Source organism: Schistocerca gregaria, chromosome 1 (assembly GCF_023897955.1).
Source record: "Schistocerca gregaria isolate iqSchGreg1 chromosome 1, iqSchGreg1.2, whole genome shotgun sequence".
Classification (NCBI taxonomy): domain Eukaryota; kingdom Metazoa; phylum Arthropoda; class Insecta; order Orthoptera; family Acrididae; genus Schistocerca; species Schistocerca gregaria.
Genome location: NC_064920.1, coordinates 553428746 through 553555619, shown reverse-complemented (window position 1 = coordinate 553555619; position 126874 = coordinate 553428746). Strand labels below are relative to the sequence as shown.

General features: G+C 43.0%; 1 protein-coding gene and 7 non-coding genes across 10 annotated transcripts; 1 reads left to right on the top strand and 7 right to left on the bottom strand.

Moving 5' to 3' along the window:
* Positions 1-37922: 37922 nt before the first annotated feature.
* On the bottom strand, positions 37923-96316 carry LOC126356173 (dipeptidyl peptidase 1-like). Of its 3 annotated transcripts, none has more exons than XM_050006934.1 (10): positions 96248-96316; positions 92945-93111; positions 83550-83701; positions 77348-77506; positions 68363-68505; positions 56414-56539; positions 53424-53610; positions 50188-50299; positions 46479-46633; positions 37923-38195 (listed from the first exon to the last, which is right to left on the bottom strand). In XM_050006934.1, the coding sequence occupies exons 2-10, from the start codon at positions 93102-93104 to the stop codon at positions 38010-38012; spliced, it is 1380 nt and encodes a 459-aa protein (XP_049862891.1). In that variant the 5' UTR covers positions 93105-93111; positions 96248-96316; the 3' UTR covers positions 37923-38009. The 3 variants fall into 3 exon arrangements, with proteins under 3 accessions (XP_049862891.1, XP_049862909.1, XP_049862900.1); XM_050006952.1 differs by lacking the exon at positions 96248-96316 and adding an exon at positions 95522-95618; XM_050006943.1 differs by lacking the exon at positions 96248-96316 and adding an exon at positions 95409-95604.
* A 5321-nt stretch (positions 96317-101637) lies between these two features.
* Trnas-uga (transfer RNA serine (anticodon UGA)) lies at positions 101638-101712 on the bottom strand. The gene has a single exon. It is a non-coding gene; the product is annotated as a tRNA-Ser (tRNA).
* Positions 101713-101937: 225 nt separating this feature from the next.
* On the bottom strand, positions 101938-102012 carry Trnas-uga (transfer RNA serine (anticodon UGA)). The gene has a single exon. It is a non-coding gene; the product is annotated as a tRNA-Ser (tRNA).
* Positions 102013-102237: 225 nt separating this feature from the next.
* Positions 102238-102312, bottom strand: Trnas-uga (transfer RNA serine (anticodon UGA)). The gene has a single exon. It is a non-coding gene; the product is annotated as a tRNA-Ser (tRNA).
* A 225-nt stretch (positions 102313-102537) lies between these two features.
* Positions 102538-102612, bottom strand: Trnas-uga (transfer RNA serine (anticodon UGA)). Its single transcript has one exon. It is a non-coding gene; the product is annotated as a tRNA-Ser (tRNA).
* Positions 102613-102837: 225 nt separating this feature from the next.
* On the bottom strand, positions 102838-102912 carry Trnas-uga (transfer RNA serine (anticodon UGA)). Its single transcript has one exon. It is a non-coding gene; the product is annotated as a tRNA-Ser (tRNA).
* A 225-nt stretch (positions 102913-103137) lies between these two features.
* On the bottom strand, positions 103138-103212 carry Trnas-uga (transfer RNA serine (anticodon UGA)). The gene has a single exon. It is a non-coding gene; the product is annotated as a tRNA-Ser (tRNA).
* Positions 103213-103557: 345 nt separating this feature from the next.
* Trnas-uga (transfer RNA serine (anticodon UGA)) lies at positions 103558-103632 on the top strand. Its single transcript has one exon. It is a non-coding gene; the product is annotated as a tRNA-Ser (tRNA).
* Positions 103633-126874: the final 23242 nt, after the last annotated feature.

Below are 126874 nucleotides of genomic sequence, written 5' to 3'. Positions count from 1 at the left end.
TCGTGACGTTCGGACGTGAAAACACTTACTCGTTCGTTGGTCGAATTTTTTCGTGTGATAAAATGCCGTCAGATTTGAATCACTAATAACGACAAGTGGAGCTCACAACGAATAGATCATGTCTGTATGTGTTTAATGTGCAGCAGTTGGTTTGTCTGTGACGCTGTAAGACGTCGTGGTCTCCCGACCTTCAATGCTTACATATTCCACCCTCACAATCATATTCCGCACATCAAGACGTTTCATTCAAACCCAAACTCGATAAGGTAAAGTCACTGTTGTATGAATTCATGTAAACGATATGCAAATAACAAGTAAATCGCAATTGCGCATCGAGGTTGAAATACTCGAGGCTGGCGTACACACACATCTTCAAGACACGACGGTCACAAAAGCTTTTTGTTCGGGAGAGGCAAACCGCATGCCAGGAGGCCGGTCCCTCCAGAGGACGAGTCAACCTATCTACGTCGGCCGGCGACTGCCCATAGAGCAGACAGCGTTTGCCCGAATGAAAGGGAGAACGACCCCATGAGCAGCTTAAAAGCAAATTCCGCTACATTGTGCGGGAGGGCCCAGCCTATGCATTCTTTACAAACATAGCACGCAGTTTTAGAGGTTTTCACAGGGAGACAGCAAACGCCAAACGCCGATGCTACAGATTTCCGGATTGGTCGCCTTAAACGAAACGTCATTCTTCCGTTTTAGTAGAGCAATGCTGATTGGCAAACGATATTCCTGATGCCTTGAGCTGAAGGAGTAATGGAAGAGACCAAAAGATATACCCCTTCACGTCTAACGTGGAGAGGGGCCGTTCCGCTGTCGCTCTTGGAGCGAGAAGACGTAACGAGAGCATGTGCGCTCGTATGTGTACTCAAAGAGCGAGGAACAAGTACTTCACTGGGAGAGCACCTCTGTCGAGAGCGAATTGAAGTGCGACTCTATATTGAGACCTTGCGATTAAGCATTGTTCACTGTGTTGGCCGCCACACTTATTGAGGAGTGTGAACGGACAGAGTTAAACGCCTGCGAGCGAATTTTTGAGTGGCATCGAGGTGGACTGGTTATCTGATTGGTGTACCACGCTAATAGTTAGACTAGGGGCAAATAGGAGTCCTTGACTTCATCAAGGCGTAGGGAGAGTTTGATTGGCGAAGGTCAATAGAGAAAGAACGAGAGTTATCTTATTTGTCAGCAGCGAGCGGCGCAGACAGCAGTCTTCGCAGCTTACAGTATTGTGCGCTACAGCTCTTGCGTGCTCCATATTTCCTCCACAACAGTACACTTTACTGCACTTCACATGTGACAACCCCGACCGTACCTAGCAACATTCTAAAGGATAATTATTGAAGCTGAGCAGGCGCGCCTCTCAGCCATTCTGCCAAGTCAATAACAATCTTGAACTTTGTATAGAAATTTCATTAGCGAATCGTATATCCTATCCTTAAGAGGTAACTTCACATTCCGAAAAGAACCCGAAAATGACTTGTTCAGTTAATAACTAAAAGTGTCATTGTGATTTCTCATAATTTTTGCATAAAAAAATAATTTTCGTTAGTTTCATGTTTTTCTTACACTATGTAGCACTACTCCAGTACCCAAGTATCCCACTAGTTACGTAAGAAATTTTGTGAATTTTTGTGACGTTTCCTTACAGCGGACGACTCCGGAAGATATTTATTGCTGAAAGTTGTTCAGGCATTCCTCTTTAGAACGCTAGGAGCGTCTGTCTGACTTCTATAGTAGTGTGGGGGTGGAAATTGCATTTTGCAGGAGCCACAGGGTAAAGGGTACATCTCAGATTAATCCGTTGCACAGAATGACAGAATAGCACCCACACTTTCACCACAGAACGCCTTCGTACTAGTGTAGGCACATGTGCGTAGCTGTTACGAATTAGCTTTGCGTAAAGTTATAAACTGATATAGTGTGGAAATGCGTTTGGATAGAGCATTGACTCGAGAGTCAGTGAGGAGCTTCCGAAGCACTACTAGGACATAATGTGAGACAATACAAATATTCACCAGCTCGTAGGTGAAAATTGATATAAAACTGAAAATTACGATATAATTAAAGATGTCTCGTTTGACTCGCTAACGTGCTCGGAACTGTATATAACAGAAATTGAGGTCAGATGAAAGCTCACGCCGAAAGACACTCAAAAAACCTAAAAATTAAGTGCCTGGTGAATGTGAGTGCTGCGGCAGCGTCTAAAAGGATATGAAAAAAAGGCGCAAAGCGATTTCTTAGGTGGCCCATCGGTCGTACGGCGTTCAGCAAGAGTTCGAACTTGCGATTTATCTATTTTATAACCTTTAACAGTACTCTGTGTAACCATTGTACTAAAGCGACTGATAAAAAAATTACGTGTTAACACAAATCAGTTGTTACGATTTCATCCTGATATTTTCGCAAAAATCTACAGCACGGACTCGAACTGCTCACACACGAATTTTTTTTTCATTGAATTCATTGTGGTCACAGATAACTAACTTAATATGAGTAAAAATTATGCATGCAAACTTCCACGCATAAATATTCTGGCTTAATCCAAAGGATCTGCCAACAACACATTCGTTGAAAACTGCGAAGTTTCAACCTTTTCTCTTGCAGACACACTTATAGTGCTCTCAGGCGCTCTCACGTCACGATACTTCACAGAAAAGTTATTATTCTCTTCAGGTCACAGACAGGCAGCTAGGAGCTAGACTTTTGTCACAGGTGTAGAAAAAATTACTTCCATTAATTCTGTCTGTTCGCTAAAAGGTTCCCGCAACTTGTTTACGACCGGGAATTGCGAAAGTGGAGCAGTTTCTGTCGAAGTTCTCAATGCTTATCTCGTGAGAAGTATCCGAATCTTCTGTCTCAAACTGCTGCATTCCAGAAAGAGACATATTCCGCAAAAATATTACAGTGGTGTGTCTGGGAATTGTTTAACTCTATGAAGACATACTTCAAGAGCCGAGAAAATCTGCAGCATGGATTGTCCGACATCTTTCAAGAGGTGAGAAAATCTGCAGCATGGGGTGTCCTGCTCAGTCAAAGTATTCACCATTCTAAGCGAGGATTGGGCCACATGTTTCTTTCGCAACAGCCATCGTCAGAATTTCATCGATCTCCCTCTGTATCGAAGCACAATGCAGGATTTTACTACACACAAGACGTTTGTTAAATTATATAACTATTTTTAACCAACAGTTTTTAATGTTCTCTCGATTTCATATTTTTTGTGTGAAATTTTAACGCTCCGAAAAAATGTGATAAAATTCAGATGTTTCTTCCCTACAGCACAATTTTGACCGGCTTGAAAATCGCCTGATATATAGAGCAAAACCGATCGTTCTTATAAGCAAATTGAGTAGCTTTCCTCTAATTTAACATCCAATTGACGAATAAGTACCCTCTACGAATGGAGAATAAACATTCAGAGGGACAGAATTAAAATGGTGTGTGCTGTAAATCAGACGGAGATCATCTTACTGGACTGAATGTTTGGGTTGGTTTGGTTTGTTTGGGGGAGGAGACCAGACAGTGAGGTCATCGGTCTCATCGGATTAGGGAAGGACGGGGAAGGAAGTCAGCCATGCCCTTTCAAAGGAACCATCCCGGCATTTGCCTGGAGCGATTTAGGGAAATCACGAAAAACCTAAATCAGGATGGCCGGACGCGGGATTGGACCGTCGTCCTCCCGAATGCGAGTCCAGAGTGAAATGAAATTCAGTATTCTTTAGCGTTCTGTGATTTATAATTTCGTTTACTGTCACACGCCGCTCATTCTCATGCTCGCTCGCGCAGGAGCGCAAACACACACTCACACTCACACACACACACACACACACACACACACACACACACACAAGCGCGCGCGCGCGCGCGCCTGATGCAGAGTTCGCCAGTTGACCCTCAGTACAAACTAAAGAAAGCTACTGAGCGTAAATAGACCGAAAGACTCGTTGTCTCTCGAATACGTGATTCTCGAACAACCACTGGAAACAATCACATCCATTAAATCACATCCAAAAACTTGCAGAAAGGGGCGAGTGCAATTTAAAGTGCAACGACCACATATACGAAGTGGTCAATAGTATCCGGACACCCCCTAAAACACACTTTCTTCGTATTAGGTGCATTGTGGTGCCACCTACTGCCAGGTGCTCCATATCAACGACCTCAGTAGTCATTATACATGGTGAGAGGGCAGAAGGGGGCGCTCCGCTGAACGCATGGACTTCGAACGTGGTCCGGTGATGGGGTGTCACTTGCGTCATACGTCTGTAAGCGAGATTTCTACACTACTAAACATTCTTAGATACACTGTTTCTGATGTAATAGTGAAGTGAAAACGTTAAGGGACACGTACAGCACAAAAGCGTACAGGCCGACCTCATCTGTTGACTGACAGAGACCGCCCACAGTTGAAGAGGGTCCTAATGTAAAATAGCCAGACATGTATCCAGACCATCACACAGGAATTCCGAACTGCATCAGGATTCACTGCAAGTACCATGACAGTTAGGCGGGACGTTAGAAAACTTGAATTTCGTGGTCGAGCGGCTGCTCGTAAGCCATGTACCACGCCGGTAAATGCCAAACGACGCCTCGCCTGCTGTAAGGAGCGTAAACATTGGAGGATTGAACAGTGGAAAAACGCTGTGTGGAATGACGAATCACGGTACACAACGTGTCGATCTGATGCATGGTATGGGTCTTGCGAATGCCCGGTGACCGTCATCTGCCACCGTGTGTAGAGCCAACAGTAAGATTCGGAGGCGGTGGTGTTATGGTGTGGTCGTGTTTTTCATTGTGGGGGCTTGCATCTCATGTTGTTTTGCATGGCACTATCACAGCACAGGCCTACATTGATGTTTTAAGCACCTACTTACTTCCCACTGGCCGCCCGCTGTGGTCGAGAGGTTCTAGGCGCTTCAGTCCGGAACCACGCTGCTACTAAGGTCGCAGGTTCGAACCCTGCCTCTGCCATGGTTGTGTGTGGTGTCCTTAGGTTAGTTAGGTATAAGTAGTTCTATGTCTAGGAGACTGATGACCTCAGATGTTAAATCCCACAGTGTTTAGAGCAATATGAGGTTCCCACTGTTGAGGAGCAATTCGGAGATGGCGACTACATCTTTCAACACGATCGGGAGCACCTGTTCATAATGCACGGCCTGTGTCGGAGTGGTTACACGACAATAACATCCCTTTAATTGACTGACCCACACAGGTCGTGTTTTTCATTGTGGGGGCTTGCATCTCATGTTGTTTTGCATGGCACTATCACAGCACAGGCCTACATTGATGTTTTAAGCACCTACTTACTTCCCACTGGCCGCCCGCTGTGGTCGAGAGGTTCTAGGCGCTTCAGTCCGGAACCACGCTGCTACTAAGGTCGCAGGTTCGAACCCTGCCTCTGCCATGGTTGTGTGTGGTGTCCTTAGGTTAGTTAGGTATAAGTAGTTCTATGTCTAGGAGACTGATGACCTCAGATGTTAAATCCCACAGTGTTTAGAGCAATATGAGGTTCCCACTGTTGAGGAGCAATTCGGAGATGGCGACTACATCTTTCAACACGATCGGGAGCACCTGTTCATAATGCACGGCCTGTGTCGGAGTGGTTACACGACAATAACATCCCTTTAATTGACTGACCCACACAGAGTCCTGACCTGAATCCTATATAACGCCTTTGGGATGTTTTGGAACGCCGACTTCGTGCCAGGCTTCACAAACCGACATCGACACCTCTCCTCAATGCAGCACTCCGTGAAGAATGGGCTGCCATTCCCCAAGAAACCTTCCAGCATCGGATTGAACGTATGCCTGCGAGAGTGGAAGCTGTCATCAAAGCTAAGTGTGGGTCAACACCATATTGAATTCCAGCATTACTGATGGAGGGAGCCACGAACTTGGAAGTCATTTTCAGCCAGGTGTACGGACACTTTTGATCACATAGTGTATATTCTATCGAATGAAAGTAGATGCCCGACGGAGATTCAATGGAAGAATCCTGAGGAAGTATAGTCCACTCACGAAGGTAGTAGGTTAGTACTTGAGTCTTGTTCATCGGTCTGGGACCGTCAGATAGGACTGACGGGTGAAACAGAGGAGATCAGAAGAAAATCGGAACGATTTGTCACCGCTTCGTTTAGTAAGCGCAGCATCGTCTCGCAGATACTCATATAATTCCAATGGCAGACGTTACAACTTTTCTATTCCCACTTACGTGCACCGCAAGCTACGTGACATTGCAACGCGGAGGCTACACAAAAAAAGGGAGTAGTTTACTGCTGAAATTTAGAGTGCGTACGTTCCTAAAAGAGCCAACCAATATACACTTTCTGGCCAAAAAATGGAACCCAGGAACACTGTGGAATGTCAGTGAAACTTCCTTAAAGTACACACCAGCAGTGGATAAGTATAATTAGACACTGACTGATAGAACGGCCACTAGAGCGCATTTGTGCTGTTATCAGGCTTGGTGGGCTACATAACGGACGTGAATAGCGTCAGACGTTGAGTGATCACTGTGAAGGATACGAAATGTCGCATACTCGTGTGAGGTAGACTTATTACCACCTGAAAGAATCTGAAAGGGGCTTCATATGATACAAATATAATGTTGTGGGGAAAGCAAACCAAAGACTGCGGTTTATTGGCAGAAAAGTTTGAAAACCTAATAGGTCTACTAAAGAGACTGCTTACACTACGCTTGTCCGTCCTCTTCTGGAGTACTGTTGCGTGGTATGGGATCCACATCAGACAGGACTGATGGAAGACATCGAAAACATTTAAGGAACGGCAGCTCGTTTTTATTATCGCGGAATAAGAGAGAGAATGCCACGGATATGGCAATCGTTAAAACAAAGCCTTTTTTACTCTGTGGCAGCACCTGCTCATGAAATTTCAATCATTACTTTCTCCCGAGATTGTGCAAATATTTTGTGGTCGGCCACCTACATAGGGAGAAATGATCATCATCGTAAAATAAGAGAAATCGGAGCTGGCGCAGAAAGATTTAAGTGTTGGTTCTTCCGGCGCGCTATTCGAGAGTGGAACGATAGAAAAATAGCTTAAAGGAAGTTCCATGAAGCCTCTTTCAGGCACTTAATTGTAAATTGCAGTGTAATCATGTAGATGGAGGTGTAGATTTTCATTTAATTTCATTTATTCAGCGTGCTCCATTACAGTACTTGTAATGTTACATGTTTAGATAGCAAGATACATAAACAAGAATTCTAATTGTAGGGAGTTACAATAGTCTGGAAGAAAAGTATTTAAAATAAAAAAAAACTCCTATACGATCGATATGAGTTTTTCAGGTAAGACATGACAAAAGTATACTAATAATTATATTTGCAACAGTAAACTTCTGTTTGATCGATGTAAGGTTTTCTGTTAGAACATATATTTTTTAAACTTTTAGTAATATAAATATTCATATGCTGGGAAAAGTTATTAAAGTGCAAAATTAATGAAATTCGTTCATGTTTAGCTATCCTGAACCGATGGTAGTAAGACATTAATTTTCCGTGCCCGCTTAACATTAATGTAGGTATAGATGACTACGGTAACTGTACGGAAAGACGATGTTGAAGGTCGGAAAAATGTTTTATGGTCGCCCCTTTTTAGTTTTCCCATTTTTCTTTCGCAATTGGTCTAAACTTTCTTCTGATGACAGACGAAGTTTCTGTTGTAGCTTTCTTTTGCGTTTTCTCGAGCTGCTTGTTTGACAAGCTTGTCTGCCAGTTCATTCCCAGCAGTTACTACATGTGCTTTCGTCCATTCGAAGTTAATATGCCATTTCCTCTGCCACAATTCCCTAATTTTGTTTCTGATCTCTTCTATCAAATATTTGTGATTCCTGGATTTTTTTTAAAGATTCAGCCTAATTCTACGTCCCGTGCGTGTTACACCTGCCGTTTTAACACTTTTTCTCGTAAGTTCTCTACTTTCTCTAAGGATCGCAAGATTTCTAACTGTTCTGCTTGTTTAATGTTGCACCCATTTTTTAGTGTGTTCTTTACGTAATAGGCGGGAGTCCCATTAATCATTATTACCACCACGGAAACTATTCCGTCTCTGTATCAACCCCATCGGTATAAATGCCTATAGGATGTTCCTTGAGTTTTTAATTTTCTTCTACAGTCACTGAACTTGGTGAGTGGGACCACTGTAATCTGAAGCAGTGTCTATAGAATGGGACGCGAGTTCAGTTTTGGAAATTTTTTATTTCTTCATTTATTGCCTGTAGTTTAATAATTATTGGTGTTGGCCTGTTAGAAAGCACACCTCTTCAGTAGACGTCATTCTGGAAGCTTTAACAATCTTTGTGTTCATCAAGCGCTGGACCATACGAATTTTCATACAGTTATATTTTCTTCTTAGTTCGTGAATCCAAACAGGAGCTGGATATGCCAATATTGGTAGTATCTTATCCTTTATTCCTTTTTTTATACATTATCCTGATCCAAATTCCCAGTCGAGCCTCGCTGATTTAGATAAAGAATGGATAAGTTTCGTGCATTTTTCAATCATGTTCTGTGTATGTTCATTAAGCATAAATTTAGTATTAATAATTACACCCAAGTATTTTAAACGTTAAACTTGTTGCGGAACATAATTGTTTAAAACGATACTAACTGTTGCTTTGTCTTTACGCCTTCTCCTTGTTATTAGCATAACTTTCGATGTTTGCTCATTAAAACGATTTTTTTCTTTTTGGTCCAAGGAGTGATTTTTTTCCATTTCTCTATTGCCGAGCTCCTCAGTAATAATGACAGTATCTGCTTTTGTCAATAACATTAAATCATCTGCAAATACTACTGTTTTTGTGTTTGCTGTGTAAAAGAAGTTAAGCAGAGAGTTATACTGTATATTCCAAAAACCTGGGCCACAGCATGACCCCTGTGGATACCATTTTGTCACTCCCTTTTCTAGTTTGATGCATATAAACGCCAACATTGCTGTTCTATCATTAAAATAGTTTTCCTGGGTTATGTAAGTTGCTAAGACATTCAAATTCTACTAGCGTGTTATGGACGTTGGGCCACCAAGCTGTGTCAGAAACTCTCAGAACGTCAAGACTAACCATCAGGACGTACTGTCCTTGTGATATGCTTTCCTCTACGAAGTTCTTAACAGCCAACAAAGCATCGACTGTTCCTTTCTGTGGAGTGAATCCATACTGATTGTTGCTTAGGACATCTTTAGGGAACACATAGTGCATAGCTCTGCTAATTAACAACTTTTCCAATCCTTTTCCCTCCGTATACAGGAGGCTGTCCGGAGGAAACTTGCACACTTCCACGCTGTTTTCTTTACCAGGTTTGAGAATGGGTACTATTTTAGCTCTTTTACACAGCCTCAGGAAACAACCATTTTTTAGGCAACTGTGATATAAAGCGGTAGGATAGTTGGGGAAAACGCCATACAATCGACGAAGGATGTTACTAATAACATCATTTTCAGCGGGAATCTTGTTTTCAGGCAAGTTCTTTATTATTTCCTCCATTTCTTTGTGTGAGAAAGCTACATCCTCTACCCTTTCGTTGGTTCGCAGCGTTTGGCATCTCATTATCTTATGGTATTCCGTGTCTTGAGTTCGATCGTCCTCAGGCAAAAATATTCGAACATATAGGTGGCAGTTTCGGTTAAATCCGCTGTTGACGTGCTATCACTTTTCCGTGGGTTGTCATGAGAGTATTGTTTCTGATTTTCCCTGATGCGATTCAATTGACTGCGTTCCAAGGGTTATTTGTATGGATCAAGTTGCAGTATTGCTTCCAGGACTGTTTTCTTTCTTTCTGTATAGCTGTGTGTTGTATTCCTTCTTCACTTTTCAGTATTGTTGTAAATGTAGATATAGAAGGTAATTACCATACCACAGAAAAAATCTCAATGAGTGTTCCATCTGTGGAAACTAGGCATTACTATACCATGATTCAAGAAAGCCACTAAGCCCCATCAAAGGAAGATCGAATGTCCAGATTAACCAGAATTTAGGAGAAAATCAATTTCGGAAAGGAAGAGGAGTAATCATTGTCGATACCGGAACATTTATCGACTTGGCAGACGGCTGTTAAGAAAGAGATTAGAAACTGTTGTAACAACTGATCTGAACTGCACTGTAGAGACTGATTCTCAATTTACACAAAAATCAGAGCACAGAAATGGAAAGAAAAGGGTTTAACGAAACAGTTGAATAAGCGGAAGCCACTGAAAAGGCTGTTTCCTTCTTTCTTATTCCTGTAACCTGTTGACTGAAAGCGCAATAGAAGCCACGAAACATAGCTCAAAACGGATAGTAGTAAACAGTAAGTTATATTATATTTGAGAATGGTATTGTGAGCTTACTTAATTCATAAAAGGAATTTATGCTAAGAATTTAGCATGATGCCGTGGACAGCAATAAGAATGAAGACCATGGTGATAGGTAAATAGGAAAGGTGAATGAGAAAAAACATTAAGGCAAGAACTATAAGCTTAAAGCAACTGAGCGAATTCCTTTACTTAGTAAAATATCTGGTGTTTACAGAGCTCTGATTGTTATTCTAAGAAGAATCAAAACGACCGGAAAATCATTCATAATTAAGAGTACTTTAGCATTTAGAAGGAAATAATGTGATCTGCGGCTTTATTTTGAAATGTATACTTCATATCATAATTTAGGAATTATCTAATTCAATCCCTAGATTATTATCAAGCCACATCATAACAAAAATTATTACGTACATAGCATGATATATGCCACACATCTGCGTGGGGCAAGAAAAACGCGGTGGGGCCCTGACAAGAGTTTCGAATAACCATAGTAAGTATGAGCACAATTACCTGAGATATGAAGCCCGTAAGAAATAAGGAAGAAATCTGTCACAGCATTTACTTGTATTGTTTTAATTTACCATAGATGTGAGTATGAAGAAGAATAATAAAAGCAGTATGTTTTAAAGAAATACAAAAGAAAAAAAAAAAAAGAAGAATCCAAATGCAGAGGCAGTCCCAGAACATCCATATTGCGAAGTTTCTCTGTTGAAATGCGCCGGCTCAGTGCAAGCAAAAGAACAGCTGGCGGAAAAAGATGGTTGCGTGCTTTTAGTAATAATAGCGATTATCAACATTAGTTACAGTATAGCAATTCTCTACAGTGTTGATCTACGCATTTGAAACGTGGTTAGGGGAAGAGGCAATGGCTATACAATTTACAGAAATTTTGCCTAGTATTAGTTACAGTATGCAAATCTTTACAATGCTGCTCTATGCGTTTAAAAAGATATGGTTAGGCGGTAGAGGCAATGTCTATCCAGTTCGCAGAAATTCTGACCATAATTTCGAGAGATTTTGATTGTAAAGTTGGTGGTGCAATAACTGACACTCTACGAGTAAATCCTGATCATAAAAGGAGCCAGTTTTAATAACTTCACTCTGCATCCGCGCAACATGTGCGACGCCATTAAGCAGCTACCTTAACGATCATTCTATCTGACAGCAGAGCCCCTAACATTAATGTGTCTCCAACAACAAAGTGCTTCAATTTCTTATCCAGTTCTTCTAGTGCAACAAGGAAAACGCTATACGTAATTCTTTCCTCATACCAAATTATCGCGTCGCATGGTAACGTATCCTCATTTCTCCCTAGTTGTTCAACAACTTTCCTCATGATTAGCGTATTTAGTACCTACAACAGTTAATGCTATTTATTATTAGTACCACATGTAGTTACAAGGCGCGCATCTAAACACGTATAACAATATGTGAAGGATCATAGCGCCCTTTCCAGTAACCACCACTTGCTTCCAAAGTGCGAGCGTTGTCCGTAAAGCAATGCACCGCATTTTTTTTCTCAACCTAAAACAATGTTACGAATGCGGAACGTTACGTATGTATTATTTAAAGTCTCCTGAGTGAGCGCACCAAGTTTCCGTCACTTCCGACAGATAGCGCAGCCGCAGGATATTTTCAAAATGGTGTCTGTAGGTGATGCACGGGGGGTGACGTTATCAGAAGGCGGTTCGGCGGAGTTCCATGATTTGCAGCGGTCGGGGAGACCATACACGACTGTCACACCTGACAAGTTGCAGCGAGCTGATGTTGTCATTAGCGATGACAGACGCATGACGACCCGCCAATTGGCGCTGCATTTGTCAACCGCCAAAGAAAATGTGCATGCAATTATCCGCACTATAGGATATTTAAAAGTAGTGTGCAAGATGGGTCACGATGTGTCTAACGATGGATCACAAATTGCACACAAAAAAAGGATTTTTCTTTATTTTTTGCAACTTTTTGAAGCTGAGGGGAGGCTTTCTCGTCCCGGATTGTGACAGGTGATGAAACCTGGATTCAGCAAGTTGAGCCTGACACGAGCCTGATGGAAGAAAAAATTCAAAGCACCTGCGTGCGCCCTTAAGGTCACGGTCGTCGTGTTCTGGGACTGTGGAGGTGTGATTCTCATTTATGCGCTGCCAAAAGGCGGTGCCATTAATTCAGAAACGTATGTCAACACGTTAACAAAACTCAAGACGCGCTTCCATCGACCTCGGCGCCACAGCAACCCAGGAGATGTTTTACAGCAACACGATATCGGCCCCACAGAGGTCTGAGGAATGCTGAACACATTGCGAAACAAGGTTACACAGTGTTACCTCATCCTTCTACAGCACTGACCGAGCCCCTTCGGACTTGTTTGGGCCATTAAAGGATGCCATTCGTGGAAGACATTTTCAGGGCGACGAGATGATTCACGCAGTGAAGCACTGGCCCCGCCACCAGGACAAGGAATGGTACCGACAAGGCATACACGCCCTTGTTTCGTGCTGGAGGAAGGCCATAAAACGGGATGGAGATTACGTGGAAAAATAGGATGTGCAGATAAAATACCATTCTTTTGTATGTGTAATTCCCATTATATGCATTAAAGAATTGTTAAAGGAAAAAAAAATACTGTGCATAACATTCTGGGCAACTCTAGTAAAAGCCACTAAGGTAGCCTGCTCAAACGTCTCTCGATCGCATCTATCTCATTCGCACATTGGCGAGAAATAATGTTTCGTCACTGTTTGTTTTGCAAAGGATCGGAGATCTGATGCCGTGAAGCTCCAAATCACCAGTTATTTTGACGATTAGACGGGGAGTTGATCAAAAAGTTCTTACTAAAAAAACATTTGTACTAATTAAGACGCTGTATCGTACTGAAGCTAGTGTTGGCTCGTAACCAAACGGCTCATTGGAGGATCCATGTTCAATCGAACGGTTTTGCTTCCATTATCACGTACTTTCACCTCTATCGGTTTTCGCTAATAATTGTCATACGCCCTGTACAGGCAAAAGGTTTAGTCAGTGTCATGAAGCGGAGATCGACAGCATCATGAAGCGGGTCTCCAAATTAATGGAGTGACGCCCTCCTATCTGTAATGTCATACAAAATACGTACTGTAGCAACGAGCCATAATTTGGGTTTGGTTCACCGTATTTAATAACTCCGGACGACAATGCACTTATTTCGTTATGTCTTGAATCCATGAAAACAAATCGGCTGTACGAACTATGATTTATAACAACTGTAGAGGAATTTGTTGATTTACTTTTTAAAAAAATGTTCAAATGTGTGTTAAATCTTATGGGACTTAACTGCTAAGCTCATCAGTCCCTAAGCTTACACACTACTTAACCTAAATGATCCTAAGGACAACACACACACCCATGCCCGAGGGAGGACTCGAACCTCCGCCGGGACCAGCCGCACAATCCATTTCTGCTGCACCTTAGACCGCTCGGATAATCCCGCGCGGCTGATTTACTTACGCATTCATTTCATCTGGCAGTAGGAGGCCCCCTGTTTTACGTTTCCCCTGACACCCTTAATGAGTCAAAATTACAATTTGTGTAGTACAAGTACAGTACGTAATAACACTAATATACAGGTAGATCCTGTTGAGTGCTGTCAGATTCTCTTTACTAGTCTTCCATATGTCGATCTTTCTTCAGCCCTTTTTTTTAGGGGAATCATTCTTTGGTTGCACTGGCGTTTAGAGTGCACGTGACGATGTAAGGGAAGAATTTGACCAGAGCAGTTCGGTGGTCGAAACATGTGCAAGAAGCCGCGGACACAGGCCGGTGGAGACAGTACTATGGTATGGGGAACATATATTCGGGTTTCCATGGGACCTGCGGTAGTAGTCGAAGGCACCGTGATAGATGTGGACTACGTGAACCCGTTGAAACACGTGTGGGACGCTATCGACCACTAGCACCATGCGTACAAATCACGGGTCGGTTAATTTACGGGAGTGGAGTGACCTGTGCGTGCCACAAACCTCCCCAAAGCTACGAATGACTTGAAGAATCCACGTCACGCACAACGTCACAGACTGCAGATTAACAGGACTTCATGGCTGTGGAGTCGAACATACTCTGACAAGCTGATACAATGTGACCGCCTGGTTACCAGCCTGTTGTTACACCTCTTCAGCAGCGATGCTGTATTTCGATGAAAAGGTGTAACAACAGACTTTTACCTAGGCGGTCACATTGTTTCAGCTTGTCAGGGTATGTTCGACTCCACAGCCATGAAGTCCTGTTAATCTGCAGTCTGTGACGTTATGCGTTGCTTCGGATAATAAGAGTTGTGGATGGCGGAATTGCACGAAACTTGTCACAGAAAAAAAGGGGTATTTCGGCTTATAGCTGGCCATGACACTGCTTTTGAGAATATCGATGGGCAGGTTTCCTATGTTTTGAGTGCCATAAGCTCTTCATAAGCTGCTCAGGTGGACAAGGATCTTCCAGAATACTAATCTAGTGTTTTGCATCCAGAGCCGGCTTGATGTCTGTGCATGAAAATGTCACATCTTCAACTTTTCTTAATTCAAGACTGCGGTTTTAAGGAAGAAAAATATATCGTCAGTTACAAATATATTGGCGTATATTTCGAAAAGGGCAAGACTGGTCATCAAGTTACGAAAAAATATATTTCGTAAGAGAAAGATGCTCACTAATTTCTGTCGATGAATAAAGTCAGTGTCGAATAAATTTAGAAGTGGTCGAATGCTTGATAACATTTAAGGGTATGGGACTTTGTCCACACCACTTCAGATTGCTTCAGAATGTTACCGATAAACGTTGCTGCTGAGCGAAGTGACAGGATGTGACACTGAAACTTTCGACTTTCAGAGTCATTGGTTGCTAGATGCTAGTCTGTACACTGATGATCCAATCAATAACTAATCAGGTATTTCTAATGTAAAATGTTCTGTCCCAGAGGATGTGGAGACAAGCTGTTTGATACTTTACGTTGGAAGTCAGAAGTAGACGAGTAATTATATCATAATCTATACCAAAATGAAGCATTTCAAAATTCTAGTTAATTATTGCAATTATGAAAGGCCTGAGGATGTTATTGCTGTGAAGGAAGTAGTAGTCATCCGTGTAGTTGGACAGATATAGACTGATACGAATTGGACGAACTTCGTGGCACTTAGCTAGGACGGATTAGAGGTAGGCTTTTCAGTGGGATATATATGTATCGCAAACTGACTGAACTAATAGTGCTGAAGCTGATGACGGAATACACGTCGCCTACAGGACCTCATTACAGAAGAGCTCACAAGCTCAACCTCGAGTGTCGGGTATTGCTAAACAATGGATGCCGAGAGCCTAGAAGTACTGTAAAGCAAATGAAGACAAAACACAATCCATTTCTCGCACGAAATGTTCGCACATTTATACACCGACAATAGACATGAAGTGATTATCTACGTTCAGAGGCCAACCCTTTAAGCCCATGTCTGAGGTTTCCTCAGCGTGACTGACTTTTGCTGTATTTTGGATTCTTTGCCAACTGATGAATGCATGTAGAGCATAAACGTTTTGACTATTGTCCGCATTCATACAGTTACTGATCGCTGTCTCTATTAAATTATTCAGCAGACTCTTAACTTTATCGCTACTTAATCGAATTTTAGACTTTGTTTCTACATATTGTGAAAGAGAGAGATTATTTGAAGTTAAAGTTGATCTGGCTAGATTACATGAAAAGTATGCAAGTATCGCACTGTCATACCGGTTCCAGGTGGTTATCGAAAGAGATCTGGCCAAGTAGCCTTCAAGGCCAAAGTGAATTCTGATTAAAAACGCCAAGCATTGATGGATGTGATAAGTTACTATCGCTTTTCGTAATCAAGCCTCACGAGATAGCGAAAGTACCACTGCTATTTTCCTGGAACGGTCGATCTATCATTTATTTTATGCTGATGAATACTTCACTTGTCGCTTGTGCACTAAGTCCGCTTTAATTTGTAAATATTTCTCCATAGCTAGTAATTTACCTAATCTATTAGCTCTGTCATTATTTATGAATGAATGAATGGATGGATGATACTTCTTCAACAGACTTGAATAATTACGTTATTCGACACCGTTAGTTCTCTTGGAATGAGGAATGGAGATAGGCAACAGCTAGCTTTGTTGTGCTGAATGCATCTACCCTCAATATACACAGTGAATTTGATGACAGTGATGGTTGGTTGATTTGGGGGAGGGGACCAAACAGCGAGGTCTTCGGTCCCATCGGATGGGGAAGGAAGTCGGCCGTGCCCTTTCAAAGGAATCATCCCGGCATTTGTCTGAAGGTATTTAGGGAAATCACGGAAAATCTAAATCAGGATGGCCGGGTGCGGTTTTTAACCGGAATCCTCCCTAACACGAGTCCAGTGTGCTAACCAGTGAGCCACCTCACTAGGTAAATGGTTGGTGTAACACTAAATGTCTAAATGGATAGCTGTAAATGTGAATTAAAATAGCCATATTTTATTTCTTCCATCAACAGATTGCTGAGGAAGCGCAGTGCGTAGAGCGTTACCCTGTGAAACAAGGAGGTCAAGTCAAGCTTGGTTCGGATCCGCACACGGTATATTGTAGTACGGTATATTGTACTACCAGAGTGGGTGCCGGAACCAGCGCCACATTTGAAAATTTGAACCCCAACTGCCTAGATAACTGAAGGCTGATTACTCATTTTCGCCACACAAACATGAAAACGGTTGAAACAAGAAAATAAAAAAATAAAATTTCTTTTGCTTCATAAACTAGCTGCGTATTTCACTTCACGTTTCGACATGTATCTTTGTAGACTATTATTATTAGTAGTAGTATAGTGCGGTTGTCACTACACTTTTGATATCAAATTTATATGAAAATTAATTAAATTGATCAATTAATCACCCCCGCCCCCAGCCCACCTCCACCTACCCCCCGCCCCCACCTCGTCCAACCTACTTTATTGGAGGGAATTTAGAATTTTGGCAGGAATTTCGAATTTTGGTGGGAATTTCGAAATTGGCGGGAATTTCTTTGTCCCAGGGCTGTGCTGACATCCCAACCCACCCCACACCCGGGAACTGACAGGAAATTAGCATTGCCCTTTCCGGTACTCGAACCCTGGTCCTCACTGGCTGGAAAGCCCAATTGCACCCCCAACAAATGGAAACTTGCAGAGGAGCTTGGAACTGACGAGAAATTAAATATGGTGGTGCCCTTTCCAGGACTCGAACCCTGATTCTACTGGATGAAAAGCCCAAACACATGGAAACTGTCCAGATACGAGACAGGGAGGTTAGGTTAGTGTACTTTATTTATTTTGGTCGGGAAACAACGCAAAGATCGATCCTAATTACGTAATTAATCACAAAGATGGGGCCTAATTACATAACTATATGCTCAGCTCTACACAAGGACGGCATAAAATTGCAATAAAACTAAAAATTGTGGACACCATGCAACTGGTGTTTTCTTGCTGGGAAAAAATACGCAATATCACTCGAAACTTGCGATAGACACACTCAAACTTTACCCTTCTCCTACAAGCTGGCGCGAAAAAGGCAGGGGTGTAAGGTACTATCTTTATTATTTTTGGCGGGAAATATGTTTAACTGACGAAATGATGGTGTTGGACAGAGAAGAGTTTAATAAGCGTACAGCTGAGGCCAGTATTTATAGTTGTTTAACGTCATAGTAGGCTACAGATCTTCTCTTGTGTAGTGGTCAATCCAAAGATTGGTTTGCAACAGCTACAATGGCAGCTTGTCTCCATTCTGTGCGTCTTTCATCTTTCCTCTTCATTTCTTTATAGGTGTTACGTCCCACATCTTTCACGATTTGACCCATGTACCTCAGTCGTGGTCTTCCTCTTGGTCTTTTTCCCTCGACATATGCCTCTATGACTGTGTTCAGGAGTCCTTTATGTCTTAATAAATGGCCTGTAAATTGCACTCTTCTTTTAACAATGAAACTCCAGAAGCTGCTCTTCTCAACTGCTCTTTCCAGAACCACTTCGTTTGTGACCTTGTCGATACATTTTATTTTGAGCATGCGTCTATAGCACCACATTTCAAAAGAATTAAGCTTCGGGTTTTCCTCTGTCCCGAAAGTCCATGTTTCACACGCATAGCATGCCACACTCCACACATATGATTTCAAAAACCTTTTCCTGATTTCAAGGCTGATTCTCTTAGATGTTACGTTATTTTTCTTCTGGTTAAAAGCAGCCTTTGCATCTCCTCACTTCTGCCTTGCTCCTTCCATCCCGGTAATATTACTGCCAAGATAAGTAAATTTCTCAGCTTGTTCAAGCAGTTAATTGCCTACATGAACTTGGACTTTCACTTGATCTTTTTTGTCGCATGCCATTACTTTTGTTTTTGCTTTATTAATTCTCATATTATATTCGTCCACCACAACTTTATCCATTCTATTCAGTATGTCTACAAGATCTTCTTCACTTTCAGCCAGCTATATCATCGGCCTGCACCCAGATAATCGAAGACAATACATGATACCACAAGTGATGAAAAAAAATGGGTCACAGATTGAATTAAACTTCGAAATTGTCATGAAAAAGCCAGCACTCTTAATGAAAAGGTTATAATGCATCACATGTACTGGGGAAAATCGTCGCAATAAAAGACTGAAAAGGGCCGGTAGTTGAACGTGCGTCTCCTGAATAGGCGACCACAAACTGCCAAAAATCGAGGCCCTCCTCCCCCTCCTTCCACCTCTCCCTCCCACCATTCTCAACAGGGAGCACACAGGTTTCTTGAAACAGCCGGCGGCTCGGCCTACCACCTCGCCGCACGGTCAGGCCACTGTCCGCACTTGGCTTTCCACCATCTGGGCTCCGCCTTAAGGCGACCGTCCTAGACAACACAAAAGGGAAATTTAATACCATAACCCTGCCCATCCAGAGAACGGTCCAGATGGCTATTTTAGAAGTCAGATGCTTGTAAAACAGAAAGCCCATTCCGGCTAAACACCGAGCGAGGTAGCGCAGTGGTTAGCACACTGGACTCGCATTCGGGAGGACGACGGTTCAATCCCGTCTCTGGCCATCCTGATTTAGGTTTTCCGTGATTTCACTAAATCGTTTCAGGCAAATGCCGGGATGGTTCCTTTGAAAGGGCACGGCCGATTTCCTTCCCCATCCTTCCCTACCCCGAGCTTGTGCTCCGTCTCTAATGGCCTCGTTGTCGACGGGACGTTAAACACCACTAACCTAACCTAACCTAACCTAACCTAACCTTCCGGCTAAGGCGAGTAACGTCTCACCCTGCCCTCCTTCAGAGCCATGATACACTACTGGCCATTAAAATTGCTACATCACAAAGATGACGTGCTACAGACGCGAAATTTAACCGACAGGAAGAAGATGCTGTGATATGCAAATGATTATCTTCTCAGAGCATTCAAACAAGGTTGGCGCCGGTGGCGACACCTACAACGTGCTGACATAAGGAAAGTTTCCAACCGATTTCTCATACACAAACAGCAGTTGACTGGCGTTGCCTGGTAAAACGTTGTTGTGATGCCTTGTGCAAGGAGGAGAAATGCGAACCATCACGTTTCCGACTTTGATAAAGGTCGGATTGCACATCTACATTTATACTACATTTATACTCCGCAAGCCACCCAATGGTGTGTGGCGGAGGGCCTATCGCTATTGCGGTTTATCGTATCGCGACATTGCTGCTCGCGTTGGTCGAGATCCAATGACTGTTAGCAGCATATGGAATCGGTGGGTTCAGGAGGGTAATACGGAACGCCGTGTTGGATCCCAACGGCCTCGTATCACTAGCAGTCGAGATGACAGGCATCTTATCCGCATGGCTGTAACGGATCTGCATCCACGTCTCGATCCCTGAGTCAACAGATGGGGACGTTTGCAAGACAACAACCATCTGCACGAACAGTTCGACGACGTTTGCAGCAGCATGGACTATCAGCTCGGAGACCATGGCTGCTGTTACCCTTGACTCTGCATCACAGACAGGAGAGCCTGCGATGGTGTGCTCAACGAGGAACCTGGGTGCACGAATGGCAAAACGTCATTTTTTCGGATGAATCACGTTCTGTTTACAGCATCATGACGGTCGCATCCGTGTTTGGTGACATCACGGTGAACGCACATTGGAAGCGTGTATTCGTCATCACCATACTGGCGTATCACCCGGCGTGATGGTATGGGGTGCCATTGGTTACACGTATCGGTCGCCTCTTGTTCGCATTGACGGCACTTTGGACAGTGGACGTTACATTCCAGATGTGTTACAACTCATGGCTCTACCCTTCATTCGATCCCTGAGAAACCCTACATTTCAGCAGGATAATGCACGACCGCATGTTGCAGGTCCTGTACGGGCCTTGCTGGATACAGAAAATGTTCGTCTGCTGCCCTGGGCAGCACATTCTCCAGATCTCTCACCAATTGAAAACGTCTGGTCAATGGTGGCATAGTCACTTGCTCGTCACAATACGCCAGTCACTACTCTTGATGAACTGTGGTATCGTGTTGAAGCTGCATGGGTAGCTGTACCTGTACACCCCATCCAAGCTCTGTTTGACTGAATGCCCAGGCGTATCAAGGCCGTTATTGCCAGAGGTGGTTGTTCTGGGTACTGATTCCTAAGGATCTGTGCACCTAAATTGCGTGAAAATGTGATCACATGTCAGTTATAGTATAATATATTTGTCCAATGAATACCCGTTTATCATCTGCAATTCTTCTTGGTGTAGCAATTTTAATGGCCAGTAGTGTAAATGACTGCTATCCCGACAGAGGGAGACCCGAGGGAGAGCCGCGTCTGTTAGGGTGCTTGCTCGCCGTTCTGCGCCGGACAGTTTAACATAAACGCGACCCCTAGAATAAAGCAACTATTAAAAACGGGAAACGCATTCGCCATGATAATAAGTGTCCTCTTTCCACGAAAATAGGCGAAGTCCATTTTGTTTTAGTGTTATTAGCAAAATTTGTATAGTTTTTACGTTCGACTGCAGTCGCATCTCATTATTTTGTGACGTCCAGAGAAGTGTACCAACTCCGATTACAGATGATCAGTAGGTAAAATCAGGAAAAAATCTTCATTTGGGTGCGAAAACTACCGATCAACACAGAATGTGCTCATTATTTCGAAACCGTCGTCAGAGTAAAGAAAAAGCGAGAATTAAAACTACAAAAAAATAGTAATCTATATTAAACAATGTCTTCCTGCTTGTTGAACAAATTACACGACCTGAGAGCGTCTCTTGTGTTTAGTGTCTGTAAATAAACTGTCATGCACATGAAATAACATTAGAGAATACAATCTTCCATGCCATTGGCTCACATGTCGTAAGAAACACAATAATTTTACATTCGACAACAAACTATAATTCAATAGAACGGAGCTGTTTTGTACACTACGACAGGTGTTGTATCACACTAGCATTTACGAAGCAAATGTGAGAGCCTGTCTCGCTCTGTGTATGTGGGAAATTGAAACTTCGTTAAAAGATATTGCCACAATGAAAAAAGAAAACGAAATGCTTGTCAAGAATAATTCTGTGGTGCCCTACCCATCTTTTCCACCTGCCAGGCAGCACGTCATTGATATCAATTTGATACGCTAATTAATTAAATTGATCATGAGAATCACTTTGCATGGCGAATAATTTTTTTTTTCAGCAGTCGGATTAAACTCGCCGAGTAGGACAACTGGGAATCCATGGAGGGAACAGGATGTTATTTTTCAGGAACGCTATTGAGAATTGACATCTGAAGCTGACGACAGAAGGATTCTGCTGCGGACAACATACATTTCACGCAAGGACCACGCTATTAAAAACACGATCATAAAGCCAGCGTTACTATCACCCTGCATAAAAAGCGGTCTTGAATACACAGAGGCACACACGGGTCACTGGTAGTGTTACTCTTTCAGGCAGAAATGTTGTCCGAAATGCTCTTCGCAATTTGGAATCAAGTCTATCCACTGAACCACATTCGTATCTCGAAACGACTCACGTTTTTTTTCGAACCTATCTGCTAAGGATCCCATACACCAAGAACTCCAGCGCTGTTTTTAGACAGTCCCTCTGCATCTTGTAACTGCTCCTAAGTCTCTGTCCTGCAGCATAGTCTATGTGATCGTCCCAATTTTAGTCTGACCTGTACGGAAGTCGGAGAGCGCTGCTTCTAAGACCTTCTGTATCATGTGGGGAAACAGGACGAACTGAGTTAATGCGACGTGAGCGTGTTCTGACCACTCGGTGGAAATGGGAACATGGTGTCATAGCACCACCAACCATGTACAGTGTGTAAGGTCAGCGCCAAACGAAGATTTCCCCTGCAACATGAGGTAGTAGAAGAGATAGTACGAACAGTTACGGTAGTGTTTCTTCTAGGGAAAATTAGGAAGACTACACATCATACGTGGCATGGAGAAAGGACAAAGATTTTGCTACTGCATTGCGACATTTCTAAACTACATAGAGGTAGTTTGAAGGAGATTTGCGTCTCTCAGGGTGCACTCATGTCTTTCACCCAAACATTTTGTGGCGATACTATTAAATATACAGGTATTGGTTCACTGGAACAGGTGGTTTCATGATCGAAGTTTCGTCACTAGTACTGTAGGATGACCAATCCAACAGCATATCAATCACACGAGAGGGTTCCTGTATTGTTCCTTCATAAGCAGTTTAATACATTGTTTTTTTCGATTGTAACACACCCAGACTGTGTACACGGCCACTTACTTTGTTTTTTCTACCATGACTTAAGAGATTCGTCTCAGCTACTGCTAGACCGACATTAACATGTTTCAATCCTCTTGCTCTCACAGAAAACTGAACATTACATGGCATCAACTATACAGCTACCACAACACAGGCTGGTAGAAATAAATCACAGACGTGATGTTTCTCATTGACAAAGATGTGGAAGACACCGCAACATATGGTAACTGGACGAGTTTGCGCTATTGTAGAGCATTTCCAATAGCTATTCAAAGGTGAGATTACCCGTACTGTTATTCCCATCTTCCCATCGGCAGGGTAGCAGATGTCTCTTCGTTCTGTTTCGAAAAGCATTGTTACTTCATTTTGCAGTCATGTGCATGATTACTAGTCAGGTGCTGTTCACAACATGCATGAGGTAGCACAAATAAAAAGAGGTATTGTTACCTTATGGATAAAAAAATAAAAATAAAATAAAAATAAAAATATGCATAGGGCGTCGCAGCATATGGAAATATGGCGAGTTTGTAGTAACGAGGAACGCTTCCAAACAACTGTATTAATGTGGCGACCTCTACATTTAATCCCATGTTCCACAGCAACAAGTAGCAGGTATCCAGCGTTCCACCAAGGATCCCTCCATCTCAACGAATGGTGTCAGTCAATCACTGTGCAGGAATCAACAGCGTACCCAGTGGATGGTCAGGGTGGGAAAGACGCCATTGATATGGAGTGATGTACTGTAATACACACCGCAGTTGATAGCGAGATCAATTTTACCCAGAAGTCGAAGAGAGCTATATCTATCGCATTGTGCAAACTGTGTAGAAACAGAGAGCGCTGAGTTAACGCTATAGGATCGTGTTTTGACCACTCATTGGAAATGGGAACATGCTCTGCCACCCGTGTACGACGTGTAAGGTCAGCCCCAAAGTGAGCCTGCTCCTGCAACACTACAGTAGTACGAGCAGTTAAGGTGGCGTTTCTTATGAGAAACATTAGGAAAACTCAACACCGAAGCAGATATGTGTCCCTCAGGGTCCAATCACGTCTATCACCCAAACATTCTATCGTCGTTATTCTGTACCATCCAACAGAGAAAAGTTACGAACTATGAAAGCTCCGCTAACTTCATCCAATAGATTTTTACCACATCTCTCTCTTCCTACACTTCGAAAACGAATACCGTTTACGTGCCGGCATCGAGCATATGCCGCGATTCTATTAAATATACAGGTATTTACCCACTGGAGCAGGTGGCCAGTGATTGACGTCGCTTGCACAGACCGATGTAAAGTTTCATCGCCTGTACTATGCAAAAACCATCTCCCACTCATTATCAGTTGCAGGAGAGGGTCCCTGTTTCATTGTTTCATATACCGCTTTTCCTGCTGTAACACGCTTTGTACACTGCCATACATTTTGTTTTTTCTCCGCTACGACTTCGACGTCTGTCTCAGATTCTAAACTGACATTAACTCGTTTGGTCCATTGACTACCCCAGGAAACTAGACATCGCATGGTGTAAATCACATTTTGTGGTAATCAACAGCATACCAGTGGACTGTTGGGATGCAAAAGACACTGTCGATGTACTGTAATAATAAGCTTCATATTTGATAGTGCGATCAAGTTTAGCAATTTTATCGTAATTTTAACACCGACCAATGGTGCGTCAGTATGCTTACCAATTTCTGTATCATCGCTAAACTTCCCCTCCACTACTTTGTGAGTACCATCACGAATGTAAGTAGATGACCGTGCAGTACGTTCATTCATCGTTAATTCTCGAACAAACATATACACCAAAGTATACCAGACAGCGACCTACATATCTCTAGCACTTCGATCATAGTGCGTAACTTATGATGTTTCTCTACAGGGCATTCTCACATTCTTAGCAAAAAGTTAGCGACCGAAAGATTTCCTCGCATTGTCTTTGATCAACGCTTACTGCAGGTGACCAGAAGTAGACCGCTACATTCCATATTTCGTGTTGGAACAGAGCGAACCAAGGCTGTAACTGCTGTCCCGTACCCATTCAAGAGCACAAGATTTCTCCAGATGCGCGTATGTCGAGAGGTTAGCACCCCTTGGATATGTAAATGTTGTGATGATATAACAGACGGTTAAAAGCAAGAAATCGGTGGTTTTTATGCATGATGGATCTTCTGACGGACGGAGTTCGCTGCGATTTGCGTAAATCAACTGCGCTAGCAATTCTAAAGTATTGTTCTAGTGTTTGGGATAATTACCAAGAAGGAATTGGTAAGAGAGAACATAAACACACACACTCGTAAGGCTACCATGTTCTGCACTTAAAACACGTTACAGTGTTATATCGTTGTGGTTTCCGTCTTATTAGCCATATGGAATGCAACGCTGTTACTATCCCAATGTAAGAAATATATTTCCAGCGCATGACATACATTCTTCATGGCCCCGTCCTCACAGCTTTCATATCAGCGCACACTCTGCTGCAAAGTGAAAATCTCATTCTGGAAACATCCCCCAGGCTTTGGCTAAGCCATGCCTCCTCAGTATCCTTTCTTCCAGGAGTGCTCGTTCTGCAAGGTTCGCAGGAGAGCTTCTGTGAAGTTTGGAAGGTAGGAGACGATATACTGGTAAAGCTGTGACGACGGGGCCTGAGTCGTGCTTGGGTAGCTCAGATGGTAGAGCACTTGCCCGCAAAAGGCAAAGGTCCCGATTTCGAGTCTCGGTCCGGCACACAGTTTTAATCTGCCAGGAAGTTTCGTATCAGCGCACACTCCTCTGCAGAGCGAAAATCTCATTGTGGATTACGCCTACATATTTAATCTACATGTCAGGACAAGCATCGTACCATCAATATTGTATGCGGAAGTTACAAGAAGCTTTCTTCTAAATATCCGCATTCACTTACATTGTACCATATTTAAAGCAAGCAGCCACTAAACTTACCAAATATAAATTCCATCAAAATCATACTGAATCCTCCTAAAGCCACTCATCGATGCCTTTTTCCTGTACACGACAGTGTAGCCTGCACACGGTCTCAGGTTACCCGGTACATGGATAATAGTAGCGTTCCTACCACACTCACCTGTGCCATATCTGACGTTACCTTTTCCTCTGATGAATACTTGCCGTCCAGGAAGATGTCCTTAGTTCTATTAAACAAATACTCTTCGATGTATCTGCTTACTTGAGAACTTACCCATCGTGGTCGATCCTTTGTAACAGCGTCCGCCGTCTCCAGTGACCTCTTTGTCTCTAGGCATGAAGCACTAATCTTCCTTCCATCCTATCTCCGATCTTTTGTATAATCTTTGAGCACACTCTGAGCTAAAATATAATGAGCTTCCTTGAGAGTGAAAAGCTTCCATCCATAAATCAGGAAGGAGTTAGAAAACTAATAATGATAAGTCGAAAATTATGACCACCTGATTAATAGCGTGTTAATGAACCTTTGAAACACAATATAGCAGCGCTTCTGCTTGGCGTGGATTCGACAAATCCTTGGGAGGTTTCAGGGTGTATCTGGTACCAGATGTGTCCGCCATGGTCACGCACTTGCCGTAAATTACAGGCCGGTGGTTTGTAGGTGAGGTGTTGGTGCCCTGTAGAATCCCAGGCGTGTTCCATCGTCGGGTTTGATTGCCAGGACGCCGTGAGCTCTCTATGACGCTCCTCAAACCAATTTAGTACGGTTCTGGACTTGTGACACTGACATTTATCCTGCTGGAAGACGCCATCACCGTCTGGGAGGACGTCAGGTGTGAAGGATGCGAGCGATCTGCAGTACTGCTCACGTAATCTGCAGCTGCTGTGGATTCTTCACTTTCTACAGCTTCTCCCCTTGGAACCCAGGTGATTGTTCCCCGTAGAATAACACTACTCCCACTGTCCAGCGTCCGTGGTTCTTTCACCTGGATGACGGCATCCAGGCAACAAGTTAACCTTGATCCAAATTTCAATCCCAATGAAACGTGCCCAATGCAGTCGTAATTGCTGATGCCACTGGGTCAGCGTCGTAACAAGTAAGGTTTCTTTTCTGTGGAGCCCCTCGTTCAACAACGTACCCTGAACCATGAACTCTGAACCACTTTTTATTCATATACAGTGGGCAAGCCAGTGACCTCCACGATCTGTGATTTTTGGGCGTCTAACATCTTGCCGCTTACTCGTAGTTTCACAGTCATTTTACCACCTTTTGTTGGTGCTCACGATGTCAAATGCGATTAGTCAACCAGCTACATCGTTTCCGAGATGGTCGTTACTAAACGGCGGCACAAAATACACACATCAAAAAAGGTTTTGCACCACCTCGGTTCCGAGATGATGCAGAAAATAGAATAGAGATCCACATAAACATCATTTCCGACCTTTTTATTGCTCATTAAAACCACACATTGCACGTTGTACCACCATACACCGAGACCTTCAGAGGTGGTGGTCCAGATTGCTGTACACACCTGTACCTTCAATACCAAGTAGCACGTCTGCTTGCGTTGATGAATGCCTGTATTTGTCGTGGAATACTATCCACAAGTTCATCAAGGCACTGTTGGTCCAGATTGTCCCACTCCTCAACGGCAATTCGGAGTAGATCCCTAAGAGTGGTTGGTGAGTCACGTTGTCCATAAACATCCCTTTTCAATCTATCCCAGGCACGTTCGATAGGGTTCATGCCTGGAGAACACGCTGGCCACTCTAGTCGAGCGATGTCGTTATCCTGAAGGAAGTCATTCATAAGATGTGTCCGGGGGGGGGGGGGGGGGGGGCGGACGCGAATTGTCGTTCATGAAGACGAATGCCTCGACAATGTGCTGCCATTATTGTTGCACTATCGGTCGGAGGATGGCATTCACGTATCGTACAGCCTTACGGCGCCTTCCATGACCATCAGTGGCGTACGTGGGCCCCATATAATGCCACCCCAAAACAGGGAACCTCCAACTTGCTGCACTTGCTGGACAGTGTGTCTAAGGCGTTCAATCGAACTGGGTTGCCCCCCAACATGTCTCAGACGATTGTCTGGTTGAAGGCATGTGGGGCACTCATCGGTGAAGAGAACGTGATGCCAGTCCCGAGCGGTTCTTTCGGAATGTTGTTGGGTCCATCTGTACCGCGCTGCATGGTGTCGTGGTTGCAAAGATGGAACTCGCCATGGATGTCGGTAGTGAAGCTGCGCATCGTGCAGCCTATTGCGCACAGTTTGAGTCGTAACACGACGTCCTATGGCTGCAAGAAAAGCATCATTCAACATGGTGGCGTTGCTGTCAGGGTTCCTCCGAGCCAAAATCCGTAGGTATCGGTCATTCACTGCACTGTTAGCCGTTGGGCAGCCTGAGCGAGGTATGTCATCGACAGCTCCTGTCTCTCTGTATCTCCTCCATCGCCTTGGTTCACTCCAAGACTTCTGTACACTTCCGTTGTTGAGAAGTAACAATGCGGACGCCACCAAACCTCGGGATTGACTGTCTAGGCATGGTTGAACTACAGACAACATGAGCTGTGTGCCTCATTCCTGGGGGATGACTGGAACAGATCGGCTGTCGGACCCCTTTGTCTAATAGGCGCTGCTCATGTATGGTTGTTTACATCTTTGGGCGGGTTTAGTGACATCTCTGAGCAGTCGAAGGGACTATGTCTGTGTTACAATAACCACAGTCAACGTCTATCTTCAGGAGTTCTGGGAACCGGGGTGACGAAAATCTTCTTTTTTGATGTGTGTAGATGTAGAAGAGCTTATGTCGACTATAATATGCGGTGACTGAGTCTTGTTGTCACATTTATGCTATATCAGGCAACCTGAAATAAAACACAGAAAGTTTTAAAAGTCCTTTCGTTCTGCAGTAAATGAGTGTGTAGAGCTGTGAACTGAATTGCATGAAATCGTTCTGAAGAACATCATTTTCGGATGGAAGAATCTCTCTCTGGAAATTGCAGCGTGAAGATCCTGGAGTGTTGGAGGTGGATATTTGAACACTCTGTCCTTTAGAAAAACAGATAATATATTATGACGCGGGTTTAGATCTAGACTATGAGGGAGCCTTTTCAAACCATGTCCAGTGAATGCTAAACTATACAGGTCAGTGATCCGATCTGTGAACGTCGCCTTAAGGAAACCGAAGACGTCTGCAATACCGTATGGAAATGCTCTATCCTGCATGAACCAGCACTTAGGCAGCTTTCCTCGACGCCGCGCAGTCGGTACAAATTCATATCCCAGGGCCAATCTGTGTTTGCCTGCTGTGACAGGTGCCTCAACAAAAATTGGTCCAGTAACGCACTGTGCACTGATTTCGCAACAAATCGTGACTTTCTGGATGAAATGAAGCAGCTGCTTGAACGTGTAAAGTCACAGCACCCCAGTGGCGCCAGTCCTGTTTGTTAGCGAATCCATGGAGATGGAAGTGTGCTTCATCACCAAACCAGATCCGATTCATATCGATTGTTCAATTTTCTAAGTCTACAATAATCTCATACGCAAAAGAATATTGCTGCTAAACGTCCCTGACCTTCAAAGGCTAGCACAGTTTAGTTTTTTAAGCAAAGTGACTAAATTCCTCTTGCGTTATTCCGTCGTGATATCCTTATTGTGTAGCATATCTTGCTGGTATAGTGGGATCCTCTTTGAATAGGGTTTTCACTCATTCCCCTTATTTCAGGGTTAAAACTGATGCAGGTAGTTCGAGTGAAACTTCCTGGGATCAGGTAGCGATCTAGTCTTCCCAAATATTTCATCAACCAGTAAAAAATTAAAAAAAGGAAAATATTGAACAAAATTTATATCAGAGGATGCTTCAGTTTTGTCAACTGAACAGATGGTCCATCCTGTACTGTAACCTCACTGAGAAATGGTCTTTTAGGATGGTGCTGGACCAAATGTGCTGCTGAACGTACGTCCAAAATTAGTGTAAAATGTCTTTACAATAAACAAACTCTGTTTCATTGTTAGTACTTCCATTCATTATCCCTTCCTGTCATCAAGCGTAGTTTCCGTCCTAACTTCTTCTCCTACGACCGGCACCTGTACGTTACCTCAGTCTCTATCCGGCAACTAAATAACTGTTAATATTCCATCTTTTTGTCCGTTGACTTTTTAATAAGAAGTAGCATTCAGCGTTCTTTTGAGACTCCAGACATGTGAAAATCTAATAAACAATGTTAGCTGTATTGTAGCTTTTGTACACAAGTTCCCACCCTTACGATACCATAAAAAGCACAAAATCCTGTATCTTCCGCTACTTTTCATATCTGCTCCAAACCTCTGCCTTTTCTCCACTACTGTATAATGTACCATGCCAACAATACGACTAAAACTCCACCTCCTGTCTAGTGTGACGACACCGCCTACCTAGCCCTATACCCAATCGCCAGTAATCCAAACGATCTTTCTGCTCAAGCCCAACCAGTTTATCTCATGGTGTAACCATTGTTTCCTCAGACAACCACGCATCAGGCAATAATTCAGGACTTAGTGGAAATGGTATAAGTACCAGGATACCTCATATTCAGATTTTATATTGAAATCATTCGATGTAGTGCTACTAATACTGTAAGAAACTATACAAGTGCCAGGCCATTCTTATTTAGATCGAAGGCTTGTGCAACCGTGGAACCTAGAGTGCCTCCATTACGCTTTCCTTGGAGACGTATGTAAGTGACATCTATACAGATTTATAGTATTTAGGCATTCTATACATTATGTTCTCTGTGTTTTACTCATGAAAATGCACACTTACGTGCTTCAGCTCGTTATTTATTTGCTTATTTCATTAATGTGGACCTAAATACAGAATGTAATACTGTTAGGAAGAAAGAGGCTGCTAGGAAAGACTTAGACTACATCAACTGGGATAAATGAACCAACAAAATTCAAGTAGTATTGGTATGTATCGTCTTTACAGTCTCAAAATATGTTTTGTAAACCGTATTTCTTCAAGTTATTATTATAAATTAAACTTGCAAATGTTGTAATAGTGAAAAATGTATATGAATATTTTATTTTACGTAGTGTATTTTGTTATATTATTTTACTGAAGGTAACATGCAAATGCAAGTATAAATGCAAGAAGCTATCAAACGAACTGAAAGGAGTGTTGTTTCTAGACTTTTTTGATCTGGGTGCTCGTGCACATCTGTCCATCAGTACATCCAAACTTAAGCTGACCAAACACTTTTCACTGAAAGTGAGAAATTCCAACAAAATTCTGATTCTGGTCAAGAAAACCTTCAGTGCAATTTAGGAGTGGAACACTTATTCAAGTCTTCAAGTGCTGAGAAAAAGAACGATCTTCCGTCTATACTTTCTCACACGAATACAAAATACCACGTGTTACACAGAAACGTTTGTCTGTGAGGCATCTGAATTAACAGATAATTGGAATTAAATTTCAAAACGCTTAACTTTTTCTGTATCTGTCATTTTGAAAGTTTTTCTTTTTACTACTAGTTATAACTGTATTTTTAAACCAAAAAACCTTTATTAATGGCAAACCTCATATAACATTTGAGATGTTTTTCCATTTCCAGAAAAAAAATACCATTTGGCATTTATACCGTTTTCCACTTACACTCTGCAATTATAAAACTAATCACTCGCAGATTCTAGGCCCATGAGCTCTACCTCAACACTTACAACTGTCCTATAGAATTAACAAAGACATTAAAACATTCTGAACTAAGCCCATAAACTAACATGGATCTTCACCTGCTAACCATATAGGGAGCAGCCAACACCAGACTAAAGCTACGAGTACTAACAGCCACAATTAGGCATTGCAAGCTTCCATCATACTCTACACCTAAATAACGTTACTCCAACATAGTGTGTACTGTCTTATGCGAATTTCGCCTGTACTCCCGCTGCGCCAGAGTTCTACCACTCTTGCCAAATTTCGAATGTCATACAAGCCACCTCGTATTCCTATTCGTCTACTCTCTCCCATCGAATCTCGTATGAGTTTAATAATTTCTCGCTTGACCTCTCCCACGTTGGCCACCGCATTTCCTTAATTTCCCGCAAATCTGACATCAGCCACCCTAACCTCATACCCTGACACGCTCTTGAGTTTATACTTACGCTCTCTACACATCATAGCCCTAAGAAATTGTAAGCAGCTACTTCTATATGTCCTCAAACTATGTTCACAGATTTGTATACCCAACCTTCCAGCTTTCTCTTCTCAATGTCATGGCTCATTTTCTCCAAAATTCCCTCCTTCTCTTTCCACAGTTTGGTTTAGGGTTCTCTTCCCCACCTTTTCCGTCCCTCATTGTCATCAAGAAAGTCTACTGTGAACGAGTTCCTCCAACTTTCATGGGAAACGACGAACGCTCAGAACCCGCATGAAAATCTGCTTAGAATATAAATCTAGAATATAAATCCTTACGCCGAAAACTACACTCCTGGAAATGGAAAAAAGAACACATTGACACCGGTGTGTCAGACCCACCATACTTGCTCCGGACACTGCGAGAGGGCTGTACAAGCAATGATCACACGCACGGCACAGCGGACACACCAGGAACCGCGGTGTTCGCCGTCGAATGGCGCCAGCTGCGCAGCATTTGTGCACCGCCGCCGTCAGTGTCAGCCAGTTTGCCGTGGCATACGGAGCTCCATCGCAGTCTTTAACACTGGTAGCATGCCGCGACAGCGTGGACGTGAACCGTATGTGCAGTTGACGGACGTTGAGCGAGGGCGTATAGTGGGCATGCGGGAGGCCGGGTGGACGTACCGCCGAATTGCTCAACACGTGGGGCGTGAGGTTTGCACAGTACATCGATGTTGTCGCCAGTGGTCGGCGGAAGGTGCACGTGCCCGTCGACCTGGGACCGGACCGCAGCGACGCACGGATGCACGCCAAGACCGTAGGATCCTACGCAGTGCCGTAGGGGACCGCACCGCCACTTCCCAGCAAATTAGGGACACTGTTGCTCCTGGGGTATCGGCGAGGACCATTCGCAACCGTTTCCATGAAGCTGGGCTACGGTCCCGCACACCGTTAGGCCGTCTTCCGCTCACGCCACAACATCGTGCAGTCCGCCTCCAGTGGTGTCGCGACAGGCGTGAATGGAGGGACGAATGGAGACGTGTCGTCTTCAGCGATGAGAGTCGCTTCTGCCTTGGAGCCAATGATGGTCGTATGCGTGTTTGGCGCAGTGCAGGCGAGCGCCACAATCAGGACTGCATACGACTGAGGCACACAGGGCCAACACCCGTCATCATGGTGTGGGGAGCGATCTCCTACACTGGCCGTACACCTCTGGTGATCGTCGAGGGGACACTGAATAATGCACGGTACATCCAAACCGTCATCGAACCCATCGTTCTACCATTCCAAGGCCGGCTAGGGAACTTGCTGTTCCAACAGGACAATGCACGTCCGCATGTAGCCTGTGCACCCAACGTGCTCTAGAAGGTGTAAGTCAACTACCCTGGCCAGCAAGATCTCCGGATCTGTCCCCCATTGAGCATGTTTGGGACTGGATGAAGCGTCGTCTCACGCGGTCTGCACGTCCAGCACGAACGCTGGTCCAACTGAGGCGCCAGGTGGAAATGGCATGGCAAGCCGTTCCACAGGACTACATCCAGCATCTCTACGATCGTCTCCATGGGAGAATAGCAGCCTGCATTGCTGCGAAAGGTGGATATACACTGTACTAGTGCCGACATTGTGCATGCTCTGTTGCCTGTGTCTATGTGCCTGTGGTTCTGTCAGTGTGATCATGTGATGTATCTGACCCCAGGAATGTGTCAATAAAGTTTCCCCTTCCTGGGACAATGAATTCACGGTGTTCTTATTTCAATTTCCAGGAGTGTATGATACAAGCAATTCGCATCCAAAACGCAGATGTTTTCCGCTAGTGCCAGCAGAATTGTCATGTCATCCCTGGTCAGGTCATACAGATAGTACCGTGTTGGATGAAAGTTTTCCGAAGAAGGCTGTTATGCCCAAGATATTGTCACAAAGCAAAATATTGTCATCCTCTTGATGTGTACTTCTTTACGAAATATAAGCTCTACATGAGAAGGATCATTGATTTTGTAAGACAATCTGAAAAATCGAAAGTAAAGTTCCAGGATCGTCATTCACCATAAAACTTCACTCTGTGCTATAGAATCGACTCTCTGTACCAAAGTTGCAATATGCTTGGTGAAAGATGGGTCTTAACATTGCCGTACCAGTGCCATCGTTGAAAACTTAGCTACTGTGGTCTTTGATTTTTTAGTCAGAATTTTATTTTACAAAATTAACATCACAAGATCGTACACAATGTACCTTAAAACATATATATGCACATATTTATTGATGTCTATGGCTACTGTAAATTTGTATGTTTCTGACTCGAGAATAATAAAACCTTAAAATCAAAATGAATTCAGAAACTATTGTGGACATTCTAACAAATTGTAATAGTCAGCTTTCGGAACAGGAGATCAGTTGGCGTTGATGTTGGATAGAAGGGGTGGTGAGGTTACAAGTGTCGGAGGCTGAGCTGTGAGGGCTCGTGAGTGTTATAGTCTTACGCCCGAAGGCGACAGTAAAAGGTTGTATTTGTAATAACATTTTATTAACGTGACTAAACTAAACTCCGTCCGAACTGGCCCAACGGTGCCGACCGGTCGCCGTGTCATCCTCAGCCCACAGCCGTCACTGGATGCGAATATGGAGGGGCATGTGGTCAGCACACCGCTCGGCCATGCATGCCCAACGGTACCGACCGGTCGCCGTGTCATCCTCAGCCCACAGCCGTCACTGGATGCGAATACGGAGGGGCATGTGGTGAGCACACCGCTCGGCCATTCAGGCCCAACGGTACCGACCGGTCGCCGTGTCATCCACAGCCGTCACTGGATGCGAATATGGAGGGGCATGTGGTCAGCACACCGCTCGGCCATGCAGGCCCAACGGTACCGACCGGTCGCCGTGTCATCCTCAGCCCACAGCTGTCACTGGATGCGAATATGGAGGGGCATGTGGTCAGCACACCGCTCGGCCATGCAGGCCCAACGGTACCGACCGGTCGCCGTGTCATCCTCAGCCCACAGCCGTCACTGGATGCGAATATGGAGGGGCATGTGATCAGCACACCGCTCTCCCGGCCGTATGTCAGTTTACGAGACTACTAACGCGACTGCTACAGTGAATATTGTCTTCTCCGGCGCTCAGGAAACGGATTGGGCTGCCCGCTGTCGCCGAGGAATCGTAGACGCCGCACTCCGGCAGCTCACGTAGCTTGTTGTAGGTCAGGCACACTGCCCTAGCGGGGGCAGCAAGGCTGCCCGCAGACACACCTCTGTGGATGCGATGGGCCTCAACGCTCCCGAAAGTGGACGTTGCGCTTAGACTTGTACCCACAGCATATTCAGGATAGCGGCTATCCTGAAGGCGGAAGCCCAGGGCTCCCTCAGCACGCAATGTACAGCCAGGAGGGCGGTGCACATACAGCCTGGGAGGCGGCACTCAGACGCCCTCCCTGCTACTGGGAGATGGCAGCTTGCAATCAGTTGGTTGGCCCTTCAGCAGAGGGAGGCACAGTAGGTCTGCATCTTCTGTCAGTCACGGCTGTGAACCGTGGGTAGTGGTACAGTGGAGCGATGAAGAAAAACTGGCAGGTTGCCGTTTTGTAGTTGAAGTCTTCAAACAGGCAGCGAGCAACATATCGCCAGGAGAGTTAACCTGTAACTAGCGATACAATCGTTCCGTCGGTATCGGTGATGAGGACACATTGCCCATACACTGAGTTCGAAATGCCCGAAACAGGGGTATTTAAAGCCAGGTTAGGTGGCCATTTGCCCTCGTTTGACCAGAGGTGTCAGCAGTCCTGTTCGCACCGTGATGTCTGAGGTATGGGCGGTTTCCTCTGCCACTACATTTATTGTCAGTACTAGAACGCCTTGGGGGGTGGAACTCGGATGTTGCATGTTATTAATCTGTGTTATAGACTTTGCATAAGGACGTTCTGGGTGCCATCATACTGGACCAGTTTCGCCAGTTGCTGTAGCTCTGCTCACTGTGTAGCAATGAGTTACGAGCGTTGTCCTGCTTTTGAAATACTGGCACTCTTTGTGTGCTCGAGATTATAATTGCGACACTTGATCTGAGCTGGGGATGGTTCTTTCACCTTGTGTGTCAAGGAATAGCTTCGAAAATTTTGTAAAGGATGAGCCAGACAGTAAGATATTTTACCTTATTATATGAGCCTCCAACCGGTAACTTCATTTTTCCATTGCGGCCAAGCCACGGCCGGCAGTGTTAGCTGCCTGTAAATTCTTTCTACCCACGGTCTAGTAACAGGAAGTCAGCACAAGGAAGGGCACCTTGTTCACGCGCCTCTCTCATGTGCTTACGAGGTAATGCCGTCCCAGGCGTCGCTTAGCAGGCAACGCTCTGGGAAGTTCCATGCCGCCCGCACGGTTTGCTCGGTCCTGACCAATCAGGGCGGAGGAAGCTGCGTGGTGCGTCGAATATACCCGGCCGCCAGTCGCCCGGCCCGCTCTCTTGTATTCTTACTCACCCTCGAGTCGGATGCGCGCCCTGTAGCATTGAATATCTCCCGTTTCTGCCGGTGCTGCGGCACTGTGGACTTAGTTTTGCCACTCAATCACTTTCGGTAGCTTCGCAAACAATGTTCGCCAAATTGTAAGCTCTGGCTCACCCTCACCTCCCTAGGCCTATGTAGCCCCTTTCATCATGCTTTAGCCAATAAATGGCCTTTCTCTAAAAATTACACTATTATTCTATAACGCCCACCGCCTACCCATACGCCCATCCTGTACAATTTGTTAGTGCATCCAGGAACAAGGTTACTGCGCAGCAATATCTACACCTCAGTCTTAAGTATCGGAAGTCGTGGGACTACACTTTCTACAAAATTGTTAAGGCTTTCGTTGCAACTTAGTGACAAACTGCCTAAGGCTCGTGTCTCGGGTTTTTCGGCCGACGTTCATCTAATGTTTTTACTGACGTTTCGCCAGCACGAGTGGCTGGCATTGTCAAAGCTTCAGCCTCCATTGCCGATGGTGAACTGGAGCCGTGCTCACGGCCGCAGACTATATGTAGCTGGCGCGCCAACGTCCGAGGGCTTCTCCGCGGTCATTTCCGGTGTAGTTTGACTACACTTTCTGTTTGATTTTTATTGTGGTCTATACTTGTATACCACTAACAACTTCGAATGTATATCCATTGGTGATAAAGCGTCAAAATATAAAATGGGAATACATAATTCTTCCTCGCCTTTGTGGAAATCTATTGAAACTTTTTCTAATTAACTTTCTTTCAGTTTACCTTCTTCTAGTTATTCTCCGTTAGTCACTTGTTTGTTACGTAATCGCAAGTTTTGAGACATATGTGAAGTACATTTTCGTGCTATTCTGGGCATTTCCCTTGTTGGTGCAGTGACGTAAAGAGTTCCGTTTCTATCGTCAACTTTTGCATTTCAAAATACAGCAATCTGTTACCAAACACCTTCAACGTATAAGCGGCCTTTTACTAATAAAGTAAATGTATGTATATATTATTGAAAATGGTTCTGTATTTCATAAATGGTTTCGGCTGAAGTGCAGTAAGACTAGCAAAATTCAATACGTCAAATAATAAATCAAATCAATAAGTCAAAAGTTAATGATAACCATCAAAATAATTGTGAATGTTCATTGTTGGTTACTGACGTAGCATTTATGAAACTAGATGTCGAGCCTAAACATATAACAGCAATGGACAAAATTAGTTACTAAAACTACAAAAACGTAAAATTCATCCTATGATCACTCAATAATCATCAAAATTCTTCGTAATCATTATTGTGAAACGAAATATAGAGACCACAGTCTTTAAAGGAACCACGCTCTGGCATGTGTTCTTCTTCACGTGGGTGGTTCACAAGAGACCGGATAAAGGGCGTGTTACGTAATGTTTTATTACAAGAAGCAGTTGGTGTTATGTAGACAGCTGGTGGAAGCAGGTAGGAGGCTGGAGTTTTCACAGAGGTATGGGAGTGGCCTCGACTCCTTCGGCCTCGATGCCGCACTCGTTGACTCCGCGCAGGATCTTGAAGTAGCCGGCGTCGCCCCAGTCCTCGCCCCAGCTGTTCTTCACGATCCAGTACTTCTCGCCGGAGGCGGCGTCCACGCCGTAACCCACCAGCAGCACCGCGTGGCTGGACGGCTGGAGGCAACATGGAGCGCACTCAACAAGGACCGCATCATTGCGGCATCAACATTCATTACAAGCGTCACCAAAATAGGAGATTATCTATACAATGACGCGTCAAAGCGTTATGATTATATGCTTAGGCTTTGGTCCACGACTGGATTTGCAACACAGCAGCGCTTCTGCGTGGCAATGGAATCGACAAAGCAGATTTCTGATCAGGCGAATTGTTGAACAAGACATCAACGTGAGTTCACTATCATGCTCCTTAAACCACTGCAGCATGATTCTGGCCCTGTGATACGGACATTTATTTTGCTGGAAGACATCATCCTCACTGGGGAAGATATGAAGCCTGAAGTGATGGAGATGTTTCGTAATAATATTCACATAGTCCACAGCTGCCGTAATGCCTTCGATTATTACCACAGGTCTCAAGCGAATTTTCCTCACAGCATAATACTGGCTACACTGGCCTGCGTCCATATCATTGCGCACGTTTGGTAAAGATGTTCACCTCGATGGAGGACACGAGCATAACCTGGTGTAACCTGGTGTAACATGATTCATCCGACAAACTTATAATAAAAATAACCAAATATAGAGACCACAATCCTTAAAGGAACGAAAATTGTTCAGTGAATGCTATGGCATGTGCTCTTCTTCACCGTGGGTGAATGTTTCATAAGAAGTGTCATTTACAATCCTCCGAGTGTGTTGGTAATAGGTGAGTCACACACCGCTAGTGCGGTGATGAGCCTCTGGAGAAATGATGAGCGGTAAAATCTTTATTTACTGTATAAATATTTTCCTCAGACATCATAGTGGCTGGGAAATCGTATGTAACGATACCAGTTATATCAGTGTGTTACTGTTTTCACTGCTTTATATCTGTCCTCAGGAATCTCAAGGCAAATTGGAGCTAAAAATTTAAAAATATGAGACTACTTGCAAAATTTGGAAAAAGTCTTCTTACCATCTGCAGAAAATTATCCATTCCTTTTGCTGGATACTTGTCTTGGGCATAACGACACTTCTGTCTTTAGGACAGAACAGAAAATCAAGACGTAGGTCGCCCATTCACCTTAGAGTCAGAATTAGAATAGAAATTACTGAAGTACGTAATTACGATGCAAGAGATGGGATTTGGACTTGGGCAACTCATCATGCGATTATTTTTTAATAGTGATAAGAAAATTTGCAAGCAAAAAAATGGTGGGTCAGTTATAGATGTCGATATGGTCGGACTTCGAGAGTCCCGGAAAATTTATCTCCATACTGGGCTTCCATACCTATTATAATAGACGAGTATTTTGACAAACTTTCACATGTCAATAAACTATGCTTGTCTCCTCTAAGCAAGGTGGAAGATCATGTGCGGAATGTTAATGAAACCGGCTTGATGTTTGTCGTCAAGCCCAATTAGGTCATAACTGAAATTGGAAAGAAGTTCGTATACAAACGTACCTATGCAAAACGAAGAGAAACTATGACGTTGGTAAGCTGTACTTGTGATAATGGCAGCTGTATACCAAATTTATAATTTTCAAACGTTCTTGGTGGAATGATGGTTACATGAGAGACTGTCTATCGAACACGCAGGTTCGTCTATCTGAAATGGGCCTGATTACTAAAGAATTGTTTTTAGAATGGTCTCAAGCTGTTCTTGAATCTAACAGAACAAAACCTGCGCTATTGCCGATGGATTCGCACTGAGCAGACATTTCTCCACAAGTCGAGCTTGCTTGTCAAAATAATATCTACGAGGGTGAGGAAAATGAAAACCTTAAATTTGTAGTAACAAATCGAAATTTCGCTCCGTTGTCCTGTAGGTTGGTAAGCGTGGTACAAACAGTGCGCAGAATCGCCTGTAGGTGGCAGCATAGTGTAGATACACACATACCGTCACAGTATCAGTATAAAGACGGTCGCGCCACTTGCGACTTGCACCAGGGAGGAACAGCGTTCTGTTATTCGGTTTTTGCGCAGTGAAGGTGTGAAACCTACTGAAATTCATCGACGAATGAAAGGTCAGTAGGTTATGCATGTTTGTCACAGCAGCAAGTCTACGAATGGAGTAGCAAGTTTGCAAATAGTGTGACTTCAGTGGAAGATGCTCCTCGTCCAGGTCAGACACAACGAGTTGTGCCTCCACAGAACATTGCAGCAGTTGAAGACATAGTGAAGGAAAACAGCGGAGTGACACTGAATGACATTGCAGCATGTTTACAGATTAGTCATGGGTCAGCACACCACATTGAGCATGATGTGGTCCAGTTTCACAAAGTGACTGCAAGATGGGTGCCACGGCAGCTGACTCCTGAAAAGAGAGAACGACGTGTTGATGCTTGTGAAGAACTTCTTCGGCGTCTTGAACGAGAAGGTGATGGCTTCCTTGCAAGAATCGTTACTGGAGACGAAACCTGGGATCACTTCCACCAACCGGAAACGAAGAGAGCGAGCAAGGAATGGTGCCATTCCTCATCGCCAAAACCAAAGAAGTTTCGAACAGAACCATCAGCAGGGAAGGTTATGCTGACTCTCTTTTGGGACGAAAAAGGCGTCATTTTGGAGAATTACTTTCCTAGAGGGACCACTGTCACCAGTGCATCATACACAGATCTTCTAAAAAATCATCTGCGGCCTGCAATCAAATCAAAGCGACGTGGATTGCTGTCAGCAGGTGTCCTTTTGCAACATGACAATGCAAGGCCCCACACTGCCCGTACAACAGTTGCAACAATCACAAACCTGCATATTGAGTGTCTTCCTCATCCACTATACTCATCAGACCTTGCCACAAGTGATTTCCATATGTTTGGACCACTCAAAGACCCAATGGGAGGAAAGAAGTTCCGTTCTGATGCAGAGGTACGCCACGCGGTGCATGAGTGGTTGCGTGGACTACCAAAAGAAATTTTTTTAAAAGAATTTATGCACTTTGTAAGCGCTGGAGGACTTGCATGGAGCGTGGGGGAGATTATGTTGAAAAGTGATACAGCTTTGTACCACTTGTGCACAATAAATAATATTTAAAAAATATTTAAAGTTTTCATTTGGCTCACTCTCGTATTTATTTACATGCCCTTCTCACACTACACCCGTGCTCCAACCCCTGGACGTCGGCGTATAGAAGGCCCCTAAGAGTGCTTGGAGAAATTAACTGCACAATTATATGAAAAAAAGCGCAACAGATTAGGCAAATAAAAGAAACTTCCTCACCATCTTCAAGATGCCTTTTGCAGAAGCTTTCTCTGAGGAAAACATAAAAAAATGCCTTCAGGTCTAGTGGGATGAGACCCTTGGATCGAAGTGTCATTCCCCGAAAAAAACTGGCTCCATCCGAGCTCACTGAGCATCCTGATCCACAGGAAGGCCTACCAGTTCCTGATGTAAACAGATCATCAAATGGGAGTTCGCAGGCAGATGCTATTGACATGCCAAAAAGTCCAGCTACCTCGCTATCTCCCGTTGATTGTATCCTAAGAACACCAGCAGGAAATGTGCGAAGGAAGCTCACATGAGCAAGGAGTGTTGACCCAAGAATCTGGCACTGAACAGTCCACGAACTAGCAAAGGAAAAGGAAGCACTGTTTTGGATTCAGCTGGACCTTCTGGAACGCTGAAAACAATAGGCAGAAATGTGGCACATGGAAATAAATAGGTGCAATGCTCATTCTGTTTCATTTCCTACCCTGAGCTCTGCCAAAACGAATGTCGTGTAGGACATTTTTACATGTGAGGTCTCTGCAGTTTTAACAATGAGTGACGTGATATTTTTTAAACAGGAATAAGTACTCTTTCAGAATGTGCTGGTATGTTAATGGTACTCAGATTTTATCTTCAGTTGACGTTAAGTTTGAACCTAAACAATTTATTTGGTATTTGAACAGAGGTTATTTTTATAAAGGTACTTTTTATTATAAATATGTAATTTTTAATAATTTTTTTGATTCAATATGTTCCTTTCGATTATGTAATAAAATGTTCAAACATATATAAATAATTACATCATATTTATAACTTACGTTAATTATCACCAAATTAAGAATCGGTATCACAAAATTAGTTACGTACAATTGTAATGTTTTCATTTAAACATCTTCAGTTCCACCAAAACGAAACAGAACACTATGAAACTGATATTATTATATCATACACATACAAACCTAAGTCACATTATCATTTTCCTCAGGAATGTATGGCTAATCAGCTAATTATTTACAAAATTACTGGCTTTGTCACCAAATTAGGTAACTTTATCCTACATCTCGGGCATGCTGTGATAGGAAACAGTACAGTCCGACATGTCTAAACCTCCCCTGAAACTGTTTATATAGAAAGTACACTGAAAGAAAACCGATGCCAGAACTTTAGCTGCTAAGACACATTGCAGATATTTCTTCTTCTTCTTCTTCTTCTTCTTCTTCTTCTTCTTCTTTTTAAGTGAATTAATTTTCTTTGTGATTTCTTCTTATATGCTTCGTAACAGCTTCTGTCTTTGTGCACGTTTCAGAGAGTCACAATAACATGGAATCCAATTAACGTTTTCAACATTGCAAAGATGTAATGTGAGAACTTGGTATGCAATCTACATCACCTATTTCTCCTGAAGACCTACGTATGTAGTATTTATTGCTTAATTTCTTGGACATTCATTCGAATGACGTCGGATTTCGTTAGAAATGGTGGAAACATTGGAAGAAACAGGAAAGAAGTCGGACGATTCCGTAAATTGTGGTTCGCTGATTGTTAAGCTAACTGAAGCCAGGACAAACACAGTGACTTCGAAATCCAAAGAAAATATATTTAGTAATAGCTTTCCATTGCAAACAAAAGGCTGTAAATTTTTGGATCAAATGAAGGAGAGAGAAAATGCTTATGCTCAAACAGTGTACAAAGCCGGTTTCTTTTTGTAAAGACTGAATATGAATTGTATAAATGGAAGAACTGTTTACACGAAGTGTGAAATATGTGCCAAAATGAAACTCGCAAAAGAGTCAAAGAAAAACTATGCGAAAGTTTTAGAACTGCTTGTGAGAGTCAGTGCAGCGTTACTGATGGTGATCTAGACACTGGGCGTTCCGAAATGCAAGTGGGAAGAAAATTACCGATTTCCAGGCGTCTTCGATCTGGCAAATAGATCCAGGGAGTCGCAAAATTATGAAGTTTACCTCAAATACGTGTAAAGGAGACGTCATTGACTAGTAATACTGTGAAGCAAAAAAAGTGTTCAAACCACTATTATAAGTGGCGTGAAGATGAAGCTTCTTGTTATTTCCTAAAATGCTGTGCGTGAAGCTAATCAGTCAGGTTTCGTGCAAAAGCTGCACGCACACCGCAATTCACCAGTTCGAGCGAAAAAAAATAATAAAAAAACAGAGATGCTTGTGGAGTCTATAAATACTTTGACGCAGTCGTATGTAACAATACCAGCGACATCAGTGTGTTACTGGTCCCACAGCTTCATATCTGTCTTCAGGAATCTCAAGGAAAATTGAAGCTAAAAATTAAAAAAAATGAGTCTACTTGAAAAATTTGGAAAAACGTCTTCTTACCATCTCTTGAAAATAATCCATTGCTTTTGTTGGATCCTTGTCGTGGACATAACGACACTTTTGTCTTTAGGACAACAACGAAAAGATTGTTAAAATAATTCAGATTCCATCTTGAACTAATAAGGTGATGCAGCCTTTCGATAAAAAAAACACGTTTTTCAGAAAATTGACGTGCAACATAATTTTCGACAGTCCTTTGTCGTTCCAAGCGGAAATACATCGTTAACTTCAATCATTTCTGCATTGTCAGTTTGCTTCACCAAATTTTACAAAGTTGGTAAAGTATGCCTGGTACTCAACACAATACGCAGAACAATGACCATTTCTGATAACTTCGGGTGCTGTCTAGATGAAATTATCTTCTACCGTGAAGTGCCTGAATGCATAAATTTTTCTTTCATGATATATTCCTGGTGTAAGGAAAATGTTTGTTTTCGTCATCCAATAGACACTTCCAATTTTTTGTGATGAATACAGGGAACAGACAAAGAACTAATCAAAATATCCACGGGTGTACTGCCGGTCTATAGTGTCCAACGGGCACAATATTTCGGCGATCAAACATGTCGCCATCATCAGGTGAACTGACGGACTGAGCTGTGAACGCGCCGGCACGGAGGGGGGAACTGAGCAGCCATAGCGTACGGATCTCCGTGCCGGCGCGTTCACAGGAGCTCAGTCCGTCAGTTCACCTGATGATGGCGACATGTTTGATCGCCGAAATATTGTGCCCGTTGGACACTATAGACCGGCAGTACACCCTTGGATATTTTGATTATCAAATACGCCGGTAGAAACTCAAGAATCACAGACAAATAACTGTTTCATTGTTATGAAAATATATATTATTTAAAAATTATAGCAAGAAGTGTGCTACAAGAATTGTTACAAAATATTTAATGTGAACATACGTATTAAAGTCTTGATTGACGGAAGTCGTCTATAATGTAAAATCATACGCGGCCTTGATTTTATTTGCCCTGCTAGTCACTTGTGTAACAAGTACATCGGCAACAATTTAGCTGTTGATATGAACTCCAGTTATTAAAAAAATCATTAATTCGAGAAATTATTGGTGTGGTGTAAGTATGTAAAAAGTCCAAAGTGTAGCAGGCAAGAATGTAGGTCACATAGGTTAAATAATATAATACAGATTTTTCCGCTCATCATTTCTCCAGAGGCTCATCACCACAGAGGTAGAGTGTGACTCACCTGTTAGCATCACACTCGGAGGATTATAAATGACATCTCTTATGAAACATTCGGTATCGTCCTCACAGTTGGATGGAATATTACACTCGTCTCTACAATGAGTTAGGAATTGTTTCAAACATCTGGTAAATCTTTGAAGACTAAAATTCGCCGTGTTTTCATTACTTCCTTGAAACCCTACATTTTCACAAAGCAGATCCTACTTCGTGAAACGCGACTTTATAGGTATTGCATATGTTAACACAAACTGCTTCATGTAGAGGGTGACAATTATTGAATTACACGAAAAAAACGTACATTAGTTACAAAGTACTGCATGTACACATTAAAAAAAAAGTTCAATTGGCTCTGAGCACTATGGGACTTAACTGCTGAAGTCATCAGTCCCCTAGAACTTAGAAGTACTTAAACCTAACTAACCGAAGGATACCACACATATCCATGCCCGAGGCAGCATCCGAACCTGCGACCGTAGCGGTCGTGCGGTTCCAGACTGTAGCGCCTAGAACCTCGTGGCCACACCGGCTGGCGGTACACATTTTATTCAACATGTAAAGGTCACTACATATATTCGGATTTAGGTTATGACATGTTCGATGTGCCTGCCATTATTGGCGACGAATAGGGAAATTCTGCGTGACCCGCTGTAAGTGTCGGAGCACCGATGCGATCGATGACCTCTAAATGGCTGTTTTCAGCTCAACACTGGTTTCGGGGTTATTGCTGCACACCTTGTCTTTAATGTAGCCCCACACAAAGAAGTCACATGTGTTCAGATCCGGAGAATATGGGGGCCAATCGAGGCTCATGCCAGTGGCCTCTGGGTACAGAATGCGGTCCCCAACGTGCTCCTCCAGGAGCTCATACACTCTCTTAGTTCGATGAGGTCGAGCTCCGTCTTGCATCAACCACATCTTGTCGAAATCAGGGTCACCTTGGATAATGGGAATGAAATCATCTTCCAAAACCTCCACGTACCGTTCGGTAGTCACCGTGCCATCTAGGAGTATCTCACCGATTATTTCGTGACTGGACATTGCACACCACGCAGTCACCCATTGAGGGTGAAGAGACTTCCCGATCGTGAAATTCGGATTCTCAGTGCCCCACATGAGGCAATTTTGCTTACTGACGAACCCATAGAAATGAAAGTGGACCTTGTCGCTAAACCAATATACTACTTCCCATCATTCCCGGAAGCCAAACGTGTAGTTTGAACGTCCTAACGCAAACCGTTCAGACGTTACGACGATTTTATTTCATATAGTTCAATAACTGTCACTCTGTAAAACGCTATTTGCCAAATAACACCCCTTTCATGATTCTTGCGGATCTGCTAATCTTAATTGTCTGCTACGCGTGATTGTTTTTTCAGCGGTTGCTACCGTCCTTAGATTCGTTAACCTTTACACATAGACTGCCGGGTGGTAGAACAGACACATACTAGTGTTTTGAAATATTTTTTCTTCTGTTTTAACCGTTGGAGCTGGGCTACAGGACTGTTAGTGTACTGACAGCCGCTACTCACCACCTTTGGGTCGAAGTCGACCCGTGTCTCGATGTGTCTGTAGATGCCGCTGGTGTACGAGCGGAAGTCGTCGTACACCATGAAGGCGACGGCCACCGGTCCTCGCTGCACCAGCGCCTCTTGCAGCGTCACTTCGTTCGTAGCGCCGTAGTAGCCTGCACGGGAATTGAACACCACGCTCTCAGTCCCTTGTTGCACGTTGGTTGCAAACACAAGATTTGTCCAGAAGCTTATGAAATATTGACAATACGGAAAATTTGTTAAAAAGCATTCTTCCTTTGACATGTTTACTGTATAGAGAGTCAAGATGCCCTCAAATTTGAAACAGAATGAGTTGTGGGATAGAAAGCAGGGGTTGGTGGCGGTTGAAAACATGATCGTCTAGTTTTACATCTCGAAATCCAAAGGATATAATAACACTTCGTGACCTAAATTTAAAAATGATTTAAAACTCTATTTCCGTGGTTGTGGAGGTTCTAAACACCTTTTAGTACTGAAACAGTCAATCGGTAGAAACGAGGGGAATGACGAGTTTCATTTGCTGTCTTTCAACCAGGCGGTTTAACGAATGCAGTTGTATAGCCTGATGTTGCAGTTACACACTTCAGTTACCTGGACCGTCCCTACTTCAAAAATAACCGAAGATAATAGTGATTGGTGGGTATTGGCCTCTGTATTATCCTAAACCTACTTCTCGTAATTTGTTATGGCCGTTGAAACAATAATATTCAACACAGCACAGCACAACTGTTGTTTCCCCTGCATCGTAGGAATTCGTTAACAAGTGTAAATTTGTAGCCACTGATCCCATGAAAGAAGTGTCTGAAATATTACGGGGAGTAACATCAAATATATGAATCGTTACTGCATGTTAGACACTCGACATTGACTATGAAGATTAAAAGCAACAAAGTTGTAATGTAGTATGCGGACAAAGAAAAATAACATTCTAAAAGGTCATGTTTTCATACATGAAGGCTTTAGTAAAAAAGTATGTATTCTCTTTAAGTACCTAAATTTTACAGACGACGTACAACTAACTGATTACTGTAAAGACGAAGTGGAAATACGACGGAATAATTCCACACTTATAAAAGTGCCTGTAACTAATTGAAGTCAATATTTTAACGCTAGTCCTATTGTGAACTGTTACGTAAGCTCCAAATGCTTAGGTATAGAAATGATGATACCGTACATCATCATTCATCCTAATAAATTGGAAAACCCAAAGGTTCAAGATTCAACATGGCGCCAGTCAAGGACCTATTTTCGGTGCGATTCAGAGGTACCTTGTTATTTCTTGCCATTCTCATTACGATGTCTACTACTTGGAGAGACGCAGGAACGCACGTCCTCCAGCCAAACCATACCTAGTGTTGCAAAAGTGTTGGGTTCAAGGCTGATTTGATTTCACGATGATATATCTTAGACTACTGAACTCTTAACCATCGAAACGGGATTCTTTCCCGTACGAAGAACACGCATTGGCAGAAGTTAGAATGTGAAGGTGGAACTAGGGTCGTGTTCCAGTGCTCCATAGCTCAGGCGGTTTGTCGGCACGGTGGTTCAGCGTCTTCGGTCAGGGGACTCGCCACCAACTGTGATAACAACACCGTGGAGTTCTCATCGACTGAATGTGAAAGATACCACGCGGTATCGAGAACCACCGACGATAAAACAGATAAAAAAGTCCGTAAAGTATTTACCCACGAATCTTAAAGGTACCAGTTTCCAGTCCTGGTCCCTCACACAATTTTTATCTGTCACGAAGTTTTCAATCTGTAAAAACGAAATTCTTTCTGCTGCAAAACAATGCGAGAGTGGTGTTGAAAACGCTGTAGTTCGGAGCGCTAGTAACTACGAGAGACGGTCGGTAACTAATGCGTCACATTTTTGGCTCGACCACTTTCAGTTGAAAAAATGCGGAATTTGTTGTGGGACATTGTGGTATATTCCCGCTTCAGCCTCTGTAGTTTCGTGAAGTTCTGATAGGTGGCGGCGGTATACGTTGGTTCAAAATCGCGGAGAACAAGAGCATCGAAGGTATTCACGGGCGTTCGCAGAATGCCCACGAACACATGTCAGTGAAGAAAAGCACGATGAGTCGTCACATGAAGAGCCAGTCATCATCGCAATAACGTCACGCAAACCTGTCTGATCCCCGGCTTGCTGCTGGTCGCACGCAGATGTGACTCCTGCAATGTTGGAAAGAGCGGACATTCCCGTTCGAGGTGGCCGACGGATCTCAGTTAAACACCTCGTTGCGCAACTGGACGTCTCTGCTGCTAGTGCTGACACACTCCATTTGCGATAATCAAAGGTGGGTACCTGCTGTGTTCCCCGTTGCCTAACAGAAGACCCATAAAGAGCAACGAAGGACCATCTGTGCGGAACTGCTTTCGCATTACGAGACTGCTTATAGATACACTCCTGGAAATGGAAAAAAGAACACATTGACACCGGTGTGTCAGACCCACCATACTTGCTCCGGACACTGCGAGAGGGCTGTACAAGCAATGATCACACGCACGGCACAGCGGACACACCAGGAACCGCGGTGTTCGCCGTCGAATGGCGCCAGCTGCGAATGGACGACGTGTCGTCTTCAGCGATGAGAGTCGCTTCTGCCTTGGTGCCAATGATGGTCGTATGCGTGTTTGGCGCCGTGCAGGTGAGCGCCACAATCAGGACTGCATACGACCGAGGCACACAGGGCCAACACCCGGCGTCATGGTGTGGGGAACGATCTCCTACACTGGCCGTACACCTCTGGTGATCGTCGAGGGGACACTGAATAGTGCAAGGTACATCCAAACCGTCATCGAACCCATCGTTCTACCATTTCTAGACCGGCGAGGGAACTTGCTGTTCCAACAGGACAATGGACGTCCGCATGTATCCCGTGCCACCCAACGTGCTCTAGAAGGTGTAAGTCAACTACCCTGGCCAGCAAGATCTCCGGATCTGTCCCCCATTGAGCATGTTTGGGACTGGATGAAGCGTCGTCTCACGCGGTCTGCACGTCCAGCACGAACGCTGGTCCAACTGAGGCGCCAGGTGGAAATGGCATGGCAAGCCGTTCCACAGGACTACATCCAGCATCTCTACGATTGTCTCCATGGGAGAATAGCAGCCTGCATTGCTGCGAAAGGTGGATATACACTGTACTAGTGGCGACATTGTGCATGCTCTGTTGCCTGTGTCTATGTGCCTGTGGTTCTGTCAGTGTGATCATGTGATGTATCTGACCCCAGGAATGTGTCAATAAAGTTTCCCCTTCCTGGGACAATGAATTCACGGTGTTCTTATTTCAATTTCCAGGAGTGTAGTTTACTGATGAAGCAAGACTTTGGCGCCGACGTCAACTAGTAGAACGGTATTTGCTTCCAGAAAAAGAAAAAAAGAAAAAAAAATGTTGCATGACTTATTCAGCCCCTCTTCACACGTACCATCCGCTAACAGGACAGGAAGGGAGCGAAATGATTTCTGTCGCAGTACTGTATGTACCCTCCTCCAAACTTCGCAGAATGGCTTGCGCCACACGGATAGAAATATGGATGTATATGAATGACTGGTAAGTTGTCGTGTTAAAAACATGCACAAATGGGCTTATGAACAGAAAAATGTATCCGAATCGTCGTTATCTGTTTCAGGTGTTGCAAGCAAACGAGAAAGAGAAGGAAGTAGCGCTGCTCGAAGATCCACTTACCTCCAACGTAGCTGTACTCAGCAGTGTAATGGCGATCGCAAGAGGTGTCGGTCGAACAATCACTGTCGACACCCTGGTATGGGTTGCACGCCTCTTCCACTAGCCCATAGTCCTGCCAAGTAAAGAGAAGTGTCGTGCAACAGTGAGCTTAGGAAAGATAATTTCATGTTATCCTTGCATGTGACTGTATTCACTTATCAGTTACATAAGGTGGAATATTTTTTACTACCAGAAATTACAAGAAAAAATATACTTCTCCAGTAAAAAAATAATAAAATGGAATGCATTGTAAAACTATTTCGAACATATTAAAAAAATATGTGCCAGGAAAACTGTTTCAGCGTGACTAAGAAATTTCTACGAAGGTAAATAACTCACCATTCTTATTAGCCCCTAAATTGTACACAACTCTAATAACTTTTTTTCTGCCAGTAGCAGGTAATTTAGGTTTCATCGCCTTCCTAGCATATACCTTAGAGTGTCTAAGTAAAATATTCCAAAAGAAGTTTTACTAAATTAAACTACATTCTACATCTCGTAAGCAAGGTTTCATTTTTACTAGCTCTCTGAAAATAAATGATCACCTTGTTACGATGAAATCAGTAATAATGTAATCAAGTGCTGTACAAGTGGACTTCAGATATACTAGTTACGTATAAATCTCTTCATAGCGGCATTTTCCTAGACAGAGATTTATACGCGGTTGTCAAGCCACTTCACAAAAAAGAAGATAAAAGTAGTAAGGAATTGGCAATACGTCTCATTCTATCAGTATTTTCAAAAATATTCGAGAAGATCTTGTGCAATAAAATTTACAAATTGAACAAAAGACTGAAAAAGAATTCTCAGTACCGTAAGCTGGCGTTATCTTAGCCCACTGGCCGGGAAAAGTGTTAAGTTCTTTTCCTGTGAAAGGTATGTTATTAGTGTGCAGTAAACAAGGCAGTATCCATTTGGAATGTGCAAAGAACGATCTATAATGATGTGAGTTCCACGAAGTAATATTGTGTTAGCAACACTAGACTCGAAGTTGATAGTAAATAATTTAACAGCTGTTACATCCCAGTAATTTCATCCTGGAGGGTTCACATCAAGTCCAGTATCACAAAATGATAATAGATAAATTTACAGTTAGGCAATATACTGCAGTTTTGTAATACAAAGAAAAGTACCCTGGAATTGTGACAGGTTAGTGATGAGGGCGCTAAAATGAACTGTATGCAAAAGACGAGGTCCAGAACAAAGTCCAGAAACAAACTATTTTATCCTTGGCAGGATTTCGGAAGAATTATCAGGCCACTGCAACAAAATAGGTGACTATTTTCAAGTAGCAGAGCTTCAACAATTTGCGTTATAAGTCCTATATCTCTACCGCATATCATCCTTAACATCTGCAAATAGTTACCACAGTGTAGCTTGTAAGCTGAAAATGAGTTTGTCAATTGCTGAAATATTGTGCATTTGCATATTTAATGCATAAAGTTGAATATTTTCTCTTCTTGTCATCAAAATTTAGTGTTTTATTTGTTCCTCGTGCTCCTGTATGTCTACTCAAGATATATGTATTGATTTTACGTTATCCAAATATTATATTGCCACTTTTACATAAAGAAATGACTGTATCGGCCGAAGCTCCGGTAACATAGGTCCATTTTTTAATAGTACCAGAGCAGCACGAGTGATGTATTTTGTTTAAAAATCTTTCCTAACTGATGGCACATGTTTGCGACAATACTATGAAAATCTCCTTTGTTTTCTTGCCACATGTGAAAAGAAAGGCAAGTACTGGGCCAAAGTAACTCAGGCTGAAGGTAGCAAACAGTATAAATTTCTTAAAGCACTGTCAGTTGTGGTGGCTATATTTACCTTGGTAGGTAACATGCTATATCCAATAAATCAGTATCATTATTGCCCTTGGAATATTTTTTGACTTGCATAATCATAATATGTTAACGTAAAAGTTAAAATATAAAGGAATAGTGGTAAGATTCATTATTTTCTTATTTCCGTGACAGAAAGCAGTGTGTACCAGTGCCACATCGATCACACACCTATAGGTACTCGGAATTTGAAGCAATTAGACCTGATGTGCCATTGAATCCTACTGTGGGTTCTCTTTCATTTCCGCTATACTAACAGAACTTCCACTTCTATCGTCAGAATTTTGCCCTTTTTGTAGGTGGTAAATGTACAGGAATAAGAAGTAGTATTAGTCATATATCCGACAAGACAGCAAACTGAATATTTGAAAATTTCAACAGATAAAGGCCAATGGATTATCAATGAATTTTGACAAGAATGAGTGCAGAAAATTCTTGTAGTACTGAACAATCTAAGTATAGCATATTGAATGAAATGCAAGAAATGGACAAGTTAAACTTTTGTAACTACTGGTCACGGTCTTAAGAAGAAGGTCATACTCTACCCCCTATATAATATGCATTCATAAGTGTGTACTGTGATACAGAATATGCACTGGAGAATTATCGCGCAACATGTACCAGTGTGACTTGCTCTATTGCTGGAATTGGGACCATTCAGGCGAATGGGGAAGAGGGGAAATGGTTCTGGTACGTGATGTACCATCCATCAGACAGCATAAGGTTCCGTGCACAATACCGACAGCTACAGATGTACTTTTCTGTATCCGAAGAGCTAAGAAAACACAGACGACGATCTAATGGAAAGTGAGTGGAATTGTAAATCAGGTAGCTGCGACATGGATGCATGTAAGTGAAAAAATTAATAAATGGAGATTTCTGGATGAGGGCGTTATCTAGCAAATGGCGACTGCTGCCATTGATGATGACGATCGACGGAAGATTTGAGGATTTACGTTTCGGAAAACATTTCACAGTTTATTTGAGTTATCAGTTGGTCTTAAGTTCTTGTACCCTCAGATATGCGGTTGTCTTTAGTTCGGAGACTGGTTTAATCCAACTCTTCACGCTAGTGTGTACTGAGCAAGCTTCTTCACCTCCATAACAATTACAAAAAACTCCATTTGAATGTATTTACTGTACTGAAGCCTTGGTCTCCTTCTATAGTTTTTTTACCCCCTCCACCCCGACCCCCCACGCACATACTTCCTTCAACTACCAAACTGATAACTCCTTGATGCCTCAGGATACAATATCTTAAATTATCAAGGTACGTTCTAATATTCCTACTACTCATGGAGCAGTGAGAGTTACACACATGATTTTACACTAAATATTCTGAAGTAGAGCAGTTACCTTTCCATATCTGCCGCCAATGAGGTAGGGGAATCCCCCAGAACAGCCCTGGTCGAGGGGGCTGCAACCGAGGACATCCTGCACTGAAAATACGGGCTGCTGGGTGTTGTTCGTCTGGATACGAATGCGAGACTCCAGGACAGCGAGGGCGGAGAAGGCGAAGCAGCTTCCACATTGCTCCTGGTTCCTACGAAAATGTCACGAACAGTAACAGTACGATTACCTTCCCTGTTAAATTACGAAAATTTACTGCTATCTTCCTAATGCAGTCCTTAACAAGGGTGCAGCTATGTAATTTGAGTATGTGGTCAGTGGCGTGATATAATGTGGTTAATATTTTAGTCTGTACATTCTAAGGCTTTAACAGATACTGCCGGAAAAGGAAACTGGTACACGTCGAAAGTCGACTTAAAATTAATCCTATAACGGCATATGCCACCTGGTGGATAGTGCATGCGCTGTAATGGTTTCAACGTCGTCGCTGAACTGGTACCGTGGTCGCCCCTTTAGTAGGGAATGATCAGTCAGGAAGTTCAGTGTGGTGCAAACATGTGAAGCAAGTGAATAACCATGCCATGGAGACGCACTAATGCTTGTGGCCTTCCGAGTGGCTGGATGGTCCTTTCTGAGAATTCCTACGCATCTTGGTTGTGCTGCGTCAGTTGTGCAACGGTGCCGGTATAAGTGGTGACGTGAACATTCTCACACCCGTAGATGACGTTCTGGACATCCATGTAGCACAGAAGCCCACCGAGATCGTCTTATGGCAGGGGCGGCAGTGGCTGACAGTGCAGCTGCCGCAGCATAGATAAGAGGGCTTGTGAGCCCAGACGCGTCAACTCGAACTGTTGCGAATCGCTTGTTAGCAGTGAGACTACGGGCACGCACACTTCTAGCCCATCTTCAGCTCATGCCACAGCATCGACGTTTATGGCTCGATGGGTGCCTTCAGAAGATCACTTGAAAGATGGAACGGCGCGCCGTGGTCTTCAGCGATAGAAGCAGAGTCTAACTGCACTCAGGTACGACCTAGACCTGGTGAGCGCTGCCTCGTAGAGTGCATTTGTCCAAGATACACTGGCCCCACCCGAGGCCTTATGGTCTGGAGTGCGATAACCCTTAACTCGCACTCAGCTTTCGTGTTTCAGGAGGGGACTCTAACCATCGCAGATTCGTTCTTTTGACATTCTGGCACCAGGAAGTTTCCTATAGGATAACTCTCGCCCACACAGTTCCCATGAAACTCAAGGTGCTCTTCAAGATGTGCAGCAACTTCTCTGGATTTGCCTGAATTCGATCACGCGTGGGATGTGACTTGTCAACCAATAACTCTCACAGAACTATGTGCACAGGTCGATTTGACGTGGTATAAGGCATCCTAGGACAGTGTTCATTATCTGTACGAACGACTGCATGACAGAGTCAGGGCCTGTGGAGTGTACACCTCGCATCGACACGGATGTTTCAGCATGAATCGACTCCTGGTACCTCAGAGCCGCTTGAGCTAGTGATATCTAAATGCAAATATTTCAACACTCAGTTATAGCAGATACGCTTTCGCGTGTGTGGGACGAGTTTGGTTACCGTGTCGATGTCTGCCGTGCAGCCAATGGTGGCCACATTGAACATTTATAACATTTATTGCATCTCTAATTATTAAAAGTTAATTAGAAATAATGGAAACTTATTAAATTGATATAAAACATTATGAAAAAATACTTTGAAACTTCCTCTTTTCATTGGTATACAGCTTATTCATTTTGAATTTGTACTTGAATAAATACGAAGTTTTGAATATAGGTCCATCATTTAGAAATACCCTGTATGTATACAAAACAAAAATTGAAAAAAAAGGCCACCGCTCCCGATAAGCAGGAAATCAGCGTTCGAATCCCGTATCGGTACAAAGTTTCATTGTTGTCATTCCATTATACAGCTGATTGTTATCAACATGCAGAATTGCGATTACTTTGCATCGTAATTCAGAATGGCACATGCACTGCAGTATCGAATTTATTCACATTATCTGAAATTTATACAGAAGTGTCGCTATGCGTTGAATACTTATACTCCTTTTTAATCGCTATAATTAATTTGGATTGCTCTGTATTTGTTGATTATCAATGTGCGTTGCGACCTCAGACAGTAAGTTACTCCCGCTCAGAGCGCCACAAGAGTGGCACATTCCCAGAAGAGAGTAGTTGCTCCACGTTTCCTACCGCAAGGATTCTGCTGCGATATGGGTAACACATGCATCACAATGTGATTTTGAAATAGTGTGGCAACTGGAAACGTAGTCCACAGTTGAAGTACTCGGGACAGTTCGATTCAAGTGGACAAAAAACGCTTGAATTATACACAGATCCAACTGAAATTCTGGAGGTATACGCAATTTCGCGTACAGCAGTAGATAAAAGTTGCCAACAATTTGACCAAGACCGCACAGGCGTGGGTAATGCTGACCCGCCTTACAGTTCAAATCTTGCACCACGCTATTTCCACTTTTTCGGCAAGCTGAAACAACATCTATAAGGACATTCAAACAGCTGGCTCAAATGGTTCCGTGAGCAGGGAACTGATTTGTGTGGTCGAGGAACTGAACGACTGGGAGAAGTTCTGACCATTGTTTACAGATACTTGGAGGATCGTGTTGTGTATCTGTCACCTTGAACTGTAAAATTCAATAAAAGTTACTTAGCCTGCTATAATGATATGTAACTCCCTTCTTAAAGTTCCCTCGTTGTGTCTTTGTAGGTTTATAATAAATATTTTTTTATTACTATAGTCGTTAGGGCTACTGAAAATGGTTAAAGAAGTCGAGTGTGGTGTAGCAAACGAAGTATTTGTACGAATGCTGACTGTAACAAACTCTGTAGTGAAACGCTGTTATCATCTGTTGAGGAGATGTGCTCCCCTAAAAAGTAGGAAGACGTAATTGGATGGACAGAAGCTGAAAGGAGGAGAGGAAAGTGGTGTGTACCCTGACTCACCTGACGGGCGACACGTAGTTGACGCCATCGACGTTCCTCCAGTCCCACTGCTTAGGCAGGTAGGAGACGCGCTGCTTCTGCGATGATGTCACCGGTGCGGCCGTGGCTCTCTGCGGTACCCAAGTCCTGAAAGTGAGAAACAAATAACAGAGCAATGCTACTGAATGACAAGGCAACGGGTGACGAACTGGTGGCAATGGCAAAAAGGACCACGTCTTAGATTCAGTTAATTTGCTGAGTATTTACCTTTCCCTATTCTCTTACCGTTTCTATTTTCTGTTCAGTGCCGAAAAGGGGGCGGCCAGTGAGCGATTCACACAAGACTAATAATATACCATTGCACAAGCAATTTTACGATGGATGTATATAATTTGAAGCAACAACTAAGTTCCGTGCCCCCACCCCCCCTCCCCCACCGTATGAGGTTCGATTCGAGTCCTCCGTCGGGCATGGGTGTGTGTGTTGTCCACAGCGTAAGTTAGTTTAAGTTAGATTAAGTAGTGTGTAAGCTTAGGGACCAATGACCTAAGCAGTTTGGTCCCATAAGATTTTACCACTTTTTTCTTTTTTTTTTCTTTTTTACAAACTAATTTCTAAATCGGTCGTGGCTCCAATCACGAACCACCATATCAACCAATCAGTTCAGAAAAAAAAAAGGATTTATCATCCATGACAAGTAGCATTACAGCATTGTTGTCTCAGAATTCTGTTATCTGTAGAAAAGTATCTCACTCAGCGATAGTAAGGAAAACGAGGACAATTTTTTTCCAGACAAAAATTGTAATAACCGCAACTCTCTTTAACTGTACACAAATGCAAGATAAGCCTCACAACACTGTGATAAAACTCGACATTATTCGACTACAAACGAAGTGGTGAACTTCTGGAGCACATCACGTTGATAAAATACACTCTACAAGTGATTTACATGTGCAAACAAATGATCAGAATTACAGAAAAAATTCGACGATGTATTCAGAGGAAAGAGCTTCACAAATTGAGGAAATCAATAGCGCGATGGTCCACCTCTGGCCCTTAAGCAAACAGTTATTCGGCTTGACACTGGTTGGCAGAGTTGTTGGATGCCGTTCTGAGGGATATCGTGACAAATACTGTCCAACTGACGCGTTCAATCCCCAAATTCTTGACACGGTTGGAGGACCCTGCCTATAATCATCCAAACGTTCTCAATTTGGGAGAGATCCGGTGACACTGCTGGCAAAGACATGGTTTGGCAAGCACGAAGACAAACAGTAGAAACTCTCTCTGCGGCACCACAGACCCTTCGCGGACGACAGTGAGGTTGGTAGCCCACCGCTGTGTGGCGTTACTCCAGAAACATCTTCGGCCTGGAATCTATTCGTAGGAGTAAAATTGTCTTCAGTGATGAGTCCCGTTTCGACATGAATTCAGATGGCCAGCGAAGACTTGTCTGGAGATGCCCCGGAGAGCGATGGGGTGCCAACCTATCCGTCACTCGCCATACGCTCTGACAGTAACGAGTGATGCCTACGAACGCCATTTTACTCCATAGGACGACCCTTTGGTTGCCTTCCGCGGCATCCTTACGGTACGATATTCTACGCGCCGTTTTGTTGCCCCTCATGGCAAGCCGTCCTGGGCTTACGTTTCAGCAACGCAATGCCAGATAGCACATGGCGAGAATTTCTACTGCTTGTCTTCGTGAATGCCAAACCATACCTTGGCCAGCAGTGTCACCGAACCTATCACAAATTGAGAACGTTTGGATGATTATAGGCAGGGTCCTCCAACCGTGTCAAGAATTTGGGGATCGAACGCTTCAGTTGGACAGTATTTGTCACGATATCCCTCAGAACGGCATCCAATAACTCTGTCAACCAATGTCGAGCCGAATAACTGTTTGCTTAAGGGCCAGAGGTGGACCATCGCGTTATTGGTTTCCTCAATTTGTGAAGCTCGTTCTGTTGAATAAATCATCCAATTTTTCAGAAATTGTAACCATTTATTAATCAAAACTTCCGGGCTGAATTGCCGTGGTCCATATATAAAACTGCTTCTCCTTCCTGAAGTTTCGTTGCCTACTGCGGGCAACATCTTCTGAGGTGAGTCGGCGACTGGCTGCTAGGCGCTGGAGGTCCCGCTTATATAGAGCGCTGAGATGGCGCCACCACTCATCACGTGCTTTCGACTTTAAAACTATCTCTGGCTAGTGCCATCTTTGTCGATTATAGGTAATCGATAGTCACTTCGTTGGTACAGAGTCGACCGCCATATCTTGTCTAGTTTAATCCTTCTTCTTTTTTATTAAAATTATTTTCGTGCTTGTAGATCTCTATAGCTTCTCTATACATGCGGGTATAATAATGTGAAGTCCTAGCTATCACGTTTGTCTCACTAAATTTTATTTCGTGATCACCGTCATTGAAAACGTGTTCTGCTACAGCTGATTTGTCAATTTGTCCCAATCTACAGTTCCTTTTGTGATCCGTTAGGCGGGTATTAACACTCCTTTTAGTTGTTCCAATATAAACCATGCCACAGCTACACGGAATTTTATACACACCTGGGGTAGCTAAGGGGTATCGTGCGTCTTGCACCGATCTTAAACTTTCACTAATTTTCTTGGTAGGTCGAAAGATTGTCTCCACTTGAAATTTGGCCAAAACTTTCCCAATACGGTCCGTGATGTTATGAATAAATGGAAGAAAAATTTTTTCCAGACGACTGTTGTTGTTGTTGTTGTTGTTGTCGTGTATTTTCGGACACTTTTGTTCTAGGATGGAGAGCTCGATCTATTTCGTTGTCAGTGTACCCATTTCTCTTGAAAGCCGTTCGCAAATGGCTTAATTCCTCTTGCAAATAAATTGGCTCACAGATGTTATTAGCCATGTCCACTAAAGTTTATAGTTTGTCTGTGCATGTACGTCGCATCCCATTCCGTTAATTGCTTCGTGTTGCGTCGTTGTTTCTTTTTCTCCGTCTTAGAGTGTATTTATGGTTAATCCTACAAAGTGATATGAAGTGGCACGAGTACATAAAATCTATAACACAGAAAACAAATAGTACGTTGCCATAGATTTATTATTTGTAGTAAAGTACAGGCCATCTACGAAGGAAATGCCAAGCAAGACTCTAGCAGCACCTACTGTAAACACTGTAAGCAACTCTTCCAAACAAGTATGCACGACAACAGATATAGAGCGAATTGAGACGAGCTGCTAAAATTTTTGCAGTTGTGTGCAGACCGTGCAAAAACGCATCATAGATGCTTGGGAAACTTAAACAGCGATCTTTCGATAAAAGGCGATGTTGTTCTAGGAAAACCGTGTGGGGTAATTTTACAGATCCTGTCTCGACGAAGACGTTATGATAACTTAACTGTCTCCAATTTTTCCCTTGTGTTGGGATCAGGAGAATAAGACGAGAAAGACTACGGCGCGTGCGGAGGCATATAAAGACAGTTTTTCGTCGCTCACTTTTTTCTGTCCTCAGTCTTCTGAATGTTTTGATACCGCCTTCCATGAATTCCTCTCCTGTGCCAACCTCTCCATTTCAAAGTAGCACTTGCACCCAGCATCTTCAATTATTTGTTGGATATTCTCGAATCCCTGTCTTCCCCTACGGCTTTTACTCTTTACAACTCTCTCTAGTACAATGCAAGTTATTTCTTGTTACTTAAGGCATACCCTATCATTCTGTTCCTTCTTCTTCTCCTCCTCAGTTTTTCACATGCTGCTCTTCTCGCCAACTCTGCTCAGTAGCTCCTAATTTCTTATTTATCAGTCCTTCTAATTTTCAACGTTCGTCTGTAGCTCCAAAACTCAAATGCCTCGATTCTTTTCTGTTCCGGTTATCCCACAGTCTATGATGCACTTCCATACATTGCTGTGCTCCAAACTTACGTTCTCAGAAATTTCTTCCTCACATTAAGGCCGATGTTTCATACTAATAGACCTTTTTTGGCCAGGAAAACCTTGTTTACCTGTGCTAATCAGCTTGTTACGTCCTCTGTTCTTCGTCTGTTATGGGCTATTTTGCTGTCTGTGTAGCAGAGTACCTTTACATCGTCTACTTCGTCGTCACTAATTTTGTTGCTGAGTTCATTGACAATCTCATTTCTCATTTATTGGCTGGCCGGGGTGGCCGAGCGGCTCTAGGCGCTACAGTCTGGAACCGCGCCACAGCTACGTTAGCAGGTTCGAATCCTGCCTCGGGCATGGATGTGTGTGATATCCTTAGGTTAGTCAGGTTTAAGTAGTTCTAAGTTCTAGGGGACTGATGACCTCAGAAGTTAAGTGCCGTAGTGCTCAGAGCAATTTGAACCATCTCATTAATTGCTAATCTCAATCTCGTTACTTAGTATTCCTTCGGTTTACTTTCAATACATATTTTATACTCATCAGACTTTTTTTCCATTCAACACGACCTTTAATTTTTCGTGACTTTCACTCATGGTTGCAGTGTCATAAGCGACTCTTATAACTGATATGCTTTCACTCTGAATCTTTATGCAACTTTTGAGGCTTATGATTGATTCCGTCATTGGTTCTTCGTTGTATAGATTAAACAGTAGAAAGATTTAATCCATGTTTTATACTATTTCTGATCCGTGCCCTTCGATCGTGGCCTTCTAATCTTACTGTTCCCTCTTGGTTCGTGTAAGTATTGTATATTACCCCTATGTTCCTGAGAATTTCTAGCGGCTTGCACATTTTACATTGTCGAACGCTTTTTCTAGGTAGACAGATGAAACGGACCTGTTTCGATGTTCCTTTGTTGTTGTCTGTATTATCATGTGAAACGTCAAAATTTTATTTCTGGTGCTTTTCATTTCCTAAAACCAAACGGAGCGTCATAGAACAGGTCCTTAGGTTTCTTTTCCATTTTTCTGTACATCAAACTATCCAGCAACTTGAATGCTTTAGAATTAAGATGATTATGCTATAGTTATCACACTTATTTGGGCTTGCTATCTTCGGGACTGTGCGGATGAGACTTTTACGAAACTATGGTGGTATGTCTCCAGACTCAAAGATTGTGAAATATATTGGTAGAAAATTAAACTGTAATTTGCCTACAAAAGACCTTGTATAGAAAGCACTTGTGGCTCCAGTATCTGATATTCTGCTCAGCTGCTCAAATAATCTGCTGGAATAAAAATTAGTACAGCCTACTAAAGGTTTCCAATTCATTCAAGATTTATTGTTGCAACAGTGCATATGGAGCACATGAAATGATTATATTTACACACAAATGGCACAGGCGGTTTTGAGGTACCAGGTATTGACACATGGTGAAACACCCGTATTAGTACGTGGTTTAGCCTCCACGGGCAGCAATGCAGGCCCTGACTCTGGCATCCACTCGATCATACAGATGGCAATACTGTCTTGCTATACATAATACCATGCCTGATTGACCTGTTCTCATAGTTCTATAAGAGTTGGTTGATGAGTCGCACGAGTCACTTCTCGTTCCCTTTAATCCCACACGTGTTCGATTGGAGTGAAGTCCGGAGATCGGGCTGGCCTGGGAAGTTGCTGCACGACTTGCAGAGTACGTTGAGTTTCACGGACAGTGTGTGGGCGAGCGTTATCCTGTTGGAACAACACATCACCTTCGTGTTGCAAGAATGACAAAAGAACAGGTCTAACAACATTCGGCACGTACCGAGTGCCAGTTAGCGCCCGCTCCAGAAACACCAAATGTGAACAACAGTTGTAGCTTACCACACCCCAGACCATAACCCGGGGGTGACCTGTTGCAACAACGGAAAAAATAATGGGTCTAACAATATCCTGCAAGTACTGAGCGCCGGTTTTCGTCCCCTCCAGAAACTCCAGTACTGGACGAGGTTTGTAGTTCATCACACCCCAGACCATAAGGCCTGCAGTGAGCCCAGTGTGTCTTGCACGAATGCACTTTTCAAGACAGCGCTCACCAGGTCTACGTCGTACACGCAAACGAGCATCATCTGCATGCAGGCAGAATCTGCTGTCATCGCTCAAGACCATGGCGCACCATTCCATCTTCTGAGCGATCCTTTGACAGCACCAGTCGATCTGTGCACGTCGATGGTGTAGCGTGAAGTAACTCTGAATATTATTCTGTCCTCTATGTTTCTATCCCACACAGATAACGCAGATGAAATTAGCGAAACAACAACTTGGTCAGAGACGGCTAGTCAGTTTTTCCACGTTCCATCCGTGAACGGAACGGGAAGTGGGACAAATTTGTAATGGCAGTTGTGTGGAAGGCGGATAGTCGTCATTGGTAGAATTTTGAGAAGATGTGGTTCATCTGTAAAGGAGACCGCTTATGAAACACTAATACGACCTATTCTTGAGTACTGCTAGAGCGTTTGGGGTCCCTATCAGGTCGAATGGAGGGTGGACATAGAAGCAGTTCAGAGGCGGGCTGCTAGATTTGTCACTGGTAGGTTTGATAATCACGCGAGTGTTACGGAAATGATTCAAGAACTCGGGTGGGAGTCTCCGGAGGAAAGGAGGCGTTCTTTTCGTGAATCGCTACTGAGGAAATTACATAACCAGCATTTGAGGCTGACTGCAGTACAATTTTACTGCCGCCAACTTATATTTCGCGGAAAGAGCACAAATGTAAGAGAGATTAGGGCTCGTACAGAGACATATAGGCAGTCATTTTTCCCTCGTTCTCTTTGGCAGAGGAACAGGGAGAGAAGAAGCTAGTTGTGGTACGAAGTACCCTCCGCCACGCACCGTATGGTGGCTTGCGGAGTATGTATGCAGATGTAGATGTAGAAACTTTAATACTATGTGGTAGAATAAAAAGTGCTCCCTGTCATGCAATTCGTAGTGGTTCTTAGAACTTTGACGCACACCGACACCACTAGTCATCTAGCCCTGTATCGTCCTTTCAGAAAGGTGCAAGACTCATTTTATTCCTGGCATATAAGCGACGTCAGCGCATTAACTACGCATTGAGCTTGAACTGACAATATCGTAAACTATATCAATGCGCGGCGTCTGTTGCTTAGGACATATTCGAAAGAACAGACACGTCGCGGAATCCGCAGCTCCGATTCAGTTTATACAGAGGGGTCCAAAAAATGTATCCACTGCTTAAAAGCCCATAACTTGCAAATTAATTGACGGAGTTGTCTCATTTTTGGTGAAAGTGTAGCTTAAAGTCCAACTTAAAGATATCACTGTAGGTGTTCGAAATGGTCACCATTAACATCCACACACAAACGATGCCGCCGATGTGCAGCACGAACTACTGACTGCAACGTGTTCAGTTGGATATTTGCACATGAATGTATGATGGATTCTCGAAGTTCATCCAATGTGTGTGGCTTTTTGCGATAAACGACGTCCTTTAGTGTTCCCCACTGGTAAAAGTCCAGAGGAGTTAGGTTTGGGGAACGTGGTGGATACTCCATAGCACCTCTACGGCCTATCCATCTTCCTGGTAGATTTTCGTCGAGACACGCCCTAACACGATTTTGGTAGTGGGCTGTTGAAAGTAAACTCTTCCGTCTCCATACAAGTCTCGGATGATAGATAAAATCGATGTCTGAAGTTTCTGTAGGTACACCTCACCGGTAACTGTGCCGTCAAAGAAGAATGACCCAATCAAGCCTCGGTAAGACAACCCACACCATACATTTGCTCCTGGAAAATTCACGTCTTTGTCTGCATGTACATTCGGATTTTCGGCGGCCAAGTAGATGCAATTGTGGCGATTTGCTGTCCCACTGAGTTTGAACTGTGCCTCATCAGACCACACAATCATGTCTGCAAACTCTTCTTCGTTGAGCACCATGTTAGTAAACCACTCGCAGTACTCCATTCTACGATCTGGGTCGTCCTCGTTCATTGTGTGTAGCGATCGTGGGATGTAGCACTTCCACTTTGCTGTCTTCAAAATTCGCCGAACACTTGAGCGACTCACTCCTGTTTCACGGGCACACTGTCTCACAGACGTCTGTGGTGAGCGAGTGAATTGTAACACACCACGGGAGTTAGCTGGACTTGTTACTGTTACAGGTCATCCAGATCGTTGTTTGAGTACATATTTAACACAGCCTTCGGCTTCAAATTTGTATCGAATGCTACGAATCGTTAAACGTGTCGGTTGCTCTGTTTGATGCTCATTTCGCCATTGCCGTTGAACCTCATTATTGTTTTCGTACTTAAAATACCACTTCAAAACTGACTTCCGTTCATCGAATGTAAGCCTTGCGCCAGCCATGTTTACTCGAGTAACTAGCTGTAAATAAGAAGAAAACACTGGCAATCTGGCGATTGTCATCTGACAAAACAAAACAACTCAATACAACGCTTGTGTGGCGATTGCCGGAACTACAAACTATTACACTACCAAAGATGAGACAACTCCGTCAATTAGTTTGCCAGTTATGACTACTCTGCAATTCACATTTAAGTGCTTGGCAGAGGGTTCATCGAACCACAATCATACTATCTCTCTACTATTCCACTCCCGAACAGCGCGCGGGAAAAATGAACACCTAAACCTTTCTGTTCGTGCTCTGATTTCTCTTATTTTATTTTGATGATCATTCCTACCTATGTAGGTTGGGCTCAACAAAATATTTTCGCATTCGGAAGAGAAAGTTGGTGACTGAAACTTCGTAAAAAGGTCTCGCCGCGACGAAAAACGTCTTTGCTGTAATGACTTCCATCCCAACTCGTGTATCATATCTGCCACACTCTCTCCCCTATTACGTGATAATACAAAACAAGCTGCCCTTTTTTGCACCCTTTCGATGTCCTCCGTCAATCCCACCTGGTAAGGATCCCACACCGCGCAGCAATATTCTAACAGAGGACGAACGAGTGTAGTGTAAGCTGTCTCTTTAGTGGACTTGTTGCATCTTCTAAGTGTCCTGCCAATGAAACGCAACCTTTGGCTCGCCTTCCCGACAATATTATCTATGTGGTCCTTCCAGCTGAAGTTGTTCGTAATTTTAACACCCAGGTACATAGTTGAATTTGAAAGCCTTGAGAATTGTACTATTTATCGAGTAATCGAATTCCAACGGATTTCTTTTGGAACTCATGTGGATCATATCACACTTTTCGTTATTTAGCGTCAACTGCCACCTGACACACCATACAGCAATCTTTTGTAAATCGCTTTGCAACTTATACTGGTCTTCGGATGACCTTACTAGACGGTAAATTACAGCATAATCTGCGAACAATCTAAGAGAACTGCTCAGATTGTCACCCAGGTCATTTATATAGATCAGGAACAGCAGAGGTCCCAGGACGCTTCCCTGGGGAACACCTGATATCACTTCAGTTTTATTCGATGATTTGCCGTCTATTACTACGAACTGCGACCTTCCTGACAGGAAATCACGAATCCAGTCGCACAACTGAGACGATACCCCATAGGTCCGCAGCTTGATTAGAAGTCGCTTGTGAGGAACGGTGTCAAAAGCTTTCCGGAAGGAATAGGGAAATGGAAGGAATTATTGATGTCAGCGCACCGGAACCCTATGCAGAATCAGCGACCAAGAGTGAAAATGTGTGCCGGCCTGAGGTTCTAAGCGGGGAAATCCTGCTTATTAGGCACTTACGTTATCCACTGCGCCACCCGGACAGAGAGTTTGTTGCGTTCGCGCGGACAATCTTTGACGCCTCTGGGCCCACCCACATTTCCACCTAGAGCACCTATTCGCAGTTCTCGTGCATGTCCTCCAAGCTCGCTACTTTGAGATTCCCGCAGGAGGTCGAACGTCATTGTACAATGTGCATTCACATGAAGGTGCTGTATTCATAGTCCATTGAGTAGCTGCACATGTACGAAGGAGCAGATACCTCGCATTCAGATAATTGATTCGCCTCAATGGGCAATGAATCCGTCACCCTCAGTGCGGATGCGCAATGATGCAGCAGTCTCAGAGTAGCGAGCATGGAGGCACAGACGGTAGTTCCAGATAGCTGGCGATGGGTGGGAAAGTGGGGCGACCAACAGGCGAACCGGGACAGTCCGCACAACGGCGATAAGTACCGTGTCCCAGTGGAGCAGTGGTGAACGGAACCACCTGATGAGCAGGAGGTCCCAGGCTCAAATCCTGGTCCAGCACACATTTCCACTCGTCGCCGCTGATTCCACACCAAGTCCCGATGCTGCTGACATCAATAATTCCTCCCTTTTTCTTTCCTTTCTCCTCCTTCCATCTTCAATTTTCATAATATTCTGAACACCAGATGCGCGATGTCTCAAACAGTTCCAGCAGAGGGCAGAGCCGTTATGAGCCATCAAAATGATGTCTATGGAGGACACTCGTTACGAGAAATGTGCGGTAATTGAATCCATGGGTGACGAGGCTTCATGTTGTCAATACGAACCTTCCATATAATGAGAAAGTGCAGATTGAGTCTCTGATGGTTTGCCAAGATCGAAGAAGATGCGTAAATAAATAAATAAATAAATAAAAACAGCGATTAGTATTATCATCACCTCTGATGTGTCATTGCGTCTCCTCCGGTCTTGGCGAAACATCGGAGACCCATTCTGCACTTTCTCGTTTTGTGGTAGGTTCATACTGATTATACCAAGTCTCATCAACCGTGAATTCCATTACTTAATGTTACTTGAAAGTGTTTTTCGCAGAAGTCATTTTGATGATTGACTACGGCTCTGCCATCCACCAGAATTGTATGATAATTGGCACAACTGTGGTTTACAGTTATCCGGGGAAGTTGCTAGCGTGGTTATTGCGCTGGCGTCCCTTGTACGGAGGGAATACTATCACTCTCGGAATACTTTAGGCGAACAATAGGTCTGCATGTAGCCGGTCCTTCGTCCAATATTAGTGAAGAGGTTTAAAATACTATGCTGAATACGCTTTTCCTCATTTATCATCGTAAATGTAACGATTTCTCTTAAGGACAATCTGGGTCTCTCACAGTAAGGTGTTCACGAGATTCTGCGACGTCTTGTAAGAACAGATGGGACGAATACTCATGCTTATCATGATCGAGGATACCTGAAAGAGGCATACCATTTTTACCATTTGGTTCACAACTAGTGTAAACTTCCCGAAAACCTTAGTTGGAACCAGAGGATTTTATGGACACAGTATTATCCTATACAGAAATCAAAGGTCTAATGAGTGTGTGTGCATGTGTAGCTGTTAGTGCGTGACACACAGTGAAGTTGCTCGACATTGACCTGAAACTAGTAGGTTCCTTTATACGAGGCTTGTATCGATCGAATAAGAGGAATTATCGGTAATGAAGTGGGCGTTACATTTCAGCAAGCGTCAACAATCTCCTTAGTGGTGCCAAAGATAATTTCTGGGCTACCAGTTATCTGTCACCAAATAATACACTGATTTCATCTGCAAATTGTCAAACTCTTTTGGTTCTAAGTTTCTTAGACTTGTGTAAGACGTCTTTGGTTCATGTTAAAACCACACTGCCGGTTTAGTTTTCCTTTCTGATTCCAGAGTAAAAATAAAACTTCACAAATCCGCGATATCTATTTCTCTTTAAATTTTCTTCTTTCGATTGGTCTTTCTTAATACCTCTCTAATTCATCAGTATACAGATTTAACGGTAAAACTGAACTACCATACCACCATAATAGCTTTTTATTCGATATGTTACATATATCTTATAAATATTTTAGTATTGCAACAGTTGCGTTTATTACACCAAAGACGATATTGAGATGGTGAGACGGGCAATCGGTAACGTCCAAACACTTTGTCAGGAACCCAACCACAGATTCTCGTGAGTAAAGAGAGCAGGTCCTAAGTTTAAATTTTAGTTAGTAAAATTAAGTTAGACACTAAACTAATTTATAAAAAGTTGCCTAATTTTGTGTAATAGTAGTTGTTGCATGGAGTAAGAAATGTTGAATAAGTAGAACTGAAATTAAGTGAAATTAAGAAAGAATGAAAACTGTTATGGTTCTTATAAAAGAGCGAATAATGTTTTGTGTACACACCTCCTCCCTCCAGACATTTGTATTAGTTCCTCAAACGTTTTGTCCTCAAATTGTTCATACACTTTGGCTTTCCACATTGTCTGCGCCCTGTTTATCTCGTTGACGAGCAGTTCCTGGCGATCTCTTGTGAATTTCATTTGCATCTGAAACAAATATCGGAAGGTTGAATTAATAAACAATACACACAAAGAGATGTGTAAAGTCAGATAGTTCCCTGTTTTCTGTATAAATAAATATCTCGCATCACAGGTTATGAGAGAGTCTCACAGGATCACTCAATAATAATAATAACAATAATAATAATGGGACAGGCAGGGTCTGTCTTTACGTAGACGTTGTCGTACACATTACAGATATATGGTCATTATTGTTTTGTAGTTTATTCTTTCATTTGTTGAGTACTGCATGTACGTTTTATAGTACCTTAGGTAAAAACCTAGCTTGTAGTGTTAACAGAGGGTATGACTAACACAACTCTATATTTGACATTAGTTTTTGTCTTAGTTTTGGTTCTGTTATTATTAACACGTATCTCTTTTGCAACTGAATGGATAATTACTACAACCAGTTATACAAGGAGAGAATTATTTCTTCGAATCCAAAGAAACAACTAACGATTATTTATATTAATACACTGTAGCGATACGTTTTAGCGAAGTCTCAAGATGGGTGCGATTTATGTGGTGATGAATTTGATTATCCCCACGCGGAGCAGCATATTATCGTTAATTATGGATGTGTTTGGATCATGACTAGGTTGATTACAGTTATCCTTCACGAACTAATTCTGATGGAATTAATATCCTTCCGTCACAAAGACAATTAAAAAAAAGGGGGGGTACGTGACCAAAACTACACTCTTTACACAAAGCTCGTTCAATAAATAGCAGCTGATAGATTTTTTTCTGAGAACATATTTATTCTTAAGAGCCACAATTTGATAATATCAGTCAACACTTCTTTTACATCCACTATCTTTCTACACTATTGTTTGGAGAAACACCAAGATCGAGAAATATGATCACAATGAAGTTTATTGCATCGGTTAGGGACATGATACTACACAAATGATTGGCATTACAGACCTGTACATGCATTGTGGCAGTGCAGAGTAGCGCTACCACGTGCTGCAATCAGAGCCGCTAGACGTCGTGGCGTGGAATCAAAGAGCACCTGAATATGCTGCTGAGAATACTTTTCCACCCTGTTTGGAGGCGCGTCCACAAAGCGTTAACTGTGGCTACAGGAAGACCTGAACGAACAAATTGCTGACCGACCATATCCCAAGCATATTTGATGGGCTGCAAGTCAGGCGGACGGGCAGCCAGGGAAGTAGTGGTGTCCGTCGTTATTCGGAGACATGTACGTTCCCCGCCATATGTGGCTGGGCATTGTCCTGCTGAAATATGACATGTGGGGGAGCCTGGATTGGGGGGCAGGGCGGGGAGGGGGGCAGTGGGCAGTGACATGCTGTAAAACCTTCGTCATGTAGCTGTAGCTGTTCAGACTGCCCTTAAGACGTTGGAGGAGAGATCGCATGTTACAGGCAACGGCGTCCCAAACCATCACACTTGAGGTTTATCAGCTATGTCGCTCAACAATACAATCTAGCTATTACATTCAGCACTGCGGCAGCGAACACGTGTGCGGCCGTCACTTTAGGGCAAGTTGAAGTGGAACTCGCCTGCAAACACTACATTTTGACACTCAGCACACCAGTGTCGGCGTTCACATGCCCATTGAGCATGCCGATTGTTGTCTGCAGCGTTGGCGAGTTCTGGTTCAACGGAAGCCGACGCAGTGGCATGCGTGCCGCCAGTCCAGTCAGCAGAAGACAGCGGCGAACTATCGACATAGACGTGTCCACGCCCACTGCAGTGCTGCAACTTCGCTCCAGAACTGTCCGTTACGGCCAAGCGGGCAAGATGACGGCCGTCTGGCGCTGTGATCACATTCTGTCGTCCAGTATCCTGACGGTGCAGTATTCTCTTCACTGGTTCCACATACGCCTCACTGTTGAAGCAGCGTGCTGTATACGAACCGCAGTGGCTCGGAACGACAGACCCGCCTCCCAGAGATCAGTCATTCTGCCCCGTTCGAACGCAGTCACTTGCTAATATTCCACCCTGTGGTGTCGGCCAGACATAGGGAACATGGTTACAGGAACCACTTCGTGTGACGGCGCCGCACCGACTGAGTGTTGTGTAGCACTGACCTGTCCGGTCACACAAAATATGGCGCTTTTATGCCTACATGTACTCTACCTCTCTGCCATATAAATCACTTATTATAGTTCCGCTCTTCTATACGTCCTCTTTCCGTGACTTGTTGCAGACTGCTGCTTCTGAGTGTTTCACTTTTTGCAAACAGTGGAGAACATAGTTCCTGGGACGTTATATGCTGGTACATCAGCCTTGTGTAAAAGCAAGTATTCCCTTTAGGTCAAAGCTCTTGTCCTATTTTCATAGCCGGCCGCGGTTGTCTAGCGGTTCTAGGCGCGCAGTCCGGAACCGTGCGACTGCTACGGTCGCAGGTTCGAATCCTGCTGCCTCGAGCATGGATGTGTGTGATGTCCTTAGGTTAGTTAGGTTTAATTAGTTCTAAGTCCTAGGCGACTGATGACCTCAGAAGTTAAGTCGCATAGTGCTCAGAGCCATTTGAGCCATTTATTTTCATAACCATATTTTTACAGCAACCATGACGAAAGTACTCTTCACTGGCTCCAACAGCTCAGACGAAATTGCCTTCCTTTGAACGTTGTGCTCTGTTAGGAGCGTTCGTGGAACTCATCTTGAGTACAGCTTTGAATACACAAGAGTGTCAGTCATTGCAAACGCGTTTCCAATGCTCACCGATGGCTATAGGGTCGAGTTGTAATGTGACGGTCTGCACGAATAAGGGCCCTTGCGCCATTCATCATTTCGGGAGTAGTACTCGTAGCTGTGATATGACGTTCCGAATGTGGCGCATCAAAGAGCTCAGTTTCTGCACTTCCTAACGCTTAAAACCCTCTTTACCCATCTCCCAGCAGTACTCCAATCAATTGGATCACTACCTTACACTGCACACAATAGTTTATGGATGTTCACAACGGTGTCTTTTTCCGCAACCTAGAATTCAGTTACAGTACGTTGCACAGGCGCTACTTCGATTGTTCACTGTGGCTCTGCCATTTGTAGGAACTGTTTGAAACTTCGCACATATTTAGAAATAACATCAAATTTCCAGATCCTGAAACCACGTTTTCCTATATGTTTTAACGACTATAAAAAAAGGCAGTTATGGCATCGTCTATTGAACGACCTTCATATTACAACATAACTCAAGGTCATTTTTACAGATTTTAGTCATTACATTGAGTTAAAGAGAACATTGTCAGTGCTTCAGTCCAAATCAGTAACGGATGATGACCGATCTGCAGTCTGCACCTCCGAGAAAGGTAGAGTCGTGGCTAAAGTGATGGCTATCGAGTGCTGGTGTAGCTAGATCGCGGGAGAGGGGGGGGGGGGGGGGGGGGGGCAGGGCGGCCGTGGCTGGTTGGTGACCAAGACTTTCACGGGCACTCGTCGGTAATACAGGGTATTCAAGAAAGTATTCCACATTTTAAGAGTTCGTATTCTGGATCTAAACAATACAGAATGTATAACAAATCACTGGTTCTAAAATGCATACCTTCAGAGCTATGATCACTTGTTCATCTTTACTGCCGTGAAACACATCTCTCCTACTGGAAGCTCTTTGCTATTATGAACGACGTACAGTATATAGTAAACAACTGAGAACACATTATTCTGTTTAAGCTTATTCATTACGGATGTTTTAGAGCCCGTGACGGTTTATTCAATGTAAATACATAACAATGTAAATACATTATATAATGGTAGGACAGAGATTTAGGAATCATGTTTTAGATTGTAAGACATTTCCAAGGGCAGATATGGACTCTGACCACAACTTATTGGTTATGAACTGTAGGTTAAAACTGAAGAAACTGCAGAAAGGTAGGAATTTAAGGAGACGGGACCTGGATAAACTGGAACAATCAGAGTTTGTAGAGAGTTTCAGAGAGGGCATTAGGGAACGATTGACAAGAACAGGGGAATGGAATACATTACAAGAAGAATAGGTAGCTTTGACAGATGAAATGGTAAAGGTAGCAGAGGATGAAGTAGGTAAAAAGATGAGGGCTAGTAGAAATCCTTGGATAACAGCAGAAATATTGAATTTAATTGATGAAAGGAGAAAATATAAAAATGCAGTAAATGAAGCAGGCAAAAAGGAATACAAACGTCTCAAAAATGAGATCGACAGGAAGTGCAAAATGGCTAAGCAGGGATGGCTAGAGGACAAATGTAAGGATGTAGAAGCTTATCTCACTAGGGGTAAGATAGATACTGCCTACAGGAAAATTAGAGAGACCTTTGGAGAAAAGAGAACAACCTGATTGAATATCAAGAGCTCAGATGGTAAACCAGTCCTAAGCAACAAAGGGAAAGCAGTGAGATAGAAGGAGTATATAGAGGGTTTATACAAGGGTGATGTACTTGAGGGCAATATTATGGAAAGGGAAGAGGACATAGATGAAGGTGAGATGGGAGATATGATACTGCGTGAAGAATTTGACAAAGCACTGAACATCCTAAATAGAAACAAAGTCCCGGGAGTAGACAACATTCCGTTAGAACTACTGATAGCCTTGGGAGAGCCAGCCATAACCAAGCTCTTCCATCTGGTGAGAAAGATGTATGAGACAGGCGAAATATCCCCAGACTTCAAGAAAAAAATAATAATTTCAATGTCAAAGAAAGCAGGTGCTGGCAGGTGTGTGAATTTCCGAACTATCAGGTTAATAAATCACGGTTGCAAAATACTAACACGAATTCCTTACCGATTAATGGAAAAACTGTTAGAAGCCTACCTCGGGGAAGATCTTCTAGGATTCTGTAGAAATGTAGGAACACGCAAGGCAATACAGACCCCACGACTTATCTTAGGAGCTAGATTAAGGAAAGACAAACCCACATTTATAGAATTTGTAGACTTAGAGAAAACTTTTGACAATGTTGACTGGAATATTCTGTTTCAAATTCTGAAGGTCGCTGGGATCAAACACGGGGAGCGAAAGGCTACTTACAATTCGTACAGAAACCAAAAGTCAGTTACATGAGTCGAAGGGCAATAAATGGAAGCAATGGTTGAGAGAGTGAGACAGGGTTCTAGCCTGTCCCCGATGTTATTCCATCTGTGCACTGAACAAACAATACAGGAAACCAAAGAAAAATTTTGAGTAGGGGGTAAAATACAGGGCAAAAAAGTAAAAACCTTGAGGTTTGCTGATGACATTGTCTTTTTGTCAGAGTCAGAAAAGGATTTGGAAGAACAGGATGAGATTTTCACTCTGTAGCGGAGTGTGTGCTGATATGAAACTTCCTGGCAGATTAAAACTGTGTGCACCGACCGAGACTCGAACTCAGGACCTTTGTCTTTCGCGGGCAAGTGCTCTACCATCTGAGCTACCGAAGCACGACTCACGCCTGGTCCTCACAGCTTTACTTCTGCCAGTATCTCGTCTCCTACCTTCCAAACTTTACAGAAGCTCTCCTGCGACCTTGCAGAACTAGCACTCCTGAAAGAAAGGATACTGCGGAGACATGGCTTAGCCATTTCTCATTCTGGAAACATCCCCCAGGCTGTGCTTAAGCCATGTCTCCGCAGTATCCTGTCTCTCAGGAGTGCTAATTCTGCAAGGTTCGCAGGAGAGCTTCTGTAAAGTTTGGAAGGTAGGAGACGAGATACTGGCAGAAGTAAAGCTGGCGGGACCGTGCGTGAGTCGTGCTTCGGTAGCTCAGAAGGTAGAGCACTTGCCCGCGAAAGGCAAAGGTCCTGAGTTCGAGTCTCGGTCGGTGCACACAGTTTTAATCTGCCAGGAAGTTTCATGATTTGGAAGAACAGCTGAATGAAATGGAAGTGTCTTGAAAGGAGGATATAAGATGAACACCAACAAAAGCAAAACGTGGATAATGGGATGTAATCGAAATAAATGAGGTGATGTTGAGGGAATTAGATTAGGGAATGAGACTCTTAAAGTGGTAGATGAGTTTTTCTATTTGGGCAGCAAAATAATTGAGGACGGTCGAAGTAGAGATGATATAAAATGTAGACTGGCTATGGCAGTAAAAGCGTTTCTGCAGACGAGAAATTTGTCAACATCGAGCATAGATTTAAGTGTCAGGAAGTCTTTCTAAAAGTATTTGTATGGAGTGTAGCCAGGTACCGCTGTGCATAGCAATCTGGACCACCATCTCTGAAGGTCTCGCTGTGTGGTGGTACAACATGCTAAGTGTGGTTTTCATGAGCAATAAAAATGGCGGAAAGGATGTTTATGTTGATCTCTATTCCAATTTTCTGTACGCGTTCCGGTACTCTCGGAACCGAGGTGATGTAAACTTTTTTTTGATGTGTGTAGTTTGATATCTGCTTACTTACCACACCCAATATTCTAATGAACTTCTGACAAACAACGCTTTTCACACTCTAGGTTAAACTTCCAGGAGGTATTCCAGTGAACAACTGGTCTAATATTGTGGCTGAGCGGGGTTCATCCAGATTTACGTTTTCTGCGGTTACTATAAATGTTTCATAGTGAAAGTTGGGTCGCGTCCTCTGAGAAGTAGGCGGCCAGCACCCTTCCCCAGCTACGTCGTCTCCGTTCTTGTACTGCGTCTGCAACCATCTCATCATTGATGAGATCTTGAACTCTGATACATCTCCCTACGCTGCTTCTCTGAGTTCCAGTAGACCACCTACGCCTAGTAACAAAGCGAGAATGCAAGTCAATTTTCTCTTCTTCTTGTGTTTCCCGTAGAATGTTTTCTTTTCCGTGCATCCTAGTACTCCCTCGTTTCATACTTTTTCTGCTCATTTAATTTTTAGTATCCTTTTCTACCTTCTCATTCCAGATGCATTCCTTGTACAACCAGAGGTATTCCATTTAAATATTTCGAAATGACAGAACTACTTAGCCGGAAAAAAATAGTACACCAGGAAAGACGACGCCGACTTTGATACGATGACAGTGTGTGTCATCAGGTGGATAAGAGGTGTACTCATAATGGTGTCAACGTCATCCGCCAACAGACAGTGTAATGGCATAGCTACCAGAGCGTCGTCTGTGTATATTTTTATAGGGAATGCTCATAGCCAGAAGGCTCAGCATGGTGTAAAGGTGTGAAGCAAGCTGGGAGCCAAGCCACAGAGAAGCACTCGTGCTTCTCACAGCCAACTGAGCGAGTTTGTGAAGTCAAATTGTGGCTTTCCCAGTGGCAGGACGCTCCTTTCAGAGAATTGTCACTCAACTTGGGCGTGAGCGCCAGCAGTGCAACGATGTTTGTATCAATTGTCAAACGAACATTCTCACAGCAATAGGCGAAGTTCTGGACATGCACAGCATGCACAGCTATAGCCCACCTTCCACTCACGCAACATCATCGACGTGCATGGCTCGAGTAGTGCCATCGGAGGATCACTTGGGAGATGGGTGGGGCGCGCCGTGGTTTTCAGCGATGAAAGTAGATTCTGCTTGCATGCAAGTGATGGTCGTTTGCGCGTACGATGTAGAACTGGTGACCGCTGTCTCATAGAGTGCAATCGTCCAATACACTGATCGCACCCCACGGTTATGCTCTGGGGCGTGAAAAGCTACAGCTCTTGTTCACTTTCGGTGTTTCTGGAGGCGACGCTAACCAGCACTTTATGTGTAGAATGTTGTTAGACCCGTTCTCTTGTCATTCTTGCAACACGAAGATGATGTGTGGTTCCAACAGGATAATGCTCGTTCACACACTGGACGTGAAGCTCAAGGTGCCCCGCAAGACGTCCAGCAACTTCCCTGACCAGCACGATCTCCAGACTTGTCTACAATCGAGTACGTGTGTGGTATGATGGGACGAGAAGTGACTCGTGTGACTCATCAACCAACTCTTATAGTACTACGTGAACAGGTCGGTCAGGCATGGTATTATTTATAGCAAGACAGTGTTCGCCATCTGTATGATCGAGTGGATGCCAGAGTCAGGGCTGCATTGCTGGCCATGGAGGCTACACCACGTACTAATATGGATGTTCCTGCATGGGTCGGTATCTGGTACCTCTGAACCACTCGTGCCATTGATCTGTAAATGTAATCGTGTCATGTACTCCATTTGCACTGTTGCAACAAAAATCTTGAGTGAATTGGAAACTTCTAGTACGGTGCACTAATAATATTTTTCGGGCAATGTATTTAGTTTGCTGAATATTTCATCACCTTTGTCAATTTTCATTTTACGTTTGGCTTCCTGTGGCCATCCTCGGCAACTTTGATTCGTAATGGCAGAGTTCTTTCGCTTTCCCAGTGCATCTTGAACAGTTTTCAGGGGTATGTAACCTGTATTTTTCTTTCTACCAACAAGAGAAACAGTAAGACGCAGGGGAGGACCCCGATTTCCCAAGACCACTTGACGCAACTACCGGGATGGTTCCGCTAAGAGGGCACAGTCGCTCTCCATTCTTCCCCAATTCGAAAATATGCTCTGTCTCTGATGAATTTTTAGTCAACGGAACATTAATTCCTAATCTTCTTTCCTTTCTTTCTTGTACTATTGAGTTTTTCTTTTGCCGAACTTAAATTCTGTGTAATAAGGATTTGCATTAAATTTAGCAGGTCACCTGTGGCTTCCTTCCACTTGGCTAAGAGGACGATGAAGGCAGCAAATCTCAGAACTGGTACTTCACTAGGCACGTTCACGTGTGCCCTGAAATTTTGTTTTACTTGTAAAGCTAAACTCGTGCAAGTTCCAATTAAACATGTTTTTGCTTTTCTAACACTATTATTCCTATGTGCTCCTGATCGCTACATTAAGGTTGTCTTCTAGTTTTTGAACTTTCTTTCGAAGTCTCTTCGTTTAACAGTAAGTATAGAATGAGTAAGTAAAGAAGGAAACATACCAAGTCGCGGTAGCTGGTGACTGAGAATGGATCCACGTGGACCTTCCTGGTGACTGGTGTGTCCTTGACGGCATAGTAACAGGCCCAGTGACGGACGGTGACGTCATGCGACCAGCCAGGGAAGGTGCGGTCGCACCAGCTGGTCACCGTGCCGTTGTCCTGCAAAACAGACCGTGCTCTGCGTCAGTGTGATGCACTTGCTTCCACTGCTGTGTTTGCAAAAGTCACCTACGTACATTTTGTATGTACCGGTAGGAAAGTAATGAAACTGTGCACTGAAGCGCCAAAGAAACTGGTACAGGCATGCGTATTCGAATACAGTGATATGTAAACAGACAGAATACGGTGCAGCGGTCAACAATGCCCATATAAGACGACAAGTGTCTGGTGCAGTTGTAATATCGGTTACTGCTGCTAGAATGACCGATTATCAAGATTTAAGTGAGTCTGAACGCGGTGTTTTAGTCGGCGCACGAGAGACGGAACACAGAACCTCCAGGGTAGCCATGATATGGGGATTTTCCCGTACGAACATTTCACAAGTATACAGTGGATATCAGGAAACCGGTAAAACTTAAAATCTCCGACATCGCTGCGGCCGGAAGAAGATCCTGCAAGTACGGGACCAACGACAACTCAAGAGAATCGTTCAACGTGACAGAAGTGCAACACTTCCGCAAACTGCTGCAGATTTCAATGCTGGGCTATCAACAAGTTTCAACGTGCGAACCATTCAACGAAATATCATCAATATGGGCTTTCGGTGCCGATGACCCACTCGTGCCCCCTTGATGCCTGCACCACACGAAGGTTTCCACCGCGGCTGGATATCAGAGTGAGGAAGGGCCTAAACATAGACTCACACCATTATCTGACTGAAATAGAGACCGTGTTCCAACCGAACAAACCTAAACCAAAACCAAAAAGATTTCCAAGAGTAAACATTAAATTTCTCACGCAAAATTGGGACAAATTCTGTGATATATTAAACACAAGAAAAATGAATGATTTGGAAGAAATTAAAGAAACAATGCTAGAGTCAATTAAAGAAATGGGACAGCCACGAAGAATACGAAGACATAGATGGTGGAACGAGCTGTGTGATGAAGAAATTGACAATCGACTAAAGGCATGGAAAAAATGGAACAGTAATAAAGAACATGAATACTGGGAAGAGTTTAAAGAAGAAAGGAAAAGGACAGCAAAAATCATCAGATCAGTGAAAAGAAAATATGACAAAGACAGATTAGGAGAAATGGATTCAGACTTTTAAAGGAACAACACTAGAGACTTACATGACTTTCAAAGAAGTTTTCCAGTCACAAAGCTTACATTTTAAAGATAAAAATGGAAAAATGATTTAAACAATAAAGAGAACTGCCAAATTTTATCTGAATACTTTGAAAATCTATTAAATTGTGAAAAGCCTAATGAAAGATTACAATTTTAAAAAACACAATATGAAAATCCACCATAGGAACCACCTACAGTACAAGAAATAGAAAAGATTATCAAAGCATTGAAGAATAACAAAGCATCAATAGAGGATGGGATAGTAGCAGAAATGTGGAAACTAGGAGGCTTATCCACATGGCAGAAACTTCACAAAGTAATTAAATATATTTGGACAAAAGGAATATACCCGGTGACTGGAAACAAGGTTTGGTTCATCCTCTCCATAAAAAAGGAGATAAAACAGACACCAACAACTACAGAAGTATATCCTTGTTACCAGTAACATACAGAATACTGTCTAAAGCACTTTTAAATAGAATAGAGGAAAAAGCAGGATTTAATATATTAGATTATCAAGCAGGATTTAGAAAATGTAGATCATATGCAGAACACGTTCTTAATTTAAAAACAATTTTGAGAGTGAGAGCTATGCAAAATAAAAATACAGTAGTTACGTTGGCAGACTTGAAAAAGGCCTACGACTCAGTTGACAGACAAACGCTATTCCAGATACTTTATGAATCAGGGCTAGACGAAAACACCAGACGACTTGTTGAACAAACGCTCACGGATACAACCTCAGGGATTAAATTTCAAGGCGAAATTTCTCAACAATTCAAAATCAAAACAGGAGTTCTACAAGGAGATGGACTGCCCCAGTTGTCTTTAACTTGGTTTCAGGTAAAATAGTAAAAACTGGGTAAGCACAGTAAGAAACAGGCAATAAGGGTATACGTCTGGGCCAAGGAAAGAACAAATCTGAAGTGGAATGTCTAGCCTTTGCAAATGGTACGGCACTGCTAACTGAAAACGGAACAGACGCAACTGTTATGCTTCATCTGTTACACGAGATTGGTGAAAAGACTGGGCTAAAAATATCCTATGGAAAAACCGAGTATATAGAACACAAACATAATATAGAAAAATTTATCAAAAGGAAGTATGGAAAAATTAAAAGAGTTGATAAATTCAAATACCTTGGGGAGTGGATCCAAGCCAATGGACTGGATAACACAACAGATAACGAAAGGATAAAAAAGTTAGAATTTGCGTATACATTAACACAAAAATACTACAGTAAGAAATCAATATCCATACAAGCGAAGATTAGACACTATAATTCAGTTATTAGGACACAAGCAACATATGGGTCAGAGTGCCTAACATTAAATAAGAAAGACGAATTAAGAGAACTGCAAAAAAGAGAGAGAAAAATACTGAGAAAAATTCTAGGTCCTGAGAAAAACAATGAAAATAGGTCGATTAAAAGGAGAAACGATGATTTATACAAAAATACAGAAAATATCGCAGATACAATGAGGGAGAGATGGCTAAAATTTATGGACATTTAAAAATAATGGAAGAAACACGGATTACAAAGAAAATTTATAATTACGTTAGTAAGCTGAAAAAACTGTAGGATGGATAGAAAAGAAAAATGCCAACAAAATAGGTGTTACAGAAGAAGTAATACGTGACAGGAATCACTTCAGGCTACTGATAGAAAACGCAAGAGCAGAGACGAGCAGTTGGAGAGAAGATGAAGAAGTACTAGGAAGAAAGGAAGAAAAAGAAACATCCTAAGTCTTAAGTTCTATGCGTCCATAGCTGGCCAAATTCATAAATAAAGGGAAAAGGCTTGTAGTAAAAACCTTGTAAATATCTTGACCAATTTACTTCAAATATATATATATATATATATATATATATATATATATATATATATATATATATATATATATAAGAGAAACATTATTAGCATAAATTTCGAACAGTTCTTGACCAATTTGCTTCAAATTTTTACACAATCCTCTAATAGACATTCAGAAGGGCATAGCTATATTTTTTTTTAGATAACAGCTCACTCTAATAGACATTCAGAAGGGCATAGCTATATTTTTTTGTAGATAACAGCTCACAGGTTTTCTGTTGCAACCAACAGCAAGGGGAAAATAATACTGTGCTGTGAAAATGTGCTGTTTCGTTTCTTTTCGCACTGTCAGTTTTAAATGTAATAACATTACATTTAAATCACTAGACAAATTGTTTGTCCCATAGATATTATTCCTCCTTAGAAATAATTTTAAACAAAAATAGTTTTTTCAGCACAGTCTGTATTTGACAGAAAGCACGGAAGTTATACATACGGCTTATCGCCTTATGTTTTAAATACCATTATGTAATCTGTATCGCGCAAAATTTTGTAGTCCTACCTGTCTGCAGATAGAAACTTGGGGAAATACTGTCACAGATCCAGAAGCAGGAGAGTTCTTTCATACGCTGTATACCAACGATCCAAACCGATTTACCCACCATTTGCTTTATGCGACTTCAGCTGCCAATCGACTTTTCGTTGGCTGTAACAAGGCTCAATGTCAGTGAGGGTGGGGAAGAGGAGATGGACAGAGGATGTTGGGGAAGAGGGCGGAATGGACACTGAGAGAGGAAAGGGGGAGATGGATAGCGGGAGGCGGGAGGAAGTGATGGATAGCGAAAGAAGGACATCAGGACGTATATCCAATTTCCGTTCTCATTTAGCTGTTGCAAAACACTGTCGGGTTCTCTGACAGATATATACTTCTACTTACGACTGAGTTTCACTAATGGTATCACACATAAGCCAGCATTCTGTGTTGAGCTGTTTCGTTTAATTCCTGTTACTGACACACATCCTTCTGTCTCGAACAGTTTCGATGCTGTAGAAAACAGAATGATAGGTCTCCCTGGTCTTGTTTATCGTGCGACTGGCATGCGCACCGCACTAGCTGGTCTTGTGGTGAGACAGTAGACTCTTCTCGAAGAAGCCGGCGGTTAAAACCACTGTCCGGCCAGTCACATTCATGTTCTCCATGTTTTCCATAAATCACTTAAGGCAAATTCGAGAAGAGTTGCTTTGAGAAGGAAAAGGTCGACTCGGTATCCAATCCAGCCCAAATCATTGTGCTATGTCTCTAATGACCTCTTTGTCGAACGGGCTGTAACTCCAGCCTTCCATTCTATTTTGCTTAGATTTTAGTTGTGTCGTTACAGCGAAACTTTACCGAAAAGATGTCGTTACAAACGTAGAAAATCGATTACATGTGGATGCTACAAAATACTCAACTAATCCGTTATATACACTAAAGTGCCGCAGCAACTGGTATAGGCATGCGTATTTAAATACAACGATATGTAAACAGGCATAGTACGGCGCTGCGGTCGGCTACGCGTATACAGGGTATTGCATTGATAGTGACCGGCCAAAACATCTCACGAAATAAGCATCAAACGAATAAACTACAAAAAACGAAACTCGTCTAGCTTGAAGGGGGAAGCGCCATCTATCACAAAGCGAAAAAAGTGGTCCTACTAAAACGTTCATATTTCTTTACGAACTACACGGATATGCAATAAAACATGGGGGTTTCAATTTAAAAAAAAAAAAAACGCAGTTGATATCGGTTTGACCTATGTCAGCGCCATCTAGTGGGCCAACCATAGCACCATCTGATTTCCCCCTCCAAGCTAGACAAGTTTCGTTCTTTCTAGTTTTTTCGTTTGACGCTTATTTCGTAAGATATTTGGCCCGGTCACGATCAATGGACCACCCTATATAAGACGACATGTGTCAGGCGCAGTTGTTAGATTGGTTACTGTTGCTACAATGGCAGGTTATCAAGATTTAATTGAGTTTGAACCTGATATTACAGTTGGCGCACAAGCAATGGAACACAGTATCTCCGAGGCAGCGACGAAGTGGGTATTTTCCAGTACGACCATTTCATGAGTGTACCGTGAATATCAGGAAACCGGTAAAACGTCAAATCTCCGACGTCGCTGCGACCGGAAGAAGATCCTGGAAGAACGGGACCAACGACGACTGAAGAGAACCGTTCAACGTGATAGAAGTGTAGTCCTTCCGCAAATTGCTACATATTCTAATTCTAGGCCACCAACAAGTGTCAGCTTGCAAACCATCCAACCAGACATCATCGCTATGGGCATTCGAAGCCGAAGGTTCACTCGTGTACCCTTGATGAATGTACAACACAATGCTTTACGCCTCGGCTGAGCCCGTCAACACCGACATTGGACTGTTGACGACTGGAATCATGTTGAGTGACCGGACGTATCTCGTTCCAAATTGTATCGAGCGGATAGACGTGTACGGTTACGGAGACAACTTCACGAATCCAAGGAGCCTGTAGGGGACTGTTCAGGCTGGTGGAACCTGTGTAACGGTGTGGGGCGTGTGAAATTGGAGGGACATGGGACCCCTGATACGTCTAAATACGAGTATGACAGTTGGCACGTACGTGAGCATCCTGTCTGATCACCTGCAATCATTCATGTCCATTGTGCATTCCGACAGACTTGGGCAATTCGAGCAGGACAAAGTGACCAACACACGTCCAGAATTACTGCAGAGTAGGTCCAGGAACACTCTTCTGAGTTTAAGCACTTCCGCTGGCCACCAAAATCCCCAGATATGAACGTTATTGAGCTTATCTGGGATACCTTGCAACGTGCTGTTCAGAAGGGTTCTCCACCCCGTCGCACTCTTACGGATTTATGGACAGCCATGCAGGATTCGTGGTGTCAGTTCCCTCCAGCACTATTTGAGACGTTAGTCGATCCCATGCCACGTCATGTTGCGGCACTTCTGCGTGCTCGCGGAGACCCTACACGGTACCAGTTTCTTTGGCTCTTCGTTGTATTTCATTGTACGCTCACTTGTAACCGCAACCCTTTGCTTTTTGTTGCTTACCGACGTGTAGTAAGAGAAGGCGAAGTACGTCCTGCCGTTGACCGTCACGTCGAACCCCTGGTTATAGATGAGCGTCCACGTGCCCACGTTGCCGTACTGGTCGGTGGCGACGTCCGGGTACGAGAGGGTGATCTTCACTTCCCTCACAGGATCTGTACAAGCACGACAAAAGTCTTACGTTACAAAGATTTTCAACTTAAAGAGCACTTAAGAAACAAATAAATAAGAATTATATCTCAGTGAGGAAACTTCTACATGGTGTTTGATGAAAGCGCTTTTACGGCAACCAACAGGCAGCCCATGTCTTCTGATGGCGCTCCGGCGCTCTCTTCAGAGAATGTGACACGCGCCGTAAATTAGATTGGTAGTCCTAGACGCTTAGACGACCGTGTCTACCGACAGAAATACACTGTCTGACAAAAGAAGAGAAAAAACCGGAAAACATTGTCAGATGTCAATGTAACTTTGTACACGTAGACATCATCAGTGGCGATACAGGGTGGAAAGTATATAAACCGATAAACTGTGGGATATTGTAGTGGACATCAAAACAAATATTTTTCCCTAATGGCATTTTTTCTATGAGGATTATTTAAATCGGTGGAGGCCGTATTACGGTCTTCAGTTGTTATAGGTCGTATTACGATCTTCCGTTGTTAGAGGCCGTATTACGCTCTTCAGTTGTAGGTAACTGCTGTCCACCAGTGTAGTAGCGCATTGTCTCTGTTTACTAATGGAGCGATACACCTGAAGTGAGTACACGGATGTGGTTGGTGTGTACTACGTAGCAGACCACAACGGACGAGCTGCACAGCGGGTTTATCAACAACAATATCCTAATCGCCGTATCCCGCATCATACGACCTTTGCTGCTGTGTACCAACGTCTGCGTGAGACCGGGTCATTTAGCAGATTACCTGGACAGGGACGCCGTTGCACGGTAAAAACGCTGCAATTTGATGAAGCTGTCTTGCAGCATGTGGAGCGGGATCCTTCAATCAGCACTCGTGCAATCGCACGTAACATGCGGACGAATCAGACGAATGTAAGAACAGTACTTCGACAGCAATTGTTACGTCCATTTCAGTTACAGCGAGTCCACAACCTGGAACCAATTGATTATCCAACCAGAGCACAGTTTTCGCAGTGGTACATGGAACAGTCTGAAATGCATTCTACATATCCATCCTCTGTGTTCTTTACCGATGAAGCAACGTTCGGAAGTGATGGAGTCCTCAACATGCACAATTCGCATGTTTGGAGTGAGGATAACCCACTTACTACAGTTACTAGCGCTCATAAAGTGTGGTTCTTCGTTAATGTGTGGGTCGGTGTTATTGGGGACTGTTTAATTTGGCCGTATCTGCTACCTAGGCCATGAAATGGCAGGCACTATTACAATTTTGTCGCCAGAGCATTGCCAGAATTGCTGGGAGACGTCCCGCTCCCTACAAGACAATGCATGTGGTTCCAACATGACGGGGCGGCGGCACATTTCAGTTGTCGTGTGCGTCGATTCCTGGACCGACGATTCCCAGAAATGTGGATTGCCGGCCGCGGTGGTCGTGCGGTTCTAGCGCTGCAGTCCGGAACCGCGGGACTGCTACGGTCGCAGGTTCGAATCCTGCCTCGGGCATGAATGTGTGTGATGTCCTTAGGTTAGTTAGGTTTAAGTAGTTCTAAGTTCTAGGGGACTGATGACGTAAGCTGTTAAGTCCCATAGTGCTCAGAGCCATGTTTGAAATGTGGATTGGCAGAAGTGGTCCTGTACCATGGCCTGCTCGATGCCCAGATATGTCCCCTCTGGACTTTTTGGTGTGGGGAGAGATGCGCAACCTTGTTTACGCAACTCCTGTTGCATCAGAAGAGGATCTGCTTGCCCGGATAGTAAAAGCAGCAGGAACAATTCAGGCACTTTCGGGGTTTTTGTCCGTGTCGGACAGAACATGATCCGACGATGTAACCTTTGTTTACGTGTCAATGGAGGAATTTTTGAAAATCTACTGTAATTGAAATTGGGTTGTGTTGTCTCTTGGTCATAAAAAAATGAAAAAGTGTTTGTTGGCTTAATTAAGTTGCCGCCAGACAAATCTTCCTCTACCGGTTTAAATACACCACATAGGAAAAAATGACATCAGGGGAAAATATTTCTTTTGATGTCCCCTACAACCCCCCAGAGTTTGTTGGTTTAAATGCTTTTCACCCTGTATAAATGATTACATACTTGCAGTCTTCTGCCGCACAACTGCGTCAGTGTTGTTCGTGTTTAGCTTTTTTGCCAGGTATTTTGTCAGGCAGTGTAGTTTTGGGTCCGCTTTCCCTTTGGGACAGTGATTGTTCCATTATCGAAGGAGCTTGTGTGTGTGGAAAGTGTTAACTTGCTGTATGGTTCATTAAACTGCAGTCTGCCAGTAATTTTCTGGTTTATCCGTTTCTTCTGTCACAGTGGCTACGGTTTGGGCATACCACCACAAACAGGAGTATGTGGAGTAAAGCGCTGTTCTGTTCAAACCAAGCAGTATCTGAAGTGGGCGTGGGAACATTCCCTACTAGCTGGCTCGAGCCAATTCTCTAGTGGAACAGAATGCAGTCCTTGCTTTCATTCCTCCCAGTGGATGAGTAAACCTTTCAGCAGTTCTTCGAGACTCAGATCCTTCATATTCGACGTCTGATTTTGACTGCGACGTGGTGACTGCCAGCAACCGAGGCAACAGGACGTGGTCACAGAACTGCACAGTTCCGTAGCTGGCAATGTACTCACTTTATCGGGTATATAAGTTGGTGACCAAGTACAGGACATTCAAAGCGTCGACAGACGCATCAAATCGCTTTGAGGACAGTAATCACTCCATTCAACAGCGTTTGTGGAACCGGGGGACAACGACAAAGCTCTATGAAGCGGTAGTCAGTAATGTTACCATCAGTTCCCAGGCCACATAATGACCGAAACAGCAATACTCGTTCCTTTTCTGTGTGCTTGCGCGTGACAATGTTGCGCTATTTGCAACAAATCCATATCTCCATCTCTAAATCCAGATCTTGCACCAATATATGTGTATGCAGTCAGCAGTGGTCCTTATCTATCACAGGCCATGCCATCTGATAAAATACAACGAAATCTGATGATTCCCAGTGAGCAGGCTATATGAACCTTCGTTGGATTATCACATGTCTGCTGTGCATTGCCATCAACTGAGGCTAATTAAGTCAACAAGAAAGGAGTACATAATATGTTAATGCAAATATCTGCATGCTTTCAATGTCTATTCTGTATTTTAGGATATCTCTTAGCTTCATGATTGTAGTTGTATACATCACACTTAATTACGAGTCCTTACTTATTGACACAATTTCTGTTATTAACTTTTATAATAATACTACCCCCAAGCATCAGATTCACATCAACAAGAAACACCTTCAGGTTACTTTCTCCTCACAACAGATAAAATTTCCAGTAAAATAAATCTGTACATTACCTCGCACACCAATAACTTTCCTCAGTCCTCGTTTAGAAGGCAATGTGCACGCTATCATATAAATTAGGTTTCATTTGACATATGTCTTCACACATATCCTCGCAAACAACAAACATCCCCCAATATTCTTGCACCTACTCACAATATAAGTTATAGGTACACATTCTGATTTACACAGACTTAAGCAGCTAACTTTTACTTCTCACCTTCAATCAGTTGACCTCAGTCACTATTTTTATCCCAGCTGCTCATATAGACACATAACGACATTTACATAACAATAAAGAATTAAAGAAACCTTTTAATAATAGTACTACAAAAATGTGGCGTGTATAGATATACTTTATGAATTATATCACGATTACACTCTCAAGTCTTCATTCTGTCTATAAATGTGCCATCTTTTTATTTTTTGATTGTATTTTAAATCTCGCCCTTTTTCTACCACCTCTATCAAATGATTCAAGGATCCTGTCCTTCAGTATTATGCCGCACCCATCCCCATCATAACATTCATTATGCTATAATGGGTCTCACAGGTAGCGATAAATTGTATTGGCGTTTTTTACAAATTGGTTTCGTGACTCAACACATCACAAACAATAGCAATTATTCTTTCGGTAATAAATTTCTTTTTATACTTCACATCGCCCAATGTGCCTATTCACGTTGCCATTTTACACAAGAGGGTTGTATCACCATAGTTGTTATCTATGGAATATCGTCTATAGCCCACCATGCCTTAGCGCTAAGGTATGTTTCTGTGATCGTTTCACCTCTAGTTATATGCAAAACTAGCTCTGAACGAGTTTCTGGGTCATAATCGACTACTTTTGTGTGTGTGTGTGTGTGTGTGTGTGTGTGTGTGTGTGTGTGTGTGTGTGTGTGTGTGTGTGTAGGTCAGCCACCAACCACGTCTCTATTGTGTCAGTTGAGCATATAATCCTGCGCATGCAATACTGTGCATGTGCAGAAACAGGAAATGAAGGAATCCTCTGTCAACACCACAATTCTTCTAGTGCTCAGTCGTGATACAGTAATGTAGTTTTTGCCTTTCTGCCTTTTTGATCTTAATTTTATTGTTGCTTTGTTTACATGGTACGGTACATTCCTAAGGTTACACAAGGATTCAAAATTTTTTGTACTAGTGTTCATCCGTAAGAGAAAGGAAGTATCTGAAACAAAAAGTTGTCTGGGTTTTACGATACGTGGACAAAGAAATGAGAAATAATAAGAACATAAAAACACGAAAAAAACAAGAATGTTTTGGGCTACATAAAATGGCAGCAGGCCCCGCCCACTTTGGCTTCAAAACAACATACAGCATAAGTCTGTAGTACCAACTCCCTTCTTTTTATGCCTTCACGGTTGCGACATATAGAAAGTATCTTTGATTAATATCGTCAAGTAAACAAGAGAGTAAATATACGTTTGAAAGTGCGACACAAGTAAATATTATTTGATCCAGACAAGCACACTGCAATTAGCTGTTTCTACCCAATTTGGTTGCGGTTTCGCATTGGAACAATATTTATATGGTATTTTCGAGCATGACAGTTAGCATTTTTTTAAAATAAGAGCTGAAAATTTTGTTACGCCGTTGCTTAGCGAGATGCGTTGTCGTGTAACAGAGTTACACACTGGAAGATTTAATTTGTGGCTGTGAGTGGTGAGGTCGAGTATTTGGTGTTCTATCCAACGTAGACTATAGTGCATAGTATTTTCCATTGAATCTGAGATCGTCTTTTGTGGTAGTTAATTGTATGAACCTTGTAGATATTTTCATAGTGACGCGTTATTAATATCATTACCATCTTCTTCCGGTAGCTACCACTATCCCGTCAAACCACAAACAGTATCTGGGGCAATTCTGTTGCGCACGACATCTTCGTAGTGGTACGTTTTTTTGTCCTATGGAGAGAATGTTAACATCCAAGTAAAAGTGTCTATGTTGTGATCTGGACAGACGTCATTTCCATACAGAAGTTTACGCCCGGTGCTTATCTTATGCATAGTTTTATTTGTGAAATTGATTGAAGTACTTCCACAAAAGAGCTAACATAGCAGATTCTTGTGTTATGCTTCTTGAGGACTACTGAGCGAAACTAAGGAGATTTATGCTGTGCGACGTTGCTATCCGCTTACGTGTCACTGTGTCGTGTAGTGTCCAATCGTTTTGTTATTTCTACGAGGGTGGTTTGAACTATAGGTTGAGCAGTATACTGGGTCTGTGTGCAGGAAGTTGTTTGCTTGGTGCTTGTTACCCCTGCCGTCCACTGGTGCCGTGATGTAAACAGAAAACTAATCAAAGTTATTGAGAGTACAGTTACCACGCTGAAGGTAGTTCCAGCTTCACGGAGAGTAATTGCACATTTGGAAAACTTCCTGATATTCATTTGCGTTCGTTGTAGATCGTCGGCTGTATGCAAGAAGGAAACCAAACAGACGACTTCGTAGAGGTCAATTAGTCACCAATGTTGGTTGTCGACTATGGGATGGAGGAAATGTGTTAGCTCATATACACCAGCCAGGTGCAAGGAAGAGGGCAGGAATATCGGAATTGGAAGAAGACATTATGCAACACGTAGTTTTCATTCATAAAACAAGCACTAGTGCAACTGCCCACGCACTGCAAGGATATCACGTGAGTGTCTGGCGGGATTTGTACTGTGTGCAGTTACATCCATTCCATGATCAACAACTTAAAACTATGGGACATCCTGATTTTGAACCACGGCAGCGGTCCTCACAGTGGTTCCTTTGTCAATTTGAAGCTGTCCCCTATTTTCCAGACACTGAGCTGGTTACTGATCAGTCAACTCCTACAAGGGAGGGTGGAGGGTATTTTTAACTCCTACACTAGCTAGCTACGAGTTGTTGAAAATCTACGGAGTGCCCGTACTAGAAGTTACAGGTGAGATTCTGAGTAAACATTTGGGCTGGAATTCATGGAGGCCACCTTACTGGGCCACACATCTACTTTATAGCAATAACAAAATGAGAGCAGGCTCGGCAAGTTATCACAGCCAACTGCAAGTCCGCACGACCGAATTCCTTGGTCCCAAGCCCTTCGCTTGGTGCGTATGAGAGGCCGAACGCCAATGCACTGGCGACCAACATTCGGCCGAATCCAGTCTCTGTCGTTCGCCGCCCTTCATTGGCCTAGTGTGTACGTGCCTTAAAAGACAACTTCAGATAGAGAGTAATTATTGGAAGGGAATGGCCAGCGCTCTCCCCTGATGTCATCACTCTCGAATCTTTCCCCTAGGATTATGTTAAGTTCCTTGCGTATTCAACGTCAACAGAAATAATACCTGAGCTTATTGATCGCACCTTTGCATCAGAGGGGAGCGTGGAATCTTACAGAGTATCACACAAAACATGGTTCGTCTTGGAACATTACATAACGAAGATCATGGTTGTCACACTAAATATTTAAAGTGATGAACTCACAGACTCCGTTCATTGTATTTGATTGTACTGTATTGTTTTGCCAATAAAAGTTTTCCAAAGTACGGTATGCTACCTACCGAGTGCATAGGAAGTGCGTAGTGCTGTAGTGTGTTTCATGTATCAGGCTATACGTTCCTTACTGCAATATGTTCCACAGTTCATCCTTTAGGTTCTCCCTGGTTTTTAAAATGTCGTTTTCTTGAATAAATGAATGCTGATGTTATGAAATATTTGGACGACACTTTTCCCATTCTTTCAGTCCTCAGCACTGTGGAGAATTTAGCATACGGCCTTTGTAAAGAATATCCACTACGAATTTTGATTTTATCAGTAATAAATATTATCTGGGTATGTGACATCATTGTTAATGTTCAAAATTCTCCGGTGTCACAGCCACTATTGCAAATGGCCTACCTCAGGATGTTTTAGCTAATTACTGAGAAAGAGAAGTTTGCCTCTTATATAGTGGCGGAAGAGGCTGTTCTTGGGTGTTGAGGATGAGGGAAAGGGTGTTAGACGCCCTTTACTGGTGTTTGCATTATTTCTTTTGATTGGTAGAAACAGATGTTCTTGATTGGTGTTTGCTTGATTGCCTGTCGGTGGTGTTAACACGTCACTGAGAAAAGGGCTACAGTAGTGACGTAGCGCTGCTTACTTGCTGCCCAGAGCCGGCTGAGTCGTTCCAGCACTCTCAGTGACTGCGGCCGCTGTGGTCTCCCGCGCCCCACGGTGTGTGTTGCTTCGCACGAGCTGCTGTTCCGTAGTGCTGTTACTGCTGGCAGCCGGCGCTCTCTACCATTCAATTGGTGAACATGCGCTCAGTGGCACTGTCCTTTTTTTTCTTTTTTTGTTTAAGAAAGAAAGCTGAGATGTAGTAATAGAATTAATGAAACACCAGTGATAACATAAGTTTAGGCTTCTGCGGCTACTGTCAAAGTTAACAAAATTCTTCTGAGTATGTGTCCACATTGTCAATGTGTAAAATTCACCGACATTTCGGCCACTAATGCAAATGGCATTCCTCACTGTGTTTTTGTTAACTAATCATGTTGCCGGGTCGCTTGGTTATTCTTGTCGCTTCTTTAGTCTTCCTCCTGAAGGTAAGACGCTATTTCGCCAGTACTTGGTCTTCTCGCAATTATATCAGTTTATTGCACTCATCCTGGTGTTCTACAACCATTGACTTAGAATGTTGTCTTAGTCAGATGTATCTTTCACTTTCAGATATCTGTGTGCTGCCCGGCCGTGTCGTCTCGTGTACATACACTAACCAACATTCGCACCCGATTTCGTAAACTCCAGCAGCATGTAGGTTGACTTTCGTTGAGCCAAAAGGATCTTTTATTCTATTGCTGCTTCGAGAAATCGGCTTGATACCTGCTCGGAGAAGAATTTTGCCCAGACTTTCAGTGACCCCTTAAATTTGTACTAGAAGGGTAATGTTTCGCTTTCTTCTGCTCTTCCCTATTGCCTTCGTCTTTTGTAGCCATACTTTTGTCTGTCATTTTCACGCAATAGTCATTGTCTCCAAAAATGGACCTGAGATTTCGCAGTTCAGCGTTCAGATGTTCGTCAGTGCTAAGGACGTCTAAGAACCCTTTCCGTCCCCCTTCATAGCCAGTAAAATTACAATAATAGCCTCTTCCACTATTATACATGAACTGAAACTATTCTCATTCAGCAGTTAACCAAAACACTGTGAGGAAGGCCATTTCCAATACTGGCACAAACGTCGGAGAATTTCACACATTGACAATGTCGTCACATAATTAGAAGAATTTTGTTGACTGTGACAATGGCCGTGGAAGCATAAACTTATTTAATCACTGCTGTTTCCTTAATTTCTTTTCTACATTTCAGATTTCTTATTATAAAAAAAGGGACAGTGCCACGTAGCGCACGTTCACCATTTGAATGCCCAAGAGCACAGCCGACAGCTCTCACAATGTGTAAGCAAAGAGATCACTCGTGACAGGCGACACGCGGTATATGAATTACACACCAGGGGCGCTGCAGTAGACTCACTTACCACGTGTTGTAGATTGAGACAGCAAAGTTTCTAGTGTAAAAGACAGTTTAAGATGTGTAGTTCGGTCCTATCAGCGGTAACAATGCATGAACTCCCACGTCACGTGGCAACTACAAGTATCTTCATGATGTCGATGATACATCCGACTGACAAAGTTTGCAATTGGACACAGTAACTTCCAGACCCTTGCGCCACTCACCTTCACCTCAGTCTTTTACCATTATCTGGTACGGTTTTTACTGTGTACTGCTCTACTGTTTACATTACGAGGTGGAAAATAAAGAGATCAATCTTTCACGATTTATTTTAATTTTGTGTGCATAGCATGTTCCAGCTACTACTCCCAAAGAAGAGTACCTAGGTGAGTATGAAGTGTAAATTCTGAGAAACTAGTGAGAACAGTCATAAGCAGACACATACATAGATGTAGGACATACCGACTGTGTCACAGGTCGCTGTGTTGTCGAGATTTCTCTCGCCCTCATAAAACGTCCAGCTTCCTTGGATATCGCTGTAGAGGCAGTTAGCAGGTGTGTCTGCCACGGTGCCTGCGATCAGCAAAGCTGCCAGCACAGCGGTGCACAGGTACCTGAACATGGTGATCCTGGAAAATGGATTGCATTTATGTTTACACTGGTCGTCTAATAATTTTCACACTTAAAAGAAATTGATCCATTTATCACTGACTTTAAAAATACTTCGCCTCTAACACATTTGTCTTTAATGAAAATTAGCGAACGATTAATCTCGCATCTTCAGGCAACTAACAAACCTATTACATACCTCGATCTTCCATGTGCCAAGTGCCCACTGTCAAATACCTGAAAATAGAAGATTAATCTACCGAAACCGGTTGCTTTTAGTAAAGGAAAATACGCCAGCGGCGAATTACTGAAATTTGAAATTCATACCAGCCTTGGATGGTAGAAAGACGATGTTGCTGTTCTGAAGTGAGTGTCTACTTATTCGTCAAGTGGTCACCAAATAAGCACAGTTAAGTAAGACAAAGATCTCCGCAATTCTTTATTCTCGAATATTAAATTTCCAAACTCCTTTTAAAGGTAAGAGGAATTAATTATTAGAGCACGTGATACTAATACGTCGATGAGAAATGTGTTGCAAGGAATTCAAGAAACTACAAGTTTGTAGGAAATACTTGTGACCAGACGATCTAATACAGGAAAGGTGAGAGGTATCATAGGCACAGAAAGGTTTGTTTATCGTAGTAAATATATTAGCTTTAGGCACTAATCTAGGGCTGTGAAATAAATCTTTAATAGCGTATCGGCATCACAGGATTTGTTTATGAGACATTTGGGCCAAGGAAATCCTTAGGCATCCAGGATACAACGTGGAAAAGTCTTCAGAAGAAAAGAACATATTGTTGGTCATATCGGTTAAGATATCCACAGTAGATTCATTTACTAACGGTGTTTACAACTGCGTGCAGGAATCATAGTGTCACGATAAAGAATGGAAAAGAGACAATTAAAACTTCCAGTTGTAGTGAGACGATTGGCTAACATAAATGATGGCACACAACAACGGTAACTGGCTCCGGGTGCTAATATCAGTGAAAAAAGAGACAAAGAAGAAAGTTACCAGAAAATTAATTTAGGGAGGTAGCAGGGCCAGGAAAAAGGAAATTCTAAAAACGAATGAAATATCATTTTCATTAAATTTATTTGTAAGAACCATAAGAAAAGTCTCAGACTTTTTAGTGGTCTGAGAGCATCACGTTTATAGATTTATGGCGACAAAAGGAAAGGAGTGATCCGCATACAACTCAGTGCGATAGGTGCTTCTCTATGAATAGAAGTGATACTGACGTTTTAAAGCAGTTCGTTACAAGACTACCACTTTTTTATCTTTGTGGAGAGATAAGAAATAATTAATTATAAAACATTTACCTACTTAATATTTAAATAAATTGTTGGTATGTCTTTCCTCACGAAGTTGTTTTTATAAGGTACTAATGAAATGTAGCTCACGAACGTTTTAATTAGACATTTCGTTATATACTTTTTATGATGCTGCAGATATTGTGTGGAATTTTCGACTGGACTCAAAGGCTTAAAATTACTACAGAGATGTTTCCATATCACGATAACAACTTACAGATAGGTTAAAGCGCTTTCTACTGAATGGTTATTAGGCAGAGATTTGAGGCTAGTTTTTGATCGAGCGCTAGTCCTAATTTAAATACCGTCAGATGCCTTATGTAAACATTGATTTTCTTGTAGACATTGGTTTCGATGAGAAATAATTATAATTTCGAACTCCGTGATTCTTTTATAACAAATTTTCTTATATAACTATGCAGCTTATTTGAAGCAACCATAGTTATTTCTAAGAACTGGCAGCAGGAAATTTTTTAAAAGAACTGAACATTTCTACTGCTGCAAGGCTCTTTCATGATCACTTTTCTGCACGTGACACAATTTTCGGCAGATGTTTGGGTATGAAGCTGATCCTGAAACGAAAGAATACATTCAGGAACACATATTTTAGTATTTTTTCTCTGACTTGCACTTTTGCAAAGAATTATATTTCTTTTCTAGCTCAAACGATGGCAAGAACGTTTAGTATCATCAATAACTAATTCTAAAGTGAGAGAAATAGAATTTGGAAGTTTGATCTACACACTGAAGCTGAAAGGGAAAATCAAATATCGTGCCATTTTTATTGTTACGACCCTTCATCAGTCAACAGATAACACCATTCTCCGTCGATAGATGCGGTCACAGTTTATTTGTTAACGTGTTCAATACATTTAAAACTAATTTCCTGCCTGCAGTGACTAAATGATAACAACATGTTTAAAGCTGAGAAGTAGGCGCAGATACAGTCTAAAAAACAAAGTTAAAATATATGTATACAGGAGACGGTTGCGAATTTTACCGTATACGGTGAAAGTGGTCGTGGTGCTACGTGGTATTCTTCTAATATCCTGGTATTACGTCACTGACAGTGCATGAAGTCAAGTAAACGAGAAAGGTTCCCGCTATAGTTACCAGAATAGTTCCGCTCGCCACACGTAGACGCACAAATAAGGAAACAGCTCTGACCACTCAGAGTCTGTTCTGAACTTTATACTAAACTCATTACGAACTGATTAAACAGCTGAAGATGTTGGAGGCTGATATGGCAATAACTGAATGATAAAAAATATGTGCATATCACATACCGTTCAAGGACACGCACACTTACGAAGTGGTTATTCGATCTTTTACCTGTACCTGTGTATCAAAGAAATTTCTCTGTATGGCGTAACAAAATGCGCAGTACTCAAATAAAATTTTCTGCATTATCAACAATCTGAGTGAAAACAACGGTAAACAGGAAAATTGCGTTACTTACGTAACTGGAGAGAATTTCTTGTAGTACTTTTGTCGACGTTAATGAAACGCAAGTAACTGGTTTCTTTGACTGGTATAAGCTTATGAATTTACATAACTTCACAGAAATGTTATAATTGCTCAAAAGTTCTTGTAAGGACCGTCTGTGTTTTGTAAGTGAAACCCATTTTTTGTGATACACAACAAGAAAAAAGTATAATATCACTGTGTGCCTAAAACCTTGGAGATTTATTCTTCCAATTATGGTTACCTTGCTCTACACCTCCTCAACGCACGGGAAATGACCAGAACTACATGTAAAGAAATGAATGTTATCACTGTAAGGAGCTGACCATCACCTGTTTCTTGAAAAGTATGAAAAACTGAACCTACTGTACTTACACCGAAGCACCCAGCTGCACTTACTTCCGTGTTAAAAAGATTACAGATGCGGTGGAAAGAAATGCTTGAGGTACCTGCGATGTTTACGAACTGCTGTATGATAACGAGTTAATTGGATATGCTAGGATTTGAAAAAAAATTCCCTTGTGGCACGTCTATGTTTAGTAAGCTTCTGTGAGATACGACGAGGAAAACGTATAATCTCTGCTATCGCCAGAACGAATGACAATCTAATTTCTTTCTCTGGATAACCAGCGCTATCAATCTGTGAAGATTTGTTAGAGTAATGTAATCACCAGAAATGAAATAAAAAATCCGTAGCGAAGTTGTTTAACTTGTTTCCTTAACATATTTAATATTAGTTACCACACGTTACAATCTTCTAAGTAGATCATTATACTCATTTCCCACGTCGCTCTACTCGAAAGGTCCTAAAGAGAATGGCCAGCAAGACCAGTGAGTTATGTGTTAGGAGTTAACAGGGCGTACTAGACACCTATTTGGCAACAAGCAGTTCATATTTCATGTCATCCATCCATATTTACGCTTTCCGCTTAAGACTAATGCCGGTATAGTTCCTTTGGAAGGGTATGGAAATTTATTTTCCGGTCCTACCCGAATCCGAGTCCTTGCGCTGTCTCTAATGATCTGGTCGTCGACGGGAGGTTAAACACTAATTATTTCGTACGCGTCACTATGACGAGTAGTCCTGAAGTTGATCTCTCTCATTACGACAGACGAATTTCCATAAAAGCGTCCCATGTCCTCACTTCGAGAGAGTTGTAAACTGACCTTGATAACTGAGACATTGGATATCAGGACACGGTACGCCACCACCTCTCAGTCTTGTAATCAGATACTGGTGATGAATATTTTGTACACCACCAGGTTCCTAATTGAGCCGTGAGGGTCGCTTCGATCTTTAGATAGTCAGTTGAGGCGTTATGTGTGCACCTTTGCCCGAGCGGTGCGACTGCGACGCTTCGGTAGTTGGGAAGTTGGACACCAGGCAGTAAGGCGTCGCGGCGAGGTGGAAGTGGCCGCGGAATGCTGCGCTGTTAGCTGGGGAAGCCGTGAGTCTGTTGGGGCAGGCGGGTGTTTCGGACGGCTAGCTGATTAGTATTCAACGAACGCAAAGGTGCCGCCGAACTGTCTCGGGAAATAAGCTTATGAGGGACAAGTGGATTTGCGGCCATCCAAGGCCAAATGCGGGCGGCCAATTCCGGTTGCAGAAAGAAAAAGATGCCTGGTTAGTGATTTGAGTCTGGTTTACGCTGGGAACTGTTGGTGCTTTGTTGTGGACATGCTGCCTGAACCTCGCCTCAGTGAATTAAAACTTCCACTTTGTATTTGAATCTTGCGGTCGTTAAACTGTGTGAAGTTGTGTGTTGGGCCGTAAAGTGTCCTATCAGAATGGGTCAAAGGCTGTGCCATTCTAAATTGTACTATTCTCGAGTCAATTCATGAGTTTAAATTTCTGTTATGTTACTATTATGGTACTGTGGTACAGATCGTAATGGCCGTCTTATTGTGGTTTACATTTAAAAGTCTTGAAACTTAGAAATCTTTCCTTGTTAATTGTATAAGCGCCGGCCGGAGTGGCCGAGCGGTTCTAGACGCTACGGTCTGGAGCCGCGTGACCGCTACGGTTTCAGGTTCGAATCCTGCTTCGGGCTTGGATGTGTGTGATGTCCGTAGGTTAGTTAGGTTTAAGTAGTTCTAAGTTCTAGGGGACTGATGACCTCAGAATTTAAGTCCCATAGCGCTCAGAGCCAATTGTATAAGCAGCTTGAAGTAAGCATATTGATTAACCTTCCTGGCCACTTGTGTTATCGTGGGTTCATGGTTGTCAGTAAACTATGACCTCAGTATGAACATGGTGTTAAGTTGGACTTCTATGGTTCTACTGTTTGTCCCTACCTAACGGCCATTAGGGGCTGGTCTTATAATTTTGATGCTAAGTGACAAAATACTTTGGCCACGTACTTAAGCATCACTGTGTGACGTATTATAATTTTTTTTGTGTTAACACTCAAGGCAATTTTCTTGTGGCTGCTGACAAATCTTAAAAGGCCTTCTGTAGGATTAGGCCTTGTCAGTTGAGCTTGGTTATCTTAACACCACACCTTTGTCAGGGCCTCTTTTCAACGATGTAGTGCTTTGTGTTAATCGACCTGTAATTGTGTAATCTAACTTTAGTTTTTCTACAGATTTCGGTTGTGCTCTGTCTGGTCTGGCCGGTTGTTAACTTGCCTTGCCGCGCGGACCCAGCAGTTGTTTTTAGGGAAGTTGCGGCGACGTCCTATCTGACTGCAACGTTACTGTGGTTTCATACGCAGAACTGACCAACTAATCAATTTCTTGAACATTCTATTGCCGTTGTATGTTATTTAATGGTGTTAACTTTCATTATGAATATCATTACTAAGCCACTACATTCAGTTGTTTTTTTAAGAATTAAACTTTTCTTTTGTTGATAAAGCTTGTAACCGATTTAAACCAAAGTTATTAAGATTCTGAATTTTCTTTTGCTTTCGCATTTGTGAAATTAACGCAACAGCTGAAAATAATTTTGAATTTTAAGTACCAGCTTCTACCAGTTATGAGAAATAATTCAAACGATTGTAGTAAGATTTTCTTGCAATAATTCGCCTCTTTTGGCTCACCGTCTCACTAAGCTGCAGTGGTTTAATGTCTTATCACATTTTTCTGCATGTTTTATGCAATAATGTGTTATTGTGTTGTATGTGTTTGAACTGTGAATGATGCTGTTGTTGTTATCCCCTTGGTTCCGCCATTCCACACCACAGCCGAGTGTGCTGAATACTAACACAGTTTGTTAACGGAATGCAGTGCGTTCTCACTGACCAGCTACCTGTGTATGCCCTTAAGTTTCGGGATTGCAACCGGATTATGTTGTCATTTTGCCGTGACATTTCGACTGACAACCATTCAGCCATCTTCAGGTGACTGTTAACACTCGAGAATGCTGGTTCACGTCGCTAACTTTACATCAAATATCAGCGTGAAGGCACTTGCTTATAGGTTACTGCTGTATGAACATCCTCGGCGAGTTTAGTATCTTCTTCGAATGGTGGTCTGAGGTGCGCAAGTGCTTGCGTAACGGCGATAACCCATTCGTGCCCTTTGTCTAACTGCTCGCTGCAGAGTTCAAATTCAGGTGTAAACATAACAGCAACTGTCGATAGACGTGTTATTAGGCGTAAAATGTTTACACATGAAGATATTAAAGAAATAACCGGGTTCCAAGAATTATCCAGCTGAAAGCCGCCATCATAATTGATAAGATTTCCTGTCACATGTGTTCTGACAGATTTCTTAATAACTGACTCCAGAGATATCTCATCGGGGCCGAGATTTCTATGACAGAATAATCCATTTACTGTGCTTTGGAGATAAAAATCTCGGCAATGGCCCACTTAATCGGCTGCGAAAGGTGATCAACGCACTTTTCGTGTACTGTGCTTGTGGTGTGATCAATGCACGCTTTGTCACAGTGGATTGGTATATTGTAGACTCCAATGTTCCACAATCCAGATCATCTTTTACCTTCCCGACAAGAGTGCAGGTCTTATAAGTGGCTGGAAGTTTAAATTAACATGTTTCTCCAGGACTCTGCCTAATTTTGACTTGTGGGAGAAAGACCTTGGACTTGGACAGTTCCTTATCCTCTCGATCTTCTGACTGGTCATGTTTCTTCGTCTTTAACGCTGTTTTCATCTATGGTAAATATCCATCATTTTTAAAGAGAGCTTGTAGATATTCCAATTCCTTTGCAAGGCTGTCCCTATCACACGAGCCCCGTGCATCAATGTTCGAAAGATACTTATAGCTTGTGAGGGGTGATATTTGCTAGACGCCTGCTAACATAGGTGGTAATCGAAATCTCTAAATGACCCATTCACTTTCCGACTAACTAAGACATCGAGAAACAGAAGACAGTCCCCATTTTCTACTTCCATTGTAAACTGGATATTATCTATGGTTGGAGTAACACCTTACAATGAATGGTAGCGACCTGAGCTACCGGGGCCGGTCTGAATCTTACATAACTACCTAAATGCAGACACATTTACTAACTTGCCCATGAAACTTAGATGGGTAGGAGGCGTCAGGACGAGATTTCACTCTGGAGTGTACGCTGATTTGAAACGTGCTGGCAGATTGAAACAGTGTCGGAAGAGGACTCCAACATAAGACCTTTGTCTTTCGCGCGTAAGTGCTCTACCGTCTGGGCTACCTAAGCACGACACTCGCTCCGTCCTCACAGCTTATTCCAGCCAGTAGGCTACCTTTCTGCTACCTTCTAAACTCCACAGAACTGTTGCAGGACTAGTACTCACGGAAAGGAGCATATTGCCTATGTGTACCTTGTCCATATTTCTCGATAATGCAGAACGAGCTGCCCTTCTTTGAACTTTTTCGATATTCTCCGTCAACCATATCTGATAAGGCTCCTATACCGTGCAACAGAAGAGATTTATTGTATCTTGTAACGGTTCTTCCAATAAAATTCAGTCTCTGGTTTGCCTTTCCCACAGCATTTTCTACGTCATGGTTCCATATTAAGGTCTTCATAATTGTAATCCCTAGATATTTAGTTTAATCGACGACGTTTAGATATGCGTGATTGAGCTCGTAATTTAGATTTAACGTAATTATTTTAGTACTCATGCGAAGAACTTCGCACTTTTTAATAATCAATGTAAATCAACAAATTTCACTTCAAGCTGATATCTTATCTAAATCATTTCACAATTCTTTTTGATCTCCTGATAGCTTTACTAAACTGTAAGCGGCAGAATCATCTGCGAACAGTCTAAGAAGGGTGCTTGCATTATGTTACCTGCGTAAATCACTTATATACGAGGGCTATTCGGAAAGCAAGGACCGATAGGTCACAAAATGTAAAACCACAGTGAAAAATCAAACCTGATTTAATTGGAACAGATAGCCACAAATTCCAGCTACTTATCTCCTTAGTAACCGATCCGACTTAGACGTTTGTCGTAGCGCTGTACCAATTTAATCAATATCCTCGTTGAAACTTCCTGGCAGATTAAAACTGTGTGCCCGACCGAGACTCGAACTCGGGACCTTTGCCTTTCACGGGGAAGTGCTCTACCAACTGAGCTACCGAAGCACGACTCACGTCCGGTACTCACTGCTTTACTTCTGCCAGTATCCGTCTCCTACCTTCCACACTTTACAGAAGCTCTTCTGCGAAACTTGCAGAACTAGCACTCCTGAAAGAAAGGATATTGCGGAGACTTGGCTTAGCCACAGCCTGGGGGATGTTTCCAGAATGAGATTTTCACTCTGCAGCGGAGTGTGCGCTGATATGAAACTTCCTGGCAGATTAAAACTGTGTGCCCGACCGAGACTCGAACTCGGGACCTTTGCCTTTCACGGGCAAGTGCTCTACCAACTGAGCTACCGAAGCACGACTCACGTCCGGTACTCACAGCTTTACTTCTGCCAGTATCCGTCTCCTACCTTCCAAACTTTACAGAAGCTCTTCTGCGAAACTTGCAGAACTAGCACTCCTGAAAGAAAGGATATTGCGGAGACTTGGCTTAGCCACAGCCTGGGGGATGTTTCCAGAATGAGATTTTCACTCTGCAGCGGAGTGTGCGCTGATATGAAACTTCCTGGCAGATTAAAACTGTGTGCCCGACCGAGACTCGAACTCGGGACCTTTGCCTTTCACGGGCAAGTGCTCTACCAACTGAGCTACCGAAGCACGACTCACGTCCGGTACTCACAGCTTTACTTCTGCCAGTATCCGTCTCCTACCTTCCAAACTTTACAGAAGCTCTTCTGCGAAACTTGCAGAACTAGCACTCCTGAAAGAAAGGATATTGCGGAGACTTGCCTTAGCCACAGCCTGGGGGATGTTTCCAGAATGAGATTTTCACTCTGCAGCGGAGTGTGCGCTGATATGAAACTTCCTGGCAGATTAAAACTGTGTGCCCGACCGAGACTCGAACTCGGGACCTTTGCCTTTCACGGGCAAGTGCTCTACCAACTGAGCTACCGAAGCACGACTCACGTCCGGTACTCACAGCTTTACTTCTGCCAGTATCCGTCTCCTACCTTCCAAACTTTACAGAAGCTCTTCTGCGAAACTTGCAGAACTAGCACTCCTGAAAGAAAGGATATTGCGGAGACTTGGCTTAGCCACAGCCTGGGGGATGTTTCCAGAATGAGATTTTCACTCTGCAGCGGAGTGTGCGCTGATATGAAACTTCCTGGCAGATTAAAACTGTGTGCCCGACCGAGACTCGAACTCGGGACCTTTGCCTTTCACGGGCAAGTGCTCTACCAACTGAGCTACCGAAGCACGACTCACGTCCGGTACTCACAGCTTTACTTCTGCCAGTATCCGTCTCCTACCTTCCAAACTTTACAGAAGCTCTTCTGCGAAACTTGCAGAACTAGCACTCCTGAAAGAAAGGATATTGCGGAGACTTGGCTTAGCCACAGCCTGGGGGATGTTTCCAGAATGAGATTTTCACTCTGCAGCGGAGTGTGCGCTGATATGAAACTTCCTGGCAGATTAAAACTGTGTGCCCGACCGAGACTCGAACTCGGGACCTTTGCCTTTCACGGGCAAGTGCTCTACCAACTGAGCTACCGAAGCACGACTCACGTCCGGTACTCACAGCTGTACTTCTGCCAGTATCCGTCTCCTACCTTCCAAACTTTACAGAAGCTCTTCTGCGAAACTTGCAGAACTAGCACTCCTGAAAGAAAGGATATTGCGGAGACTTGGCTTAGCCACAGCCTGGGGGATGTTTCCAGAATGAGATTTTCACTCTGCAGCGGAGTGTGCGCTGATATGAAACTTCCTGGCAGATTAAAACTGTGTGCCCGACCGAGACTCGAACTCGGGACCTTTGCCTTTCACGGGCAAGTGCTCTACCAACTGAGCTACCGAAGCACGACTCACGTCCGGTACTCACAGCTTTACTTCTGCCAGTATCCGTCTCCTACCTTCCAAACTTTACAGAAGCTCTTCTGCGAAACTTGCAGAACTAGCACTCCTGAAAGAAAGGATATTGCGGAGACTTGGCTTAGCCACAGCCTGGGGGATGTTTCCAGAATGAGATTTTCACTCTGCAGCGGAGTGTGCGCTGATATGAAACTGTGGCTAAGCCAAGTCTCCGCAATATCCTTTCTTTCAGGAGTGCTAGTTCTGCAAGTTTCGCAGAAGAGCTTCTGTAAAGTTTGGAAGGTAGGAGACGGATACTGGCAGAAGTAAAGCTGTGAGTACCGGACGTGAGTCGTGCTTCGGTAGCTCAGTTGGTAGAGCACTTGCCCGTGAAAGGCAAAGGTCCCGAGTTCGAGTCTCGGTCGGGCACACAGTTTTAATCTGCCAGGAAGTTTCATATCAGCGCACACTCCGCTGCAGAGTGAAAATCTCATTCTGGGAATATCCTCGTTATAGAAGGCAGCCGCCAGTGCGTTCCGCCAACAGCTCGTTGTCTGTGCCAAAATGTTGTCTTCATAGCCAGCGGTTCATGTGAGCAGAGCCGGCCGCTGTGGAAGAGCGGTTCTAGGCGCTTCAGTCCAGAACCGCGCTGCTGCTACGGTCGCAGGTTCGAGTCCTGCCTCGGGCATGAATGTGTGTGATGTCCTTAGGTTAGATTGGTTTAAGTAGTTCTAAGTCTAGGGGACTGATGACCTCAGATGTTCAGTCCCATAGTACTTAGAGCCATTTGAATGTGAGCAGAGATGAAACTCAGAGGGAGACAACTACAGGCTGTATTGTTGGTAATCAAACATTTCCAATTGAAAACGATGTAGGAGCATCTTCATTGCCCCTGCAGAATGCGTCTCAGAATTGTCTTGAAGAAAGCACACTACAGTTATGTAATGTTGGCTGCATAGCTTTAGACGAAATTTCTCACCAGGCCCTTGTACTTGTTCTAGGTATCTTTATGTGCTCCCCGTGTGCTCAGAACTAAAAAGAACGACGTAACGTGATCGACGGACATACTAGAGACACTGCCCAACACACCTGTGCAAAACTTCGTCGGATTTTCACTGTGGTTTCCATTTCGCGATCGAACGTTCCTTACTTTCCCAATAACCCTAGTAGTTTGAGAACGCAGACGGCCTACAACACTTCCTTGGAAAGCCACAGATATCATTTCGGTTTCACTAGATTTCTTCCAGTCATTTACTGCTAACTGTGCGTCTAGACAGTAAATCACGAATCCATTCACACCACTTAGAAAATCTATCGGCACTCAACTTGGGATTATATGCATTTTGTGAGGAACGGCGGAAAAAATCCTCCGGAAATCTATAAATGTGGAATCAACCTGAAATCCTCAGTCGACAGCACTCCGTCGCGCAAGTAAAGAACCGTTGAGTTTCGCAATACGATATTTTCTGCTGCTTATGTGTCAATAGATCTTTTTCTTCGGGTATTTTGTTATGTTGACAATCAGTATATTTTCCGGAATCTCACCACAATTTGATATCAGTGATGTGGGGCTTTCGGTATATTATTCATATTTCATTTCATTGTGTTTTGGAGTGATCTGTGCAACTTCCTATTCTATGAGTACAGATAATTCGTCGAGCGAGTGGTTGTAAACGATTGATAAGAATAGAGCTATTTCTTCAGCATTCATGTGATTGTACAGAATCTGGACTGACCAGTCGATTTCATTAAGGGGTTTATTTCGCAATTGTCTGTGTGAATTTCGTCATATTAGCTGTATTAGGTATGCATTGAAGTGATGGGCGTGATGCGATAACGATATGCACGTGTACAGATGGCGGTAGTATCGCTTACATAAGGTATAAAAAAGTAGTACATTAGTGGAGCTGTCATCTGTACTCAGATGCTCCACTGAAAAGGTTTCCGAAGCGATTCTGATGGCACTACGGGAATTAACGGACTTAAAACGCGACGTGATAGTTGAAGTAGACGTATGTGACATATCACTTCGGAAATCGTTATGGATTTTCATATTTCGAGATTCATAGTGTCAAACAATCTTATCACCAGAAATTTCATGAAATATTCAAAAATAAAAACTCATCATCCTCAGATATAATAACAAATCCAACGTAGCAATCACACAACAGTTAAGATGTCATTAGCGTAATTTGAAAAAATCGTATTGTAAACACAAACTTTAACTGTCACTCTCGTAATTTCTAATAGCTTTCAAAATTTCATGTGTACAACATCATTGTAATTCCTAGTTCTAAGTTCTCAGACAACAGTGTGCCTCAAAACAGTTCTAACTGTCGTTTTCTAATTTGTAATAGCTGTTAGTAATTTCATATACAGATTGGTCCATTTATCATGGCCGGGCCAAATATCTCACGAAATTAGCGTCAAACAAAAAAACTACAAAGAACGAATCTTGTCTAGCTTTAAGGGGGAAACCAGATGGCGCTATGGTTGGCCCGCAAGATGGCGCTGCCATAGGTCAAACGGATATCAACTGCGTTTTTTAAAATAGGAACCCCCATTTTTATAACATATTCTTGTAGTACGTAAAGAAATATGAATGTTTTAGTTGGACCACTTTTTTCGCTTTGTGATAAATGGCACTGTAATAGTCACAAACATATGGCTCATAATTTTAGACGAACAGCTGGTAACAGGTAGGCTTTTTTAATTAAAATACAGAGCATAGGCACGTTTAGACATTTTATTTCGGTTGTTCCAATGTGATACATGTACCTTCGTGAACTTATCATTTCTGAGAACGCATGCTGTTACAGCGTGATTACCTGTAAATACCACATTAATGCAATAAATGCTCAAAATGAGTCCATCAACCTCAATGCGTTTGGCAATACGTTTAACGACATTCCTCTCAACAGCGAGTAGTTCGCCTTCCGTAATGTTCGCACATGCATCGACAATGCGGTGACGCATGTTGTCGGTGGATCACGATAGCAAATATCCTTCAACTTTCCCCACAGAAAGAAATGCGGGGACGTCAGATCTGATGAACGTGCGGGCCACGGTATGGTGCTTCGACCAATCCACCTGTCATGAAATATGCTATTCAATACCGCTTCAACCGCACGCGAGCTATGTGCCGGAAATCCCTCATGTTGGAAGTACATCGCCATTGTCATGCAGTGAAACATCTTGTAGTATCATCGGTAGAAAATTACGTAGGAAATCAGCATACATTGCACCATTTAGATTTCCATCGATAAAATGGGGGCCAATTATCCTTCCTCCCATAATGCCGCACCATAAATTAACCCGCCAAGGTCGTTGATGTTCCACATGTCGCAATCACGGTAGATTTTCATTTGCCCAGTAGTGCATTTATGCCGGTTTACGTTACCGCTGTTAGTGACTAACGCTTCGTCGCTAAATAGAACGTGTGCAAAAAATCTGTCATCATCCCGTAATTTCTCTTTAGCCCAGTGGCAGAAATGTACACGACGTTAAAGTCGTCGCCATTCAATTCCTGGTGCATAGAAATATGGCACGGGTGAAATCGATGTTGATGTAGCATTCTCAACACCGACGTTTTTGAGATTCCCGATTCTCGCACAATTTGTCTGCTACTGATGTACGGATTAGCCGCGGCAGCAGCTAAAACACCTACTTGGACATCATCATTTGTTGCAGGTCGTGGTTGACATTTCACATGTGGCTGAACACTTCCTGTTTCCATAAATATCGTAACTATCCGGCGAACGGTCCGGACATTTGGATGATGTCGTCCAGGATACCGAGCAGCATACGAGGGTTGTTTTTAAGTAAGGGCCGTTCGCGCGTATAGTCCCGTAGTTCGCGCGGACGCCGCAACAAGCCACCGCGCCACTTGCCGGCATCCTTCCCGTTCACACTGATGCAAGTTGCAGCTCTGTAGCTGACGTGTACGCATCGCTATGATAATGTTTACGATTATTGAATCGCCCGCCGCGTGTGAGATACGGTCAGTGATACGTTTTTGACCACGAGAAGCCTATCAGCTGCAGAAATTCATCGTCAGTTAACAGAAGTCTATGGCTTGAATGCAATGAGGGAAGGTAAAGTGCGTCAGTGGGTTAGAGAGTTTAAAAATGGCCGTCAAAACGTCCATGACGAAGAACGCTCAGGCCGGCCCTCTGTGATCACTGATGATTTGGTGGCTGCAGTCGAAACAAAGATTCGTGAGGACAGAAGGTTCACAATTTCCAGTCTTTCTTTGGAATTTCCACAAGTTTCAAGATCGGTTTTGTACAAAATTGTGTATGAAAACATAAACTTTAAGAAACTGTGTTCTCGGTGGGTACCCAGACTCCTCACAGAGGACCACAAAGGGGAGAGATATGCCACTTCATTGGACTTTTTGATTCGTTACAAGGAAGAAGGGGATGACATGTTGAGTCAAATTGTCACTGGAGATGAAACATGGGTATCCCATATCACTCCCGAAAGCAAGCGACAATCGTGGAATGGCGACACAAACCTCACCTGTCAAGGTCAAAGCCAATCAGACGCTGTCAAAGCGCAAGAATATGGCAGCTGTGTTCTGGGACCGGCGCTGTGTTTTGCTAGTGGATTTTATGCCACGAGGAACGACAATCAACTTAGATGCTTACTGTGCAACTCTAAAGAAGCTCCGCAGAGCAATTCAAAACAAAAGGCGCGGCATGCTGACAAAAGGAGTTTTGCTCCTGCACGATAACGCTAGGCCTCACACCTCTCAAAAGACTCGGGACCCGATTGATTCTTTTGGCTGGGAAGTTTTGGAGCATGCACCATACAGCCCCGACCTTGCACCTAGCGATTTTCACCATTTCCGGTACCTGAAACACCATCTTGGCGGGCAGCGCTTCAATGACGCCGATGAAGTGGAAGCGGCCGTGAATTCTTGGCTGTCGGAGCAGGCGGCCGAAATCTTTGAAGAGGGAATTAAAAATTTAGTTGTACGGTATGACAAGTGCTTAAATAAACAAGGCAACTATGTGGAAAAATAGATGAAAGTGTGTAGAATCAGAAAATAAAAGATTTTTGTATCTTTGTAAAAAAATAAAAATGGCCCTTACTTAATAAACAACCCTCGTACATAGCACACGCCCGTTGGGCGTTTTGATCACTATAGCCACACATCGACACGATAGCGACCTTTTCCGCAATTGGTAAACGGTCAATTTTAACACGGGTAACGCATGACGAAGCAAATACCGTCCGCACTGGCGGAATGTTACGTGATATCACGTACTTATACGTTTGTGACTATTACAGCGCCATCTATCACAAAACGAAATAAGTGGTCCAACTAAAACATTCATATTTCTTTAAGAACCACACGAATATGTAATAAAAATGGGGGTCCCTATTTTAAAAAAACCCAGTTGATATCCTTTTGACCTATGGCAGCGCCATCTAGCGGGCCATCCATAGCGCCATCTGGTTTCCCACTTCAAGCTAGATGAGTTTAGATCTTTGTAGTTGTCTCGTTTGATGTTTATTTCGTGAGATACTTGGCCCGGCCACGATCAATGGACCACCCTGTATATAACATGACTGTATTTCCTAGATCTAAGATCTCCGACAAAAATGTGTTTCAAACATTTCATAATGTGGATAAAAAACTTCGCAGTTCATAATAGCTTTAAGCTTTTATATGTGCAACATCCTTGCACTTCCTATAGCTAAGTGCTTTGACCACAATCTACATTTTTCTGTATGAGCAACATCTTTACATCTCTTACGCCTATGTTCTTTGACCATAGGCTACATGTTTGCATGTAAACAGAGTGTATTCCACGAGTGCACATCGTAATTCTGTAATATGCAGCTTAACTTTATAAAACTGAAATATGGACGCGAAAATGATAAAAAATGTGCAACTAAGTGGAGAAACTGTCACCAAAGCGTAATTATAATAATGAGTCTTCATCTTTATATAAGTAGATATATATTTTCGACAAATGCTGCCTTACCACCTAGAATTGTTCCACTTGTATCTATTTAGTCAACAGCAAATAATTTTTCTGTATTTATACAGTGATCTCCAGCAATATAAACATATACATGAATGTATAAACACCTGAGGATGGGCACAAGCACGAAACCGATATTGTGACCAATAAAATATCTTCTGTTGTGACTGTTAGCGGAAATTAGGAAATGGGACACTTAAAGTAGTAAAGGAGTTTTGCTATTTGGGGAGCAAAATAGCTGATGATTGTCGAAGTAGAGAGGATATAAAATGTAGACTGGCAATGGCAAGGAAAGCGTTTCTGAAGAAGAGAAATTTGTTAGCATCGAGTATAGATTTAAGTGTCAGGAAGTCATTTCTGAAAGTATTTGTATGGAGTGTAGCCATGTATGGAAGTGAAACATGAACGATAAATAGTTTGGACAAGAAGAGAATAGAAGCTTTCGAAATGTGGTGCTACAGAAGAATGCTGAAGATTAGATGGGTAGATCACATAACTAATGAGGAGGTATTGAATAGGACTGGGGAGAAGAGAAGTTTGTGGCACAACTTGACGAGAAGAAGAGATTGATTGGTAGGACATGTTCTGAGGCATCAAGGGATCACCAATTTAGTATTGAAGGGCAGCGTGGAGGGTAAAAATCGTAGAGGGAGACCAAGAGATGAATACACTAAGCAGATTCAGAAGGATGTAGGTTGCAGTAGGTACTGGGAGATGAAGAAACTTGCACAGGATAGAGTAGCATGGAGAGCTGCATCAAACCAGTCTTAGGACTGAAGACCACAACAACAACAACAACGGCGGAAATTTTTCTAGACCCTGTACTGATAATGGTTTCAGCATCGTCCGCCAAGAGGTAAAGTAGAGGCATCGCCATCAGAGTGCTGTCTGTAAACTACCTTTTAATAGAGAATGCTAACACTCGGAATGCTCAGTGTGGTGCAAACGTGTGGACTAAGCAGGCAACTAAACCACGCGCTTCGTATAGTCAACTGAATAAGTTTGAAAGGGGTCAAATTCCGGTCTTCCGAGGGGCGGGATGGTCCTTTCGGAGAACTGCCATACAGTTTTGATGTGCTGCGTCAATTGTTCAACGATGCAGGTATCAGTGGCCACGTGAACATTTTCACACCCGTAGACGAGGTTCTGGACGTCCACGCAGCACAGACTCGCGCCACCATCATAATATTGTAAGGGCAGCAGTGGCAGGTCGTTCAGCTACCACAGCACAGATAAGGCTTGTGAGAGTAATCATGTCAACACGAACTGTTGCAAACCAGTTATTAGTGGTGGGACTACAGGCATACACACTTCTAGCCCGTCTTCCTCTCAAGTTACAGCATCGACTTGCAAGGCTGGACTAGTGCCGTCAGAGGATCACTTGAAATACGGAACGGCGCGCTGTGGTCTTTAGCGATGAAAGCAAATTCTGCCTCCATCCAAGTGATGGTCGTTCGTGTGTGCGACATACACCTGGTGAGCGCTGTCTCGTAGAGTGCATTTGTTCAAGGTACTCTGACCGCACCCAAGGCCTTATGGCCTGGGGTATGATAAGCTACGACTGAAGTTCACATCTGGTGTTTCTGGAGGGGGCGCTAATCAGCGGTCGCCAAGTGCAGAATGTTGTCGGACCCGTTCTTTCGCCGCTCTTGCAGTAGGAAGGTGATGTCTTGTTCCAACAGGGTAATGACCTCGCACATACTGCCCTTGAAACGCAGCGTGCTCTGCCAGATGTGCAGATACTGCCCTGGCCAGCACGTCTTCCAGACTTGTCTGCAATCTATTACGTGTTGAACTGATGAGAAGGGAAGTGACTCGTGTGGTTTATCAACTAACAACTCTGACAGAATTACGTGAACAGGTCGAGCAGGCGTGGAATGACGTACCTCAGGGCGGTATTCGCCATTGTTCGATCGACTGGATGCCAGAGTGTTGGTGAAGTAAACATGGGTCGATACTTGGTATCTCAGAACCGCTTGTGCTATTGATCTGCACGTACTCCATATGACTGTCGCAACAATAAATCTTGAGTGAATTGGAACCCTCCAAAAAGGGTGTACTACTTTTTTCCCGCAGCTTATGTCAACGTTTTAAGAACGTTTTAAATTTAAAAAGACGCATAACACTGTGCTCTCTGTAAGGTTGATATACGAGTGGAGCAAACGTTATGTTCATTCTGAAAGCTGTAAGAATTTTATACAAAAGTTTCGAAATAGTTGGAGAAACTACTAACAGGAGTCGCTGTAAGCTGTGCAGATCGTACAGTATCAACATACATAATTAAACTTGTCCTCTGTAAGTAGTCTTTGACTTGTCCTCTGTAAGTAGTCTTTGCAATCACCTCACAATCCTTCCAAGCCGTGCGGAGGTGGTGCAAATGAGCAAAATCAGATTTGTGCCCACATCGTGTAGCGTCTCAAAGGTAATGCGATCAGAGGCCACACAGATCGCTGATTGAAGCTCGTCCTGCGTGATGGGTTGGTTCCCATGGACAGTGTCCTTCAAAGTGCTACACCTAAAGTAGCCACAAGGAGTCAGATAGGACGAATAAGGAGGCCAATCCATCACTGCTCCAGTAAATTTGCCATAATCCAACGCAGTGACTGTGTTCCCGAAGTATTTATCAATAAAGTGAAACACATGTTCCCTCCGATGTGGTCTGACACCATCCTGCATGGACCATTAGGTGCCTGGTCGATCCTACAACAACAGCGTTGTGGCGACAAACCGTTCCAAAATTGCAAAGTAACGTTCACTAGTGATCGTTACCCGCATAAAAAACGGAAAATATTGCCTCTGCGACATACCATAACCCAAACAGTAGCTCTGGGAAAATACAGTGCTTTCGCTTCGCACTGAAGGGGATTTTCGGAACCCAAAAATCGACAGTTTTGTTTATTCGCGACTATATTCACCTAGAAGCGTGCTTCATCTTTGAACCAGATACAGCCAACCTCAAATCCCTCATTATCAAACAATATCTGGTTCGCGAAGTCAGTCCTCTGTCATACAGGCATGACCTGATGGCTTTGGTTTTGAATTGAAACATTTGTGGGCTCTGTCTCAGTATTTTCCGCGTGCTAGAACGCTTCAAAGCAGTCTGTGCTGCAATTATTTTGACAGATTTCCTCGGATCTTCTTTAATAACTCCAGAAACCGTGGCGAAATTTTGAGGACAAGATCATCAGCCTATCCGATGGAATTCGGCGAATGATTTTCGCATCATTTCCTTCTGGAATAGCTGGCCGCTGTGACCGAGCGGTTCTATGCGCTTCAGTCCGGTACCGCGCTGCTGCTACGGTCGCTGGTTCGAATCCTGCCTCGGGCATGCATGTGTGCAATGTCCTTAGGTTAGTTAGGTTTAAGTAATTCTAAGTCTAGGGGACTGATAACCTTAGATGTTAAGTCCCATAGTGCTTAGAGCCATTTGAGCCATGCATTTGAGCCTTCTGGAATATTTGAAACATCAAATCGTGTTTGAAAACTGCGCATTGTTATCATAGGACTGTATTCTAAACTGTGGTGTTAGAGTACAGAGAAACACGTTGTTCAAGGAACACATGACTTTAACCTCTCCCTTCGACACGCTAATCTCGTTTTAACGTTGAAAGTGATCTCTCTGAACTGCGGCGCACTATACGTAGACATGACGTATTTTTGATTACATCGCCATCTCTTAGCTTCGAAACTTCTGTATAAAATTCTTACAGTATTTGCAATAAACTTACCGTTTGGTACACTTGTCTATTGATCTTAGTTTTTGAGATCACATCAGGAACTTCTGCGGTGGACACCGTGTATGTGGTGAACAAAAATCTGCGTTGGATGAGAATGGAACGCGGAATCGAGACTTCCTGAGCCACTGCACTATCGACACTGATAGCATCAAGTTCTAAACGCTGTAGAGGCTCTCTTATGACGGAATTTTCCAAACAACTGATGGTGCATTTAACAGCTTGCCTATTAAAGAACCTCAATCAAACCTTCTCAGCAGTAGGCAGCACGATGAGTTTAAAAGCACCATCATTTAAGTTGTATTTTCTCTCAAATTCTTTCTGGAAGACACTCATGATCGATGTTTTACTTGATCTAACCACTGAGTGATTACGTAACTAATATTTAGGTTTTGCACCACATACCCTGTTTTTATATTTATCTTTCTTCATGTAGAAATACCTACCTCTTCTTATTTATTCAGGGACACCGACAATCAAGGAAGGTATGTTAAGGACTAAAAGTGCTATAGAGTAAAAAAATTGTCACTGCTAGATACGGCAGCACTGAGATGTTTGATGTTATTGAGTCACGTATATGTAACATAGAACAGCAGGAAAGAATAGAAATAAGAACTGCAGGGACGCCAAGGAGGAATGGCAGCAGATAAATTAGAAGAACACGAAAAAAGAACTGCTCGTCGGAAGGACTGATTCAGCGTATAGAAAAGTCAAACCGGCTTCCGATAAAATTAAAAGCAAACGCGTCAACATTAAAAGTGAAACAGGACTTCTGCCCTTAAACACATGAGGGGGGGGGGGGGGAGGGGGATAGAGGACAGACGTAAAGAATTAAAAAATGGTTCAAATGGCTCAGAGCACTATCGGACTTAACATCTGAGGTCATCAGTCACCTAGAACTTAGAACTACTTTAACCTAACTAACCTAAGGACATCACACACATCCATGCCCAAGGCAGGATTCGAACCTTCGACCGTTGCGGTCGCGCGGTTCCAGAAGGAAGAGCCTAGAACCGCTCGGTCACCGGCCGGCCGTAAAGAATAGAGCGAAGAACTCTACGGGGGATGGGGTGGAGACGATCGAATGACATGACGGAAGAAATGCAAGTCGAAATGGAAGACGCAGGGGATCTAACGTTAGAGTCAGATTGTAACAGAGCTTGTAAGACCTATGATCAATGACTGCGGTTACACAATCGTGAAGATAGCAAGAGCAGATAAGTGCGAGATCTATCACACAATGAGTCCAACAGTTCGGGCGTCACGTTGCTGATAAGAATAATATACTGAAGAATGATAAAGAAAACTGAGGATCTGTTACATGACGACCAATTTGGTTTTAGGAAAGATAAAAGCGCCAGAGAGGCAGTCCTGACGTTGCAGTTGATAAAGGAAGCCAGACTTAAGAAAAATCAAAACACGTTTGGTTTGTCGACCTAAAATAGACTTTCGAGAGTGTAAAGCGGTGCAAGACGTTGGAAATAAGCTATAAGGAACGTTGATGAATAGACAGTGAAACCAAGAGGGAGCAATAAGCATGGAAGCTCAAAACGAAATGATCAGATTAAAAACGCATAAAACAGGAATGTAGTCTTTCATTCCCACTGTTTGAACTCCACGTCGAAGACTTAATGGCGGAAGCAAAAGAAAGATTCAGGAGTGCGACTCAATTTCAAGGTGAAAAAATATCTATGATGAGATTCGCTCATAATGTAACCATAATCAGTGAAAGCGAAAAGAACTGCAGGACCTGCTGAATGGAATGAATAGTCTAGTGAGTACACATTACAAATAGAGAGTAAACCGAAGAGTGATGAAAGTAATGAAGAGTAGGTTAATGATAACGTCAAAATTAGGAACCACAAAGCAGGCAATTCTGCTACTTTGGATGCAAAATAACAAGTGACTGACGAAGCAAGGAGTGCATAAAAAGCAGACCGGTTTAGGTAACGGCATTCCTGGCGAAAAGAAGTATGCTAGTACCAAACATGGGAATTAGTTTGAAGAAGAATATTCTGAGAATGTATGTTTGCAGCACAACATTGTATGGTGGTGAAGCGTGGACTGTGGAAAAACCGGAAAAGAAGAGAATCAACGCGTTTGATATGTGACGCTACAGAAGAAAGTTGAAAATTAGTTTGATTGATAAAACATGAAGAGGTTTCCGCAGAATTACAGAGGAAAGAAATGTGTGGTAATCTTAGTAAGCAGAGAGGATGAGATGATAAAATAGGTCGTGTTTTAATACATCAAGTAATATTTTAAAAACTACTGCTTTTCAGGAAGACTTGTAATTACAGGTTTTTGAGTTGGGCGTTTTTACATCTACATCTGCATTTACATCTACATTTATACTCCGCAAGCCACCCAACGGTGTGTGGCGAAGGGCACTTTACATGCCACTGTAATTACCTCCCTTTCCTATTCCAGTCGCTTTTGGTTCGCGGGAAGAACGACTGCCGGAAAGCCTCCATGACCGCTCGAATCTCTCTAATTTTACATTCGTGATCTCCTCGGGAGGTATAAGTAGGGGGAAGCAATATATTCGATACCTCATCCAGAAACGCTCCCTCTCGAAACCTGGACAGCAAGCTACACCGCGATGCAGAGCGCCTCTCTTGCACAGTCTGCCACTTGAGTTTGCTAAATATCTCCGTAACGCTATCACGGTTACCAAATAACCCTGTGACGAAACGCGCTGCTCTTCTTTGGATTTTCTCTATCTCCTCCGTCAACCGGATCTGGTACGGATCCCACACTGATGAGCAATACTCAAGTATAGGTCGAAAGAGTGTTTTGTAAGCCACCTCCTTTGTTGATGGACTACATTTTCTAAGGACTCTCCCAATGAATCTCAACCTGGTACCTGCCTTACCAACAATTAATTTTATATGATCATTCCACTTCAAATTGTTCCGCACGCATACTCCCAGATATTTTGCAGAAGTAACTGCTACCAGTGTTTGTTCCGCTATCATATAATTATACAATAAAGGATCCTTCTTTTTATGTATTCGCGATACATCACATTTGTCTATGTTAAGGGTCAATTGCCACTCCCTGCACCAAGTGCCTATCCGCTGCAGATCTTCCTGCATTTAGCTACAATTTTATAATGCTGCAACTTCTCTGTATACTACAGCATCAGCCGCGAAAAGCCGCATGGAACTTCCGACACTATCTACTAGGTCATTTATATATATTGTGAAAAGTAATGGTCCCATAACACTCCCCTGTGGCACGCCAGAGGTTACTTTAACGTCTGTAGACGTCTCTCCATTGAGAACAAAATGCTGTGTTCTGTTTGCTAAAAACTCTTCAATCCAGCCACACAGCTGGTCTGATATTCCGTAGGCTCTTACTTTGTTTATCAGGCGACAGTGCGGAACTGTATCGAACGCCTTCCGGGAGTCAAGGAAAATAGCATCTGTCTGGGAGCCTGTATCTAATATTTTCTGGGTCTCATGAACAAATAAAGCGAGTTGGGTCTCACACGATCGCTGTTTCCGGAATCCATGTTCATTCCTACAGAGTAGATTCTGAGTTTCCAAAAACGACATGATACGCGAGCAAAAAACATGTTCTAAAATTCTACAACAGATCGACGTCAGCGATATAAGTTTTATAGTTTAGCGCATCTGCTCGACGACCCTTCTTGAAGACTGGGACTACCTGTGCTCTTTTCCAATCATTTGGAACCTTCCGTTCCTCTAGAGACTTGCAGTACACGGCTGTTAGAAGGGGGGGGGGGGGGGGGGCAAGTTCTTTCGCGTACTCTGTGTAGAATCGAATTGGTATCCCGTCGGGTCCAGTGCACTTTCCTCTGTTGAGTGATTTCAGTTGCTTTTCTATTCCTTGGACACTTATTTCGATGTCAGCCATTTTTTCGTTTGTGCGAGGATTTAGAGAAGGAACTGCAGTGCGGTCTTCCTCTGTGAAACAGCTTTGGAAAATGGTGTTTAGTATTTCAGCTTTACGCGTGTCATCCTCTGTTTCAATACCATCATCACCCTGGAGTGTCTGGGTATGCTGTTTCGAGCCACTTAGTGATTTAACGTAAGACCAGAACTTCCTAGGATTTTCTGTGAAGTCGGTACATAGAATTTTACTTTCGAATTCACTGAACGCTTCACACATAGCCCTCCTTACGCTAACTTTGACATCGTTTAGTTTTTCTTTGTTTGAGAGGTTTTGGCTGCGTTTAAACTTGCAGTGAAGCTCTCTTTGCTTTCGCAGTAGTTTCCTAACTTTGTTGTTGAACCACGGTGGGTTTTTCCCGTCCCTCACAGTTTTACTCGGCACGTACCTGTCTAAAACGCATTTTACGATTACCTTGAACTTTTTCCATAAACACTCAACATTGTCAGTGTCGGAACAGAAATTTTCGTTTTGATCTCTTAGGTAGTCTGAAATCTGCCTTCTATTACTCTTGCTAAACAGATAAACCTTCCTCCCTCTTTTTATATTCCTTCTTCTTAGAGCTAGTTTTAAAATTTCCGTTCTCTCTAGTCAGCCGAAATCTACACGCTGATAAAGCTGACAGACAAAATTACATGACATGTGGTTTTGTTGATTCATCTTCATGGATGTACTCTTAGTGGCGATTAGTTGCATTTCATTAATGTACTTTTATTGGTTAATCCGTTCTTCTGTTTTATTGATCGTATTTAATTCACGTGATCGATTTTGAAATTACACAATATAGTATTCGGACTTGCTTGCTGTTGTCCAACTCAGTCACAACACAGAAGTACAGAATGTGATCCAAAATATAATCAAATCGAAAATCCGTAGTGCTTCTGTAAGTATGAAGTATTCCAATTTTTACGTGCAGACAATATGGTGACCAGACATGAATCGAAATTTCGTGCCCGCCCAACGACAGCTACGTTAGCCATGTGTAAAGTCAGCTTTTCGCGCTGTAAGGCATTAACGGTTTATATAGATGGTGCAAATAAAGAAAAAAACAGAACTCAAGTTCATATTTTTGTTGTATACATCTGTGCAGCATTCCACTGGGCCATTTCCAGACCGACGAAAGGGTATGCGAGGAGGTACGACGGTACATTCGGGAACTGCTCGAGTTAGACGTCCACAGACTGGACATTAAAAATAATTTTTAACTATTCTGTAGAACATTTATGATCTGCAGTTAGGTGCTTTAGCATTCCTCGTTTCGTTAGCTCTGTAAATTCGAATACGTCCATCTCATTTTATTAAGAACACAGTACTACCTCATGAATAGGAATCACTTCTCTTGGTCGGACTACGTTCTATTCTGTTAGGTTGCAATGTGTTTGTGGTTTAGGATGTGTGCTGGAGCAGGAGCAACGTATGTACTGTACACATGTTTGTATTTCTCATCAATTATTCATACAGTAAGAAGGTTTCACTGAAAAAAATTCTTCCATATATACACACAATCTTAACAAGAGCGTGTTGAAAACTCTACACATAGCTGCATTAATGGGGGAATGAGACTTAACGGTACCTAGTGATAATAAATACGAGATAGATTAGCTGACAGGTGCACTCATGGAATCGATACTTCATAATGTTTGACGCCAGCCACTTAACGAAAAAATACTGCGCAGTAGCTTTATTCCCTTGAGAAGTAGGGAAGTGGATTCTTTGTAAGTTATCTTATCACTGTTCGTGGCTCAGTGCCATATTATCGTTATATAATTATGAAATACTGACTCTCGTGAGAACTTTTTTTTTCTTGTCTTGATCAAACTATTGTGTTTGATTTCTTAATTTTATTTCTTTTTCTTTTAATTAGAATTCCATTATCAATCTCATCTAAGTTCAACAGCTAAAGTGAGGATGGAGGTCGCGTGTATTCCAAGAAGTTCATTCTAACATACACTCAAATAAATAAATAAATAAATAAAAATAAAAAAGAATTTACTCAAGAGAAAGCTGTTCACAAATTGATCCACCTCCGACCTTTTGCAGACAATTATGAAGTTTTCCATTGACTGATAGAGTTGGTGGAAGGGCATCGTGCCAGATTCTGTCCGATTGGCTCCTCAGATCGTCAAAATTCCGATCTCGTAGTTCTCGGGCATCAGTCAAACTGGCATTCCAAGCATCTACAGACGCGTCTTCGCTGGTCGTCGGAGCTTAGTTCGAAGCGGCACTCATCAATGAAGATATTTCTACTCCACTCAATGAGATAGCAGGCCGAAAGTGCCCGACACCAATGGAAACGTGCTTGTTGGTGTACAGAGGTCAATGATAGTTGGGACAAGGGACGCCTTGAAATCAGCTCCCTTCCTGGGAGCCGCTTATTGATCGTTCTTATGGCCACTGAAGCACGAGCTGCATGTTGGATTGATGCTGATAAATGTGGGGCTGTGATTGCCTCTCTGATGACTGCTCCTCCTCACGTTCTGTCGTGTCTCTGGGTCCACCGTTTCCTTCTCGACGCTGCGTTCGGCCGTGGTTCACCCATTTCCCTCAACATCGTCGACTACTAGTATATCCACTACTCAAATGTCGGCGATTCGTCGATTACTCCAACCAGCTGGTGAGTGCTCAACTGCACGTCCTACCTCAAATGCTGACATCTGAGTACATTGTTCACGTGCCTGTCTGCGAGGCCTCGTTACTGTCCGACCGAATACACGGAATAAATTTGTCCAAGACCTTATGCTCCGGTATGGATATGTTCCATGTTTATTATCCGTGCCAGCTGAGGGGTGAACTGGTGCTGGAACGTGACACATTCATCCATCAGCCGCTAAAGTTTACAATTTTGCATTTTCCGTCTATACTTATATGAATATCAATTTGTGACCAATTTGCATAACTCCATCGTGTGCGTCGATTTTTTTTGTCTTAGCGTGTACTTAAAGCGCACAGCATATGAAGCAATTACCCAACAGCAGTGTAGTACGAGTATTTTTAGAATATTTATTATTTACCTCACAAATCGGTTTCTGACTGTTACGCTATTCTGTACATCACATTATATGTAGATTCATCAGCAATAGAAATTGGCACACTTCTAATATGACGTAGTACCTCCTTAGTATTGATAAGATACCAAATTTTACTTGTATAGAATGCACAAGACACCGAAAGTATTCGGAAGCCGTCCTGATCTGTTTAACTGAAGCGAAATCTCATGGAGATCGGGCAGAGCTTTTTGGCATAACAGATATAATCGACAGCAATGAGGTCTGGTGACTTTTTGAGGGCAAGATGGGCGGAGGAGGGACACATAAGAACAGTAATGCTCTTGGAGGGTACGTCAAATTATTCTGCCAGTGTCACAGGTCTGGCGAAATGGGGTGATAGTCGTTTCGTGAAAGGTAAAGGCTGCCTGCGGGATTCTTTAGCAGAACAATATGTGACACTAGGCTCTTGGAACTTTTACCACTGAGAGTTGATACAGGAAATATCAGTGACTCTTTTTTATGCTAAGTGAACATCCCCTACGCATAGAATTCCACCAAATGGCTCAAGTGGCTCTAAGCATTACGGGACTTAACATCTGAGGTCATCAGTCCCCTAAACTTAGAACTACTTAAACCTAACTAACATAAGGACAGCACACACATCCATGCCCGAGGCAGGATGCGAACCTGCGACCGTAGCAGCAGCGCGGATCCGGACTGAAGCGTCTAGAACCGCTCGGTCGCAACGGCCGGTTGAATTCCACCATCTGCGTAAAACGTGTCCTGTAGGCAAATAGGGTACACTATCTCAAGCGCATTTCGGCATTTTTATCCCTCCCATCGACATGTTCCAACATGTGCTGTGACTACCAGGCATTCGTTTTTCGTAATTTCAGCGTCCAGTGACGACGTTCAGAGGTTATGTTAATTTCTGAGCTCTGTGTCATGCTATGAGCAGATGTAGTTACAGAAATTAACTACGTCCATGTAGAAATGCATTCTCATCCTGAGTGCAGGTGAGTTCATCCCTTTGTGCCAAAAGGGTGACACTCTTTTTTAGCTGTCCCTTGTTGAGTTGTGCGCTTAGTCGTTTAGAAATCTATGATTATAAGTTTATGAGAAACTGCAGCTGTTGAACAACCCGCCCCTACAGATTGTAGGCGGTTGCATAAGAAACCCTACCTCAATCGCTTGTCCCCTTTCCTACCAAGTCATGCACCGTTTGCATAGGCCAACTTATTTCACGCGCACTCTACACCTGGTTTTTCTTTTCACATATCGTGGTCGTATCTGTGAGTCGTATGTTTACTCACTAGAATCGAGCAGAGGAAGATAAGGGGTGATCAAAAAGCTTCCGTTTGACGGCGTTGGTGCAGCGTATACGCAACGTAGCGCGAATCCGATACAATTATATACTCACTGACATGTAGGCAAGGTATCAGTGTGGCAGACGTGTCTTCCCGACGGGCATGCGGTAAATGCGGAAACGTGAATTCTGGCGACGTTACAGCCAAATGTACACAACATTGGTTTGTTGCAATGTATACTGTCTGCCCGCTGTTATTACTCGCGATACTACACAATCTGCATCTACATCCACATCGATACTCTGCAAATCACATTTAAGTGCCTGGCAGAGGGTTTATCGAACCACCTTCACAATTCTCTAATATTCCAATCTCGTATAGCGAGCGGAAAGAACGAACACCTATATCTTTTCGTGCGATGTCTGATTTCCCTTATTTTATAGTGGTGACCGTTTCTCCCTATGTAGGTCTTTGTCAACAAAATATTTTCGCTTTCGGAGGAGAAAGTAGGAGATTGGAATTTCGTGAGAAGATTCCGTCCCAATGAAAAACGCTTTTCTTTTAATGATGACCATCCCAAATCCTGTATCATTACAGTGACACTCTCTCCCATATTTCGCGATGATACAAAACGTGCTGTCTGTCTTTGAACTTTTTCGGTGAAGTCCGTCAGTCCTATCTGGTAAGGATCGCACACCGCGCAGCAGTATTCTAAAAAAGGACGGAGAAGCGTAGTGTAGGCAGTCTCCTTAGTAGGTCTGTTTCATTTTGTAAGTGACCTGCCAATAAAACAGTCTTTGGTTACCCTTCCCCATAACATTTTCTATGTGTTCCTTCGAATTTCAGTTATTCGTATTTGTAATTCCTGTGTATTTAGTTGAATTTACTGCCTTTAGATTTGACTCATTTATCACGTGACCAAAGTTTAAAGAATTCCTTTTAGCATTCATGTGGATGAATTCACACTTTTCCTTATTTAGGGTCAACTGCCAATTTTTGGACCATTTAGAATTATTTTCGTAAGCTTATCCAATTTGTTTTGATCTTCTGATCAGTTTAGTAGTCGATAAATGAGAGCGTCATCTACAAAAAACCTAAGACGGCTGCTCAGATTGTCTCCCAAATCGTTTATATAGATAAGAAACAGGAAAGGGCGCATAACACTGACTTGGGGAACGTCGGAAATCACTTCTGTTTTACTCGATGACTTTCCGTCAGCTACTACGACCTGTGACCTCTCTGACAAGATATCACAAATCCAGTCACATAACAGAGACGATATTCCATAAGCACGCAGTTTCATTACAAACTGCTTGTGTGGTACAGTGTCAAAAGCCTTGCCGAAATCGATAAATACGGAATCGATCTGAAATCCCTTGTCAATAGCACTCAACACTTCATGCGAATAAAGAGCTAGTTATGTTTCAAAAGAATGATGTTTTCTAAACCCACGTTGACTGTGTGTCAATAGACCGTTTTCTTCGAGGTAATTCATAATGTTCGAACATAATGTATGTTCCAAAATCCTGCTGCATATCGACGTTAATGATGTGGGCTTATAATTAAATGAATTAGTCATACCAATTTTCTTGCATATTGGTGTGACTTGTGCAACTTTCCGGTCTTTGGGTACGGGTCTTTAGTCGAGCGAGCGGTTGTTTATGATTGTTAAGTACGGAGCTAATGCATCAGCATACTCCTGAGGAAATCCCCGCAATCACCCAGTTGTTACCAGAGCCAGTTAACTACGGCAGTGGCAGTTTTCCTCAAATCGTGATATGCATGCCACACTCTTGATACACTCAGAGATGTAGTATGCCATGCATTAAGCATCCACGATGTGGCTACCATAAAATATTCGGTTGTTATCCTCGTTACGCTTCCCCAGATCTACAAGCACGCCAATAGCCAATCCCGTGAAGACGCGCATTATCATACGCTGAGATTACAAAAATCATTTGATATCGATGTGCACATATACAGATGGCGGTGACTACATGTGGAATTCTAGTTGGAGTTAGATGTAAGGGAGGACATATAATTTCGGAAATCACTAGGAAATTCAAATTTTCCGAGATCCACACCGTCAAGAATTTGTCGATAATACAGAATTTCGTGCATTACCTCTCATCACGGACAATACAGTGGCCGACGGCCTTCACTTAACGACCGCAGCGGCGTTTGCGTAGAGTTGTCAGTGCTAGGCGACAAGCAACACTGGGTTGAATAACCGCATAAATCAGTGTGGGACGTACAACGAAAATATCCGTTAAGACAGTGCTGCGAAATCTGCCGTTAATTGGCTATGGCAGCAGAAGTCCGACGAGAGTGCCTTTGCTGACAGCACGACATCGCCTGCAGCTCCTCTCCTGGCCTCGTGACCATATCGGTTGGACGTTGGACGACCGCATAATCGTGGCCTGGTCGGATGAGTCCAGGTTTCGGTTGATAAGAGCTTATGGTAAGGTTAGAGTGTGGTGCAGGTCCCATGAAGCCATGGACTAAGGTTGTCGACAAGGCACTGTGCAATTTGGTGGTAGTTCCATAATGACTTGGGCCGTGTTTATATGAAATGCATTGGGTCCTCTGGGCCCAGCTGAACCGATCATTGACTAGAAATGGTTATGTTCGGCTGACTGAAGACCATTTGCAGCCATTGATAGACTTCAAGTTCCCAGACAAAGATGGAATTTTTATAGACGACAATGCGCCATGTCACTGGGCCACAGTTGTTCGCAATTAGTTTGAAGAACATTCTGGGCAGTTCGAGCGAATGGTATGGCCACTCTGTAACAAATGTTACTTGACTCTATCAAGACAATCATAATACTGTCAACATTTTTACATTGAACTGATGTAAAAATAACTGTTTTACGTAGAGTGAAACATTAGAAATTCAGATATGTCACAAAAGATTCACTACACTGCTGTAATCTGTGCACACAAAATGTTTAAATATATTGTATTTTGCGTTTCGTCAATAACATTGTTCCTTATAATAGGTAATGGATTGAGAATGAACGAAAATATTCGAAACTAGTCAATGATAAAAATGCACTCAAAAGAGCAACGAAACAGGTACTCCTGCCTAATATCGTGTAGGACCCCCGCGAGCACGCAGAAGTGCCGCAACATGACGTGGCATACTCGACTAATGTCTGAAGAAGTGCTGAAGAGAACTGACGCTATGAATCCCGCAGGGTTGTCCATGAATGCGTAAGAGTATGACAGAATGGAGATCTCTTCTGAACAGCACGTTGCAAGGCATCCCAGTTATGCTGAATAACGTTCAAGTCTGTGGAGTTTGGTGCCCAGCGGGAGGGTTTAAACTCAGACGAGTGCTCCTGGAGCCACTCTGTAAGAATTCTGGAAGTGTGGGGTGTCGTATTGTCCTGCTGGAATTGCCCAAGTTCGTCAGAGTGCACAGTGGACATGAATGGAAGCAGGCGACAGTACAGAATACTTACGCACGTGGCACCTGTCAGAGTCGTGTCCAACCGTATCATTGGTCCCATATGACTCCATCTCCACACGATACACTCCATTACAGAGCCTCAACCAGCTTGAACAGTCCGCTGCTGACATACAGGATCCATGGGTTCATGAGGTTGTCTCCATATCCATCCACTCGATACAGTTTGAAACGAGACTCGTCCGACCAGGCATCATGTTTCCACTCATCAACAGCCTAATGTCGGTGTTGACGGTCCCAGGCCAGGCGTAAAGCTTTGTGTCGTGCAGTCATCAAGCGTACATGAGAGTGGGCCTTCGGCTCCGAAAGTATATATCGATGATGTTTCGTTGAACAGTTCGAACGCTGACACTTGTTGATGGCATAGCATTGAAATTTGCAGAAATTTGCGTTAGAGTTGCACTTTTGTCATATTTAACGCTTCTCTCCAGTTTTCGTTGTTCCCGTCCTTGCAGGATCCTTCCCAGCTGCAGCGATGTAGAAGATTTGATGTCTTACCGGATTTGTGGTATTAACAGTACACTCGTGAAATGGTCGTACGGGAAAATCGCCACTTCATCGCTATCTCAGAGAAGCAATGTCTCATCACTCGTGGGCCGACCGTAACAGCACGTTCAAACTCACTTAAATCTGGTTTGATCAGATTATATTAGATTTCCTTTGATTGATCCGTAGTGAGGAGTTCCTCCAGGATGTAGAACATGTCAAAAAAACAATAATATGACAAATATTTACAACTAAAACAAATAAGATAATGTTCCTTCCACAGGTCCCAAGTGGATTGATCGTCATTTTTTAGATGAGCACTATATGAATGATCATTTTACAATATTCATTTACTAAGATCGCATTAATGGACTGAGTTCAAAATAAAAAATGTTTTTTTTATTAATTTGTAAGGTAATGAACGTATAAAAGAACTACTAAAATACTTACTTACCACGAACACATTACTGAACTGAAATGGTGCAGAAGTTAGATTGTACTTTATATACACACATCAAAAAAAGTTTTTCATCACCTCGGTCCAGAGAGTTCCGGACCCTGTACAGAAAATTGGAATAGAGGTCAACATAAACATCATTTCCGCCCTTTTTATTGCTCATGGAAACCACACATTGCACGTTGTACCACCACACAGCGAGACTTTCAGAGATGGTGGTCCAGATTTCTGTACACACCCATAGCTCCTATAACCAGTAGCACGTCCTCTTGCATTGATGCATGCATGTATTTGTTGTGGCATACTATCCACAAGTGCATCAACGCACTGTTGGTCCAGATTGTTCCACTTCTCAACGGCGATTCAGCGTAGATCCCTCAGAATGGTTGGTGGGTCACGTCGTGCATAAACAGCCCTTTTCAATCTATCCCAGGCATGTGCGATAGGGTTCACTTTTGGACAACATGCTGGCCACTCTAGTCGAGCGGTGTCGTTATCCTGAAGGAAGTCATTCACAAGATGTACACGATGGGGGCGAGAATTGTCGCCCAAGAAGACGAATGCCTCGTCAATATGCTGCCGATATGGTTGCACTATCGGTCGGAGGATTGCATTCACGTATCGTACAGCCGTTACAGTGCCTTCCATGACCACCAGTGGCGTACGTCGGCCCCATGCAATGCCACCCCAAAACAGCAGGGAAACTCCAACTTGCTGCAGTCGCTGGACAGCGTGTCTATGGTCGTGTCCTACGTGAGCGACAGAAGCGAGCGACAGCTTCAGGCGACAAAACACAACCGCTGCCTGTCTTCCGCTGCAATTGGCGACGTTTGAATTCAAACGTGTTTGAACCCTGTCGCTGCAGCACGCAAGACACAGAGCGACAGCCACGTGTATTGTTGGCAAAGCAGTGGAGCGGACGCGACAGGAGCTATGAATTACTTAACATCCCATTTTAAGAAAACTATTTGGTGAAAAAATTTGATTGTTCCGCAAACTGTAGCTTGATATCTTTAAATGATAAAGGTCAGAATTTATTTTCGTTATTCGTCATAGTTACTGTGCTGCACAAAATTGAGGACATGGCTGCATGAAAATTTTAAGAATTTGCAGAGGTAAAATCACATTGGGTAGACTTTCCGTATAGTTCATTTAAGGCTATACTTATTGTGTATGAAATGTAAACAATATATCTAAATTGTATTTAAAGTTGAGACTGGAAAGATATCTCTTTTAATTCTTGAGATGTTGTTGTTGTGGTCTTCAGTCCTGAGACTGGTTTGATGCTGCTCTTCATGCTACTCTATCCTGTGCA

Bases quoted from the DNA above. Each gene is read 5' to 3' on its own strand.
- LOC126356173 (XM_050006934.1), bottom strand. From the start codon at position 93,104: ATGTTCAGGTACCTGTGCACCGCTGTGCTGGCAGCTTTGCTGATCGCA. The intron at 56,540-68,362 runs GTGTGTACACAA...TCTCACTTTCAG, and splicing joins CAAATGTCTGGAGGGAGGAG to GACTTGGGTACCGCAGAGAG. The intron at 38,196-46,478 runs GTGAGTAGCGGC...TGTTGCCTCCAG, and splicing joins TCGACTTCGACCCAAAGGTG to CCGTCCAGCCACGCGGTGCT.